This window comes from Scleropages formosus, chromosome 6 (genome assembly GCF_900964775.1).
Source record: "Scleropages formosus chromosome 6, fSclFor1.1, whole genome shotgun sequence".
Lineage (NCBI taxonomy): Eukaryota > Metazoa > Chordata > Actinopteri > Osteoglossiformes > Osteoglossidae > Scleropages > Scleropages formosus.
Window position 1 is genome coordinate 16,702,034 of NC_041811.1, and position 144,179 is coordinate 16,846,212.

Below are 144,179 nucleotides of genomic sequence, written 5' to 3' on the forward strand. Positions count from 1 at the left end.
ATGTGACTTTTGATACGAACTCCATCATAGTAGCGTTGCTTGAGAGTTAATAATGAGACAATAATGGCAGGTAATTCCTAAACAACAATTCCAGTCACACACACACATTTTCAGAACCGCTTGTCCCATACAGGGTCACGGGGAACCAGAGCCTACCCAGCAACACAGGGCGTAAGGCCGGAGGGGGAGGGGACACACCCAGGACGGGACGCCAGTCTGTCGCAAGGCACCCCAAGCAGGACTCGAACCACAGACCCACTGAAGAGCAGGACCCGGTCCAACCCACTGCGCCACTGCGCCACCGCCAATTCCAGTCACTTGATTCAATATACAGTTTGTTTTTGAGGCAACACTTATGCACCTAAATACAATGCATAAGTAATTTCCATTGATAGGCACTGAAATAGTTAGACATATAAAGTTGTTACAGTATTGCTCGAAAAATAATTTTGTTCAATTTCATTGTATTGCACTAAAACAACTGCAGATAGTATTCAAGATTTTCTTTATAAAATTAGCTCAGCAGTAGAATTTCCCTTACGGCTTTTCAATTGATAAGAAAGTATTCATCTTAATGTCACTTATTTTCATGTAGATATATTCTCATGGACAGAGTTAAATTCATACATGACATTGCTGGATATCTTGTTGAGGATTTTAAGGCATCAAAGACTGCAGAAAAAGGAAAAAAGTGCTAGTTGGAGAGTCACCATAATCCCAAATTTCTCTAAAACCAATGCTGGTACTTCTGGCTATGTAGAGCCATAAGTGGACTTTGAGGCTTTAACAGAAAATTCAGTCACAACCCTACTGTGATGATGTAGAACTTTTCCACAACATTCAATCTAGCTTTAATACTGATTATGCAACATTTGTCATTTCAGTCCCTGCTCAGTCTCATTTTCTCCCAGTGCTCGTATGGCTTTCCTCCAAGTTTCCTGGTTTCCCAACACAGACCAAAGGTATGTTTCATGTGGACTATGACTGTAATTTGTTAATAGTGTATAATTGTTCTGTAATGGATCAGGGGTGGTGCAGTGGCGCAGTGGGTTGGACCGCAGTCCTGCTCTCCGGTGGGTCTGGGGTTCAAGTCCCGCTTGGGGTGCCTTGTGACGGACTGGCGTCCTGTCCTGGGCGTGTCCCCTCCCCCTCCAGCCTTACGCCCTGTGTTGCCGGGTAGGCTCCGGTTCCCCGTGACCCTGTATGGGACAAGCGGTTCTGAAATGTGTGTGTTCTGCGATGGGATAACATCCCCTTTAAGGTGTATTGTACCTTATACTCTGTACTTCTGGGATAGTATTAAGCACACAACCTTACATTATAATCAGATGTTGATAATGAATGAATGAATGAATGAATAATCTAAGGTACATATATCATTTGTGATTCAGACTGGTTTCAGTGTTTATTACCTTAACATTTAAAACCCCTTTTTTTCAGTGATTTTTTTTCCTTAGAATGTGTTCCAAAATGTGGTTGATTTTGAGCTAAATAACCATGGGCTACAAAAAAGGCCCCATTAAAGGCTGTGTTTACAATGAAAGATAGAGTTTTTCGACAAACTTGATTCTGTACCTTCACTTGCATCACATTGGTGCATGTTAATTTACTTTCTTTGCACGTTGCCTTTCCAGAGCCCTTTTTTTAGCACCTCCTTTTTCTGGAATAGGCAGTTACCATGGGAAATAAATGTCTAAAGGGAAAAACCACTGTGACTCCCAAGTCCTAGAGAAAGCAGCTAGAGAGCAAAACTTCAAGAAATGTTATATACATGACATTTTCAAAACCTTTCTATACTCTTCATTGGTTGCAGTATCTATAAGCTGCAACTGTTGTATAAGTCATAAGTTATGGGAGGTCATTAAAACTGAGACACTGAGCTGTGGAATTGATAAGAAGTGTAATTTGGATTGTAAATATTTAATTAATCATTGCAAGATGATAAGGTGGTGTTTGGTATTGTCTCAGAATACAGACTGAATGTGGCTTGAAAGCCTATCTCTGATTAAGCATGCCCTCAACCTCATTCCTGTCATGGCCATAGAAATAATGATGTTTAGCAACATATTCCAGTGTTCCCACCATGCACTATGGGAAAATCAGTGTGTATGTATACATATATATATACACACACACACATTTTCAGAACCACTTGTCCCATACAGGGTCACGGGGAACCGGAGCCTACCCGGTAACACAAGGCGTAAGGCCGGAGGGGGAGGGGACACACCCAGGACGGGAGGCCAGTCCGTCACAAGGCACCCCAAGCGGGACTCGAACCCCAGACCCACTGGAGAGCAGGACTGTGGTCCAACCCACTGCGCCACCACACCCCCTATATATTTATTTATTTATTTATTTATTTATTTATTTATTTTTTTTTTTTTTTTTTTTTTTTTTTTTTTTAATGAAAAGATCTAACTGCAGGCACTTTTTCCTATGTTTCCATGGGTTTGCTCTATGTTCACTGCTTTCCTTCCACCGTCCAAAAACATGTGTTCAGGTTAATAAATTATCCATTGTGTGTTTGTGTGACTTTGTGACTGACTGCTGTGTGATGGACAGGCATCTACTCCTGATTGTACACTGCTGAATGTCCTGCGTTTCTTGTATAGGCTCTGGACTACTGTAACCCAAATGGTAGTTGATAATCAATGGAAGTATGAATGGATGAAAGAATGAAGTTCTAACTCATATAGTTTTAGAAAATTTACATAATTTGCTGGTTGTTATACTCAGTAGTGCCAGTTTGCTCTTTGAACTGATTCTCCTGAAGGAGTGTTTCTGTTTAAAATATTTTTAAATAACCCAAAACAATTTCAAACCCAACCTTAGTTCTACATTTAACCTAGCGTGACCACTCTATTCCTTGTTTACTATCCAACAAATGTAATTTAAAAGGTTTCACAGTAATATTCTTATTTGTCAGGTAATTGAAATCTATTTGCTAGTAAATATAATGCAGTCCAACCAAGCTGAACATTTTTAAAACTTGCAGATTTGCACCTTGCAGAAGTGAAGGCTCAGCAGTTTATATAATACCTGTTAAAATGTTAAAAATTGTATTGTATTTAATTGCTAATTTTCAAATGTTAAGGTAATTCTCTGTAAATATTGGATGCCATCGGATGAAAGAAAAGCTTCATTAGCATTGTGATTTTTTTGTATGTTATTTTCAAGGACGAACATAACAATCATAAAAGCTCTTACGACAATTACAATAACATTTCTGCATACACACTAGTACGCACACACAGACATTCACATTATGATTATATACAGTACTATAGTTGTGGAACCTCTGCAGGAACACCTCGTACCCTGAGGAATTGGATCTTACTGCTCAAATCAGAAAAAAATAGTGACTCTCATACGCTGTGTATGCTCAAGTGTATATAACCAGGAATGGGACACTGTTAAAGCTCGGACTTTCACTTGAACTCTTCCTTCAACTGGTGTGATTCACTGGCAATATCCTCAACTCAGAGAGCCATGATTACCACCCTAATCGAATGTTCTCAGTAGCAGAAGGTTATTGCCAGAGGAGCGACCCCTCCCCCACCCCACATGGCATATCACAATAAGGTACAGCGCTGTGCTCTCAACCCTCAGCCAGACCATGGGTCTCGGCGGTCTGCTACATATCATTCCCACTCACATTTCTACATACAGCCTGAGCACAAGGGTTGTGGAGACAGAAAAAATACTGGATGAATTTATCAAATTACATTAGTTTAATTATATCAGTCTGTTACAAAGCACTGATCAAAATATATATTTTGAAGGGAGAAATAAACAAAAAAAATAAACAGCCAAATGTGGAATAAACTGGAAAATTATTCCTTGAAGGATAAGGTAAAGGTGTTGAAACCAAACCCCAAAAGATAACGTAGGCAAAAATAAACAGTAAATAGTCTAATAGACTATAATGCAATGAGCAATAAGCAGAAAAATGATAATCACTCACGGCGATTTAGAGGTAGGTTTCAAAATGTATCATAAGAAAGGTGAATATGCTTCTTCTTCTTCTTCTTCTTCTTCTTCTTCTTCTTCTTCTTATTATTATTATTATTATTATTATTATTATTATACAGTATTTTTAAAAGCCTCTCAGTGATTAATTAATTTTTGTAAAGATACTTGTTGATGTTATTTATACAAATAACCTGACTGTTCCAATAAGTTAAAAGAGGAGAACATGATCTAACGAGAACCGGTTTATCAATACGGTTTGATAATTGAAAAATTTTCAGTAAAACAGAGTAACAGGTATTATCTATACAACCGAAAAACTTAAGTAATGTTATTTACTTTGTGTATTTGATTGCAATATGATTGCTCTTCAAGTTATCAACAGAGTTTGTTCTTAAATCTAAAGTCACTTTTACTATTACCTCACAATCAATAAAAGAGTAATGCATCACTCAATATAGTCACTGGATAGGTCCTGCAGAAACCTCAGATAAAGCTGATTAAATTCCAAAAAATTATGTCAGGATTATGATTTTCTTAATAGCTTCACGTAACACTACAGCTGAAATTAATAATAAAATTGCAGAAAAAACTGTGATTTCCACATTCTTTTATTCAATCCCGGAAGATGGTGATTTATCTTATAAGCATCCTATCAGCAAAAAAAAAAAAAAAAGTTTCTTCAGAAATGTGTAACTCAGTTGTTTATCACAGAGGAGCTAGTGTACAAATACAGTATTTTTTTAGAATTATAATGTTAATTTAATAACTGCATTAGTTCGTTTTGTTTGAGGAGCAAACATCTTTGTTTTGCTGCTAAAATGTACACTATATGGAAAGCTATGTCATTTGTAGTTTTTCTTTAAATCCTGTCCTGATCTTGCAGGAGTGATGAAAAGAAAATGTGGCCCAGGGGCCATAGTCTTTTATATCCAATCAACCATTATGAGAACATACTAGATGTCCACTGAACATGGATCAACATTGACTGATAGAATAAGTACTGGAAGGACAGACTACTATACTGGAGGGGGTCATAGGAATAGATTCAATGATAAATATGCAGCAATCCCAGAAGAAGCTCCCCAGAACTGCTAGATTAAATGGACAAATAAATTATTCTTTAGATCTGTGGTGTCATTTTGATGATACTTTGTTGCCATTTCTGTTAATTAGGTTCTGTTAGTACATTGAGTATTAAATAGGGTTCCAGTTCTTAGTATATCATTAAAATTATGCAACAGAACATTTGGTTTATAGTTTATTTTAGCTAAATATTAGAAAAGTACCATTTCTGCAATCTGCATAAGCAAAATATTTGTGTTTAGCTAATGGTTTTTATACAGTAATATTTAATAAATTTTTGCTTCTGAATGGTGTTGAAAATGGTATTGTGGCCATTTGTGGAATAGTGGTAGCCACATGTGTGGATCACAACTTCTGACTTTATTTGAAAAATGGATACAATAATATTAAATACCTAATCTATTGACAGTTTATGGCTATGGTCACTCAAAAATTAATTAATATAATTTAATTTTATTATATATAGTAAGTCACGGGAACAATAATTTTTACAAACCAATTTTATAATAATCTTCACAACTTGGCTTTGTAGAAGGGTGAATTATTTATTCATATGAATAACCACATTAATTTATGTAAAAAAATGCACACTAATTGTAAAGTGTTCTGTGACAAATGTTTTAAATGTGCATATATATGCACAGACACAGAAATGATCCTATGTATAATTTTTTTTTTTTTTTTCAATGAATGGAATACAAGGAATAATGATATGGTTCTAGTGAGAGCATCTCTGGTGCGGTCTGTGGTCCTGTGACCTTTCACTGACAGTAAAGAACTGTAAATAGAATTAATTTCCTGTAGATTAAAGTAAAATGACCACAAAGTGCGTAAGGTGGTAGGAACAGAATGCCTTGTGGGTTTAGTATTAGCTGAGGTCGAATGCAAGTGCATCTAAAAATAACAAAGCATAACTCAATGCAATCAGCTCTCATGCACATACTGGTCTTAAGAGTCCTGCTGTCTGGTCTGAACCATCATCTGTAAAGTCCCCTACTAGATGTTGATGAAATGACCAGCAGTCGATTGTGTGGTTGGTTGCCTCCATGCACATATAAAGATATTCTTGAAACAAAGTGGTGCTGTCCATGGTTCTGAAATCTCCGCTTGTCAGGATTAGGCCTTCAGTGATCCTTTTACATTTATTCATTTAGCTGGTGCATTTCTCCAAGGCGACTTACAAAGTTAAGCTACTTACAGTTGTTTATCCATTTATAGAGCCGGGTTATTTTTCTTGGAGCAATTTAGTATTTAAGTATGTTGCTTAAAGATACTACAGCCGGACGTGACACTGAAACTTGCAACCAAAGGCAGCAGCTCTAACTGCTATGCTACCAATTGCCCCCTTTCCAGACCCTCTTACACTTTAATAATAGACTCTCCTCCTAGCCCTATCCTGTGTCAGGGCAACAGAAGGAGAGATATGTTCCGCTTGCTGTATGTATTGTTGCACAGAGGACCAAAGTTTTGTTTTGATGCTTAGAGAATATGGCAAAACAGAATCAATAGTAGTAGTGACTTTCATTACAGCTGGATGCACATAATTACTGTCCACATAAAACGTTATTGTTTTTAAACAGTGGAACATAATATCTTACCGTAAATGATCCAAAAAGCTCAGGTGCAAGTCTTACCTGTCCCAAAGTAATATTATATCATATCAATTTTTTGTTTCTCTCCCCTTCCACTGAGTTTTACTGCACAGGATTTTACCATAATGTTTGTTATTTTCTGTGCTTATGCATATGATATCTTTAAGGCCTGGCTTTTGTCTCTTGAACTGGTTATTAGAGCTTTTGTCGGTCAAAAAACTAGAGGCTCAAAATCTGTAAAACTCTATGCTCATGCAATGCATGTCAGTTTATTCCAGTAGGATTAGTTGTGCTATGAAATGTTACAATTATATTTGATTGCAGATTTCAGCAGCTAATTTCTCTGCCAGAACTGAGAACGCAACGTTGAAGAAAAAAAATTGTTTATGTATTAATGTGTACAATCATCGCTTCTTGCCTGAAACTTGCATAAAGAAGGTCAAGTGAGCTAGAATGGGAACCCAGAGCATAACAAGTAAATTGAGAGAACAGACTCCCACAGCTAGGACAGAAGACAAGGCCACTGCAGGTATCAAATCACAAACAATGGCAATGTAGAATCTCTAGTCAATACCTTGGGAGAATATTGCAAAAACCCTTGTGAAACTGGTAGAACATACTGCTGACAAACAAAGAGGTCTGAGTAAAACCCAGAACAGCAGCTCTGCTACATACAAGTCTGCTGCTCTCTAATATTTTGTTCTGGTCATTATGAAACTAGCCCTTTTCTGTGCAAATACTCCACAGTGCTGGATTTGCTTAGTCAGCACATATGAATCCTTTAAGTAGCACAGCACGGGGTCAGAGACTGAAATCATACTTCAGACCTGATGTGTTCAGCGGGAGCATATGGCCACTGTTGGTGGACTCATCCAGGATGGCCTCTGCTTGAAACGTGCAGCAGAAAATTAACTGTGCAGAACTCCAGCACTGGTACCCGTGTGCTTTCTTTACAGCTGCCATGACATTTTGATGGGCAATCGTACCATAACTCCCAGGGTACACTGCGTTTTGGTGCTCCCTCCAGGAGTTATGGGTCTTCTTTTCTTTTATCTTGGCTCAGAATTCCAATGAGACAGGAAATAAAGCCATAAATTCTAACAGAACATAACAGGATTAAACGCCTCATTCTCCAAAACAGGAGCAAATGACAAATGGTTTCCTGCTTTGGTACTAGAGTCACCTGGCACTGCAAAAGATGCTTGTTTCCTGTTGAATGACTGAGCGTCTCTGTTTGCGTATGCACCTGGTCAAATTTGATGGCTGCCACAAACAGATGCTTGCTTTAAGATCATCTTGAGCTTATACTAGCCCTTTTTGTTCTCCACAGACAGCTCTGCTTTGATGTAGTGCTTACGGATTTGTCCAGCTGTGATACATCTACAACACAGGGAGCACCTGCATCATGGTAGGGGGTTTTGTCTTTCAGCATTTTGTTGTATGATTTATTGATAAAATTCTAAGTAAACTGATATTTCTGTTGATCCATGTGCATGTTTGTTGTTTCTAGAGGATAAACTACATTGAACATCAAGCAACAGCCATGGTTTGTAAACAAAATAAAAATTCTTCTCATAAAGTCGGCAATGCCCTCAAACTGATATTGAATTTTAATTCCTTGATGTGCAATGCAACATTGTTGACACGCCTACAGCCCTGCCGTAGATGTAAACAGCCAGCATGCTTTTTAGGAATATTTTCGGTGCAGCCTTGTCAACCTGAAAATGTTTCGCTACATATTAAAGAGCCATTCTGTAGTTCCTAAGTGTTCATAAAGCCGTTCCTATGTTCCTTTGACATTTAACCCCATTTCCCAAAGTTCTGGTTCAAAGAAATCTGGCTGCAGTATCCAAACCTATGAAATTCCTTTAACCATTTCCAGTGACAGCATGCTGCTTAAACAGAAAAATGAGCAAGTTAAAGTGGCTAGCACTGGTGCATCACAGATCCTGGGTTGTGGGTTTGGATATGAGTTTGGATGTGAGTTCAAACCTAGATCACTCTGTGTGAAGTTTTCATGTTCTGCTTTAGTTACCAAGTATGTGCTCAAATTAAATGCTGACAATAAAGTGTGCTTTGTGTGTAGGTGTGTGTTCATGATTTACTTGAACCCTACTGCTCTGGGACATGTTTCGGACACCCGTGATCTTAAACTAAATACATTATTTACCGTATGTTTGCATTTATTCATTCAGATGAGACTTTTCTCCACAGCAATTTATAATCTTAAGCTACTTGCACTGATTTACTCATTTATACAGCTGGCTAATTTCTTAATGGACAGTTTAGAGTTGATACATTGCTCAAAGGTGTTACAGCACGAGATAGGATTCAAACATTGGTCCTACAAGTTGAAGGCAGCAGCTGTAAGAACTTCTGCACCTGCTGCCCCCCACTGACAGCTTATTACTGACAATGACAATGGATTACAGAAAATAATGGATTTTTGACAAACACATCACCTTGTAGTTACTAACTGTAGTAACTACAAGTAATTGGCAGAGCATTCGTAGTACAGTGGTTTGAGTAAGAAATTTTACTAACTGTACCAAAACAGTGGTAAATCCAGGAATTAAGGACGTTTCTAACTGCTTCTAGAACTTCTTGTCTTTTCTTCAAACCTATACAATTGCAGTAAATGAGAGCTATGCCTTGACCAGGTTTTCTCGGACACATTAACAAGTGAATTCGTCCAGATAGGTATGACCATCTACTGAAATACCTGGGTAGCAACCCCATGTGTCAGCAGCTTCAGAACAATACTGTGCTATGAAGAGGAAGGCCAGCCAAGAGAGAAGTAACCATGTTCAGTTTATTTACCTTAGTTTATCTGGTGACATAGTGTAAGACAAGATGCAATGCCAGGAAATCACCTTGATAATGATTTAACCCTTTATACAACTATCATGGGGAACAGAAACACACGGAGAGGCTGGGACCAAGTGCAGGATTGTTTATTCTGTATCAAAGGACTAGGCTTGTTCTTGTGGTCGGGCGAACGGTGGGTCAATCGGTGAACTAATTAGAGGCAAGGATCTGAAGTCATGGTTGGGGACAAGGCAGGCAGTTGTTGCCAAAGTGATGGAGAGCGGGACTGGGGAATCATGGGGTACAGGACATGGGGTAAACAAACAAGGTGGGTTTGCAAGTACAGACAGGATGGTTGTCTCAAGAGAGATTGTACAACTGGGAAGTGGTCGAGTGGTGTCTTTTGTAGCCAGGTGCTTTATCGAGGCCAGGTGCTGCTGGTTGAGGTGCGGGCGTGGTCATGGCAACAACAGGGTAAGTACCTGGATCAAGGCCCTGGTGCTACAGCACGAGTGGGATTTGAACTAAGGGTCTTCAGAGGGGTACATGTTAGCTATGGATGCTATAGACTGGTCAGATAGTCAGACAGGTCAGACTTTATATATATTCTTTAAACATAAGAATGGTAATAATCAGAGATATGCTGTTTGTTTGGTTTAATCTCTTAGTTTCCAGTGGGATCCATAGCTATGTGAGGGGCACATGCAGAAAATATCATATGGAAATAGGCCGGTAGTAGCGGGATGGCGCGGGAGAGCCGCACTGGGGGGTAGGGGGGGCACGCAGGAGAACCGCGCATGTTCGGGAGCGCGCGGAGAGACGAGGGCTCGGCGCGCGCCACACCGCATCTCCCCGCATCTGGCCGCATTCAGCAGCAGCATCCATCCACCCGCGCGGACTGTGCTTTCTTACGGCGCTCGGGATGTTCCCCCTGCTCCTCGTCTTTCTCTCCTGCTTCCACGGGGCTCTCTCCAAAGGTAGGCAGGCGAATACATAGCCCCGATTAACATTAATATTTCACTTTGCTCTTTTTCATCCGCGCGTCCTGTGCCGGCTGCCTTCCGCCAAAGCCTTTCCAGTGACGCGTGGAGTCGCTGCAAATGAATTGGGACACAAGTTTGAGTCTTAAGACTTAATGATAACTTTGCTCTGCATTTTACTGCGAATTTCCTCACGCACTGCGCTCGAGCCGCTCATTTAAGTCACTCGTTTTGAGACACTGGTGGAAAATGACGGATTCTGGGTCACATTGATTGACATTCTTACGCTTTATCGCAGTTGAGAGTAACTAAATGTCTGAAGCGCCGGCCGGGGACATTTATTTTCCCCCTATAGATTCTTTTTCTTTTTATTTAGCCTAGGGTAAATAATTTGCTTCTCACTAACGTGCTGTGTTCCGGGGCATTGTGATTGTACGCGCTCCAAATTTGCGTAAGACTTTGTGGTGGTGTATAATTTCTGTGTGGGAACTTTAAATCCAGTGTGGATTACGCTTTTGCAGCGGGCTGGACGCTGCAACTGGAAAGACCACTCAACGCGAGGGCTGAATGACAGAAGATTTTGACATTTTCAGCCGCGGTGACGAAGTGTTTCGTCCTGTTAACTTTGAAAGCCCGGCGTTAGCTTCGTTCGTGTCTGCGATCTGCGAACCTCACTCGCCAAATTATGAAAACATAGCCGCGTTTTTATGGTGGCGATGCCGCCGGAGATCGCGTTCACTTCACATCACGGGAGCAATTTTGTGCAGTTTTTCTTTTATTTTTTTTATTCTTCCCAAAAAGATGTACCAAGACCGGTGCCTGAGACCACAGACTGAATATGGATCTGATGCTCATGATGTAGCGCAGATGCGTCAACTTGAGCGTTCCGCTCCGTGGTCTCCGCGCTGTTTGGTCCCTTCAATTAGAAGCGCGACGAGTCTCACTTGAGCAGCAGTGAAGAGGCGGAAACTGCGAGGCGCTGCAGTGAATTAGAAGTCCAAACTGAGACTACTGTGGTAAATTATGAGCACCGCGCACGATGCCGCCGTGTGCCTCAGATCGCACTGTTTCAGCCAGATCATGCGTTTCAGGTTGTTTGGAATTGTCGATGATAATAATAATAATAATAATAATAATAATAATAGTCAGTTGGACTTCCGAGTTATTTCTTTCTTAATCGGGTCGTTTTATTTATTGTTGTAGCACACATCAGAAGTACGTCGGTGCGTTATGCTCAACTTTTATGGTGACGTTGATCATAAAGAGAGCACAGCACAGGCCTGCCTCTCTTAAGTGTAACTCCATTAAGTATCGTTTCTTTGCTATTACGCCGCTGGAAACGATTTTATTTAGTGGCTATGTCGCGGAATACTCTCAGCATCTTATGGTGACTCACGTCTTTAAACAGTTCAGTAATTTTTAATGGGATAATTCAGGGTAAGTACACTTGGTAATTATAATGTAAACCTTCTGCTTATGAGGTAACGTCTCTCACCACTCCGCCCCCTGCTGCCCACATTCAGTTTTCGTAGCGGAATTCTTTACATCAGTGCACTACTCTACTGTCTCGATCAGGAACTAGCGGGCCACCTATATTTAGGTGTACAGTTAATACAGACAGAGCGATCACTTGTCAGCAGTTGCATCCTAGCACCGCGGCTGTAGCGAATTGTTTCCCCGAAGCGCGCAGATACACATGTACAGGGTCCCGGCAGCGGGGGCTCAGGGTTGCAGTAGCGCCTCTTGGCCGGCAGTAGCAGTCCTTGCTGCGAGGTGCGCACACGCGTGTGTGCGGCAACGAGAGCAGATGGCGCCGGAGTCGGAGAGCCCGCCGTATGTGGGTTTTTTTTTTTTCTTTTTTTTGTAAGCGAGTTGTCAAGGAGTGGGCGCTGTGTGTGACGGCTGAGAGAGCTGCCCGAGTGCGAAGCAGCAGCAATGATCATAAAAACACTCAGTAGTAGTACGAGTAGTAATAACACCTGGGGCAACGGGCAGCATAGTGGTGACTGAGTTCATCACTTCACAACGCGGCGGTCCTTGTTGGAATCCAGTCCTGCTGTGTGGTAGCCTACAGTAAGAATACCCAGCTGCTTATGGGTACATAATTGTAGACAGCTCTTTGTACAAAAGTAAAATTGTTAGCTGGTGTCATCTAAATTGATACAGCTAATAATAGTGTAATTCTTTAACAAAGGTTGTACTAAGTCTTACCCTGCTTAAGGGGAGAACAAAATACCAGCATGTTTACCATACGCCTAACACAGTAGAGTGAGTCCCCATTTATTCATTTGGCTGGGGCTTTTCTCCAAAGCAACTTACAGTTACGTACACAGCTGCTTTACTGGAACAATTCTTTAGTCGTAGTAGCTTTCTCAAGGGTACAACAGCTGGAAGTGAGATGCAAACCTGTAATCTTTGGGTCCAAAGGCAGTAGCTCTAACTGCTAAGTTACCTGCTGACCCCTGAAATGCCTGCAGACCATCTGATGTTGCTATTTCGTTTGCTATTTTTGCAAAACCTTTCTCACATGAGTCTAAATAATTACAGGCTGTAACAAATTGTTAGCTGTACACATTTTAAGAGCAGGCGAGAATACACCCGTATTCTCACCCATTTTGTCATTCCTACCATATTTCAGTCACAGAAATGCTTTGTATCATGCTTTTGGGATCTTAGGTGGAGAAGGTACATGCAGAAGATATTGTACGGATGTTGGCACAGCAGTTAGGGTAGATAAGATGAGAAGCCAAAATATTGTACAAAATAAACCTTGTGCAGTTTTTTTCAAGATTTGTAATTTTTTACGCTTTGCTGTTATTTTGGAACGTTGGCGCAAATCCCTGCCATCAGTGCACGCAATTGTAATTTCAGCTAAGCAAAACCCTTTTTTTTTTAAATACTGTAGTCTCTAGAATAAGTTTCCTCGTTCAAACATATACTCAGCAAAATCAAACAGCGTTGTTAGAATTGCCGCTTTACGCTTGTAGGACCTATGTTCAAATCCTGATCCTACTGTAGCACTCTTTAGCAAGGTATTTCCCCTATATTGGTTCAGTGAAAATTACTCAGCTGTATTAATGGCTAAACCATTAGAAGGTGTTTTGGAGAAAAAGGACAGGTAAACGAACACAATCACACTGTAGAACAATACAGAGAAGAAATGCATAGATTTAGGTACATGAAGTGACTGTGTAGTAGATGTGTAACAAACTCACACACACACATTGACTGAAACCGCTCGCTCCAGGCGAGGTTGTGGCAAACTGGAGCCTAACCAGGCAACAAAGGGCACAAGGCTGAAGGGGGAGGGATCACACCCAGGACGGGATGCCAGTCCATTGCAAGGCACCCCAAGCGGGACTCAAACCCCAGACCTACCACAGACCAGGCCCTGTGTAACAAACTGAGCAAGTTAAATGTTCTTTCAGCGTTTCCTTGGAGAGGAAGTTCTGACCAGTGTAGTTTTTTTTTTTTTTTTTGTCCCCTAAATATGAATCTCTCTCTGAAGTTATCTAGCTAAGTAGTTTTTACAAGAAATATAAGTTGAGATTAACTGATTATATGAGATCCATCAAAAAATTGAATCATGTTGTGCTTATACAAAGCATCTTATGGAAAAGTGTTACAAAGCTGTACCAAACAAATGACATCCATCTTTTGTTTAAAAACTTTTTTCTTAATCTGCATATTAAATTGTTTATCCTTGATTGATCACAGCTTTAGATCTGTCAGACAGTTCATCAGGCATAGCCCAATTTCTTATTTGACTGGACTACAACCACTGCAAATAAGCTAGCAATTCTATCTTTGAGGTGCATTTATACGCATTAGTAGTACACAAGAACTTTTTTCAGCATACACTATGAAACTCTACAAGAACAAATATTTTAACTATATATGGTTACTGAATTGGGGGGGTGTGGTGGCGCAGTGGGTTGGACTGGGTCCTGCTCTGCAGTGGGTCTGGGGTTCGAGTCCCGCTTGGAGTGCCTTGCGGTGGACTAGTGTCCTGTCCTGGGTGTGTCCCCTCTTCTTCTGGCCATATGCCCTCTGTTACCGGGTAGGCTCCGGTTCCCCGCAACCCTGTATGGGACAAGTGGTTCTGAAAGTGTGTGTGTGTGGTTACTGAATTGTTTAAAGCATGTTTTGTAAGAGGGGGTGTGGTGGCACAGCATGTTTGGCTGGGCCCTGCTCTCTGGCAGGTCTGGGGTTCAAGTCCTGCTTGGGGTGCCTTGTGATGGAGTGGCGCCCCTTCCTTGGTGTCTTTCGTACCTCCCTCCGGCCTTGCACATTATGCTGTTGGGCTAGGCCCTGGTTTGTCACAACCCTGCTTGGGACAAGTGGTTTCAGACTGTGTGTGTTTTCTAATGTGCATTAAGGAATGGGTTAAATGACAAACCTCATTCAGTGTAATATTTATCTGCTAATCATGACAATGCTGCACACGGTGTTCAGTATAAAAGGATTTGCTGACAGGAGACACTGCTTGCAAATGAATAAGGTATTGCATGTATGAATTACATAGACATTGTCACTTTGTACCCTGTTAGCCTTGATGTCTTTTTTCCTGTGAAACCCAATCCAGTTGCATAGTATTTTGTAGATTGTAATTCTCATGTTGTAAAATGCCACATTACACTGCACATTCTAATTTTGACTTGTTTTCACCCCCTGCTGAGATAGACAAAGAGTAAGGAAGATTTTCACTTAAAGCAAGGGTCTGTTTGTATCTTCCACAGAGCAACAGTCATGAACTTGAATTTGCTGCTAGTGGGGAAATTTTTAGTACACAGCTGGATTTTAACAGTCGACTGCTTTTATTTGTTTCAAGTGACCTATTTTGTCTGTTACTATTGTACAGCTAAAAACTGTCACTGATATACAGGTTTCCTCCAGTATGTTAGCTGAGAGGGGGAAGAAAGTGATCTTTTGCTTGTAGAAAGGCCTTTCCACACATTCACCATAAGTGCTTCGCTTCATCAGTGAGAGGATTAGTATTCTCTGCTGCAGTGTAAAGGGCAATGTGTTGTGACACTCTTTTCATTATTTAAAGAAATACATGTTTTTGGAAGCAATGACAGTGATAATTTATATGGCAGGGATAATTTATTTTCTGTGTATTAATATTCAATTTTTCCAAAAAAAAAATCCCTCCTTTTCCATTTCTGCTGTAATTTAATTTGCCGATAAATGCGTTGCAGATAAAACGGATAAGCTGCTGCTAGTACTGCTGCTGCTAGTGGTGGCAGTAATAGTAGTAATAGTTTATCCACTGTGTTTTTGTAATGCTAGATGGTTTGAGTCATTCACACTAAATACTTTACTCAGGGGTATTAAAGAAGGATCCCACTATGGGTTTGAACTGTCAACCTTTGTTCTGCGCTAACCTAAATATCTAGATATTTGGGTAAGAGAACATGCTTGTTCAGGTGTAATTAATAGCTTCATTATGTCATTTAGATGAGGCTTTTCTCCAAAGTGACTTAGTATTGAACTACTTACAATTATTTATCCATTTATACAGCCAGACAATTTTAGAGTAAGTATCTTGCTCAAGGGTATTATAGCCGGAGGTGAGACTTGAATCTGTGATTCTTGGGTCCAAAGGCAGCACTTGTAATTACCACACTACCAGCTGCCCCTTGCTACTACACTCAGAAATGTGTTTCCTAATGATGCCAGATAACCGTAGTGCTCCAGGTAAATTATTGCTAATTTGAAGATCTTTCTCATTCTTTGAAAGGATGAAGTGTGTGTGTGTGTGTGTGTGTGTGTGTGTGTGTGTGTGTGTGTGTGTGAGAGTCTTTAGTGCTTCATCTGTCCAACAGTTTCCAATATTGAAATTTTAGAAGAAAAACATTCTTGATTACACTGCTATTAATTTCACTCCTTAGCCAAATCTTCCATCTACTACAACATGCCACTTAAACAGAGTTGCTGTGTTCTATGCTTCTACTTTTAGGAAAAGGTTCAATCTGGAGTGTGACGTAAGATGTGGACTGAGGGTAAAAATGATGGTGTGAAAGTGATGTGAAATACAGGATGAGATAAAAACATAGGTGGCAGACTTCTGTCCCATCGGAATTTATTTCTTCTTAATGAGCTCTTTGTTTGTATTGCAAAGAACATAAAACCACTGAATAAAATCCGCTTGCTGTAACGGACTGTATTTCCAGTGCACCGCACTGTCTATTATGATTCATGAGCTTCCACTGTCTCAAAGAGGTAGCATGAAGGAAAGGGAAAACGAGGAATAAATCTCTTATATTTCTTCTTTACTATCATTTATACAAATTCATGTCAAAAAAGTCAAGTCATAAATGGGAGTCTCTCAAAGTCAAGGTTATACCAAGGCTTGACTTGAGATCTTGGAGCTAGATATCATGAAACAAGATTTATTAATGTGGAGTGCACTATTTAAACATGGACTTGACAGAAAATTATTCTCTACTAGCAAGTGACTCATGCAACCTTGTGTTTCATGGCCAGATTCTTCAAAGGACTTCAGCACTTTCAGCTGGACACATTTATCTTGCAAAAAGCCTCCACAGATAAGGTTATGCCATTGTGCCTGAAAAATGATTTTTGGGTAGACATAAACTGCATCATAATTTTCTGATCATGTATGAATGCAGCATTTGGGGAAAAAGGCAATTTATATATACAGGTGTACCCTGGTATACTGACTTTTGGTTTACGGACTTTTTGTATAATGACCATAGAAAACCTGTATACTCTCCAAATGTTCAGGATGCAGACTAATTGCTCCTGCTATTATGGACATTTTTCATGTGTTTGTGACAGGCTTCCCCAGATGATATAGAAGTCATGAACCAAGGAGGTGCATACTCTTCAACAATGTATGATAAAACTTGAAAAACAAAGCAAAATTAAGAGCTTATTAGTCATCCCCCCCAACACCTCTCTAAATTTCAGAGGTCTCAAAACTCACCTCTTTTGGATTAACTTCTCCCCTGCTCTCAAACACCTTATGTTTAATTAATTTATTTAATAATATAAATACCTATACTCAGCTGCTGATGTAGTGTATGCTGCTTCATATGGTGCTATGTGACAAATGGACTGTACTCCAGTATTGCAAGTTTGTATCCAAATTTCTTGTTCTGTTGATCTAATGTACTTTTTATATTCTCTAAAATGTACGTTGATTTGGAGAGAAGCACCTGCCAAATAAATATAAATTTATGTGAATATAGATGTACTTGCTTGGGGGGGCGCGGTGGCGCAGTGGGTTGGACTGGGTCCTACTCTCAGGTGGGTCTGGGGTTCGAGTCCCGCTTGGGGTGCCTTGCGACAGACTGGCATCCCGTCCTGGGTGTGTCCCCTCCGGCCTTACCTCCTGTGTTGCCGGGTAGGCTCCGGTTCCCCGCGACCCCATCTGGGGCAAGTGGTTGTGTAAGTGTGTGTGTGTGTGTGTGTGTGTGTGTGTGTGTGTATAGATGTACTTGCCTTTTGTATATTTACATGTATTGTACTGTGCAGTAGTTTAGTAAAATCTGCCCTCATTTAGTCTTTGTTAATTAGTGTTGATTACTATTTATTGAGACTGTTTTAAGTGTTTGTAGAAATATTTGAGCATGTCTGTAAAGTCCAAGAATGAATAATTTATTTTATTTATTTCCCCCACCCAATTAAAATCATGGGAAAGGACCTCCAGGTTTATAGGCTCTTGGTATATGGAGCATTTTAAGGAACCAATTAGGCCTGTATAATGGGGGATACTTGTTTTCATGTGTTAAATGTAGAATTTATTATAGTACACATAAGCTTTAGCAAATTCTTTTGTTTAGGTGTACTGTACTTTTGTTTTGGAAATTGGTCAGTAAACCACCTATGAAATGTCATTCTTACAAAAAATGTATTGTACTGTCATTACAGATGCAATGACTCATACTAGCTGGCGTATCAGTCTGTTAAAGTACATAATGTATCGAGTATAGATTTCATACAGTTAAGATCTTTTTGTGAAAGTTGCTGCAGTGTTCCTATAGTCATTAAGGAGTTATGAAATGAAAATGCAGTGGCATTTTCCCAGTAAAGCAGAAAAAACATAAACTGGAAGTTCCACTACAGAAGGTATAGTACAGTACTTTCTAGGATGAACAGTTAGAACTGAGTTGTAAGTCAAGAAATTAACAGGTAACACTTACCTAAACCATTCCATTACAAGTTTTTGGCAGATTTTACTGGTAATAAAGTTATCTCCAAGCAGTAAGTAAGTCAGTTTAATGAGAGGAAATCTATTACCAGCAATTTAAAGATCAATACACTTAACACTGCAGTACACCTCAAGAAATCACATTGATTGTGTAATCATGCTTGTTACATCTTTCTGATATCAATTTACATGCATATAACTTAATTTATACAAATAATTGTACTGGAAGTACATGTCTACAAATTTACTAATGTGTAGATTAACTTTAATTCTTCTGTACTTTCCATGGATCTGAATCTAACCTTTTCTGTCTTCAAGCCTTGTAAGCCATATAGCCATTGTTCTGTGTTTGTAAGTGCATAGAAGTGTGCAGAACTGCATTTTTATATTTGTATTTGCAAACCTTGTGCAAATACTTTAGTCTTTTTGTATTGAAGTATGGATGTTGTATGTATTATACTCACTGTGACAGAGGACACTGGGGATTAAAAACTAGTACTTTTAAAGTAAAGCCTTTAGAACCAGTTCATAAACAAATATCCACATATTATGCAAATATTTTCCATAGGAGATGCACTTTATTAAAGGCATGTTTATGTCTTCAGACGTAAAACTAGCAATTATTTCTTTCCTGGACAGTTAACCAATCCAGTGTTTGTAGATGATTGATGGGGTTGATGATTGTTGGTGAATGAGTATCGTGGATACTAGAATATCTAATTGGCTACTAAATGATTTGTGAATGCTAATAAAGAACATATTGAATATTTTGTGTTTTCAGTTTCTTTGCAGTGGATTGTATAATCTGCACATCATTTTATTGCGGTGTAAACAATACAGTAGTACACTTATGTCATTCAGTCCTCATATCATTACATAAGATGCTATGGTACATTGAAGATGGGACAATGGTTTGACCAGCTGGGAATTTTCCACCAAAGTAGTACTTCAACTGAATGTTACTTGAAGAGCTGATGCCGACATTCATGCTGAGCGAGCATGGAAACTGATATAGTGCTAATATTTATGTAGCTAATTTAATTTTATCTTTGATAAACAATTCCAGAATAAAAAATGTGGTTTTAAATAAATTGTTGAATATAACACCCTTTTACTCAATTAGATTACTTGAGCTGTGCTCAGTAAAAAATCTGACATAGAGCAAATACATAAAGCAAAAAAAGATCTTGTGTTTATTTCAGAGACTTTTTTTTTTTAAATCTTGGCTGTTGGAGTTTTTAATGCAAAGTAATCTATTTTTAAACTATGTCTTTTTAAATTCAGTCTGCCCTGCCAAAATCATGACAGTAAACTAATTGCTGTTTGCTTGCGTCATACATCTATAGACATAAGTTAGCACTTAACATTATAATTGTGTTATTATAATGCTAAGACAGAGCCTTTACACACTTGCATAACAATCAAGTCATTCCTGACTGTTCCATCTGTTCTTTAGAATTATTATAAAATAAACTCTTATCTTAATTTAAATGTTCCTGAGCCATACAAGGGTCATGGTTTTTTTTTTTAAACCAAACTTTCAAAATTCCTGCCTCTCTTTTAAATGCAAGTAAAATCTTGCTCAAAGCCAAATACAAAATATTAGAACAGTAATATTACAATTTTTATAATGTAATTGTTGTAATGATTACAGTAGCTATTCTTGAATTAGCCTTTGTGACAAATGAATAGTAAAACAATTCAAGTTTTAAACTGATATGTAAGGGTTTCCTTTGACTTTTTGCCTTGTAATCAACTTTTTTGCTTTAGGGATTATGCCTGCTATACTGTATCAAACTATAATAAGTTTTTCTGAGAGATGCTTGTGAGTGAGCACAGAGCTACTACTCCTGAGATTGCCTGGTTTGGTGCTCTGTGTCACCGCAACTCATATTTTTAATTGAAACTGATGTTCTCACAAGGCGTTTCTCAAAAGTGGAAGGTGATAGCTTATGCAAATTTTATGACACAATTTACATGTACTTAAAAGTTCAGGTTCTCGTAATATGAGCATTCATTTTGCTAAAGAAATGTGAAGCTGTTTTGGTAGACACAAAAAGGCTAATTCATATGAACTAGAATGTCAGGCCAACAAAAGAGGAAGTGCTAACATAACATGAAAGATGCATTTATCTGTTTATTATAAATTAACTACATAATCATTGATTCATAAAACAAATGGCTATGTGGCTGGCTATGAATTCAAAATTTATCTCCCATAGATTTCTGAAATATATTTAATAGTATTTAACAGTTGCAGGCCTATTCACCTCAGAATTAGTTTCAAACTAATGCTTTCAAGTTTCTGGTGAGATGATGTGATTTGCATTTTTTTGAAGTCCATCAGGCCATTTGTTTGATTCAGGGCATGTTGGCTGCAATAATTATGAAGAAATGTTTTATTTGGCAGCCATGAATCAACTGGTACTTTACAAATTAGATTTCCAAATTTAATTAGATGCTAGGGTTAGAACTAGGGTCACAGAGGTTGTATGGCTGGCATATCATTGTAGATAGGTTAGAACATCATTGGTGCTTATTGTGGGGTTGAGTTTAAATCTTTTTATTATTAAACCATTATTTGCACTATAACCATTTATTAGTGTATAAACCATTGTTATTGTAACAAAAATGCACACACATTGTACTGGATTACCAGCACAACACCACTTTTTTGAAAACTAATGGTTGAAATTCTTAGCCATGTAAGTGGTTGTAAATAAGATTTTAAATAGAATTTCACTATGAGCGTCATCAGTTTTTCCTTATTTTATTAAATTACACTGAGGGCTTGCAGAAAGAACCAGATACCACAAGATAACCATTTGTGCTCCAGAAAATAAACAAGAAGGTTTTAAACCCTGCTTTACATTGAAAATAATGTGAAAATATGAAAAAAATAGTTTATTTTATCTGTTGTGCTCACGACTCAACTGTCTCCATTCATAAGAATGATTAGCTATACAAGACAGTTTTTTGAAGTTGATGGTACCCCACCAGATACTTCCACTTTTTCTGATAAACCCAGTTTATAAAATAATGCATTAAACATTTTTTGTGCTGTGCATTTTACTACAACAGTGGACCTTAAGAATTCACATGATATTGCCACAGGCTGTTCATTGATTGGTTATAAATTATTCTTGCATATTCCCATAAATTAGGTTAAGTAATTTGTTAGTGTTAGTTGAGTATAGGCCTAGGATTTAAGATGTGTATTTTGTAATCTAATGGTACTTAATGTACCTTAACATATGTGTACTAATATTTGCTGATTTTACTGCATGTAGTTGCTGCATATATCAAGCATTGATGGTTTTCAGGAGATGAGTTTTGATTTCTGTCACTGAAGACCTTTGAGAAAGAGATGTGAAAATTGTAGATGGTCTGACATTTTGGACCAGAATGTTATTTATTGATGCATTAAATGCTGTTCAGATGTACTTTGACTTTTGGATGTTCATATTTTAAAGTAAAGATGTGTATATGTGATAAGTGTTCACAGAACACCGGTAGAAGCAGTTCAGTTTATATTCTGGAAGGCCCTATTTTGTAAATGACTGAACTGATACATAAGCAGTATGGGCCTTAGTACTTACATGAATGTTGACTTGGGAAAAAAAGAACCTGTTTATTTTTGAACTCAGTCGGTTTGGAGTCTGTTGCTGAGGGTCATTAAACTTAACACTGAAAAGGAAGGAGTCTCAGCAATGGACTTCTGTTGTTGAAGCTACAATAGATGTCTTTGGTTTCTGAAAGAGAGTACTTGGTGATGTGCTTTTGGTTGGGGTTCCTATGACAAATCCTGAGGAAATTGCTAACATTTAACAAGGAACCATTTTGCTGGTGATCTCAACAAGGGAAACAGAAAAAGACACCATAATATGCACAGGTTCCAGTAGACAAGGCATCTTTTAAGTACAATGCTCTTGTGTACAGGACTGCTGCTATCAGTTTCTAATTAAAAGAATAGGGTAAAGTTATGCTGTGTAAACAACGGACCCAACTACAAGATCTTTGTATTGGAGTTTGTGTGAGGAGGCACTAATAACAGCAATTTGCACCTCGACCACAGCAGCATGAACAATTCCAGGCCAGTCGAGACGAGCACATTTTCCACAAAATAGAGACTTATACTTACAGTTTAAGAACTTCATTCACATTTTTAGTCTGATTGTGTTTGAATCCTAATTTTTGCCTCTTTTTCTCAGTGAGAACATTATCACTTTGAGCATTATAAAAAGTGAAACCCAGACAAATAATATAATAACAGCAAAGACGGGTGGGAATATCTATGCCAGAAGCAGCAGAGGGAAAACAAGTGAAGGGAAATTGAAGAGACGTGTAACAAGCAAGATAAGGGAGCTGTTAATCACAATTCAAGGAACCTTATATGAGCCACTCTTACATCTGGATGCTCAGCTGCCCTGCAAAATAGGGGCATACAGGCACTGTGTCTGCCAGTTTTAATCAGGGTTCTAATGGGATTTGTCGTGGTGTAAGTGAGAGAACATTAAAAATTTAAGTGAAAAGAATTAAGCTGTTGGTGCTGAGTGGATGCTAGTGGTGTCACCCAGAGCAAATCAGCTAAATTGGGTTCAGATAGGTCACACTGGTTGGAGAGAGCAGAAGGCTTTGTACTGAGAGCACTGAGGCTCACCCAGCAACCATGTGTGAAACAATGACTAGGAGAAAGGAGCAAAACTTGAAGGTACCACCCTTTATTAACGATCCAGGCAGAAACAATAAAGGCTTGTAATACGAGTATGGATTTTCTAAGCCCTGCCTGATCCCTTCCCAAATGTTTGTTTATTTAAACAATTCTGACAGATATTGTTTCCATATGGAAGAATTAATGAAGCACTGTGTGTGTCGACAAATTGTTTCTGTGCAATCACTGATGCACTCATTGTCTCTGTGTGCTTAAATCAATTTACACTGAGATGGTTAAAGGGTGTAATTGTATTTTTCATCATCTTACCCCAGCAGTTTGCTAGTTAATGTTCAGGCTGAGCAAAATTTAAAGTGATATGAGAAGGTAAACATTTTGGATTTAAATTTAAAATTCATCTCATCAGAATTTGGATAGGTATGATTGCAACTAGCATTATATGCTTAATCTGTCACAGCATATTTAAGATGATGAATATTTCAGAAAACTGGTCCTGTACAGGTTATTTCTAAACCATGGAAAAAGTGACTGTTATGTGGTGGGAATTTTTATTTTCAGCCCATTTGGAGTAAAACCGCCACTTTTAATTCAGTACATGCATGAATTGCTAAATCAGTTTATCGATTTGTCAGTTCATATACATAGTTGCGCAGAGTAAATACCGTATTGCGCTTTCTTGGATGTGTAATATTTATGAAATTCCTTGAAGGAAAGAAGCTTCCTTTTGCAGGGTTATATTGATTTTAAGATTCATCATCGGATAGATCCAACTGATGCAATTATGGCTTATGAAGACTTGCACAAATATGATAACATTAGAATGAAGGAATGCTTTCCTAAAAGTCATGCCATATTTCCGAAAAATAAAATAGTTTTACCACAGTATAAACAAGAATACACACACGCACACAAATAATGTGCTTTATAGAGGTGGAGAATGAATGCCCATAAAGCATTAACTAATGATAATCAAGCTATAGCATGTAAAACTATTAGTCATTGTCATGCTGAAACAACGGAAGCTGGAGCGAAGGTGAGTGGGACCCAGTCATGGGTTCTGTTTAATGAGCAACAAGTCCAAAAGCACGAGACAAGCGCAGTAGTCGGGGACAGGCGTGGGTTGGGCAATGTGCGTTCAGGGTTTCGGGGACAGACAAGGAACACAGTAGATGAAAATGAAGCAAGGTCAGAAGCCAGGGGAGCAAGATGTAGAATGGACGGGTTCGCTGTAGAGATTGGAGACGTGACTGCTCGTGAGAGGTTCTGCAGTCAGGCATGGACTCCCGGTCCTTTTAACCCCTGCCACCTTGATGAGAGGCAGGTGTTGGCTGGATGCATGTGACAGTCACTATTGTAACTTCCGGATGGTCCCTGTGAAAATCAGAGATCAACCCAGGGTCAAAAACATCCCGAGCGGGTACCCAACGCTTTTCTTCTGGACTGCAGCCCTCCCAATCCACCAGGTACTGCAAGCCCCCCCATCATTGCTGGGAGTCTAGAAGAGCCCGGACCGAGTATGCGGGAGCATCTCCTACCTGCACAGGCGGAGGGGTTGTGTCCACCCGAGGAGCCTGAAAGAGGGATGTGCAATACAGCTTGAGGAGCAAGACATGGAACGTGGGACATATATGCACTGTTGGCGACAGTTGTAGCCGATACGTCATCAGGTTGACCCGATGGAGCACCTTGAAAAAGCCGATGTATCAAGGGCTGAGCTTTTTGGAGGGGAGCCGTGAGTGGACAACCAGACTCTCTGTCCAGGAAGGAAGGACAGGGTGTGTCGGTGCTGATCGGTCTGTTGTTTCATCCACTGCGTGTTCAGTTGTAGGTGCTCTCTTACAGCACGCCAGGCCTGTTCGCTGCTCCAATGATAGGTATCGACCGTGGGTACTTCGCTGAGGAACAACGGGGCTTGATACCCTAGAACACATTGAAAGGGGGAGACCCCCATAGAGGAGCGGGATAGGGTGTTATGTGCATACTTGGCCCAGGGAAGGAACCGGGATCACTGAGGTTGTCGGTGGCTACAATTACTCCTGAAGAATCGGCCGATGTCCTGATGGAGCCTCTCCACCTGGCCATTTGCTTCGGGGTGGTAATTCGAACACAGTAGGGAGCCTGGGTAGGGGGATTAGATGGCATGCTTTGGAAAAGCAGTCGATTAGGGTCAGGACCACGGTGTTACCTTTGGAGGGAGGCAGATTGACCAGGAAGTCAACTGCCATGTGTGACCAGGGCTGGGTTGGAATCAGGAGGGGTTCCAGCAGGCCTGCGGGCTTCAGGTTGGAGGTTCTTGCCTGGGCACATACGGCACAGGCATCCACGTACTCCTGTATGTCGAATGAGAGCGAAGGCCACCAGATTCGGCCTTGTAGGAGGGCTAGTGTCCGGCGGGTGCCGGGGTGCCCAACGGCTGGGGAATTGTGGGCCCACTGCAGCAGCATCAGCCGTATGCAAATTGGCACATACTCCTTACCCTCTGGTTTATCCGCTGGTCCAGGTGCGGCTTTCTTGCGCAGCCTGGAGATCCTGGAGGAACTGCCATCGCACAGGGGCAACCACACACCCCTCTGGGAGGATGGGCTCGGGTGGGGTTGGCCGCTGGTCCTTCTCGGGGATGTGTGACAGGGCATTGACTTTGGTGTTCTTCGCTCCCGGCCTTTAGGATACGGTAAACCTAAAACTGGTAAAAAATAATGCCCACCTGGCCTGGTGAGCATTCAGTCAGCTTGCAGACTGTAGATACTCCAGGTTTCGATGGTCTGTGAGCACCACAAATGGATGTGCCACCCCCTCTAGCCAGTGGCGCCATTCCTCCAACACCAATTTGATTGCGAGCAACTCCCTGTTGACTATGTCATAATTGCGTTCAGCTGGGGACAGCTTATGTGACATGTATGTGCAAGAGTGTAGCTTTGGGGGAGTCCCTTGCCACTGAGACAACACCACCCCAACCCCTACCACAGTAGCATCTACCTCCACCACGAAAGGCAAAGTGGGGTCGGGATGTCGGAGGATGGGTGTGGTTGTGAACCGCTCCTTGAGATCCTGGAAAGCACATGCTGCTTGATCGTTCCAGGCCAGCTGGGCTGTCTTACTGGAGGTGAGTGCTTTGAGGGGAGAGGCGATGGTGCTAAATCCCCTGATAAAGTGCCTGTGGAAGTTTGTGAAACCCAGGAACCACTGCAGGTTTTTCACGGTTGCTGGTCTGGGCCAGTCCACCACTGCCTGGACTTTCTTCGGGTCCATTGCCACCCCCTCAGTGCTCAACAAGAATCCAAGAAAGGGGACCTGGGTCTGGTGCAACAAACACTTCTCTCCTTTTACGTAGACCCGATTTACCAAGTCGTCTTAGGACTTGTCGTACCTGTTGAATGTGTTGTTCCGGTGAAAGTGAGTATATCAGTGTGTCGTCCAGGTAGACCAGAACACAGTGGTTGACCAGATCTCCCAGTACATGATTCACAAAGGCCTGAAAAACCGACGGCGCGTTCGACAGCCTGAATGGCATGACCGTGTACTCATAGTGCCCTAGGGTGGTGCTGAATGCCATCTTCCATTCATCTCCCTAACTGATCCTGATGAGGTTGTACACGCTCCGCAGGTTCAGCTTCGTGAAAATCTGAGCCCCATGGACCTGTTCTAGTGCGGCGGTGATGAGTGGCCAAGGATGGGGCTATTTGACTGTAATGGCATTTAGACCTCGATAATCAATGAACAGGTGTAGGCCACCGTCTTTTTTCCCGATAAAGAAGAACCCCGCTGCGGCGGGCGTCGTAGATGGCCGAATGATCCCCGAAGCCAATGCCTCGGTTATGTATTTCTGTATTTCCTGCTGCTCAGGCAGGGACAAGAGATATATCCTACCCCTAGGAGGCGAGGTACCTGGCAAACGGTCAATTGCGCAATCCCAAGGCCGATGAGGGGGCAAGGCTGCAGCTTTGCTTTTATTGAAGACCTCCGTGAGGTCTTGATATTCCTGCGGGATCACCACTGGCCTGGCCATCTCGGGGCTCTCGATGAAGGTGGCCCGACACGGGAGAACTAGACAAGTGTTTACGTATCACAGCCCCCACTCCACCAACTCGCCCTTGCTCCATGCGAACACCGGGTCATGACGGGTCAGTCAGGTAAACCCCAGGATGATAGGGGTGTCCGAAGATTGTATCAGAAAGAAAACAATAATTTCCTGATGGCAAACCCCAACTTGTAGGCCGATTGGTTCAGTTCGTGCCTCCACTACACTGGAGAGTAATGGCTGCCCGTCTAGCTCATTGACCCTTACGGGTAAGCCATGGGACCGTGCAAAGGCTGCGTCCATGAAACAGCCCGCGGCCCCTGAATCCATCGCGCGCACGTGGAGTTGATCCCCTCCCCAGGAGAGGACCACGGCTACTGTTAGAAGGTCGAACACAGCTTGGAAGCGTTGTTTGAACAGCTCATAGGTGGTGAGTGTCTGGTTCCCCCAAACTGCTGTGGCCCATTTCAGCACCGGACCAGTCAGCAGGGAAAGCAGGTAGGTAATCTTGTTAATGTCAGTCTGATACGTATGCGGCTGGCTAGCAAATACCAGCTCGCACTGCAGGCATCTGGTCTCTCATTGTACTCGTCAGGCGTAGCCAGCCATGGGTCTATGGTGTACACCGACGGAGTGGGAGCTGATACAGAAACCAGAGCTGAAGGGGGGAGGGGGGAGTTGGCTTCCTCGCTTACCGCTTCCACGATGCCTTTCGCTTGGAGAGCCAGGATGAGTTCCCATAGGGTGTCTGAGTGCTGTTTCAGGGTCTGGTCATGTGAGCCCAGCAGGGCACCCTGGGCGGCGACTGCAGTCTGCAGCCAATCCAGAACCGCTGGGTGCCTTGGCGAGGCGGAACCTTCTGTCATGCCGAAACAATCAAAGCCGGAGCGAAGGTGAGTGGGACCCAATCGCGGGTTCTGTTTAATGAGCAACAAGTCCAAAAGCACGAGACAAGAGCAGTAGTCAGGGACAGGCGTGGGTCAGGTGATGTGCGTTCAGGGATTTGGGGGCAGACAAGGAATGTAGTCGATGAAAACAAAGCAAGGTCAGAAGCCAGGAGAGCAAGATGTAGAATGGACGAGTTTGCTGTAGACATTGGAGACACGGCTGTTCATGAGCGGTTCCTCAATTGGGCGTGGACTCTCGGTCCTTTTAACCCCTGCTGCCTTGATGAGAGGCAGGTGCTGACTGGGTGCATGTGACAGTCAGTGATGTAACATCTGTTATACAGATTAATTTGTTTAGCAGTTATTTAGTTTTCAAGTTGCCTTGCCCAAGGCAGTGTGCAATGTTAAGTTTATATACTAAGCTTTTTCAGTTCTTTATACAGCTGGGTATGTACCTTGTAGGCTACTAGGGTACTGCAGCAGGATTTGAATATAGGTCCGTTAATAGTAAGGCAATAACTCCACCCAGTATACTGTCTGCTTTTGTTCTGTGTTTTTATGCTATCACATTATTCCAGAAGGTCAAGTTTCACCCAGTCACGTAGCATGTACCCACATTTCAAAGTCTCTACTCCGCATGTCATAAAGACCATATGGACCTTTGGCAGTCATCCACATCCTCATTCTCATGTGGTAATTACCTGGAACACCACCAGCTCATCTGCTCATACGCTGAGCCTCGAGGTGTGCACCTGAAACACCCAGCATGGTGACTCATATACTACATTCAGCACTCGTAAGAGTGTGTTCTTAGTACCTCTTGTCTTCACTACTGATTGGTGATTGTGACATTACTGTAAAACATCAGAGAAAAACCAGAGTTTTATGGAATGCACATTAAATACACATCTGAGAAGTTAGTAGACAACAACATAGAATGCAGAATTTCTTCTGAAGAGTGATTTCACAAAGTATCTAGATTAACATTATAATGGGATTCCAATATGAATAATTAGGGATCAGACTGATATTATGATTAATACATTAATAGTAAATAATAAAGTAAGTTACTTTGTTACCTTGATGTGGACATTTTATGCATAAAATTTAAATAAGGATTGTGATTGTGAATTTTCATGAAATTACATTTGAAAACATATCATCAATGAATATCAGCAAAAATGGATATGAACTTTTGTAACTTTAAGTTTTCCAGTTTCAAATTTATATTAATCCAGAAGACAGTCACGATGTCAATGTAATAGGCACCACACACAATAATACAGCATGTGCTAAAATATATCCTACTCTTAAAATAAAGTCGGAGGAACAGAAGGTGAATTTCTTGAACACTACAGCTACAGAACTGACAGGATGCTGATTTTGAACGTGAAGTAATTTTACCTTAGCTGTTTTGGAAGTCAGCTGCATTCAGAAATGTCAAGATCTGAAAGAATTCAAGTGGTGTGAACAAAGGAAGATAGCTGGGTTTTAAAATTCAGTGCTGTAAACAGTGTCCTATAAAAATATTTATTTCATTTTCAAGTAAATTAATAGCAATGGCTTTTTTCTAGGGAACAGAGGCACAATTTATACATCAAAGGATTTATTACCTATAATAAACCTTTCCTTACCACTTTCAGTACCTTTTATATGGTTTGGTGATTCATTTTTGTTTGGTTTGATGATTTCTATTTTATCTATCACTAGTGGACAACTACTTGTAGACACAAATTGTTTAACAGCTTTCTACAGTGCTATGTAAAAGTATTTCCACCCTTTCCAATTTTCTCTATTTTTGCAGCTTTTTTGACTTTTTGATTAGAGGGGGCGCGGTGGCGCAGTGGGTTGGACCACAGTCCTGCTCTCCGGTGGGTCTGGGGTTCAAGTCCTGCTTGGGGTGCCCTGCGACGGACTGGCGTCCCGTCCTGGGTGTGTCCCCTCCCCCTCCGGCCTTACGCCCTGTGTTACCGGGTAGGCTCCGGTTCCCTGTGACCCCGTATGGGACAAGCGGTTCTGAAATGTGTGTGATTTGATGTTTTGGTCTGCTGTATTAGTTTATGAATAGAGTCTTAGAGGGAAAAGTGTGATATTTTTCTGATATTTAATTTTTTGCCTTATTTATAATTAAGTGGTTGATTGTATGGACTTGTAAAACATATTAGATATATACACATCTTTAGCAGACACCCTGTGAACTTTTTGGTAAATGTATGGATAAAATTGGAGCTTGTTGCAGTCATAGAAATATGAAATATCATGTTTGTTACAATTACCGCTTTTATCAAGTTTCCCTGTAATTAAAATAAGATAAGTTTACAAATTCATCCATCCCTTTTCTAATTTGCTCATCTGGTAGGGGGTTTGGAAGCATTACAACTGTGATGACAAAACTTTGATGTTTACTTCTCAATTTATGGCATCTAGCTAAGAAAACTAGGGAAACACTGCAAAGTTTCTATTGGATTTCAACACTGTTAAAATATGCTGTGCCACAGACTTCCAGTCCATTCTATAGTTAAGTTCCATCAGTGTTTACTTTTAATTAGTTTAGCCTGAAATCATTGTAAAAGGAATATTAGCTAAGATGACAACTTATCATACATGATTATCTTGATAGCAAGTAGCAGAAACCAGCAGCACACCCTAAGATTAGCCCCTCTGTAGAGCTGACTGCACAGTCATCTTCATACTGAAATAACATCGGAGGGCTCCCAGAGGAATAAAAAAGGGAGAGATGGAGATGGGGGGGGGGGGGGGGCAGCATTAGTGTCAATTCCACTTCCACTTGTGCAGCATCCAAGACAAAAAGTGGAGAGCACTCCATACCAAGGTGTAAATCTAACTTAAGTTCCTTCAGTAAAGCATCCAGTTCAAACGATACATCTGACTATCAGTGGCAGATGTAAAAGTTCTGCAGTTCTTTATTTAGGGTGAATTTATTCTTTTATTTAACTTGTGTACAGGGCAGGGTGTGCTCCAGTTCAGCACATTTCAGGATGTAATGAGATGAACTGAAGATCTAAATTTGTAAATATGCCATATGTGTAAAGCTAAAAAGTAATTTCCATTTAGTTTTTTCCCTTTCCGAAGCAAATTTCAATTTAGCTGACACTTTTCTGCAGAACAACTTACAATGTCCTATGAAAGAGAGAGAGTACAACGTGTACCCTGCCCGGAACAGGGTCACCAGGACCAACCCCTGGAGCCAGGTCTAGGTGCATTGTTCCCAGGTGAGCGCCTGGTGGCCAGGCAGCCCATGTAACTTGGCCGGGCTCAGCCCGAAAGGGCAACGTGGGGGGGGCCATGTGGGCCCACCACCTACAAGGTCCAACATGGGGGTTGGGTGCAATGCCTTTCAGGCAGCAGGAGGGGGCAGGGTGGTGCGTGACGTTACAGTCCCTTAAGGTTGCAGAGAGGTAAACTTTGACTGTTGTGTGTGCTTATGTACCACACAGCAGTTCAGAGTATTCAACCTTCTTGGACAGAGTGGGTGGGGTTCTGGACAGGGCCCCACTTACGGACTCCATAATCCTTCTGGGTGGGCTTCAATGCTCACATTGGCAGTGACTGGGAAATTTGGAGTGGGGTGATTGGGAAGAACAGCTTGCCGGATCTAAACCTGAATGGTGAAATATTATTGGACTTTTGTGCTAGTCATGGTTTGTCCATAATAAACACCATGTTCGAACACAAGGATGTTCATAAGTATACTTGGTACCAGAGCTCCTTGGGCCAAAGGTCAATGATTGACTTTGTAGTTGTCTCGTCTGACTTGAGGACACATGTTCTGGACACTTCAGTGGAGAGATGTGCGGAGCTGTCAACCAATCACCATCTGGTGATAAGTTGGATCAGATGGTGGGGAAAACTGGCGGACAGACCTAGTAAACCCAAGCGCATAGTGAGGGTGTGCTGGGAACAACTGTCAGAGGACTCTGTCTGGAATGATTTTAATGTCCACCTCCATGAGAACTTCTCCCAAGTCCCAGAGGAGGTAGGGGACATGGAGTCTGAATAGGCCCTTTTCAAAACCTCCATTGTGGAAGCAGCCAGGCGCAGCTGTGGCCAAAAGCTTATGGGTGCCAGTCACAGCAGCAACCCAAGAACCAACTGATGGACACCAGTGGTGAGGGAAGCCGTCAAGCTGAAGAAGGAGGCCTTTAGGGCCTGGTTGGCTCTGGGGATTCCTGACTCAGCATATAGGTACCAGCAGGCAAAAAAAAGAGGCAGCAAAGGCGGTTGCAGAAGCAAAATCCAGAGCATGGAAGGAGTTTGGAGAGGCTATGAAAAATGACTTTCGGTCAACCTTATAGAGGTTCTGGAGAACCATCTAGCAGCTCAGGAGAGGTTGAAGAAGCTTCGCTCAAGCTGTGTTTAGCAAAGGTAGAGAAACTCTGACCTCAAATGAGGACATTGTCGGGAGGTAGAAGGAGCACTTTGAGGAACTCCTAAACCCAAGAGATATGCCTCCCTTACAGCAGTCGGGGCCAGAGGCTTCCAGGGTATCAGAGTCCATTTTCCTGGTAGAAGTCACTGAGGTAGTTGGAAAGCTCCACAGTGGCAAAGCACCAGGGGTGGATGAGATTCACCCGGAACTGCTTAAGGCCCTAGATGTTGTGGGGCTGTCATGACTGACACGCCTCTGTAATGTTGCATGAACCTCGAGGACCGTCCCTTTGGATTGGCAAACAGGGGTGGTAGTCCCTATCTTTAAGAAAGGGCACCGGAGAGTGTGTGCCAACTATCAGGGTGTCACACTTCTCAGCCTCCCTGGAAAGTCTATGCCAGGGTGATGGAAAGGAGGCTCCGGCCGATAGTTGAACCTCGGACTGAAGAGGAACAATGCAAATTCTGCCATGGCCATATTACAGCAAACCAGCTTTTTACCCTCTCACAGATAACTGAGGGGGCATCGGAGTTCGCTAATCCAGTCTACATGTGTTTTGTGGACTTGGAGAAGGCCTACGACCATGTTCCCTGAGAAATTCTCTGCGAGGTGCTTCGGGAGTATAGGGTGCTGGGGTCACTATTGCGGGCCATTCGGTCTCTGTACACATGGAGCGAGAGCTGTGTCCGCATACTCAACGTTAAGTCAAGCCCGTTCAATGTGGGAGTTGGACTCCGCCAAGGTCGTGCCTTGTCACTTTTTGCGGATGATGATGTCCTTTTGGCACTGCCACATGGATGCCTCCAGCATGCACTGGAATGGTTTGCAACCGAGTGTAAAGTGGTTGGTATGAGGATCAGCACCTCCAGTCTTAGTCCATGGTTCTCTCATGGAAAAGGATGGCATGCCACCTTCAGGTAAGGGAAGAGAACTTGCCCCAGGTGGAGGAGTTTAAGTATCTTGGGGTCTTGTTCATGAGTGAGGGGAGAAGGGAACATGAGATCAGCTGCAGACTGGGAGCAGCGGAAGCAGTAATGCAGTTGCTGTACCAGACTGTAGTGGTGAAGTGGGTGCTGAGCCATAAGGCAAGCTCTCTATTTACCAGTCAGTCTACATCCATACCCTTACCTATGGTCATGGACTCTGGGCAATGACCGAAAGAATAAGATCACGGATTCAAGTGGCTGAACTGAGTTTTCTCCACACGGTGCTAGGACTTACTCTCTGTGACAGGGTGAGGAGTTCGGCCATCTGGGAGGAACTCAGAGCTGCTTCTCCTCCCCATTGAGAGGAGCCAGTTGACTTGGTTTGAGCATCTGATAAGGATGCCCCCTAGGCGCCTCCCTTTGGAGGTATACCAAGCGCAGCCCACTGGGACGAGGCCCCGAGGTTGGCCCAGGACACGCTGGAGAGATTATATCTCAAGGTTGGCCTGGGAGTGGCTGGGGATCCCTTGGGTTGAGCTGGAGGAAGTTGCGAAGGACAGGGATGGTTGGACTTCTCTGCCCCCCCTACTGCCACCGCTACCCTAAATGGACAAGTGGTCAGGAAAATGGAATGGAACTTACAATGTTATGGTCACAATTATTACAGTTACAAACTTATAATTATTTACCCATTTATAGAGCTGGGTAATTTGTACCAGAGCAGTTCAGGGTAATTATCCTTGCTTAAGGGTACTATAGTCAGAGGTAGGGAATTGAACCTACAACCTTTAGATTTAAAGACAGCAATTCCAACCACTATGCTATCAGCTGTCCCAAAAGCTGTGTTTTAAGCAATTAACAACCTAGAACAATTCAGGGTAAGTACCTTGCTAGATAGGATTTGAACCTGCAACCTCCTGATTCAGAGAGGGATGCACTAGAGACTGTGATACTTGATAGCCCCATTTAGTATAGTTTTTACCCGCTCACTGATAAAGCTTAATCTAGGCTTTTAGTGTCATAAGAAAAATGCTATTAATTCTTTTAAAATAAAGAAATGAACGGCAAATATTTGTGTAACACAAAGCCCACAGTTGTACTGGAAATGTGTGGGTATTTGTCAGAGCTTAGGGGTTTTTACCAGTTGCATTTAACACAAATTTTGGAACACCACACAAATTTCTTTTCTCTGGCAAAACAAACCTTTCCAAATATTCTTTGCCTTATTTTTTGTTTGGAGTTTTTACTTGTTTATAAGGGGCAGCTTATTCATAAAAAGTAATTTGAAATGATAATTCCATCAATATAATCTTCTGCATCCTCAGAATGACATTATCACACAAAGACTCAGTGCTGACATATGGTTGCCATGACATGCAGCCCAGAAGGCTTAAAAACACACTACAAACTGTCTGCAGTGCCAAAGTTTATTTTATGATTATGTTTTAGTCACGTCTAATGCACTGAGGTTTCAGCTGGCATCATTAAAGAACAAGAAGATGGAACAATGTTTATTTTTTACAGGCTAAATTTAAAAAAATAAATAAAAATAAGACACTACTGTTCTGTATTCTGAGATGTATGTCAAAGTAATTTTATATCCCACAAAGTGAAGGTTGTGACAGTCACTTTTTGGAGGCAAGATAAACACAAGCTGCTAGGACACAAATCACTTTTCTTCCCCTTGTTTGAAAATTAATTTCTCGCAGTGGGAAATGACAGGTTTTCTAACACAAGAAAACTACTTTTGTGAAGTAGTGTGGTGTTGATCCATTGTACTTAATACAATGTATGCAGAAAACACTTCACATGGATTCCATAGATGAAACGTCTGTTTCTGACTTTTCACCAGTTAAAGTGAAGGTGCTTCGTTGCTTTGAATTCTGTCATAGCTGGTCTGCTTTTATGAGCTTCTAATCTGTGCATAAGGGGTAGAGTATAAATCATACACCCCGCATTAAGTTCTTTTCAAATTGCCAGTTTACTCTGAATGGATGCTGTGAATTGAATTTCATAATGTAAATGTGCAAAAAATTGTACATTATATGATATTCATATACAAAAGTGAGTATTAGGCTGCCATTGTGGCATGTCTGCATGTATTTCAGTTAAAATGAAAAGAAAAACGTATCTCGGGTTATAATGGCATTTCAGCCTTTTTCCTCTGTCCATGATTTCATTTGTGCTGCAACCAAGATATTCTTTGTTGTGCTGTCAGAACAAATGGGATGGTTGATTTGATTTCCATTCAAATAACATTCTTAAATCTGACATTTCAAATGGCCCATTTGGTCAAACAAAGTAACACTACATTTCTGAACTTATTCGTCCTATTTACATTCAGCATTTGTAGACTATTAGCACTGTATTAATGTCAGTTGCACGTAAGTATTTATAAGGTTAACCACAGTATTTGCTAAATATAGCAGTCTGTTCAACCAAATGGCAAAATGTCAAGTGCTGTATTGCAGAAAGGTTTTACTGGGCAAGGTTGCATTTTCAACTGCAGTCCAAGAGACATACGGTGTATGTTTGCGTCATATTTTTTTATGTGCTCATAACTGAACACGGAAGCAAAGATTTGTCCCGCTCATTTGCATAAGAAGCAAATAATACTGATTTGTACTCAACAAAGTTAAGCAAATAGACAAAATGATATGAAACTGCACAGAAAGGAAACCCATTTGAGATAATCTATTAGCATCTGAAATACTATGAAGAGACATTAGGAATGGTATATTCCCCCATACAGTGCATAAATTAGAGCTACCATGTCTTAAACAAAAACACATGGAGTCAGACAGACAGGATCAGGAGAAACTGTTCAAGTCTAAAGTAGAGCTGAGATTAAACAGTCCCAATGTGTCATGTTAAAATAGGTGCATCTTGAAGAGGCATTTTAAAGTAAGGAGTGTTTTGGTAAGTGTTATTGTAGGCATTGTTTAAGAAGAGCAAATTGTGCTATAATGCAGCAGGAGTCCTTGTGAATGTACACATAGCTACCTGACAACAGGAACTATTTTCTGCATCCTCTGAGCCTGTGTCAGTGTCATCTAAAACAGTAATGACAGTGTGTAGGTAAATTGCAATTAAAGTAATTACGATGGGTAAATCCAACTGCAAGCTGCAAAATAAACAGACAAAAATAACTGCAACACTTGCTGTGCTAGTAATACTAACAAAATATGTAATTATTTTCACTGTCTTCAGTTGATTTTAAACATTTTTCTACCACACCTCATCTTTTCTGTTGTTAACTCATTAGAGTTGCAACAGTGTGAATTAACTGGTGATTCACATTCAAGTCATAATTTGTTGGTATTTATGGTAAAGCTGGAGAAGCACAAAGTCCCTTTCAGTATATTTTCACCCAACAGCTATTTACCATATTATGAGGAAACTGATTGTTACAATGGTGATGTTTTGTCAAATCAAAGCTCAACATTTTAATGGTTACACTAGATATACTATTTTGACAGTGTTGATATGATTATGTAAACATATACTTTCTATATAGACTGTAAGCATTTTTTCGATGATAAAACCATGACTTTTGGTCCAGATGATTACTGGAAGAGGGAGGTGATTTATAACTGGTGAAACATAAGGAGAAATTGGATTTAAGCAAAAAAAAAAAAAAACATTGTTTAGGGGTAAGAGAATAAAAAGGCAAACACATAAAAACTGGATATGAGCAAAACAATTCATATTTGCCAGAAGTCCTCCCATCTGCGTCCTCCATGTTAACAGATGAAATGCATAAAATATGACAGCTATCCAGCGAAGACTAGGGAACATTATAACACAATGTGCCCACTTATGATTTGCAATGTATTCTGATTAGTTCTGATAAACATTCAAATACATCTTATTAATTTTATAGTTGGATAAAGACTGAAGAAACACAACTAGTCAACTAATTATGCAGCATATGTGTTTAAGAACATGAATTTCAAATCTTATTTCTTCCAAATAATATGCATTTCATGGACATTTACTTCTCATATGTTTTTCATATTGGCAGTGCATTAAGAAATGACCATAATGCATGTTCTGCTGGTCTTGTGCCATACAAGTGATGTGTGCAACATGCATTCCCGGGTCCTCTGTGTAGAACTCTCTCTTTGCTGTCCTCATTCATCCAGGTTATTGCTAAATAGGCCGATAAATTCTTTAAGCATGATTAATATTGGTCCCTCAGCATTATGTCTGTTGTGCTAATGCATACAATCTCCACGGTAAGCAGTTTTTCTCCTTTCTGAAGGCAATCCTTGTACTTGTTGTTTTGGCAGTACCATGCTTTCTTTCCTCTCCTCGACTGATGCACTTGTTTATGCATAATTTGCATGCAGGTCCTTGCATTTTCTGTGTGTCCTACTCTATTACAACATGTATTGTAAGGATTGGTATGTTTTCCTCAGCCTTCTTATTCTCTTAACATATTGTTTGAAGCACCAGATTTGCTTTTTAATACTTCCTATTTTCTTTGAAAACCCATATGAGATCTGAAACCAGCAACAAAACTTGGTGAGATTTTAATGAGCTCAAAGCTTGATTTGTTTCCTCTGGGTGCTCTGATTTCTTATCACACCCCAAAGACATGTTACAGGTTGAGTGGTGATTCTAAATTGACTTTTGTCTTTGTATTTATAAATTAATTCGTACATTTAATAATAAATGCAATAATAAATTAAAGTTAATCATTTAGTAGTACATTTATTTATAAATCCTATCCAGGGTGTATCTTCCCTCACACCCTATGCTGCTGGGACAAGCCGTTGATGAAAATTTGTGGGGGATGGAATGGTGAATTGTTTAGCATGTGCTTGCATCGTACTATGGTACATGTTCTGTATTTAGATAGCTATAAATTTATTGATCTTAGGTACTTTTTCCAAATGTATATAGAGTGTTCTGTATGTACTGTATATCTCCCCCCTTGTAATTTAAACCCCTTTGTTAGAGTCCAGGGACCGACACATGCCTACAAGGCTGCAGCCATGTGATATGTAATGAATTTCATATGTTAGGTGTCCATCCATTCCGTCTTGCTATTGGATGCATGGATCAGGCAGATACTTCAGAAAGAAAAAGTTTAAGAGTTTAAGAAAGAGGGGCTCAGGAGACTGCAAAAGTTCTTGGCAATGTCACTTGACGGTGGTAATTATTTAGGCTTCAGATCTTCTTGAGTGCTTTTAAATTGTTTCATATTTTATCTCTATGTAAATATTATCAGCAGAGAGGGCAGTAAATCAGAAGAAAAAAATGTCTAACTCAGAGAAGAGGATGCCTTGATGTGGAGGGTCAATTTGTTGTTAAATTAGCATGAACATTTAAAGCATTTGATGTGCACATTGATCCTGTCATATTTACTAGGTGCTTTTCTCCAAAGCAATTTCCAATGAACTCTATGTAGTGTTATCAGCCCACACACCTTATTCACCAAGGTGACTTACACTGCTAGATACACTACTTACAATGGGTCACTCATACATACATCAGTGGAACACACTCTCTCTGTCACTCACACACTATGGGGGAACATGAACAGCATGTCTTGGGACTGTGGGAGGAAACCAGAGCATCTGGCAGAAACCTACACAGGGAACATGTAAACTCCCCACAGACTGAGCAGGGATCAAACCCATGTCCTTTCACACCACGCAGGCACTGTGAGACAGCAGCACTACTCACTATGCCACCGTGCTACCTGTATAGTGTTCAAGGTTCCATTCCCAAGTGACCAATCTTTAATTGACAATCAGAAGTTGCATTCAATCACTCCAGAAGTTTCAAGAAATCGTGTTAAAGTTTCTTTGTGCTCTTTTCAGACATTTCAGAAATGTGTGTCATGTTAATTAGACAAATGTTCAGAAATGAATATTGAATATTGGCACAACTTTGAGATAATGAAAAGAGTAAAGATACATTTTTGTATATTACTGCATGGCTGGAAATTAAGTCAGATAACAAAATTAATTTTAAAAGTTGAAGGGACTTTTATTAATACATTTCACTGTAGATGTGCAAGACACATTTATATTGTGTTTAGTCTTTTGGCAGGGGTTGGTGTCCCCATTCAGGCAGCAGGTAGAGGTGGTTTGGGTCATTGCTTTGCAATCGAAATGATCCTTGCTCAAATATCACTCTTTGAGTTAATTAGTTACCATGATTGACAATAAAAATACTCTGCTGCTTAAACAGTTAAGTCATTGCAGGCTGCCTTTGTAACACTACTAGCCAAATTAGAAAAATGTGTCAGATACTTCATCATAATCAGGGAGTAGTTCTGAATTTGCGGTGGAAGTTGGACAGCATTAAGCTCTGTATCTATGCCTTTAGAATGAATTGGCTGAGGTAGGTTTAGTCGGTCAGGGCTCTAATAGCTTTCCTTTCAAATTGTGAATGAGAAATTTATAACTTAGATGCAGATAAAAGATCATTTTTGTTAACTTGATCTGTTTTCTTTAGTGGTGTTTTGCCAATTTGCTGGTCTAGCAAATCCAAAACTGTATATGCTAGCAGAAACAACAAATGGCTGGAAACAACATTGTTGCTTTTTCTTTTTCATCATATGAATATTTATAGCTTAAATTTATCTGGCAAAATAACCTTGCAAAAAAATGTATTGAATTAAATACGTAAATTTGATAAAATATTAATCGTTTTCTTGGATAGAAGAAATGTGCATCATTTCCAACTGGTTATACACAGTATAGTCACAGGGATAATGTAGTACATTATTGGTCTGCTTCTTTGTTGAACGTCCTGATTTGGTTTTTACAGGAAATGTAATAGATGCTCTGCTGTTTTACTAAATGAGTTACACAAAATTACTTGAACATGATCTAAAATTCTATTTTTTCTGTCCACTTATTTTTTTAATTTATTCTTAAGCCATTGCGTGAAGTTGTCCTGTGTCCAGTACGACTGCATAGCTTCAATAATTGAAAATGCTAAACAGCTGTTCTACAAAAAGATTACTTTGATTACGATTTCTAAACCTTAATTGTCACTCTGCCGAAGATTAGCAGCTTTATAAAGAGGTTTATATAACCATGTTCCAATGATACCTTGTGATCATAATACCTTGACGAAAACAGATGGTTGTCATCTGAAAAAAGTAGTTTGTCATCCTCATCTCTTTGGATTTTTTTGTTAGCTGTTTATATACTGGCACTGATGGTAACAAAAGATATTTGGCCTTGTCTGATGAAAAGTTGTTAGAGCAAACAGAGATGGCATTTTACTACATCTAAATAAAGGGAAAGCAATTTCCTGTTAATGGATGTAAATTGTATCTCTCTCTGACACGTAAATCATCCTTTTGGCAAACAAAAAAGCACACGCTCTTCCTTTCTGTTGTCAAGGAACCTAAAGCTGTCTGTAGGTTTATGAAACATCTGATAATTTTATAAGGGACTGCCAAGGGTGCAGCATGAAATTAAATAGTCAGAAGCTTCAGTTTTTAGCACTGAAGATCCATGATTGCTTCCAACATGGCAAAGAAACTGAAAAAGACTTTTGTTTGAATGATTCATTCTGATGTCGTGCTTTAGCATTAAACCTCACATTATTGTTTAAGTGAACATTTATTATGTAATTATGAAAAAGAACAATGCAGTGAAAATTATAGTTACATAACAAGGCTGTACACTCCAACCCAAAGTTGTGTAGTGGAGTTTTGAGAGGAGAGGATGGATCCTTTAAACAAAAAGTTCCAGGGTGTCTATATCAAATGAGTTTGAAAAATGTGTTTTCTTGAAACTTTTCTTGATTTGTAGTAACTGTGATTCATATCTTTCCTTACAGAAAACTGTGATGAGCAGCTCGTTTCAGCATTGCCGCAGATTTCGTTCTACAGCTCGTCCCAGTTCTCCAACAGTCATAGTCCTGGTTTTGCCAAGCTCAACAGGAGAGATGGTGCGTATTTTCAAGTTCTCTTGGCTTTAAAGAACCTGGAGTAAGAGCTGTTTGTTTTTGCCGTTCTGTGACTAATGGCTAGCATTTGGTTAAATGTCTAAGCTTATTGATTTTTTGAATAAACCGTATTATTCATTATCTGTAACCACCTTTCCATTACTATGTCGCAGCGATCTAAAGCCTATCCTGGAAGCATAGGGCATGAGGCAGGGTGCACCCTGAGCAGGATGCCAGTCTGTCACTGGGTAGCCACATACGCATTCATTCACTCCCACATTCACACGCTGAGGGAAATTCAGAGTCACCAGTACACCTGAAACTCGTCTTAGGACAGTGGAAGGAAGCTGGGGCACCTGGACACAAATACAGGGAAGGAAAATAAATAAATAAAATAAATAAATAAAAAAATGTTCTTGTTGTTGTTTTGTTTATTTTTGAAATTATCAGAATTGATATGGGGGAAAGTCAGTGGCACAGCAGGTAGTGCTACTGCTTCACATCATTTCAGCTGCTCAGGTGTGGGTTCAGATCCTGCTTAGTCCGTGTGGAGTTTGCATGCTCTCCCTCGGTCTGTTTGGGTTTCCTCTGGGTGCTCTGGTTTCTGTTCAAAGGCATGCAGTTCAGGTGAACTGGTGATGCTAAGTTGCCTGTAGTGTGTGAATGGATAAGCGTGTCTGGCTACCCCGTGATCAACTGGTAGCCTGCCCAGGGAGTATCCTCAACTCAGTCTTCTGTCCCGTAATCATGGGATAGGCTCTGGACTGCTGTGACTCTGCCCAAGACAAGTGGTTATTGAAAATGATGTTGATGGATGAGCATTATTACTGTTACCACCTGGAAGGGATGTTTAAAATATATGTGGCAAATATGAATATTAGACACGGGATCAAGGCAGTGAAATTTGTGTCATTAAATAACCTCCCTTTGGCTTGTTGGACTTAAGTCCCAAAACAATTTTTAAAATTCAGAGGAAATATCTCCCATCATAAAAAATAAGCATCATCCTTTGCCCCTCTCTGAGTTACATTAGTCTGTAAAAGCAAAATTTACTGCAAGATCTTCTTACATGTGAAGGGATATCGCAAGGCCGGACGAGTGTGCTGTTATTTCTGCTTACTGTATTGCTGCAGGAACAATTCTCATCTCATAGTTCACTGCTATTGAAAGCCAGGGACACAAGCAGCTGGGGAATTTTCTTCCCAAAATAATTTGCAGCATGGTGGAAATGCCTATATTTTCAATTTAAAATACTACTGTACAATTCCTTTAGCAGCCGCTGCCATGTAGTAGTAAATATTATATATTTACTACTACATGTGCTAGTAAATAGAATTCTGAAGTACCCCTTGTTTTCTATTATGATTTTCTATATGTAATACAGATATCTAAGTGAATGTGCTGCACTGCGCATCATAATTGAAACACAAATCTTGGCAAAGGTAGCCAGCTCAGTATTGCTGGAAAACAGAATCTTCTGTTGCCAGGCAGGAAGTTTTATGTATTTATTAATGGAAGTGTTTATCAGCACAGAATTTGATAAGGAAAATGAGTTTTTATACAACTTGCTTAAACTTTTAAGTATGTAAAAAGGCGTTCGTTCACCCTTCACATGCTCACTTGAAGACTTCAAAAAGCCTGATGTCTAAATTTGCACCAGCAGAAAAAAATGTAATAACTTTTTTTTTGGTACATCTTTAAAAAGAGATATTTAGATTTGTGAACGTTAATTGATGTATTTTTTAATTTTTTTGGATTGTTGTTTTTGAAGCTTGATCTGTCTTTGGTTATTTCAGCAACTTTTATTTTATTTAAATGTCTTAATTTGAAGTTTTTCTATATAAACAGAAAGTCACCATATTCCATGATTGCTACAGTGTCCTATTTTCCTATTCTGCTTAGGGCTTGCGTTATTAAAAAATAAAACTAAATTTCTCTTTTACTTCTATAACAGCAAACAAGGACCAAAATATATTAATTTAGCTGAAATTCTTACTGTGCATGTTTTATATGTGTTACATTTTAAGATAATCAATCCTGGTTTTGAATGTTGCTTGTTTCTCAGAAAAATCCTTCATATTAATAATACATTTACCAAAAGATGCAAGTCTCAATTAATCTATTTTCTGTTCACCTTAATGGTGTAGCATTTCTCAATTTAGTCACTCTAGTCTTGTTAAAATGGCTCCAGCAGGGGCGTAGAGGGCCTGACAAGCCTGGCTTTATTAAATTCTTCATTATTTCACTTTTAAACAGTAAACACAATTTTCCAGCCAACATAACTAAATGAGTTAGGCAGTGTCAAGGACACGCCATTGACACATTGCGGGAAATCTCCCTGAAATAACCGAGGAAAGCAACATCCCACAATAAATAAATTAATAGACTACCTGGCGCATCTCTGTGGAAACTTGTCTTCATAGTTTCCAGTTCTGCTGCAAGACCAGTATTTTTACTGCCTGTAATTTCCACCGAATGAAAACTGCAATAATGAGCCTTTGTATGTATCATATTTTAAATAGCTGGATTTCCACTGTTTCAAATGCAAAGAAGACTGAGCATAGATTAGTTATCCTTGGTAGTCTGGCAGAAAATTAATGCTTAAAATTTTGGGTGGAAGGTGATGTAAAAGTGTATTGCATGTTTTCAAATAGCCACTTTGATGTTTTAAAACAACCAGTTGCTGTCATGCTGCACCTACCTATTCATGTTAAGAGGGAGCCATTAAATTGACCACATTAACGTTATAATTACTGTATGACATTTTATACAACCACGGAAGAATGTTGTTCTTATTAATTAGTGCAAAGTAAATTCTATTTGCATACAATCAGTGTACACTGAAGTCATACCTTACACCATATTTCAGTTTTTCACCACATAACCATCCATGGCCCAAATGAAAAACACTTGCTTGTGTTTCTTTTCTTTGATGTTTTTGATGTTCTTACATTAATTGAGGGTTAAGTCAGGGGCAAACTAATGGAGTTCATAAAATTTTCATAGCCTAATTACAGTCGTTACACAATGCTCTGTGTTTCTATGTTTGCGTATAAGATGTCTTGTCATCAATGCATCTTCTCCGCTGACTGTTTTTGTCGGAAGGACACTGCGCCCTAAATATTTTTGGTTCCTACAAGCTGGCCAGTGGAAAAACTGTGAATTATTGATGAGAAATCACCAGTTCATTAGACATGCATCTGTTCTCCACAGCAATTTAGTTAATATTGCCAAAGGCATGTCAGAGGCAATTTTCCCTCCGTTAAAGAGAGTGTGAAGTCACAGGGTGTTAATATGGGGGGAAAGTAGTTAAGAACTTACACTGCCAAGCAAAACATTGCAGGTTCAGATCCCCAGGAGAACCACTGCTATTGCATTACTGAGTAAAGCCTTTAGCCTAAATGACTTCTGTAAATAAGCTTCTGAATAAATAAGCTAAGAATCCAAAGTCTCCACACAGTGATTTTTGCTAAACGTTTCTGTACTGCTTCATTTTATCCATACACGTCCTATACAAAAAATATGCTGATCAAACATAGCTTATATTGCTAATATATTCTTTTTACAAGTATAAAAGAATCAACCATATCAGGTCATTATTGCAGTAAATATTGCAAATCTGTTGCAACAAACCACTACGGATACTATACTATGCAACATAGAAAGGCAAATGTAAAAGTTTAATTTTTTTCAATAGCAAGAATGCAAAGCAATGTCTACAACTGCTTGTCCCAAGCGGGGTCATGGCTGGGCTCAAACCCCAGGCCCACCATACAGTGGGCACAGGCCAAGCTTGCTGTGCCGCTGTGCCCCTCCCCCCATGGCAAGAATGGGAAAAATATATTGTTTTTGCTTGTTTGTTTGTTGCTACTGCTGGTAGTAGCAATAGTAGTTCTAGCTGTAGTAGAAGTGGAATAAATAATTGAATAAGTATTCTTCATTGGTTACTCACCATTTTGTGGATAATATTCAATGAAATTACTTTAAGTAATATAGTATTTTCCAGTTACATCAGTTACAATTAGCATATAACAAATAATTTTTATTATTTGTTCAAATTCCATACAAACTAGCTTTTCATGTTGATAGTGAATGATGCTTTGAGTGGAATAATAATAAAAAAAACAATAACAGCATAACAGCTATTTGATTTTAGCTAGAGTAAACAAATCAGTACTACCCAAATTGGGGCTGCAAGGTATTATTTAGGTAGTGAGTCACTTAGAACCTGAACCCCCTAGGATGCCTGAAACCAGAGGCGATGATGGCAAGGAAACGCTTCCTGCACTTTGTCGGAAAGAAGAAGCCTCGGGGGGAACCAGACACAGCGGGGGTGCGTATCCCTCATGGGCCGTTGATCCTTTTCATCCTGGGTGGATCATCATAAACACATCGAGAAGGCAGTCGAGGCTGACGGAAGAGTGATGGCAGATCCCGACTGTCAAATGGATGCACAGCAGCAACTGTGTCTCTTGGACTTTATAAACAGCGCCGTGATGGGTGGTCGAAACCCCTGTGGCAGATAGGAATAAGGTGGCTTTCAAAACAGAGACCCACATTTGAATAGTAAATTCTCATGAGAACTGCATGAGTCAAGGCTGAGGAGGGGAATGAGGGTAGTCTTTTCATCCGTTAAATTATGGCCATGTGTGGAAAAAACCCCAAAACCAGTTCAGAAAGTCCAAATATTCCATTGCTAATCTATTTTGAAAACTCACAAGCTGCTTAGCATTTTGTTCAAATGGGTGCTTAGTCTTTTTGTGTATCATTTACCTGTATAAATGTACAATAAAGAATTTGAGACAATATTTGCTTTATACACATCTTTGAGGAAAATTATTTTATGCATTAAAGATACTTGTCTGCATTTATTAGAGAGTCCACAGACCTTTTTTTTTTCTAAAGAATGAAAAAATACATTTTTTCAAAAGTTGAGGACAACGAGTGAGGAGAGACATTATCATAGAACACCCATTTTAACAGTACACCTTGGGTCTAATCAGCAATTCCTTAACAAAAGAAAATTATTATAAAGACATTTCTACTATATCGGTGAATAAATTCTGACTAATGCTCGTGTTCAGCCATTTTTCATGTGTGATTATTTCATGCCAAGAAAATGACAGCAAGCCTATTAATTTTCCTTGAATCAGTTGTAGACCATAAAAAAATCGAAGAAATGTCTATTACTCAGTGCAGTACACTTCAGGCACTACACATAATATTTTTATATATATTCAACATATACATGTACCATAAATATATATACCTGATGCAGTACTGCACTAGGATTTACTGAGTATGTGGGATTTCTGACTTTCTTTTCTTCTAACATCCCAGAATAGTGCTGTACTACCATTTTTCAAGTTTCTTGCCTTCTGCACAGCTGACTGAACTGTGTAACTGCCAATCCAGTGCAACAGCTTAGGTCAGTGTACCTGACCTTAAGTATTTTGTGAACAAAAGGCATTTTAATACCTTTTGTTGTGCACTTTTAACCTACCTAAATATAAAGACATTAAAACACATTTAGCAAAGGATAAAATATAATTAACCAAGGATTGTATTTAGATATTGAAATATAGACATGAGCCTTTTTTACATGTGCTTTCTGTATCTGTTACTCTGTTATTAACTGTATTTAAAACATACATAAAAGAGACATCTGAACTTCTAATGGCCATATATTGTATTGTAGCTTTTTATTCCACAACAGTTGTAAAACTTAAAAATTTCATACAACATTCCTGGCTTGGAGGAAAATTTTGTTTCAATGTGATTGCATCACTGTAAAACTCTAAAATCTGAAAAAAAAAAAAAAAAAAATGTTGGCTGAAAGTGTCAGGTTCTCTAATTTGATGCTTTTGGAAATATTTCTGATAACAGGAATATATTCCAAATCCACAAATTGAAGATTATACTTCTGGGACTTAATTGTACAGATTTTTTTCTTTGAAAAAAAAACCATACATTTAAAATACTTTTTCTTGAAATTTTCTATACCTTCTTTTTAAAATAATTCCACCTACTTAGAAATGCTTCTTGTTTTGTTATCTATTACTTATTTTTGTTGCTTACAGCTTGGTCTGCAAGTAAAAATTTTTGCAGAAATATTGTTTAAATTATGAAAAATCTCTGTGAAAGCCTTTCTTAATATTCATGTAAAATGAATGGAATTTTCACATTCATCTGTTTTTCGCTGTATTGCAATGACATAGTTTATGTAACATCTTAAACTGTAGGATACTGAGCTCAATTTAAACATCACCTTAAGCTTTTGTTTTAAATATTTATTAGAATATTTCAGCTGATGAATTTTAGGAACTTTTGAGAACAAGCAGTTTAAATTAAACATGTCAGGGTCCATACTAGCATTTCAGTTGCATCAATCATTTGTGTACTGCCTGTGGTTATATACCCAGAGGGCCAGCTGTGTGACCTTTTAGTTTCTTGCACATGTTTCCTCCTTTGAGGTCAGTCAGTCAGGCCCTTCACATTGGCACACCTTTCTTGTGTCTTCATTTACATAATGTATTACGTGAGGTGCCACATGTGGTTATGACATGATGATGGTGACAATGATGATAAAACTGTCATACCACCTTCACTGTCATCATGACATGTTTCCTTTCATAAAATACCCTGATACTCCATGACTGTCTACCTGCACTCATTTACTTCATTCACACCTACTACCTACTACCTACTTCACACTTGACAAATACTCGCAAACAAAATATATTATACTCACATGATAAATGATACATATGTTTATGTAGTAATCCAGCCTTAACTACAAAAAAAACAGTACCCTAAAGACAGAAGAAATGCATGAAAACAATGCAAATTAATTCACACTCACTGAACAAACTGACATGGTGCCTCAGCATGTGTGATTCTCTGCTCAGCGTGTGTGGAGTCTGCATATTCTTCCTGTCTTTGCGTGAATTCCCTCCCAAAGATATGTAGGTTTGCTGGACTGTTGAAGTGTAAGTCGACTGGTTAATATTCATCATAAGTTGCTTTGGAGAAAATCGTCTGCTAAATTAATAAATGCTAATGTGAACGTCTCAAGCCACTCAGCTGTTGGAAAGTGTGCAAAAGCCAAATTCACTACTCAAAAATGCAAAAAAAAGCCTTGTAAGCTGAATTAAGGTTATTACATGAAACTCGTAGAAAAGCTGAATTTGTGTAAATCGAATGGGTGTGCATCGGGGTAAGATTGTAACGATTTTCACATGGATAGCTCAGAAACCCATGCTTTCAGACATCTTTTGTAAAAAAAAAAAAAAAAGGTATTTTTGAATACTGGTTAAATGATAAAGTCCAGAAAAAAGTAATCACATTGTTCATGTTTTTCGTAAGCTTTAGCGAGCAAACATGTCTTACAAATAATAGTCAGAAACAGCCCTCATCCAGCTTCTCTAAACAATGCTGCAGATACAGAAATTCTAATTCTGTCTTTGCAGCATAACGTACTCTTAGTCAGCATGTTTGCTTCACATCATGCAAACATTACCATATTTCACTTTTTCTTGTGTTGTCTGCGTTTATCTGAGCATATGCCCCATCTCGACCATCTGCAAACTCTGGAAAGCGGCACACAGTATTTCTGGTGTATGTTTGCATTCATACAAATTAGCATTTGTTTCAAAAAACATTTGCCCAGCTCATTTTCTTGTTGAATAATTGCACATATTGCTCGGATAGACTTCTGTACTCCATGAAATTGCATCCAAAATCTGAAATTGAGTTTGCTGAAATCATATACAAAGAAACCTGATTGACAAAGGAAATGAACTGTGTTTTTTTCTTAGCCTCAGCAATATGTTAGAGCTGTTCTGCAGTCAGAAAATTATTTTTTCTCCAAACTAACTGAGATTTTACAGAGAGGTCCATTGTTTTTCAATGTCACCATTTATCTGTTGTTAGGACCAGTTAGCAAATCTGTTGTATCAGAAACCACTGAACACTGTAATGAAGTAAGGGACATATATTAGGACAGTTATGAGATCTGGAATTGTGTATTCATCTTGTACTGCCGATCACACAGAGTATCTGTGTTTTCAGGTTAACTTTAATAGTTATTGTCCAGTATGTTGGAGAAAGTTAATGCTAAATATACAGAATTCTAATCTTTTTCTCTGTGGACCAAAATAGCATTACACAAGTTAATTAAATGTAAATGTTAAATTCAAAATTAATTTGTAATAACATCTAACATCTTTGCAGACTTTTCTCTCATCTTTGTTGACACATTTTGGATTTTTTAATTATGTGTGCATGCCCCCCTTGGTCTCCTCGTATGTTTAATTTAGAACCTTTGCTATAGAAGTTAATTTTGATATGTGTTGCTTTCATGCCATGGAGCTATTCCTGTTGCATTGATAAAGCTTGTATATCTGAGCAAGGACAAACACCAGCATTGTAGTGAGAGATTTTACATGTTTGCATCCTCTGCATTCACTCAGTCTGAAATGTCACCTTGCTTGTATTATATGAACTTGTCAATACAGTAATATTTGGCAGTTGATGGGTGTCCCAACCGTATGTATTTCAGTTGTCTCATGTTTTCCATTCATGTTCCATAAACCTGAATTTGACTGAATCGAAACCTGTAGTATTAGTGCTCACTGTCTATTAATCGATGTAATAGTCAACGCAATGTATAACACCCTGGTGAAAAAACTGAACAATAAGAGCTAAGCAACAGTTTTACAGTAGAAGTTTTTAGCAGACTTTGTAACATGGCTGAAAATATTTTCAGACAATATACGTATAGCATATTTTGTAAATTTTTCATGAATCATTTTGAGCTGCAGCTTAGTTGCCACCTTCAGCCAGTATTTCCATGTGAACATGAGTTTTCATTAACGGTAGATGGCAAATTTGTAAGCTCCTGCATTTTTCAAAATGTTTTCAATTTATTTGGACATGATTTAATGTTTTTTATTTCCATTGAAACAGTGTTTGTACATATTGCATTTTCTTTCTGGAATGTTTGGTATTGTAGTGACTGAGGATTTATACATGTAAACAAACTGTTGCTTTTTTAACTGAATACCTTCTGGATGGTAGCTGATTGCATAAATGGATGAAACTGTAAGCTGCCTAGGCTAAAACTCTGCTATGCAATAAAAATAATAAGTTAATTGTAATTTTTGTTTATTCATTTTTTGCACTTGTATTCACATTTTTAGTAATGTTCCTATTGCCCCATTTGCATTCATTTTCTTGCATAAATTTAGAAAACATTTTGCTAAGCATTTCTGTTCGCTTTCTCTTTACATTTCCAAGTCAGGACAACAACAGATCATTCACTTAATATAATACACAAAAAATCATAATTTTATATAATGTAATTCTGATTCAGTGCTTCAAAGATGTCACTGGTTGCTACATTTACAATTTACAATTTACAGTCGGTCACTCATCCGTACATCAGTGGAACACGCTCTCTCCATCACGCACACACTATGGGTGCTAATGAAATGTTGGACTGCTGCATATGAACTGTACAACTATTTGCAGTTAAAACAAATCAGTCAATTATTTTGTTGACCTGTAGGCCAAAAACAGATATACAGTATATACAGTAGGTTGGAATTAACCTGTCATTATATGCAATGCACTATTCACAGTGTCACTCTGAGAACTGCTTTCCACTTAGGAATTCATATATTCATTTGTAATGCTCAAGTTAGATCCTCACACATCCATCAAAACTGAAAGCTTGTATCATGTGAAGTTACTTCAAATCCTGCATCAGCATTTCCTTTGGCCTGTGGTCGTATGCACTGCTTTTTGTTAGATTACGGTATGGATCCCTTCCTCAATTGTTCTTTGTTTCCTTTTTATGTACAAGGTGCTGGCGGGTGGTCTCCATTGGAGTCCAACAAATACCAGTGGCTTGAAATTGATCTTGGAGAGAGGACAGAGATTACAGCCATCGCAACCCAGGGGAGATATGGCAGCTCGGACTGGGTCACCAGCTATTCTATAATGTTCAGTGACACTGGCAGGAACTGGAAACAATACCGTCAAGAGGACAGCATTTGGGTAAGATTATAATTTCATCTGATCTGGCTCCACAGGAATGTGGATGCCTTCGGCATGCCTTGCTTGGTGTGTAGCAGTTAGCAACGTAACCTTTGTTCTCAGAGAAAAAAGGATATTGTGCTGGAGGGAGGCGAAAATTCATGGAGGCGAAGAAAGCATTCAAATCACTGTGAAGCAGTGGATGTATTGTGTCATGGGTTAAACACTTTAGCTTCAGAAACAATGTATGAACGATGCAGGAGAACTGGCGTGTCTCATCAAAATCTTACCCTTGCTCCCATTCTGACTATGTTTCTGTAAAATAGAATGCTATTTTGCATTAATACTTAAACATCTAGCTGCCTTTATTGAATATTGATAATACAGAGTATCAGTTTATCATCATAGTTAAATTTGTCCTTAGTATGGATGACAAATGCGGTTATATTTTCTAAGTACTGCACATTTCAGTCCTATCTTTCTAATGCTTAAAAAGGGCAGGGAGTGTTATACACTTTCTCGTACTGTAATTTGCTTTCAGTTTCACTTTGAACCAACAGTTGTCAAGTATTTGCACCTTGACTCACAGCTAACTTGAAAGGCCACCTTGCATAAACAGTTTCCGTGAGCTTTCTTGTCAAAAAGAGCAATTTACGTTGTGAACACATCACTTCACAAGATGCCTGATCTCTTTGGAACCATTCCAGAAAGAATAAAACTAACAAGCTATATAGATCATGTATATGCTATGAAAGCTATCTCAATGAACAATACATTTTTTTCCACAGTGATACGAAACATAATTACAATAAAACAAAGACGCTGAGTAAAAAACGAATGTGAACCCTGGCGTCTCATTATTCTTTTTGAAAATCGCTTTGTTTTCTTTTTATTCCTTCTCTATCATAATTTTGAAGGGCTTGTCGAATTTACTTTTTCATTTATTTGAAGGCATAAACTGCCAGGTTGTCAAAGGTGTCACAAAATGAAAGAGAATTGTCCTCAAATCTTCTGTCACACTGGGAGAGCCAGTTGCCATTTGTTACAGCTTGACAGCCTGTCTTCATTTATCGCACTATGAGAGTCTATTGTCGTTTGTTATTTTGTGATAGTTGATTGTCATTTGTTACACTGTGAATGCTGATTGTCAGCTCTTACACTGTGAGGGGCTAATGCCATTGGTTACACTGTGAAAGCTGATTTTTATTTGTTATACAACACTGTGAAAGCCAATTGCCTTTTGTTGCCCTGTGAAACCCTAGTATGATTTGTTACATTGCGAGAGCCGAATGTCACTTGTTACAGTAGGAAAACTGATTGTCATTTGATGCACTGTGAGATCCACCAATGATTTGTTGTTCGAAGTGAGCTTCACTTGTGTTTCGCTGTAAGTCACTGTCGATTTGGTTTTTTTCACACACTGAGTGTCCTGAAGAGAACTTGCGTCCCATCCAGGATGTACCCCGCCTTCTGACTTCCCAGGATAGGTTCTGGATGACAGTGATCCAAAGTGGATAAGAGATTAGTGAAAGCGAGATTACTAAACCCATTCTTCCCTTCAGTGAGCACTATGTATTGAAGCTATGGTGGCACAGCATATAAAGACAGTGCCTCAGAGCTCCTGAGCTCCTCAGTGGGTGTGGGGTTTGCACATTTCTTTCTGTGTTTGGACCCCCCAGATATGGATTGAAGAAGGCGCTGGCAAAACACTTCATTTCCTCAATTGCCATGAAAACCGGTCAAGTGGTCTTTATAAGTCAAAGTTGACTTGATAGCACATTTCCCTGCAGAAGTTACAGTTTTGAGACAGACTTTCAGAAGTATGTGAGTTTAAGTGCAGGTTATTTTACTCTAAAGCTCACTATTGAAGTATGCTATAAAGTGCTTATGTAGGTGGAGGAGTGTTCCGTTTCTCATTAGCTGTTAGTCTTAACACATATGAATTATCCTTTTTGAATAGAGAACCAGATTTAAAAGATAGCGCTTGCTTTCCAAAATGTGAAATATGCACATCCTCTAATTACACGCTTTCTTCTAAGCAAGTTTTATGCAATTGTTTGTAATTATAATTGTTAGCTTGGTTGAAATATAGGCATTTGCTCATTTGATGCTACTGGGTAATCCATATAAGTCAGCCAGCTGATTTTGTTCTTTGTGTATATCTTGTTTCTTTGCAGGCGTTTTCAGGAAATACAAATGCTGACAGTGTTGTCCATTACAAACTGCTGCAGCCAGTAATTGCTCGGTTCCTAAGAGTGGTTCCCCTGGACTGGAATCCTAATGGAAGGATCGGCATGAGGCTGGAGGTCTATGGATGCTCATACCGTAAGTACAGATAAGAAAATCCATGATTCAGTTAATAGCTGCTTATACAACTCTGACACTTCACCTTTAGTTGGACCCACAGAGTTTTTCCCCCAACCCCTTTGTTACACTGTCTTGCAAGAGCCATAGAAATGTTCTGAGCTCTGATCTGCTACCTTCTGACTTCTTTCCCATGTGTGCTTATACTGTAACTAACTGTCATTGTTACCACTTGTTGTTACTTGTTGTGTCTCTCTGTGTATTTTATGGGCTATACTAAGTCACTTGCTGAGAGGCAACCTCTGTGTAACTGTGGCCATGCAGTTTAACCGAACTGAAAGAAAAAAGATGTGACTAGAAGATCGGAACAGCTTTGTTTTAGCAAAGCATTGACTGCTTTTGTGCACCATTTGGCAGAAGGCACTGCTACATTTGGAAAGGATGGCCGAGGAACAGAAATTGGCTCCTGGTCCCTTGGATGAACAAGATGGCTTACTTTCTCTGCCCCTTGTTGCTCTCAGTGACACCTACAGCCAATCAGCCCTCTACGAGACTCTGAGTGAAATTGGGCGAATTGCGCTCTCCTTTCAGCTTGTTACACTGTCCAATGCAGCCTGCAGCCTCTAGAACAAAAAGAAGCATGTGGTTTATTATAGCATGCACTTTGGATGTGTGTGCACTTTGTATTTTTCCCCCACGCCAAGTTGGCCTAGATGTTGTGCTTTGGGCAGAAGAGATAAGAATTGAACTCTGTGAAAAAAAGGTTAAATTAACTTTAAAAAAGTCAACATGTTGCTGGTACAATCAGTTTTTCTGTGTGAAAGCTGCTCTTGGAAATTCTTATGCTGTACATTTTGTACATGAACATAAGCATAGTGTGCATGCATGTACGCTATACATTTACGTGCTTAAACCTGACATGACTTCACAAACAAAGACAGAAATTGCACTGATAACTCCAAAATGCTTGATTGTATACCACATTTATAACTACTCTCAATGGGCAGATCATAATAAATTAACACTGTTTTAGAATTATATGGAATGAAACAGGTAAATCTATGCATATACTGTATATAATATCTTCTGTCTAAATTTTCTAACTGTGTTACAGTTCTGTTGTTGACCAGGAAAGTTTTAATTAACATGTGTGAACATGTGAGAACATGTGAAATTGTATTCTTGTTTTGCAGATATAGATTTTTGTAATGCTTTTTTACTTGTAATATGTTGTTTGCAGAGTCTGATGTGGCAAGTTTTGATGGCAGCAGCTCATTGCTCTACAGGTTCAATCAAAATTCAAGTCAGACAGTAAAATATGTGATTTCCATGAAGTTCAAAACACTGCAGAAATCTGGGATTATCATACATGGCGAAGGACCCCATGGAAACAGTCTGACACTGGAGTTATACAAAGGACAGCTGTTACTTCACATCAAAACAGGTACTACTTTTCCATTAAATTGTTAGCGTGTCCAAAGGAAATAATTTTATTCAATGCGATTTCAATAATGGGAAAACATTTAAAATATAATAATGATATAGAAGTTTGTTAAATTCAGGGTATAGTACCAGAAAAAGTATTTTCCAGAAAAAGTATTTTCCAGGTAAAATATGTAAAGTAAATTTCTGGCATTTAGCTGACAGAAAGCCCATCTGTTCTATGCATATACATATGCTGCACCTTTTACTCTCGCCATCTGCCTGAATTTCAGTTTTTTTTTTTTTAACTTATATTTTTTATTTATTTTTTCCTGCTGTAATGTTGCAAAAAGTTTCTCAAGCATATTTCTAATTCCACTGGGATCAGTCTATTACCTTTGTAAATACAAGGCAAGAAGGACTTACTGGAAGTAATTCAAAATAGGTGCTATTTTCAGAGTATCTAGAAAGTCTTAGGTTTTGTACTAGCCAGATATTAATTATTATAATCTCTAAGAACCACTTCACTGCTTCCCAAGATAACATGTTGCATTTTGATAAATACATGGGAAAAAATTCAAAGGCATTGTTAAAGATGGAAAGAATGTTGTGCGGTTGACTAGTGAATAATTAATCATAACCATTATGCACCAATTTAAAACAAAGGTTTCATCATAATGCATGTTTCAATTAAAAATGTTAATCTTTTACTCAAGTTCTGTGTAGAAGCTCAAAAAATTTCCATCTCATCCATCGTCAACAACTGCTTGTCCCAAGTGGGGTCGTGGCAAGCCGGAACCTTACTTGGTAACACAGGGTGCAAAGCCGAAGGGGGGGAGGGGACACACCCAGGACGGAATGCCAGTCCATCGCAAGGCACCCCAAGCGGGACTCGAACCCCAGACCCACCACACAGCAGGCACCAGTTAAACCTGCTGTGCCTCCATGCCCCCACTTCAGAAAATATTAGTTCTATATTAAATTTTACTTGAGAACAACTTCATTGCTTTGGTTAGATTTTTAAAAACGTTTAGAAAAAAATGATTGGATCAAACATGTTGGGTAATATTTTCATGTAGAGGTGCTCTCCAATTTACGATGGTTCGACTTGCGATTTTTTTGACTTTATGATGCTGAACTGGCAATAGACATTCAGTAGAAACTATACTTCGAATTTTGATTTTTGATTTTTTTCCCGGGCAAGCGACATGTGGTGCGATACTCTCTCGTGATTCTGGGCAGTGGCAGCAATCTCGCAGCCTGCCATGCGGTCGCTATACGATACGATATCTACGTTGTGTTTTGTGCATCCATAATGTCACAGAAACGTCCATCTGTGTCTCCTGCTACTGGTGGGAAGAAGAAGAGAAAGGCAGTTACTCTTGAGGAGAAACTCAAGATAATTTCATGGAATTTGCATGGAGGCAGCAATTCCGTAATGGCCATCCCCCATACGTTAGGCTATGATGTTCTCTACGTTAGATGTATGAAATGCATTGTTGACTTATGATGTTTTCGACTTACGATGGGTTTCATGGAACGTAACCCCATCATAAGTTGGGGACCACCTGTATTTAATATAATAACTTGCATTCTGATATGATTTGTCAACCATATGTGCAGCAGAGGCATGAGATATCCTAGTATATGGCATACTGTATGAATTGAATTTATATAATGCTGCTCATGACAATATTTTCAGTTTTCAGAGCTCACTACTGCGCTGTTTTTATTGTTGGTGGTTATTTCACACGTTGTTTAACATGTACTGTGTAGATGAACCATTACCGATTATTCTGACTTCACACTCCAGTAATTAGCAAATTTTTATGGGGCTGTGACACTAAAGTCAATAATGACCTTTTTAAAGCTTTCTTAAGCTGTGGAATAACCAAATAAAGACCATTTCATTCCAAGTGTAGGAGGTAACACACTTATTTCTATGTAGCACCATAGTCCTGGAGGAATGTTTTGCTTTGCTTTGTTCACTGTATACTGTACCAGCTGCATATGGTTGAAATGACAATAAAGCCACTTTGACTTGACTTTGACTTTGAACAACATGACCTGGCTTCTTATCAGGATTTGGATTGTACGTTACAATTAAAGAGAAATAATCAAAATACTAACATGAAAAATAAATAATTTAAAAAGAAAGAATACAAATCGAGGGGTGCAGTGGCACAGTGAGTTGGACCACAGTCCTGCTGTCCAGTGGGTCTGGGGTTCGAGTCCCACTTGGGGTACCTTGCGACGGACTGGCGTCCCGTCCTGGGTGTGTCCCCTCCTCCTCCGGCCTTACGCCCTGTGTTGCTGGGTAGGCTCCGGTTCCCCGTGACCCCGTATGGGACAAGCGGCTCTGAAGATGTAATATGAATTGTTGTTATTAAAGTCTATATAGTGAGTGCATATGGATATTACATAGATATATTCATAAGTGTGCCTGTGTTCTTTTGCATGGGTCTGATGATGTTATTATACGGAAAATAACAGAACAATCAACTTTTCTGGGATGTTTTCTTCAAATGTACAAACAAAACCTGTAAATTGTCAGTGTTAACTGTATGATCATGATGGTAATAAGAAGAATGTTAACAATCCCTGTTGTTCTCAGAAATAATATACTATACACCGATACGTGTTTACGAGTACTACCAATTGATTTTTATTGTGAAGTATTGTTTTGTTCAGGTATGTGGGGTGCGGTGGCGCAGTGGGTTGGACCACAGTCCTCCTCTCTGGTGGGTCTGGGGTTCGAGTCCTGCTTGGGGTGCCTTGTGACAGACTGCCGTCCTGTCCTGGGTGTGTCCCCTCCCCCTCCGGCCTTACGCCCTGTGTTGCCGGGTAGGCTCCGGTTCCCCGCGACCCCGTATGGGACAAGCAGTTCTGAAAATGTGTGTGTTTTGTTCAGGTGTAATAACTTTAAGTTGTTATCTGAACAATAAGGTTCATATCTAAGCATTGAAATATAAAATTAAAGTAATGCAGTTAAAGAAATTCTAAATAACATGTAGGTTTCCTTTAAAGGGGCCTGATGCCTTTTCATTTGTCATTCACCAATTACAAAGGTTTGAAGCCAGGGTTATATGGCTGGAACTCTTAATAAGAAATGTGAGAGTAAGTATGCATGACTAGATTCCCGAATGAGTCAATAATCACAAAGGTGAGAGTATTCTGATATTGTGCAGATTTGCCGTGACTCACAGTTAGGGAGAAGTGCAAACCTATTTTAATGGGAACCTCCTCAGATGAAAAAGCTGTGTGAGACAAAGCCCTAGAATTCACTCTAACTTCTTCATGACAGAAGGTTGTTTGGTTGATTGCTTTCCTTATTTACAGTCCAGATCAAAGTAAAAGTTTTCATATTGTAAGAGGTTTAGTTTGGAACTAAAAATAAGGACACGTTAATGATTTATAAGACAACGTTCATCATATGTCTGGTTTAAAATTATAAGTCAAGTTTTTAGTGAAACATTTAAGTGTGCATTTAGTGCAGTTTACTTACTGTTGTAATGAAGTTGAACATAGTGATGTAGTAGTAATTTCTGTTCACCCAATTCCCTCTGCTTGTCTTTTCATACATTGCAGTTTCCTATACTCATCACATTTTTACTCATGACTGTGCATGAAATAAATTTCATAGTATGATTTGTTCATTGTTCCTATTGCTGAGTATAATGTATGTTTCAGTTGATTCTTACACTCTTGAATTCTTTTAGAAGGACAGTTCTCTGCTTTAGAACGATACGTATCCTGCATCCATACTTATAAAGTTGCATTCTTCTCTCTCAATAGCTCACTTTCATTAACAGTTTATCCTTGTTAGGGTTGCGGCTTATCCCAGAATCACTGGGCTAGAAGATACAACCTGGATGGGACAGCAGTCCATCACAGGGCTTGTGTTCTTCTTTTGCCCTATATTTGCAGTGAATGTATGCATTTTAACCAATTGCTAATACATGCAGGCTATTGAAAAGTAATAGAATAATTTATTAAAGTTGCTCCTGACAAGTCATAACTTCTTTCAGGACAAACAGTGTGGTATTGATTTGGTGGTTATTTGAAATTCATGTATCAACGACAAACAGTCACAGAAGATTTCGAAAGCCTAATAAAACTTGACGGTCTCTGAGTAGTAAGTGCTAACAGAAAGCCTTTACTATATCTTTAGGGTTTTGGCAGTGTATTACTCTGGAACAAAACACTAACAATCTTATCCTTCTTGTAATATTAAGTTTAGCATAATTAACCTCGATTTGTTTTCATTTGTCCATTCATTTTAGGCACATCAAGGTCAGCTTCTGCAGACGGCAATGTCATGGTTAAACTCGGAAGTTTGCTTGATGACCAGCACTGGCATTATGTTGGAATCGAATGCACTAACCGGCACTTCAACTTCACTGTGGACAAAAGCACACAGCAGTTCCAGATCAATGCTGACTTCACCCGATTTGAAATAAATGAGGTGTGTTGTCTTTTACCTGTTCGGATTTTAAATCAGTGCACGTACCAAGATGAAGTACTGTTTATAGTTAAAATTAAACAGAAGGCATGCATTCAAGTTATGTTTTTATGCGTAAGGCAGGTTCAAAGCTTTATATATCTAATACTTAGATGAAATACTTATACACGCTGAGGGTTGAGGGAGAACTTTTGCCTTTACTATTAAATATAGTATGAAGTTGTATCCATGGCAACAAGTCCTTAGTGGTACAATTTCCAGTGCTCCTCCTTCCTTTTAAGTGAACTTCACAAGATGTGATTGCATCGGTACTAGATTTGTAAGTTCTAAATGAAGTGTTTAAAAATTACTGATTTTGGAGCATTGCAATTGATCTCTTAACATCTCCTCAACTTAATGCAATATATTATATTAGCAGAGAGAATAGTGCTTCAGAATCAATACAGAAACAGCCAAATTTAGATTTCAGTTTTTGACGGAACATTTTCCTACTGTGTTTTTACACTTATTTTCACACTGAATTACATTTACATTGATTAATGTGTCCTTTGCCTTAGAGAAAGTTAACATTGCTGTGATGCTTTTTCTAAAGATCAGCTTTGGAGGTGTCTTCAGCCGTGAGAAATCAGGAATGTTTTCCAAAAGGAGTTTCCATGGATGCCTGGAGAACTTGTTCTACAATGATGTCAATGTGATCAGCCTGGCAAAACAGAAACGTCAGATGTCAATTATGGTATGTTTTCACATTAAGCGTGTCTGCCTGTCTGTCTGCTTGTCTGTCTGTCTGTCAGTCTGTCTGTCTCTGTTTGTTGTTTGAAAGGCACAATGAGGACTGCATGATAAAATGTGCCCCCAGTATTTCTTAAAAACAGGTATTGTGTTGATCATGCGAAGTATACATTTACAACATCCAAACGATTCAAATTTTGAAATCTCCCCTTCACAAGTTTTTGAAAAATATTTATCAAGAATTTTTTTCTTTTTTTTTTAAATCCTGGGTACCACAGTGGCAAAATGAGTAGCACTAGCACTTTACAGCTCCTGGACATTAGGGTCCAAAGTGGGTTGAATCTAACCCGTTTTGTCTGGAGTTTGCATGTTCTCCATGTGTTCATATGGATGCCCTGGTTTCCTCCCACTGTCCAACGACCTTTGTTTCAGCTGAATTAATGATTATAATATCCCTTAGTGTGTGTGTATGTGTGAGTGACTGTTTTGCGTGATTTTGCTGTAGTTGAAAGGCAACCAGTGCAGGGTTTACCCAGGCTTGCACACTTGTATTCCAGGATAGGCTCTGGACCACGGCAACTCTCAAAAACACAACTGGTTACAGACTATGGAAGCATTGCATTAAAATATGTTTTAAAAATATATGTATTTATGTGCAAGGACTGGGAAAATGTACACCAATAATAATTTTTAATAGTAACATGGAGAAAACGGAAAGACATGATTTACAATGATTCCTTGTGGAAATGGGGCCGCATCTCTCCAAGGATTTGCCCAATTTGTAGTGTATTTCTATACCATATTCGGATTAGCAGTTTTTTGTTGGTTTCCCTCCAATCTCCAGTGTTTTCTGCTTGTAAGGCATGAGGGAGACTGGGAACACAGCCTTTCGTACATTTTTTTTTTATTTTACAGTGCATTTTTATGCAGGTACAGTAGTCAGTTCAGCACAAGTTCACCCTTAGTTTTCCTTGGATGTGTGCGTAAAGGTACTTTTCACACTTTCTGCATATTTCCAGTTTGAGTTTCAGTGTAATTTTAGCAGCTTTAAAGGCTTCACATAATGCATATGTCACCATTGAGTTTTTAGCCTGATGCTTTCAACAATGACTATCACTGCTCTGCATTTTATATCAAGGCATCACATAAGACTGTGTGGACATGTAATAATCGTGTTTCGTCAAGATGACAAAGTTAGCAGATTTAATTCAAAGAAAAGAATTAAGCTTTTAATTTTTTGAGCTTTTGAGTTCATGATTCTCTTAAGTTATCATTATACAGAGATCTGTTAATCAGTATTTCTAGCATGGATTGCTACTTTAATTTTTTTAAAGTAACAGACATTTTGTAATGTTCACATAAAAATAACAGAAGTGATAACTTATTAGCATCATATAAACTCGTAAAAAAAAAAAAAAACTCATAGAAACTCAAAACCCAAAATTTAGTGGATTCAGTTCTCCAACATAGTTTTGTATGAAGAAAATTCCATCCCCATAATGTTAATACTTCAGTGTACAAATCTGTGTAAATTATATACAGTACCAGTCACCCTGAGGAAGGAGTTGCATAGTTATCAACACATGGCATAGTCATTATTTCAGTTTCAGTTTTTTTTTTTTTTTTAAATCTGATTTCATGCTAACAGTATTACATATAAATGAGGTCCAACCATGTGGATCTCATTTCAACAAGGTTGATTAATGTCAGTATTATGATATTAATTTCCACCTTAAGGAGGTTTTCAACCGTTGAGAACACTTAACTCCCCTCCTCCCCATGGGACGTCAAGTCAAATTGTACTCTTAATTCACCTGTTTGATGAAAGTAATTAATATGTATTTTTTTTCAGGGCAATGTGACCTTTGGTTGCTCAGAGCCAGCCAATGTTCCTGTGACTTTTGCGGGTTCTGAGAGTTTCCTTCAGTTGTCAGGAGCTCAGCAGAAAGACAGTATGTCAAGTAGCCTGCAGTTCAGAACGTGGAATAAAGAAGGACTCCTCCTCACTACAGAACTGTACAGAGATGCAGGGAGCTTGTGGATTCACCTCAGTGAGGGCAAGGTCAAGTTACAGATATCTAAGTTGGGGAAGATTTTGGTGGATGTTACAGCAGGTAACAACAACTTTGCTTTTAAGGTTGCATTAAATCTTTGTTTACTGGCGCAATTAGTTTTACTCATGTAAATGCATATTATTGAGTGGTTCCTTTTCTACATTAAAATATTTAAATATCAATGGCCATCTGGAATAATGTAGCTTCCCACCTATGAATAATTACATTGTAGAAGTAACTTGTAATGAGTTTCATTTTCAAATGTAATGGTTTCAGTTTTGTTCATGTTAAATATTTTCTCTTCTTTTACATTTTGTGAGAACAACATGGTGTGAATAGGCAGATGTTTTCTTGAATTGTGGTATTATTTAGTAGAACTCCTGGAAGGTATGAGAATTTAAAAGCATTTTTTTGGTTACAGGATCTGGTTTAAATGACGGACAGTGGCATTCGGTGGACTTTAATGCACGGAAAGGACGTTTAAGTCTAACAGTGGATAAAGAAATGAGTTCTTCTGGCCATGCTAATTCCCTCCTTCATGTGGCTTCTGGAAATCATGTCTTTCTTGGAGGTAGGAATATATTGTGAATCATGTACATGTTAACATAGTCAGGAACAGATGGCCTTCATAAATTCATTTCATTTTATTTTATTTTTTTTCCTGTTCAGTTTGAGGTTTCAGTTAGTCTTCCATTCTTTATGCCATTGTTATTTTTAACACAACAGTCCAGATACATTTGAATAGTTATGTATAAAGGCTGCAAATTACCTAATTGATATTCAGCAAGGATGTGGTAGAGCTCCGTTCTTGGTGGCATTGTGCCCTTTTCAGTATTTAAGGTGTGTCACAGTAGATGTGTGTGCGTAAATAATTGTACCAATTACTTGAAAAGAGAGGCTGGAAGCTTTGCTTATGTAATGTCAGAGAACATTCAAGTGTATCGCACTGATTGTAAAATGCATACATTGACCTTGAGCATGGAGCAGCCTTGAACAAGCAATAAGTATGGAATGGAGATTTGAGATTAAAGGCCAGTGTATGATCTGTGATCACAGATGATCTAGGAACCAGATATTGTACCGTAAAAAGGGCGACAGGAAACTTCCAAAACGCCATGCAACAAAGTTTATAAAATATGATGCAAAAACTAAAAGAAATTATGAACACAGTGTGAAATATATGACTTTCACATTAAAATTTAAAAATAGGAAAAAAGGATATAGAGGTCCAAATCCATAATGTATGCTCAGACAATATTTACATTTACACTTTTTATTTATTTTTTTTAATTTACCAGATGCTTTTCCCCAAAGTGACTTCCAATGAACTCTGTGTAGTGTTATCAGCCCACACACCTTATTGACCAAGGTGACTTATACTGCTAGATATACCACTTACAATGGGTTACTCATCCATAAATCAGTGGAACACACTCCCTCTGTCACTCACACACTATTTACTACTTAATTCTGCATTAAACAGTAATTGTGGTTGGTGTGTAGCGTTCGAAATATCGCAGAGACTAAATCAAAAGGAACATTTGAGAATGCTTTGGTCCAAGTGAGAAATTCCTTCAGCAGGTACATGTAACACTACAGCTGCACCTATAGCACCCTGAATAGCTGCCCACCATAGTGTAACATCTTTACCACAAAGAAAAAAATCTGTAAACAATAATGCTTATATATTGTATGGTTAATTGTGTCATTTCACATTCTCATTACCCTAGTTAATGAAGTACACAGTCGATTATATTTAGTCAGAACTGTTGGCAATTGGATCACTTGAAATTGAGGAGGAAAATAACATAGAGGCATGTGTTACATGCATAAATAAAGCAGCCTTGGCCTCGACTTTACCGAAATAAACAAAATGTGCTGAAGAGCAGCTAGTTAATGCAAGGGGACAGAAATGCTGAGAGCACCCATTAGCAACGCTGGGAATGCAGGTGGATTCATGGGCTCTGAGGGCACATTATGATGCACCATTGGCAAGATTCAAGAAAGATGGAATATATTCCAAAATTCCAAATCAGTGGGGGAGTGGAGTGTGTTTCTGGAGTCATATCAGCCGATTGATTCTGTACACAGAGACACTCGGGTAATTAGGCAGAACATGATTCCAAGAGCAGCTGTAAGCTGCCTTTTTGTTACCGTTTCCTGTATGGTTGCCATATCTCCCGAGCACAGCAGCACTGCAGTAAAACCTAGCAGGAGTATACAGAAGTGACATATGAGGCAGAACATTAACGTTTCTTCATTTTTTTTCCTCAGTATGCCAGAGGTGTTGAACATTGAGACTAGCTGCTCCCCGGTCAAGGGAATGCTTGTTAGAAAGGACACAAAAATGAGGATGATGTGCTCTGTGCACTTGTCTGTTTATGACCCGAAACAGGAGTGAACGCACTGCAGAAAGGGAACCTCTCGGGGATTCGAAGGGTTTATTCCAAAGCTCATTTTATACCATGTTTTCCAGTTAATTCAGAAATGTTACTCGGCTGGTGATTGCAACATTTTCTTTCATGTATGCTTTTATTTATTCATTTTGACTCTTAATGTGTAATTTGACATGAAACTCCTCATGTCTGTACTGTTTAAAACTCATGGAACACGACATACATCCACATCCCAGCTGCCTCTGCTTTTTACCTTTTATGCCTCGCTTAGAAGGACATTACATGCATTATAGTTCTACCAAGAACACATTTTATTTTTAGTTATGCCACAGAGGAGATATTGAGAAGACTCAGCATTTTAGTTCTTTAAGATTACTGAATGAATGAAATGTTATCACTTTTTAAATTTCTCACTTACAAGTTGGTTTCTCTTTTTTCGATATGTTCACAGGTTGCCCAGAGAGAAAAAATACTCAGGAATGCCGAAACCCTTTTCATGTTTTTCAAGGATGTATGCGGCTCATGTCTGTTGACAATATAGCCATAGACTTAATACAGGTACAGCAGTCACTCACTGGAAATTACAGTGATTTGCAAATAGACCTATGTGGCATTATTGATAGGTGAGTAAACGTTAATATGTGATGTCAATTATCTTAAACTTGTTATAGTTTATCTTTATTGTTTTTATATTTGTACTTGTGTGACGTTATGCTTTCAATGAGGGTTGAGGCTAAAGGAGTATCTTTAACTTTATCAGATCATATACTGTAATTAGATTCAGCTGAAGTGTTTAATCAATAATTAATTGTTGCTTTTTTTCTTTTATTGTTCGGTGATTAACAGCACTCTGGGTTTTTTGTTTAACTTTATCTTTCAGAAATGATTAACTTTATACACACTGTGTGATTTTTCAAAATGCAGTTGGAAATTAAAGTATAGAGGTGACCGTACTGTTGGGTTAATATTATCTTAGCTTCGGGTATTTTATATTGCTGCTGTTTTTTCTAAAGATTGGTACTTATTTTGGAATCCACTTTCTCATTGCATGGCACAGATTGATTTTAAAGATCATAGTTCTGCAGTTGTAGTATAACTGTGACCTTGCACCACTAAGGTGACACTATAGTTTTTACGTATATGTTGTGTGTGGATACATCTTGCAGTGTGGAAAATATGAAGTGTTTTAATGTACCATTTATATTGGAAGAAGTGGGAAAGCACAGTGGTATGACTAACAGGTATAACTAAATAGTATGTTATCACCCTGCAATATTTTGTTGCGAATATGAGAAATAACCACATAACCAGCAATACCATGAGAAACGTATCTAATTTAAGAAGTTAATAACTGAATTCCTGTTTTCATAAAAGTAATGTATCAATAATGATGTACATGGCATTAAAAATACTTTATGTGCGTAAGATTGCATAAATTGTGAATATATTGTAAATGGTAAAATTGCTGTACTTGGGACAGCTGGTAGTGTAATGGCTACAGCTACTGCCTTTGGACCCAAAGGTTGCAGGTTTGATCTCCACTGCTGGCTGTAGTACCCTTGAGCAAAGTACTTACTCAAAAAAAAAAAAACTGCTCCAGTAACATTACCCAGTTGTATAAATGAGTAAATAATTGTAAGCTTGTTATAATTGTTACTTTAACATTCTAAGTTGCTTTGGAGAAAAGTGTCAGCTAAATGAACAAATGTAAATGTACTTAGTCTTATGACTTGTAATCTTGCAGACATGGGCCGTTTTTCATTTTTGTTAGTATTCTTCAATTTGTGTGCTACCCTGGTTCCCTGTGTTTGGAGACTAGCAATCCTGCAGGCTTTTTTGTTGTTCTTTGTGTGGTGGAACATCAGGTACCTGTAGTACGACTGCCTGCACTGATTCATGGTGATGGCTATAACCCAGTTTGATTTATGGTTTGAGTGAAACAGAACAAACACTCCAGGAGAATGTTTGCCTATGTTCTGTTATTACACTATGGTTATTTTTTCAACTACTAGCTTATTTTTTATTTTACATTGCAGGTTACAGTTGCATTCATAATTTCAAAAGTTTTAATATTGAGTTTCACTGGCCATAACAAATGCTTGTAGAGTACAGAATATCTAAACCATATAGTAGAATCCAATCCCAGAAGTAAAAATATGCTGTTAATGTAATATTTTGCTTTTCATAATATTCGAATTAAGCTAATATGGGAATATTTGTTGAAACATCAAGTTGATTGTTGCCAGTTTATGCGCATTTGCATCCATTTTTGTATTCCATAATGATTTCTGATAGGCATGGCAGTGCATTATTTTAATGAAACACTGGCTTTCTAAACAAACTTTGAGTGAACCAGTTTAACTACTGCAATAATTTATCAGTTTTTCTTTAAAAGGACAGCTTAGTCAAGATGTATCTAAGTTATGCATGTTATTTTCTTTAACATTAATTGGATTTTTTTGGGGCGCAGAAACCCAGGTGTGAAACAGGAGAAAGTTCCCATTAATAGTAGCACAAACAACAAAGAATGGCAATGGAACTAGTCTGCAGGGTTTTATGAGAGCATCAGGAGATGAAATAGTTGAACAACTAGATTTGTTGCCAAAAGCTGACATTTGAAGTCACTAGAGGGTCTCACTGGGGTAGTCTTAATCATATTTCATAACCCTAATTGTTTCACTTGGTATATTCAGCAGTAGATAAAACAGTAGGCCAATAAATAATTCCATTGTATATCAGGCTTTTATTTTTTTATTGATTACAAGTTGGCTGCAGGAGACAATGCAAGAGAGGGCGGCCACAATGAAGTAAATTCACCCAACTCTAGGTTGGAGGAGAGGCCTGGGGCAGCTGGTGTGGAGACAGCTGGAGGCTCTGAAGAATCTAAAAGAAGCTCCACGTGAACCCGAAAGGGTGCGAGGGAAGAGTAGATTGTTGGGTTATCGAAATTATTATACTTAGAGAGACAGGATAAATGACAGTTGAGGGCAACCATCTCTAGCCTCAGTTTAAGCATTTGGATGATGAAAAGTACAGGAAGTGTTGGAGGTCAATATATATATTTATTTATTTATACAGTATATTATATATTTATAACTATTATATGTATATCTGGATTTGGAAACAGACAATATTTGTCTGGTCTTTCTCCGGGTAATGGTTTATTTGCCACTGAAGTGTTGCCTTTTTTTGAGATTTTTGAAGCGCTGGAAAGCCATCTCCTTGCAAGAGCACAGTATTTGTTAAGGATTATAAGAGATTACCAGACAGCTCTTAAATATTCTGTTGCATGAGAATTTATAGGCTTTTAAGTTAGAAGTAGCACCTTCTGTTATTGGAAGTGAATTGTGGGATTCTACAACTGGAATTTTAGCAAGTTGTAAATGAGCTGCAGAGGATTTATAGAATGGTAATTTTTGTGCTGTCCAGTAATTAGACATGGCTGTTTTAAATATAAAGGGGGACATGGTAGCACAGCGGGTTTGGCCAGGGCCTTCTCTCTGGTGAGTTTGGGGTCTGAGTCCAGCTTGGGGTGCCTTGTGATGGACTGGTGCCCCATCCTAGGTGTGTCCCCTCCCCCTCCAGTCTTGCGCCCTGTGTTGCCAGGGTAGGCTTCAGCTCACCGTGAGAACAAGGGACAAGCAGCTTCAGACTGTGTGTGTGTGTGTGTGTGTGTGTGTGTGTGTGTCTTCTATTACCATATCCTCTCAAAAATATGGACCTGGAAATTTTGCTGGGTATTGTACACTAATAGTTTGCAATAAATTAGGGTGCTTGCAGAATTCCCACCCAGAAACACCCTCTCTGAAAAGAAAGCAGTAAACAATGTCACAGTGCTAATGTCTGATCCGAATCTAACCAATCATGAAGAAGCTCAGCTGCAAAGCAAGTGGGAAAAGATTGTAAACAATAGTATAAACACTTCAGGAGGCAACTTTATCTCCGAGAAGTTTACTGGAACTATCATACCGTCTTCAAACTAACATAACCTCAGGGAAATTTATCATAGCTGCATCACTTTGATTGAAAAAACAAGTAAGCCACTCATTACTTCTGAAGTAATAAAATATTTGCTAAATGAAATGTGGTAATTTACTTCTAAACGTGACCAGAAAATCAGAAAGAAAATTTTGAGAATAGCAAAAGTTCCAGGAATTACATTGTTCAGTACGGGAGGTGCCAGGGAAAAGCCAACAAAAAATTTGACGTCTTGTGCAGGGTGTGAAAAGATTGTGTGAAATGTCTGACTGAGGTTAAGGAACAATTAAGGGTCATTTACTAGTTATTTCCACTGATGTCAACAATGTGGCTCACAAGAGTGTTCAAAGTGGATGGCATGATTTCAAATAAACAGTATAACACTTCCTGCTTGCTTGTGGTCATAAAACAAGAATTTCAGTTTTTTTTTCACTTTTTAGAGTTAAAAACTTGTAAACCATTTATCAGGCCTGATTGTAGTTTTGAATTTTCTGGTGTTTTTCATGGTCCATACAACAATCATGTTAACAAAATAGCCAAACAAGTAAAAGCAATTATATTGTAGATATATAAATACTTTGGAACGTTCGATACCGATACACTGGACAATGACACGAAAATTTGGACTCTACACATTATGAAGGAATGAACCAAGCAAGTTTATTTGGTGTACTTTACGAAACACAAATTAAAAACAAACATATTTACTCTATTTACCTAACACGGATATTTGTATACAGAACACTTTAAGTTCAATGTATATGTAAATTATTCATATTACATAAAATAGACATTTTGTATCAAACCATACTGGAATAGAAAGAGTCCAAGCAGCTTATTATATATTATTTAGTAGCTTATGCTCAGGAAGAAGCAACTGTTAATACAGTTATGCTGTGCTCAGTTTCTATCTTCAGTTTATATGTGTTTAAACTCCATGTTAATCGCTTTTTGATCTAGAAACAGTAAAATAGGTCTTACTTCAGTGTGCTTTTATTTTACAACAGACAGCTATAAACAGAAAAAGTGATTAGTTAATGCCATTCATAGTGTAAAATATTACTTTTACTTGATTTATGATAGACACTTTCAACACATTGAAGTCTATAAAGAAGAAGTAGAACAACACTGACACACTAAACCGTCATTTTAGACGTAAATTACTTATGAATTGCTACAAAAATTACTAGAAGTAATAAGTAATTTAGAAGGTGTCCTGAATCACAATGAAATCTTCATCCAGCTGAAAAAAATACTTCTGTCAGTTTGGCAAACATATTCACTCTCATCCTGCTTTATTTGGTATTTATTATGTGCTGTATGCACCGATAACTACTATTCCAGAACAGATAAGATTATGCAAATATTGACAGAAATTCCATGAGTGCGATTGCTGGATTGATATGGTCAATCAATCATATTGAAGGTTGCAAAGAAATATCAGTTATGTAATGATATGAGCTTTCACATGTTCATTTCAAATTCATTATGGTGAGTCTAGTTTACAAAAACTGGCAGCTCATCTGTGTATGTTGGAATAATTATTTTTAAAACTGGGAATTGTTGGCACACCAGTAAGCTGCTCAAAGCATCTCTTTCATAACCTGCTTAAGAATTTACATTTTTTCTACTGTCAAATTTTAGTCCAAAAGGAATTGTTCAGATCCACTTTCTCTCTACTTCTCTAAAAAGATGAGTGAGCTGCTGTTTTTTTAAACATTATTTTAGTATTTAGCTTAATGTGTCAAGAGGTACTGGGGGTGCGGTGGCGCAGTGGGTTGGACCACAGTCCTGCTCTCCGGTGGGTCTGGAGTTCGAGTCCTGCTTGGGGTGCCTTGTGACGGACTGGCGTCCCGTCCTGGGTGTGTCCCCTCCCCCTCTGGCCTTACGCCCTGTGTTGCTGGGTAGGCTCCGGTTCCCCGTGACCCTGTATGGGACAAGCGGTTCTGAAAATGTGTGTGTGTGTCAAGAGGTGAAATTAAGTTGGCACACATTTGTTTTACTATAGCAATTTAGGTGATGGTAGTTTCAACATAGACAGAAAAAATAGCAGCAGTAGCAGGTAGTAGAGTGTTTAGAGCTGCCACCTTGCACTCACAAGGACCCAAGTTTCAGTCCCACCTTCTACTGTTATACCCTTGAGCAGTGTTACTCGCCGAGTTGCTCCTGTTTACCCTGCTAGTAGTTGGACCTTGTAAAATGGTTTGGAGAGGAGCACTAGCTAAATGAATGAACAATTAAAGGCCCAGGATTTAGACACACTGTTGTTTTAAGCGAACAAAGTCAAAACAGGGCAGATGTGGCCATCTTCATGCAAAACATAACAGCAGATAACATAAACATATTTTATTTATAAAAATAATAATTTAAAAAACTGGACCAGAACACTACACCAGCAGGCCATCTCTTTCTCAGTATTCTTAGAAAGCTCCAGACCAGCTGCTTGAAATCTGTCCCTTGATTGCTCACCTAAGGGCTAGCAGCTGGTCCTAAATCCCCAGGAGAAGTGTCATAGGGCATCAGCAAATTGGCTGAGTTCAACCTTGTCCCATACCATGGTTTTCTCTCCTGACACATCACACTAAGAAACCAGGTAACTTGAAGTACTTCAGCAAAGACAAAAACAAGAAATGCTTTTTTTCCTTGTCAGCTGAAGTTATAATTCCACAGCATTATGCATTCAGCCAACAAAAAAAGATATACAGGGTTATCTTTGCTCTTCTAGCATGAGTTTATTCTGGCTTGTTTGTTTTAAAATCCAGCTAAAATCTGCTGAGCTTGTTGGCCTGTCATCGTAGGCTGCACTTTTCAGCATGCATATCTGAGAGTTGAAAAACACACATAAAATGTGTATTTTGTTTGTTGCACTATAGTCTTTTTACCTTGGATTTTCTAAATATTTCTAGATATATTCTATAGGATGAATTAAATAGTTTTAATAGCAGTGAAAAAAGGGAACTTCTAGGAATTTTCATCTGAACTGATCTGAAAACTGTGTGAGTTGTTTGTATAACATTGATTTTATTATTCAGCACTGATGAATGGGCAACAAAAAAGAATGAGTGGGGGAAGCACACATTCTGTGAAAATTTTCCACTATTAAGCTTTGCAAATGGTATATCAGAAAGTTGCAGTCTGTTCCATGAAGAGTGTCTAGGTTTGAGAATCTGCTGCATCGAGCTAACACTGTTGAGAGAAGGGTCCTGGAGCGCTTGGCATAGATTCTAATGGGTGGATATATCTTTTTTCATTCCAAGAAAAATTAAGAATCATATTGTATTATGAAGTATTTAATGTAAGCGAGACATCCTTTGGTAATGCAGTTTTACTGTAAACATATATTGCTGGCCAAAGTAATGTCATAATGCAAGGCTGACTAATAGCACATCTACTGAGACACTGAAAAGGTAGCACTATCCATAAATTCAAATTTTTCATTGCTGTAATCCTAGCCTTCAATCACCACTGAAAGCAAGGCAAAACTACACTGCTAGACTGCAGATCATTGTTTTTTAGGAACATGCAGTTCCTGGTGCAGTGGGCCATGTGACATGAAACCAACTGATAATCTGTCTCTTTTTCGCAAGTTGCCAATGTTCATGGACAAACTGACAGTGGCCTGCTTTAGACAGACCGCATGCATCTGTCACATCTTGAAAGATGAGAAATGGTTGGCCGCAACACAGATGCTCCAGCATTCAACAAATCAACAGAACAAAAGCACTGCGTTCTTGACAGACAAGTTATAGTGTTTCTTTTCATATTTTCCTCAAACACCTGTTGCATGTCCTTGAAGAATAGACTGTAAACAAGCTTAAAGTCAAATACCAATTATACAAGTTGTTTTGATCTCAACCTCACAAATCCCTCCAGTGATGAAAATGTGAAAGTTAAATCTAGGTACTATATCTTTTCTTCTGTATTTCATGTACCTATTAGTTGATATTGAGTGCTATATTACGTGCTAGTGCCTTGCAAATCCTGAGCTGCAGTTTCAGATGTGGTTTGAATCTAGCTCAGTTTGTGTGGAGTTTGCATGTTCCGCCTGCATTTGCTCTGGTTTCTACCCACAGTACAAAGGTATGTTTTCAGGTGAATTGATGGCTCTAAATTGTGTGTCTGTATGAATGTCTGTTTTTTGTTGTTATGTGATGGACTGGGGTTCTGTCCAGTGTGCATCCTTTCTCATAACGTATGCATCTGGGATGAGTCCTTCTCCATACCAGTTCCTCCAGGGAGTACAACTTGTTGTTCAAATGCAGTTCCAGGAACTTGTACACTCCCACAACCTCCATGTCCACTCCATCTATGGTCACTGGACACAAAGGACCCTTGGACCATCTGAAGTCCAACACCATGCCTTTTGTGATATTTATTTATTCACTTCACTGATGTTTTCTCCAATGCAGCTGCAGTGTTAAGCTACTTACAATGATTTACCTAGTTATTCAGCTGAGAAATTTTTACTGTATCAATTCAGGGTCAGCACATTCCCCAAGGATGCTATAGTAGGAAGTGGGAATCAAATCTTGGTCTTTCAAATTCAGGGCAGGGCCTCTAACCATTATATCTTGTCAGCAGCTGCAGCTGGTTCTGTTTGCACCACTCAACACCAAGTCCCTCACCAAGCCTCTTTACTCATTCCCCTTATCAATGGTAAATGAATAATAATTAACATTTTACCCAATAGATGATGAAAGTATTGGTGTCAAACTTGGAACATATTTATAAATAATGCAGAACATGCTATTTTGCTGTTTTACTCAGAAATGTATGTTGCTTTGGAAAAAGCAGCTGCATATCTACTTAAAGTTCTTATATTTACATTTATTCATTTAGCAGATGCTTTTCTCCAAAGTGACGTACATCTCAGAGAAAAAACAATTTGTGCATTACGTTAGGAGAAAGAGACATAGATGCAGACATGTGATTCTTAAGTAAACCTTGTTCATCGCACGAGTAGGTACACAAAACTCAGGATAGACTAATCCTGATGACCTTCCTACATTTTTTTTTTTTAAAGGTACACAAATATTTACATACAATACAGAAGTAGCAGCTGTGTAAAGGCTAATCTGGGCATGATTATAAAGTTACGCTCCATGAACATTTACACCATATATGAGCTTGAGAGATCTTGGGCGAAGTGAATTCAGAAGTGGTGAGTTTTCAGACCCTTCCGGAATGTAGACAGCATTTCAGCAGTTCTGAGTGAGAGGGGGGAGGTCACCACATTCCACCACAATGGAGCTAGAACTGAGAACCTCCGTGCTTTATTTTTCTGCTCTGGACCACCAAGCGAACAGAAGTAGACTAGGGAAGGGGTCTGGTTGGGGTGTAGCGGTTGATTTATTGTACCGGTATGCAGTATAGCAGCATTATATTTATTAAATAAATATAAGTCAATAGGAAATTTGTGGCATGACATATTTCATTGTCAAACAACATAATATGACCTTTTGCTCCAGTGCAAAAAATGTTCTGTACGTCTCAAATGTGTTTTGTTTAAAGTGTTTGTTCACAGTAAGGCAACTGATGGCGTACCACAGACTTACCAGAAAAAAATTGAAAAATTTTTCAGAAACAAAAAAATATAATCTGAAAATTGTTCAATTCCCAAATGAGGACCTTTTCTTCTATCTAGCACTGGCACCAAATTACTGGAACCTAAAGTGTTCAAATATAGTACTGGGCTTCAAATAGATGAAAATAAGATTATTTTTCAGCTGTATCAGACAAAAAAAAAAATATTTATCAAGTTAATGTGTGCTTTTTATGTTAAGTGTGTATGTTTCACATGTGTTTGCTATCTCAAAGAATGTTTATTTATTAGTATAAATATTGTTCATGAAATATCCAAAATATGATTGCACGGCATATCATAAAGCAGAGTTCATAATGACCAGAGTATATAGGGTAACCAAGTTATAAAAATGTGAAGCCTTAGTTTTTAATTTACTTTATATTATACAAAATAACTGAATCTAATTAAGTTACAAAACAATCATGCTGTGACTACTCTGACTACTCTTACTATGATCTGTAACAGTGTATTTTTTTAAATTTGTAGTAATTGCCTCGACATCTTAAAGAGTCTCATATGTGACTGGAGACAAAATGGGCCCAGTCACATAACTTATGCATTCTTCCATCTAGTCTTTTTACCGGTATTGAAATATTCCACATGACAAAACACACACATAGAAATGTCATGATTTTTAACAGACCATTAATTATATTTGTAATACATGGCTACACAAATTTCTTTTTATTCTCTTGCATAGGTCAGGATTGTTTCATTGTACATGTGGAGAGTAAGTTTTTACAATCACATTAAATCTGACCTTCTACTTATTGTAGCAGGCATAAAATAACAATAATCATAATAATAATAACAAACGTAATAATAATAGTAGTAGTAAAAACTGAAATAACTTTAGAAAATATACTGTTTATCAAAACATTAAAACATTACTGTAAGACGATCGTTATCAGAAAAGTATGGACACGAGCCAGTTAAATGCAGTACCTTTACTAGATTATCTTAATGATAAATTCTACTGCAGTGTGCAAATACAAATACTACATTTTTAAATTTTAGGTTGTGCAATGATCATGTTTTGGCTGCAGGTTTACAGTATGTGATAGGCAGTGCAGTATGTGATAGGGAGTGCATGCTTTGTCTTTGCTTGTGATTTCTTGTTTTCATAAAAACTGTAAGATATTAACAGGGGCAATGACTGTGAAGTGTCAGTCATGCCTTTGTATTGCATTGCAAGGTCTTGGATTAAAGTGTACACTCCTGATGTTGTACCCTTAATCAAGGAACTTAGCCGAATTGCTTTAGTAATGTAAAAGCATAAATAAGTGTAAGCAAGTTAGTGTTCAAAGTTAATATTGTAAGTTGCCTTGAACAGAGGTGTCAGCTAAACAAATAAATGTAACATAACTGAGAAAATGCGTTGGCTAAATCGATATTTATTGGAAATAACATATATTCACCAGATTCATTGAGATTAATAAAGTGGTGATTGGAAGTTGCAGTTATTACATATACAGTAGGTATATATTCTTTCAGCTGCTACGTAGTATGGCAGGAGTGTTGTTCTATAATGTTGTCAAAACATTATAAAAAAGTGACAGAGAGAGTTAGTGCTGATACACGGGAGGGAAAATAAGGGGAGACTTGAAATTAGACTGTAATCAGTAGCTGTTTAGTGTTGCATAATTTTGCACCAATTACATTCTATATAATGTGCAAACTTGCCATGTTAAAGTGAACATGATATTTGTGATAAGGATTATGAGTCAGGACTGACTTTTTCGTTTCAGGTAGGAATGTTATGTGTTTTATAGTTACAGTCAGATATGCCATTATTGCTTATACCTACAAGCCACTGACATCTCAAACAAGGCAGAAATAGCTAATAATAATAATAATAATAATAATAATAATAATGCACATGAACATTTCATTTTCAGAATTAAAATATGGCTCTAAGCTTATCTGATAATACTGCTAAATTTGTTCTTGAGTAGGCTTACTGAAAATGGGTGCGTTTTATTCCTTTAAGCTTGGTGGACTTGTTATTAAATAGAGCAGCTAGGTATGGCCTTGATACCCAATAATATTAAGTAAAGTGCACCCAGAAATCATTCCCAAGGCAGTAGAAGGTCTTGTTAGTAAAGTGAGATTTTGTGACAACTCCATGCTGAGTGCACAGTGTAATTTACCCTCCATGTTTCATATAATACATAAACTGGCATGGCAGAACAGCACAACATAATAAATTGTCATACTAAAGTTAAAAATGTAAGTTTTTCAACTTCATATGGCACTCAGTCATCCTGCCTAATAGGCTGATTAGAGGTCCGTTTTAATCAAGGTCAAATTTAATTTTGAAGAGAACAGCCACTTTGCATTATATTGCTCATTTTGTCAACCATCGGGGGAGGTGGACTGTTAGTAAAGCTGGCTCTTCTGTCAACTCTCATCACTGCCTTTTTTTTTTTTCTTATTTGCGATTCAATGAAATTTTTTTTCAGTTTTAGCCTGAAAAAAGTGCATGAACTGTTACGTGCCCATTTAAAATGATTCTAAGACCAGAGACTGTGACCCTCTCTTTAACGTTTATGAGCAGGTCACAAACAGCTAGATGTTATTTCGAGGGCCCTGCTGTGGCCACCTCTCGGTTGTTGACATCCACTGCTGTGATGGGGCTATATTTGTTGCATCTCTCTGATTAGGGTCATGCTACTCACACTTTTGCCAGTAACGGCGGATGAGCAGAGGGCACCCATAAGACCCTCCTGTCATTCTGCCTTAAGCCCTGGAGATGCAGCCTGTCTCATAGCAGGTGCTTTTTTATTCCCTTGCGCTGCAAACCGACCACACTTTTTTCCTTTTTTTCATCCAACAATGCTGTTATTCTTTATTGTGTATGGCTTTGATGCCCTCTCCGAGTTTCTAGGACACATGCTGTTCTCCTTTCGAGCACTGAAAGAGGCCCTTCAGTAACAGTAATGAGAGCCACTGTCATTTTAGATGACTCCACTTCCTGAAAGAAGGAAAAAAACGGATACCCAGGGTTCATTTCAGTGAACTTGATCAGAAATCCATGACCTAATTTGTAGCCTATGTCTATACCTACAGTTTAACACTATCAGAAAAGTCCATTTTGACATAACGAAATTTGATTATCCATCAAATACTTTTCTTCTTTGAAGTAGTAGTGCCATTGGCACCTTACAGTTTGACTCCTGTTATCAATGTGCTGAAACTGAGTGGCTCTCCAGTCCTGCAGTTCATCGAGAAGATTGAAAATATAGGACATTGTAGGATAGCTTATGTAAGGCTCAGGTCTGAAAGTAGTAGTATATGGAAATTAGTAGAGAATAAAGCTGACTGCCTCACAGTTGTGACACTCACATTTCCTCCTGTACTAAAGAAAGTTGGATATTTCAAACTCTGTTAGTGACAGCGGAGCTCTCCTCCTTCATATGCCATGTTAGATCTTCATCTGAGTAACAAGAACAGTTCAATAATTTGATCTCAATCATTGGATATCAATTCATTTATGAGCATATGAAATGTAATGCTTGTCCTAAGGCATTTCCTCTATGTGTAATCAAGATATGTGCTTAAGAATTTGTTCCTTCACAGTGGCTATTGGATTCTTAAATTCATGCTGACTGTCTGGCAGTGTGAATATTCTTATGAAACTAAACATGCTTCATCCAACCAAATATTCTGAACATGCACAAGTGGAGGTATCCTAGTCAAGAAGACCTGTTCCAAAAGTTGGGGATTTATTCAGTACATCTGTATAGTGTATGAAATCCACCCATAACTTGAGTTTCTGAGCTGCCAGGGGTGTTCTTTATTTCAGATGTTTGCCCAGTCACTGTGAACATGGTGGAAAGTGCACACAGTCCTGGAATACATTCTACTGCAATTGCACAAGTTCAGGCTACATCGGAGCGACTTGTCACAGCTGTAAGTCTCTGTTTCTCATACACAGCTAGGAGATTGGAAAGAAATGATTATTCTGAGTCAAGGTCACACAGTGCGTTTGGTCCCCTGCAGTGCTTGCAGGAGGATGTACAGTTAACCATAAATCAGCACCAATAAGGATTAAGAAACATGTTCAAGGTTCGAAAGGAAGACAAGTTGTATATGATAATATATATTGCCAAGAGTAATACAAAAGAGATTTTTGCTTTAATGTAGTATAGAGTCCAAATTATCTGTTAATAATGGGATTACAATTTGTGAAGGCTGAATTATAAATCAAGAAGCAAAGTATTCCAGTAATTCCGTTGCAGTTAGGAAGTAATGCCATTAAAAAAGCATAATTTCAGCTTTTATATATTTTAATGTTTTTAGGCAACCACAACATATTCATGAACAATGTAAAAAAACAGGGGTGTTTTGGAGTAGTACAGCCCTTCAGAATAAATAATCAGTTCTGTGTAGACTAAGTAGATGTTCCCTATAGGCAAATGTTATGCTTCTCATCTAGCACACTATCTATTTTACAAAGCCTTGTCTTTAGGATGGACAATAATGATGCAGATTATATATAATGCAGTCATATTGCTTGTGCAACAATACTTCATGCGATTTTAAAATTTGCATTCTTGGTCCTTATCAGATGGAAAACTTGATATGCAAACCATCCTCTTTGTAATATTTAATTTTTATTTTTTTTCAGCTGCAATAGCACATGACATTTTCAAGGTTGTAATGTGGCTATGGGAAATGACAGGTACACAGTCACGTTCATTTAAAATACTCCAAAATGATTTTCTTTCCTCAATGACAAGCTAAGTAACTTCTGTAAGGACCTCTCATAAGCCATGTACACAAGCTTTAGAGGTAATACATTAAATTTTAACAACTTAGTGATAAGTCCTGATAATTAACTGTCTGGTCTAATATGACTCTTTGTTGCACTGAATAATGCATTATTGAATCTTTATTCTTGTTTACATTATAATTCAAACTGTCTTCTGACTACAGTCATGTTTAAGCATATTCTGGTAACACTGGCAGCAGGGAACAGTTTGTACTTTACAAACTCAATGTGATCTGTTGAGTCAATTCACTTTAGGATAGGACAGGATGGTACTTTAAAGTTACATTTTTAATTAGAAATGGCTGAGAAAACAGCCACAATATAACTAGATTGTCAACTGCAGGCAAAAAATATTTGAATTAAATTTACTGTTTTATTCTGAAAAAGAAACACCTGCTGATTACCTTTTTTGTTAACCTTTCACAAGGGTTGAATAAATATAAGATTAAAGTGTGACCAGCTAATGGGCAATGCAGTATTCATTTTGATTAGCCACTTTTACTACACTAATAGATGCAGCTGCTTTCCAGGATTTATCACCAAATTGATCTTTCTTGTAAATTAATTATGTCTAAAGATGGAATATAATGCTTGTAGAAGGTCTTGAATGAAATGAGTTAACTTGATAAGAGAAAATCAAATGAGGTCTTGAGCACTGATTGCCATGCTTTCCATACATCCCTGGACATTCATCCAGAAGTACAGTTGAACTGCAAAACTTGAACCGGCATAACTCTGATCCAGGAAAGGTTAGAATGTAACTTAAGACTGTGTTTTCTGAGTTTATTAAGTTAAAAGGACTTCTGCTGTTGATGCTATCACTTTCTTACATGCAGTGCATAAAAACTGTAGGCCCCTTTGTTTAAATATAGTGTAGAAAATGATGTGGGAGACCTGATTTAGTATCACTTATGGTAAGATCACAGACATATTTTAGCTTTTTGTTTGTTTCAAAGAATGTGAATGATGTATGAATGTTCTTTATTCTTGCTTCTCTCGCAGCTATTTATGAGCAATCTTGCGAAGCATACAAGCACAAAGGCAAAACATCAGGATTTTATTTCATAGACGTAGATGGAAGTGGCCCTTTAAACCCACAGAAGGTCTACTGTAATATGACAGGTATGTTTTATTCCTTACATTACGGGGTTGGTAGTACCATTGCCCAACAACAGGTGTTAATAAAGTTTACTAAATTGTTAATTTCATTATACAAAAGGACAAAAAAGGAAGCTTGTTTTCTCTATTGTAAAATGATTAATATATAATAAGGGCATCAGCTAGAGTAGCGGATTTGAAACCTGAAGGGTGTGGGTTCAAATTGCACTCTTCTGCTGCTATAGTACCATTGAACAATGTTCTTACCTCATATTTCTCCAGCAGAAAAAAATACTGTAGCTATAGTAAAAGCACAAAGAGCTGTGAAGGAAAGTCTTAGCAAAAGAGATGTTTCTGAATTAATCAGCTCATTACACACACACACACACACACACACACACACACACACACACACACACACACACACACGCGCATTGACTGAAACTGCTTGTCCCAAGTGGGGTTGTGGTGAACCAGAGCCAAACCCAGCAACACAGGCTGTAAGGCTGGAGGGGGACACACCCAGGACGGGATGCCCGTCTGTCGCAGGGCACCCCAAGCAGGACTCGAACCCCAGACCCACAAAAGAGCAGACACAGGCCAAACTCACTGCACCATCATGCTCCTCATTAATCAAAAATGTAAAAATATAATTATGAGTATCCAAATGCGAATCATCCATTTCTGTATTTTTTGCAGTATGTTGATATGTGATTTTGAATATATAGTTTATATATATATATATATATATATATATATATATATATATATATATATATATATATATATATATACACATTATATGTTTAAAGAATACTCTAATTAATCTATTTACCATAGTTTAACATGTGTACCACGATGAAGTTCGTTTTAAGAATAATCAATGCTTTTGTGGGTAAATTGGGAAGAAAATAATTAATTCTGCAGTGAAAGAACTGAAACTATAAACATTTAGTCGTTTCTGTGCTACTTTTGTGCATTTGACAATCTGAGGATAGTTTATTTTTTATTTTTATGCATGCTGCAGTCAAATTTGTCCTGAAATATTCAGACACATTTCCTTTGCCTATCCTTTGACATGCAAGAGGTGTTTACATTTATTCATTTAGCAGACGCTTTTGTCCAAAGCGACGTACATCTCAGCAAAAGTACAATTTATGCATCACATTGAAAGAAGGAGACATAGCTGCAGACATGAAAGTCTCAAGCAAACCTAGTTTGTTCCCTACCACTTGCTGCACCGAGGTTCATCGTTCAAGTAGGTCGATCTATCTGCCAAAAATCTATCTGCCGAAAATTTGGATGCAAATTTAAGGTTTTTAATAGAATGGTTAAAAATGGTTACAGGTTGAATTTCGGCTTCCGTCTATCCTGCCTGACCCGCATTCCCACTTGTGCAATGTCAGAAGTTAACTGAGATTAGGCTTTTGAGCCCATTCTTAAGTGATGCTTCCAATGGGGGTCTGGCCTGGGTGGCAGTCTGCTGCAGTGCAAGAATTTTAGCTTTTTTGTATTGTTTCCTTTGAAATGCCACACCAAATCAAGTGACTGTTGGGGATAAGTAATAAATACAGTGTGTGTACTTAACTCCCAAATACTCCAAAAACCCCCGTGAAACCTCTGAAGTTACCCTTTCTATTTTTCTTGTTTTAGCAACCTGCCACTGCATTTCCATTACTCACTCTTTTCATCTGAATCTTTCACTCTGTATTTGGCATAATATATTAATAGAAAGCTATTTTCTTTTAAGCATTTTTGAGGACTTACATGGGAGTTTCCGTAATACAATTTTTAACTTTCATTCTATAATTAAATATATAATTTATGCATATTCAGAATTACATATGCACTGAGGCGAATCTGCCGAGAGACAGAACCCCCCACTAATGTCACTATTAATTTCAGTAAACAAATCTGCTAGAACTTGATAAATATCCTTAGACATTTTTCAAGGTTTCAAGTCTGAGACGACCAACAAAAGCTTGAGAAATCAGTCCAACAAACATACTTAAAATGTTTTAATTAACAAACATGTTTTAATTGAAATGGGGCTGCGGTGGTGCAGCGGGTTTGGCCGGGTCCTGCTCTCCAGTGGGTTTGGGATTCGAGTCCTGTTTGGGGTGCCTTGTGACGGACTGGTGTCCTGGCCTGGGTGTGTCTGCCTCCAACCTGATTCCCTGTATTGTCGGGTTGGGCTCCAGTTCGCCACAACTCTGCATGGGATGCACAGCTTCAGCCAAGGTATGTGTTTTAACTGAACATTTTGTGTATATTTTGGAAAAAAAACATTTGACATATATGTGTTTAGTGGAGCGGAGGGGCGCGGTGGCGCAGTGGGTTGGACTGCAGTCCTGCTCTCCGGTGGGTCTGGGGTTCAAGTCCCGCTTGGGGTGCCTTGCGACGGACTGGCGTCCCGTCCTGGGTGTGTCCCCTTCCCCCTCCAGCCTTACGCCCTGTGTTGCCGGGTAGGCTCCGGTTCCCCGTGACCCCCGTATGGGACAAGCGGTTCTGAAAATGTGTGTGTGTGTGTGTGTTTAGTGGAGGGGGTGCGGTGGCGCAGTGGGTTGGACCACAGTCCTGCTCTCCGGTGGGTCTGGGGTTCGAGTCCCGCTTGGGGTGCCTTGTGACGGACTGGCGTCCCGTCCTGGGTGTGTCCCCTCCCCCTCCAGCCTTACGCCCTGTGTTGCCGGGTTAGGCTCCGGTTCCCCGTGACCCCGTATGGGACAAGCGGTTCAGAAAATGTGTGTGTGTGTGTGTGTGTGTGTGTGTGTGTGTTTAGTGGAATCATATTTTTTAAAAAAGTATTCTTTTATTGGTTTTTGTTGGTTTTGTACAGGATTTTCCTTTTTCATAATATGTAAATGTAGCCATAAGTCCTAAATTGACTAATAATTTTATTTCATTTTCAATTATTGTTATTGACACTGAAGCAGAGTAATAAAACTTGCAAAAATAACAAAAGATTAAAATACATTATATGATATATTTTTATTTCAATTGTATATTTTATTGAAAATTCACCGATATCAGTATAATATGGCTGTTCAAGCCTTGATTTCTTTTGTACTGCTTTACAGTTACACAGCATTTTCATTTATTTATTGAGCTGGTGCTTTTGTTCAAGGTAACATATACCTTTGAGGAAACAAAAGGCACATTTCACAACAGGCAAGTAGTTTTAGATGCAAACACACAATTATGGAAGGACAGTTTGTTCAATACCACCTTTTTTTGCCAGCACACATTACACAAGTATCTGCCTATAGAATTGGGTTTAATATAAATGCAATTGTGGCACATGGTATCATGCAATATGAGCTTAGGAGATCACTAGATGTGAAAGAGATTTGTTTGGAGATTCTTGAATGCTGAAAAGGATTTAGCAGTTTTGAGGGAGAGAAGGAGGTCATTCCACCACATTGTAGCTAAAACCGAGAAACTGACTCCTTTCAATTTTGGACTCATTTGTGGGACCCCCAAGTGGCAAGGGGAGGACAAATGTAATGCACCTGCTGATGTGATCAGGTCTTTTAAGAATTTGTGTGTAGATCCTTTCACTGTTGTGTATCTAGAGTGTTGAACTTGATACGGGCAGTTACAGACAGTCAAGTGGAGACAGGCGAGGAGGTAATATAGATGGGAACACTTTGGTAGGTCAAACACCACTCTCCCTAAGGCATTCTCAACCGGCTGGAGAGGCTTGATGGCAGAGGCCAGAAGACTAGACAGAAGGGAGTTGCAGTCATCCAGGCGAGACATCGCCATGACCTGGATCGGGAGCTGTGCATTGTGTATTGAGTATATTGTGGTCCTATGAATGTTATACATCAGGTCTCTGCAGGATCAGGTTGTGGCTTCTGTGTGCTTGGAGAAGCAGAGACTTGAGTCAATTGTTACTTCCAGGCACTTGAGCAATGAAACAGATGAAGTCAGAGATTTAGTTCAATTTGATACAGAGGTCTCAACAGGTGGATGGACCTGCTGGAAGTTGAAGGACCTCAGTATTAGAAAGACTGAGCTATAGTTGGTGGTCAGTCATCTAATTAATGATGAATTAGTCTAAGAGGCAAGCTATGATGCAAGATGATACATCTGTGGCTGTTAGGAGAAAAAAGAAGACAAATTAGGTGTCTTCAGCAAGGCAATTAACTGAAATAGTTTCACACTACACATACTGCATGAACCAAAAAATGGAATAGCACCTTCGATAAAGACTAAAATTACAGTTTCAGTGTAAAAATGCAGCTGTCCAACATACTTGGTGTGAAAATAAAGATCACAGCTGTGTAAAAACCTCTTTATCTGGCCTGAATTTCATTGAACAGGCCAACAGCCTTCTGTTAGCTGATACGTGGAACAAATCATTTCATTTTTATGGTATGCTTAAACCCATTTACAGTATGTTTTACACATTTACCCCCAGATAAAACATGGATGGTGATTCAACACAACAACACTGAGCTGACTAAACTGAAATCTTCCAGTGGGATAACTCAGCACTTAGCCTACTTCAACTATTCTGCTAACATGGAACAGCTTCGGGCTATAATTAACCAAGCAGAGTACTGTGAGCAAGAGCTCTTCTACCACTGCAAAAAGTCACGTCTCTTGAATACACCTGGTAAGCCTTTTTTTTATTATTGAGCAATTTGTTCAGTATTCCGTTTGGTCACTGTGCACATTATGTCAATTACCATACTTACTTTTTGTGATTTTGGCCTTTTTTCTTCAATTCATCTTACAGGTTTACATTTAGGCATTTGCCTTTACAGTATTATTAGCTTTTTCCAAAGTGATAAGAGTAAGCAAAATCACATGCAATATTCAACACATTTTTCAAATAGCTGCCTGCAGAAGTGACATAAAAACTGCAAATACATAGATAAGCCTTGCAGATGCTGATGGACTAATTCACAAAGCTGTTGGGAGATCAGGAGAGAAATTAGTCCAAAAGAGTTCTGAGACCCTTCTTGAATTCTTCAAGGAATTCTGTGGTTCTGAGGAGGAGGGGAAGTTACGTGACTTCTTGGCCAAAACTAAGACCCGGCAGGGTTTTCATTTTGGACCCTTTAGTGACTAGAAGTGAAGGAACGTAGCGCTTTCACTTGAATACAGGGAATGATCAAGTTCTGTAGGTACTGGGATGCTGATCTTTTGACATTCTTGTAAACTTTATCAGGATCCTTTCTGTCCACTGTTTGGAACACTATTGTGTTTTGCGTACAAATGACAAATCTTGACAACATGACAAGCATCCCTTCTAGGTATTCACAGTCAATTAATTGTTTTATTCGACCATGTCTCCACAAGAACACTTAATGAAGTCAAACATTAAATACCTACTATAACAAAATGTCAAATTAACAATAATGAGACAGTCACTTCTTTCTGTAAACAGACAAGTTCAAGTGGATAAAGGTTAATAGACTAGAAAATCAATGAGAATCTCTTTAATATCAAACACACAAAGGGTACACAGTCCTGCTTGTTTGAATGTCTTTAATAATATTGATCGAGGCTGCAATATAACTTTCTGCCAAGAAATTGCTGTGCCATTGAGATGCACAAAGCTATGCCGATATGTTTTCCCTTGTGCAACTTTATTTGCAGCATTCTGTGTATTTTACTTAACAATGGACAATCTGCATGTGTCTAAGATGGTGCTTCGTTTACATGGTGGATGGGGAGGACGGAAGAGGTACAGACATATTGGGGAGGAGCAAGACCAGGCAGTCAGAAGTGCTCCTGTGGCATGCAGGGAGATTGCCTGAATTCCAGTCACTACTGTAACTGTGATGCCGACAAAAACGAATGGTAAAGCACTGTTCTGCCTCGGGTAGCATCTTCATCATCATTCAGAAATGCAATTATTCTTTAGTAAATGCAAACCAAAATCTGTCCGAATGTTCAACTTGTATGTACATTCCAAAATGGTTTATCCTGCTTTATTTATCTTTCTTTAGGACAAATGATTCAGGAATTCTGTCATTTAAAGAACATTTACCAGTCACTAAAATAGCTTTTGGTGACATAAATAGAGTTGGCTCGGAGGCAGCCTATAAAGTTGGCCATCTGCAATGCCATGGTGACAGTAAGTAATGAATTGCTCATGTGGTAAAACTAAAACATGTTCTAAAATTTTTTTAGAAAGAATATGCATTTCAACGTATTTTGTTTTATATCTTTTAAAATAAGAATTTAGTATTTTAAATAATTCAATATTCATTTCCTCACATTTCACTATTTCTTCACAAATACATTTTGTAAAATATTTATAGAAGCATCTGCAATGACAGAATGTCCGAATGTTGATGTTTAACTTTTTGTGTGTTTGTTTTTCCAGCTGAATGACTTTTTTTTCCCATTTTAATGTGAACAATTGGATCATTTCTTATTATAATCATGCATTTAAAAACTTTGTTGCAGTTCGGTAAAGTGATGACTGTAATTTCATTTTACATAAGCAATTCTCAATTACATTGTGTATTCTACCAACCAGAAAACTTTTGGAATGCAGCATTTTTCAATAAGGAAACATCATATCTTCACTTTCCAACATTTCATGGAGAGCTCAGCGCAGACATATCATTTTTGTTCAAGACCACAGCCTTTTTGGGCGTATTCTTGGAAAATTTGGGAATTAAAGATTTCATAAGGATTGAACTCAGCTGTAAGTTGATTTTTTTATTCATTTTTATTTTTGATTTAAAATTCACTGACAAACACAAAGGGGGGCATGGTAGTGCAGTGGGTTTGACCAGGTCCTGCTCTCCAGTGGGTCTAGGGTTTGAATCCTGCTTGGGGTGCCTTGTGATGGACTGGCATCCCGTCCTGGGTGTGTCCTTTCCGCCCTGTGTCGCCGGGTTAGGCTCCGGTTCCCCACGACCCCGTATGGGACAAGTGGTTCAGAAAGTGTGCGTGACAAATACAAAATGATTCAGTCAAAGATTTATTAGAATTTTAATTAGCTGAGGTAATATGAAGCAAGTTTTAAATTCTTATATATTTTGTAAATATTAAAATATGATGAAGAGTTATACTTTTCAGAGAGATCAGCTCAGAATTTTTAATACGTGACTTTCATTTGTTGAACTTTTGTTTGCAATTTTTTATAGAAATATACTATATATGACATTCACATTTATTATGCTTGACTCTTAAGACTTAAGAAACCACTTACAAAGTGTCAAGTTTCTTTAATAAATATAAACACGAGTATGATGAAACTGCAGATGTGTGGTCTGGTAAATATTTTTCTACATTTTCTCCTGGTATGGATGGTGGTCTTTTGCTGTTATCAAAATCTGTGAATATTTTATCCATTAGGTTTGTGAATCTTGGTGTTTAGATAGGCTGTGGTGCAATGCCATGCCAATAGGTTTGTTACAGCAAGATTAAAGCATTGTTCATTAAAGTTAAAGAAGCTCAATAACATATCTATGCAGTCTGAAAACCCATTTAGCTCTATCAGCAGAATTGGAGTATCAACAAAACTAAGCAGAACTGTTGCTAAATGAGGTTCCATACTTTATTTAAATGTCAGTTCCTGTCAAGGTCACCCTTGCAGCTTTTTTTTTAAATTTCTGTAATTTCTTTCAGCTTCTTCTGAAGTGGTTTTTTCATATGACGTGGGAAATGGCCCGTTTGAGGTCAGAGTAAAGACACCAACTCCACTAAATGATAACCAGTGGCACTACGTGAGAGCTGAACGTAACGTCAAGGAAGCATTGCTTCAAGTAGACCAGCTGCCAGTCAGGACACAGAAGGCTCCTAAAAATGGACACATTCATTTACAGCTCAACAGCCAGTTGTTTGTAGGTAAGAAATCATTTCCTTCTTGTGCAAAATCAGCAGAAGACTTTCTATAAGCTGTACTGTTGTTCCACAGATGTACAACCCACAAATTTTATATAGAAGTAAAATGGAAAATATAATATTTTCAGGTAAAAGATTATCAAAGCCTAAAATAAGTATTTCAGAATATTAAAAATATGTACATTTAATATAAGTTTATTAATATATAGCATACCCTTAACATGTGAGGGGCCATGGTGGCAAAGCAGGTAAAGTGGGTTTTGCAGCTCAGTGGGTTAGGGTTTAAACATAGTTCAGGGTGAGTGGAGTTTGTTTCTCCCAGTGTATACACCCCACAGAGCTCCATGAAAGAAGGCAAACTGGTAACCCACTTTTTCCTCACTTGCCTTGCCAACCATGTGAGGGGTCACTATAAGTCAGACTCTGTGACACTTCCACGGATATACCTTATATATACATTATTTTATCCCTCACAATATAGTTTGTGCTGAAAAAATCTGAGCTCTACTTATTGTGTATTCATTGAGGAATATATATATGAAACATACAGATAGTGTGGTGGCACAGTGGAATAGCAAGTAGGACTGCTGCCTCATAGCACCATGGGTTCGAGCCCCGCTCAGTCTGTGTGGAGTTTGCATGTTCTCCCCATGTCTGCATCTGGTTTCTCCAGTTTCCTCACAAAATCCACATATATGTAGTTCTGGTGAACTGGTGTCTCTAAATTGCCTTTAGTATGTGAATGGGTGAATAACTTTGTATGTATGTGGGTACCTTGTGATGGACTGGTGTTCTGTCCAGGGTTTCTTGCACCCAGTGCTTCCAGTACAGGTTTTGGATCACTGTGACTCTGCCCAGCACAAGTGGTTATTGAAATTGGATGGATTGATTTATGGAAAGTGCAAACCTTCATGCAGATTTACATTTCAATAAGAAGAAATATGGTGGAGACACGTTTTGCAATAACCAATACCGGGGTTACACGGAAATCAAAGGGAGCATAAATAAATAAATGTAGTGGCTATTAAACTAGGGTAGAAAAGACAAAGGCATTCTTTGGACACAGCCAAGCACAGAATGATGAAAGGCTTATTGATTTTGGAGTCTTTGTAAGTAATCCCAAGGAAATACTACAAGCGACTGTTCATGGCTTGAGCACCAACCACATTTTAAATTGGATCTGTGGGTAATCCAACTGCTGTAATATTAATCAGAAACACATTAATGGAAGAAATCTAAAACTGCAACAATTTAGGAAGAGCAGCTCAATTCAAAGTCTTCATGAATACTTTAAAGATGTTATGTCATTTATTATCTAAAAAAGCTGAATAATTTCTTTTTTATACTGTTTAAAATTAGTGGTGTGTCCGTTTAATATGGCAGAATAATTTCTTAGGCAAGCTGTTTAACATCACACATGAAATCACTGCTTTTTCAAGGTAACTTTTATGTGTGATGAAAAATACATTTTAACATCATAATCAAAAATAAAGCTAAAAAGAACAGATCGAAAGTTCCGGGTTAAGGCAAATGTGTTAAATGTTTTAAAATGGATATCTTCCAAAACATGGCTTGTGACACTATAAACCTATTTGCTTCTCATCAGAAAGCTGCCAGTCAAAATGTCGTTTGTTTCTTTCTTGCCATTAGCTGAACATATACATTGATCAGTTTAAACAGTTGCGGTTGGCAGTAGGTACCTTTCAAATATTTGGCTAATGAAGCATCTTTGTTGTCATATTGGAATAAAGTTTCAGGAACCTAAGCTAAGGCTATGTTAGTAACATTTTAAGTGTTTAGTTTTTTGTATTTTAAAAAATTTGTAACATTGTTTAGTGCACCATGAAATAAAATCATTCATGGCTTGAATAATCCACACAGAAGAAAATAAAGACAAATGATGAGCACAAGACCATAAAAAAGATTTCTCATCAGATACTGGGTTTTCCCTGTGAGATTTTAAATGTATTCTTGCACACTACAGATAAAGCTGTTGATGAAAAAAGAACTTGCTCGGCATATTTCGAGGGAGTACATACTCTCCCCCATGGGTGTAAGCAGGGTATGAGAGAGACATGTTCTACCATCCAACTTTCATAAGAGCCCTTCATCTCTTTTACTCAAAACTGATAGGATGCTCAGTGTAATGTTCACCTCCATGTCCTTTCGTATGAGAACACTGCTGAACTATCCTGTCAAAAGTCATCATACAGTCATGGCACATCACTGCAAATGCTGGGAAAAGTGTCAATAGTGCAACACGTGGTTTACAACAAGCACACTTGCACTGCACTGGTGATTTTAAAACCCCAACCATCAACTAGGAAGGTTTTGGAATAAACTGGAACACAACCCTATGGCAAAGCCAAGACACCCTTCTTTAATAATGGCGCTTAATGCATTAAAGGAGGTGTGGAGCACAATAGCAACAGCTTTGTACCAGAAATTAGTAAATACACGGAACCAGTAGTTTAGACCAAGGCAGGTCAGCACACTCCTTTTTCCTCAGGATAGAGATACTTTATGCATCAACACACATGTTCTGTAACTTTGCATAATGTGTTTTGTGGAGCTTAATTCTGTATACATTATTTTCTCAGCATCTAAACCTAATAAATACTTGTGTATGAATTGTGAAGGATAAGGTACTTGGTGAGAAAATATTGACTATATTGGAATTTCTTTCTTCTTATTTTGACAAGCCAAAAATTGGTAGTAGCCACATTTGATTACTTAAAGCTTATGTTCCGATGCGTATCAAGGTCCTGGGAGTACCCAAGAAAGCTAGATCACTATCGGCTCCTTGGTTTTGTGCCTTGAATTGGAATAGTAAGGATTATAGGCAATCTTAGCACAAGACCAAGTCACAAGACTTTTGAATATGCGGCAGTGCGAGAGAAAATAAGTGCGACTAGCCAAAATGGAAGGGAAAAGCATTTCACAGAAGTGAGAATAGCATGGATTTCCTCTCACAACTTTTTTATTATTGTCATTGAATGGCCAGTGTGGGCTGTAGTATTTGCAAAGCTGTTTTTGAAAAGTTTGGGAAAATAGCGCTTGAATCACCGTGGAAACGAGTCGGGGAAAAAGGAAAAACACATGCCTCCCTTTGTTTCTGCAGGAGGCACTGCTTCAAGGCAAAAAGGCTTTCTTGGATGCATCCGCTCTTTACAGCTGAATGGAGTGACACTGGATCTTGAGGAACGGGCCAAGATCACCCCTGGAGTTAAACCAGGTTGCCCAGGCCACTGCAGCAGTTATGGTCGCCTTTGTCAGAATGAAGGCAAATGTATGGAGAAGTACAATGGATTCTCTTGCGACTGCACTTTCTCTGCATTCACAGGACCCTTCTGCACAAAAGGTAATAAACAAAAACGACTTCTCTGGCGTAATTATAATAGATTATCATTAAACCACCATTGTCTAACACTTTTTCAGATGGAAAAGTGTATCTAAAATCATACTTTGCATGTAACGTGTTTTTATACATACAGGTACGTACATAACATTTAGGAAATTTAAATGAAGGGCTCAAGAGCTGTGAAGTCTGGCTATTTAAAGGTTCTATATAAATTAATCTGCACTGCTGTTTATTTTTTGCAATAAAGAGTGTGTGATGGGGGGGGGGGGGGGCGCAGTGGGTTGGACTAGGTCTTGCTCTGGTGGGTCTGGGGTTCAAGTCCCGCTTGGGGTACGCTGCGATGGACTGGCGTCCTGCCCTGGGTGTGTCCCCTCCCCTTCTCCCTCCAGCCCTACGCCCTGTGTTGCCGGGTTAGGCTCCGGCTCCCCGCGACCCCATATAGGACAAGCGGTTCAGACGATGTGTGAATGTATGATGTACAAGATGACTTTTAAAGTCTGTATGAATCATAAGCTAGCACAAGAGTGTGGTTGATTTAACATTTCAATGAGACTTCAGAAAGACTACTCTGCTAATGGGGAGGTGATCATACAGAAACATATTCAAATGAACTTTTAGAAGACTGGAAATATGAATCATTTCTTTCCCAAATGGCTGTTTTTGTCTGGTGTTTTGTCTTTAAAAACATTAATTACCTCAAAAACAGAGCAGGGAAACATCAAATCTGGTTCCAATGTAGATAGCCTGTATGTTCGACATGGCCCGAAGAAACTCACGGAATTCAGAAATCTACATTTGAAAGTTATGCTGGTCATCTTCATTTGAAATGGGACAGAATTTCATAATGTACTTTTTTGGTACCTGTTGATTCATAAGAGGGCTCCTGTTATTTGCTATTTGCACATGGTTAAAGGAATCAGAGTCCTTTCACCCTGAATAGAGTCAGTGTTCCAGCTGCTGCCCTGATCCAGGTTTCCTGTCAAGGCCACTAAAAGTAGAAAGCACTGATAGTACAGACTGCATACGATTAACATTTTATTTTCAGTTTTATTTGTATTTATTTATTTATTATCTACCCTGGAAAAGGTCTTGAAGATTGTTACAGGTTCTTAAGTTATTATTACATCATATGTACTTCAACTAAACCAAGGACAGCAAAATCCAGTCAATCTGCAGTCATGGTCTCTATAAACATTTGTAATAAAAATAATAAATATTTAAATCGGGAGGCTTAAATCATTAGGCAAAATGTGGAAAGCCACCAGTATCTTTTTTGTTGCCCTCCAGCAAAAAAGTGTGTGAAAAAGAGGCATAACACACAGTGATGGATTTTTGAATCAGCCAAAAAATATCATAGGACTTCTAGTCACCATCCTCCTGTATCCACTTGGCCAAAGCACCTGACTCTATGCTCATTAGCATTACCACGCTGAGGCATGGCCATTTTAATACTGCTAAGTTAAATCTGATAATTGTTTTATTTTCCCATGTTGTATCACTAATAAATCAAACAAGCACTGGCTTGTCATACATTACCACAGGTCCTGATCTTTAAGGATCGTTGATCATAACACTTAAATTTAGAAGCATCATACAAGCCAGACTTAAGCCACTAAGTGATTTGTTTTTTCAACATAACTCCTGACAGGTTGTCTGCTGTTACATAATAAATCCGGTTAGTTAGAGTTTGAAAACATTTATTCCTACATGATTATATACAATGTATAAAATGGCTTTGTAAACTGATTGAAGTGCTTAAATTGGTTTTATTTAAAATAAAATTTCTTGTTCTTTTTCTTATTCATAGAGGTCTCAGCTTACTTTAAACCTGGAATGTCAGTAGCATACACCTTTAAGGAACCTCATGAACTGGACAAAAATGCAAGTTCTCAGTCATCCTCCATTTATTCAGATTTAACCCTTCGAGGAGAGAGCATTGCTTTCAGCTTTCGCACCACTCAAGCCCCAGTGCTGCTTTTTTATGTTAGCACTTACTACCAAGAATACCTTGCAGTTCTGCTGAACAGAAATGGTAAGCTGACCAGCTAATTTATATATCTTCTCACACTACTTTGCGTTATAGTTTTCTAAGAAGATTGATTTGTACTCATTTTAAATGCCACATCTGTAAATATCCTTTGTGAAATGTCAGTGTATTTAAGTTTATATGGGAAAAATAATTTTTGGAATTACCTCTGGGTAAAAGTCAAATGAATAATTTAATGGAAGGAAAAACTGTAAATAAAAAATTCCAGAGGTTAAATATTGATCTGTTTTTATTATTTTCACCAGCCATAATCATTTGAGGGGGTGTAACATGGTAGTATAGAACTTAGATGTAAGTTCAAAGTTGCTGGTTCAAGTTACAAGAGAGGCTGCTATAAGGTCTATAAACTGAATTAGCTTTAGAATTTTTAGTAATTATTCCACATTTAAAGTTTTAGTGATTTTTTCAAGAGAATTGTAGGGCGCTACATCATTTATACAGTTTAATATAAACTGAAATAGTAAATACAGACAGGGGTGCAAGTGGACAATGGCTTTTTTGCTTAAAAAATGCTGAATACTTACTTGCATCATCATTGTAAAGGTTTAAATCACCCCTTAAAAAGCTCCTTCAGTACAGAACAGGAATTTGCAAATAGGAAATTAAAATCACTGGAAACATTTCTTTGCAATTCAGCAGCAGGAATGTATAGGTTTTTCTGTAAATGATACCTGAAAATTACCTTCAGAGGTCAATTGATGTAAAATATCATTTTACATCTTTTCCTATTTCTATGGTTGAGTACTCACTGATTTTAGGTAAAGTAACTTATGTGATGTGAGTCTTCAGCCTTCTTGTCAGAAGTCCAATTCATTTCCCACAAAGCACCATCTGCTACCACCTTAAAGATGTTATTCACAGAAATGAGGCAATTATCATCTTAATGGAATCCAACATTTCTGGTTTTCAGAATATTTTTCAGAAAGATGTAAGTGGAAATAATGGCAGAAGTGTTTGATGCTGCAGTTTAGGATGAACCCATGTTGAGCTTTAAATATGAAGAATGTTGGTAATCATTTCTGTATTGATGCGGTGCAGTAACATACAAATGATTTTTTTTTTTTTTGAAGGTTACTTGGAGGTTAAATATAAGCTACAAAATGAAAAAGATGTGGAAGTATTCAAGGTAAACACAAGAAACATTGCAAATGGACAGCTGCATAAAGTGGTGATCAAAAGGCAAGCTGAAGCTCTCACTGTTCAGGTAATATGTCTGTTGGTTGTGTCCTATTTTCAATTAACCAAATTATTAAATAAAGTATTCACCTTATAAACATCTCAGGTGAGAAGTTATCCGGGCTGATGGGCAGTGTAATTTGTAAGACAGCAACACTATCACAGGAACTTCTGTGCATAAAATAACATTGTCAGTTAGGCTACACTTTCATAGTCATCACATTTTGAACGTGAAGGCCAAACTTTAAAATATGTCTAGACTGAAGTAGTTCTTTCCATAATTGAATGACACAGGCTCAACAGCAAAGCAATGATGTGTTTGAAGTGCTTTGAAGAGCAGGTTTAATTAAAACCTCTGTATGGAACAATACACAATGGATCATTTAAAACATGGATGTGTCAAGTTCTTCTCCTCTGTAATATGCATTATTTGCGGAAATTTTCCAGATTGACCAGAATACCAGAGAAGAATTTAATCTAACATCCGACACAGAATTCAGTGCCATCAGGTCTGTTGTTATTGGAAAGATATATGGTAAGTTAAATTGCATTAAGAAATGTAAACATTATAAAAAATACAAAGGAATTACTGGCTTTTCTAATATATGTCAAAGAGAAAAATTGAGTGAATTCTGTTTTCAGCCACTGCTTTGTATACAATATAAAAAACCAGAATAAAGTACAGTGAGACAAACTTCAGAATGTTAAAATACAACTGTTTTAACATTTTTTCCAGTACACAACTAATTTATAGAATAATGCATAATTTAATTAATTATGCAAGATAAGTAGTTGTCATTTTTGTGAACTTTTAGAAACCTTCGAAATAATTTATTGATGCAAAGTGCTATGCTTTGAACGAAGGCGCTCCAGTCAATCTGTAATGATTGAAAGGTTGGAAAGGTCCTTCTAGCTACATATTTCAGATGCCAACACGTGTTTCTACTACCAAGTGAATCCCCTCAGCTGAACTCATTGACAATGTGTCATAATATGCTTAAAGTTGTTGTGTGAAAATTAATTTATTGTCAGTCCTCTTGAAGGCTATCATTGATCAACAAAAAGACCTGCCATGAATGCAAAACCAATCGAGAGTATGAGACTCTATAGGGTGAGAGGAGGTATCAGGAAACATTAACAGCTTTTGCAATAGACCTTTCAAATGTTTTCATATGGATGTTAAACTTTATACAAAGAATAATTATTTTTTAAGAGGAACTCTAAGTAATGCCAGAAGTATGTCTGAGATGAAATATGATACATATACAGTATCTGTAGATTCTACACAATCAAATTTTACTTAATAATACCACATAGACCAAGTTCTTTTCATGTTGTCCCTTTAGTGTCACTATTTATGACTCATCTCTTTCGACTGGAGGAATGTAATATGATGCTCCCTTGGCTTTAGAATTTCTGATTGAAAAATACAAAACCTCAAAACTAGTGGAATGGAAGAAATTAATGGAATGAATGAAAACATTAATAAGCAGATCAATTTGTGGCATTAACAGTGTTGTATACTAATTCACAAAATGAACTGTATAAAAGAAGACTGTCACAGTGCGTATGTGTATTAATTTATTCAATCTTTCAGACATTTGTCTCCACTGGTCTATACTTTTGGGAGACTGTCTATAAAACATTTTCTCTGCACGTGCTGCCCTGCCAGTAACAATCTTTGTGCCAAAATGATATTGCAGAATAGCAGACTCTGAGACAACATGTTGTTTTTCTTGGGTCTGTCTTAGGGTTTGAATAGTTCATTGGGAAAGACACATCTGTAATGTTTTGAACACATAATTTGTGCTTCATCAGTACACCTTCAATTTGTCTCAGTCTAAAATGTTTACTTCTTTATATGAACATTAATGTCTGGCTGTATGACTGGAGCTCCTAGCTAATGAGGTCTGTCTAAGAAGATCAAGCATAGTTGATTTATTTAAAACATTATGCACATGTCAATTTTAAAAAGGATTTTAAGTGTGGTTATTTCTTGAATGCAGGAGTTTTTAGCATAGTTCACTGCATACGTTTTTTTTATTTAGACTTTAAAATCTGTAAGAGAGACCTTTTCCAACTGCACTTCACCTTCCATTATAACATTTAACACTCCACATTTTCTTAACAAATTTTGATGGGGGAGGGAACCTGCAACAGTTTCATAAATTTTGGCGATGGTCATTAGTTAACAAGAATACTGATTGTGGTTGAGGATAGTATTCTTATTTTAAGTGCCATTGAGTTGATATCAACTCTTAGCGACCACATGACCACAATACAGAGCCTCTCCAGTACATTCTGTCCTTCACATATGTCCTTTGGGTTCAATGAGGGCAGTATGGCCATATTTATATGTACAGGACAGAGTTTCCTTATAAATCCCAAGTCAAGCAGAGTTGTAAAGAAGGTGAGAGTATTTATAAATATAAGCTTGTTTTTCTGTTTCATGAAGGTTCACCAAAGCTGATTATTTCTGGCTGCAGATACAGCATCTCAACTCTGCTCCGGGGCATTTGTCCATCTGCCGAGGGTCACAACGTGGTCGCATAACTGTCTTCCTTCTCTTCGCTGTACTGTACAATTCAATCAGAAAAGTTGCTACAGTACAGACACACAAGGTCATGTAGCGCTGACTCTGCCCCTACCCTCAGAAATGAAAGAAACTTGCTTTTTTGCCCAAGGGCAACTTTGTGCAGAGTGCATTCAATACCATCAGTCTGAAAGACTGGGATCTGATCCAGCAATGTTCACTTTGCAGACGGGTTTTTTTGTGAATTGGGACTAAATTAATTATGTGTAGTAGCGCATGGAGAATGCATCAGATATGAGCAACTCTCATTGACCTCAAATAGACAATTATGCATCAATACATCCACTTTTTAAACAGCCTGGCTGACCATCTGGTGGTCTCAGAGACCCAAAATCATTCCCTGTGCCCTACCCAAGTCTCTGGTTGAGAAGTGCTTTGTGGTGACTTCAATACATCTACCAATCTACTTCAGTAATGTGGTATATAAGGGTATGCTCAACAACAGAGTGTTAAGTACCCTACCCACATTCATCAGTCCATGTTTAGAGTCCAAGGTTGAATGTAAGCCTTACTTCTAAATTTTTGATTAGCAAATTCTATGAGGTAAGACTGAGTTTAAAAAGGACATGTAAAAGGAAGCAAATAAATTCATAGTGAGCGTACCTTTAGGTGCTGGATTACACACAAGAATATGATGGTTGTGGCAAACAGCTACATCCAGGGGTCAGAATAATTGAAAAAGCAATTGAGAGCTTTTCCAAATCTTGGTCCAAATGAACACTGGAAATCCTTTGAAAGAGAGAAGTAAGGACGAGCAGAACTACAAGACACACACAATGTTATGTATACTGTTTCCTTTCAATGACAAAACAGTTGCTTTAGCTTTAACAGCTAGTTTTGTTCATGAACTCTGTACTTTTCAACAGTTTCCAACAGTTTTCAACAGCTGAAGCATAAACATACATGGAAGCTGTCAGATTGTGCAAGTGGATAATTGGTATTCACTGACAGCAGTTAAGACTAGAGTGGCAGATAAAACGGACAACCACTAAACTAAAGAGTGTCTTGAGTTCGATAAGAGGGACGAGAGGATTTTATGAACAAAAGATATTTCAGCATTTTCAGTTTTGTGAATGTGAATTAAAAAACCATGTCTTGGCATTATGTTAATTAAAGCATATACTACACTGAAAGCAGAAGGTGTAAGCAGTTTAAACTGTCTAATGGATTAGCTGAGATGGAAAAAAACAAAGTGGAGAGTAGTAACAAAGCACTGGATTATTACCATGCAAAATCTATTAGCTATGAAGAAAAATTTTTAACAAATCTATCAAATGTTGTTGACGAATAAATTCACAAATCTATGTAAAGAACATATTCAAAGGAAATGAATACAAGGTGCATTGCATACAAGCTGCAATAAAACCTGGTATAAGTGAATAACAAAAACAAGCAAGCACCATCCTATAATATTAACAGATAAATGTAAAATATAGGGTTAATACTGACCTTTCTTAAATTCATGGTATTTTCCTTGTCCAACAAGTGCCCATAAATTTCTAGAGCTAATATTTAAAATATTGTACAATACATGCAGAACACACACACACACACACACACTTTCAGAACCGCTTGTCCCATATGGGGTTGCGGGGAACCAGAGCCTAACCCGGCAACACAGGGCTCAAGGCCGGAGGGGGAGGGGACACACCCAGGACAGGATGCCAGTCCGTCGCAAGGCACTCCAAGCGGGACTCAAACCCCAGACCCACCGGAGAGCAGGACTGCGGTCCAACCCACTGCGCCACCGCACCCCCCCACATGCAGAACAGTACCTTGCTAATGTTTTTAACCATAGGTACTGTAAATTGAAAATGTTTAGTTTCACGACAAATGTATAAACATGACTCAGAAGTTCTTGTGCATTCTACCTTGTTTCTTCTTATTATTATTATAGTAATAATAATAATAATAATAATAATGTTTATTCTCCTCTTTCTAGATAGCAGCGATTTTGACCCTGAGGTTTCTCGGCTGAATGCACTGGGGTTCAGTGGGTGCCTCTCTGGCGTGCAGTTCAACAGCATTGCCCCACTGAAAGCAGCCCTGCTGCACCCAAGCAGCAGCCCTGTTACAGTCAGAGGGCAACTAGTTGAGTCACAATGTGGTGCTTCATCTCCATCTAATCCCTTCGCAGCTGAAACCACCCACTCTCTTTCTGGTAAGGTTGAAATACCTATGTGACAATAACTTTAAATTATTTATGCTAGATCCTTTCACCTTATCTTTATTGTCATCAAACTGTCTTTTATCTTGAATTTTAAAAGTTCTGACTTTGCAAAAGGCTCATTGAATTATTATGGAGCTATTCAACACTGATCTTTGAGCATTTTATAATTATGTTTTCTTATAGTTTCAACACTGAAAGGACTTCTATTGGTATTATACTTGTGCAATATTTAAGATTTAATTTTTTAATTGTTTTCCAAGATGAAAACATAATATTCCATGAGCCACATCTTCCAACTGAATGCTACAAAAATACTGATCTTTTCTGTCCTTCCTTTTCTGTTTCTGATTCAGATCATTCTGGTACAGCAGATACCAGTGAGCCAATAGTCAATGCAATAAGAAGTGACTCCGCTCTAATCGGAGGTAACAGAGCATGTAGTTTACTTATGAGACTCTTATCTTCAAAAATAAATTAGGAAAAAAGTCTACTGATTAAATGACAAAAAAGTACCTTTGGATAGCATACAGTTTGAATTGATATACCTGATAGAACTGCTTTTTACATGTGTTTTTAATTTACTATTTTGATTTATAAATTTTACGTAAGTCTTACATAGTTACTATGTATTCAATGGTGAAGTTATTCAGCGATTTCTGTAAATACAAATTAAATAATATCTAAACAGTTTGAAAGACTATACAAGGAATTTTGCCATTCTTAAATTCTCAATGTTAAAATAAATCAGCTTAAGGTGTTGCTTAAACTTTTTAAAAATTCATAATTTCTTAGTTTTATGTAAAATTTTAAGATTACATTTTCTTTTCTCACACTGATTAAATGTACTAGTCAATATAGCATATTTTGCCCAAAAGATTATCATACTCTTTTTTTCCATATTGATCAATTTCATAACATTCGGTTGTGCAATTGTGGAATTAAATTATTAGCACTTTTTCCACTATGATCTATATATACATATATACAATTTTGCAAAAATATTAAAAACTGCACAGCTTTGACAAATAATTGCAGGTGAGCCATTTTAGCACATTGCAGTCTAAAAACATTTATATTTTATGTAAGATTTCACATGGGAAATAGATTGTGTCAAAATTAAAGTACAACCCTTAATAACCCGATACGTCTTACTTGCAGGTGTCATAGCTGTTGTGATATTTGTCATTTTCTGCACTCTGGCGATAATGGCAAGGTTCCTCTATCGACGAAAGGAGACCTTTCAAAGCAGAGAAGCCAAGGGACCGAAGCCTGATGAGAGCCCTGACTTTCCCTTCAACAATGAGCCAAACTCACAGAATATGCAGAGTGAAAATCAAAAGGAATTCTTGATGTGATAAATTCTTCTTCCTCCACAATACTGAAGTTTATCAAAATAAACTGAGGACAAAAATGGCTTGTCAAGTCTAAAGACATTAACATTCAATGTGCAGTATGCATAAAATCCCTATGTAACTGTCAACTGCAGTTAATTGAGTCTGGAGAAAAAAAAATCAAATTTTCCATGTATTTTTGTTATTATTTTTGTATATACATAATATTCCTTAAAACTCTGGCATATGTTAAAGGTTTGAGCACTTCCTTTACTGGTTTGTAAATATTCTTTAAAATAAACATCTTAAATTAATGTCATAATAATCAACATCTTATACTCTGATGACCTTTATTTTATGTTTAAAAATTATTCTGTACCTATGATTTAATACTGAAATATGAAATATACTTAAGCAGACTGTCAGATAAAAATAAATGTTTGAAGTGTTTAGTAGAGTGGATTTTGGTATTATAAACTCCTGATGGTGTTTTCTTTACGTTGGGTTTTTTTTTTTTCTTCCCAATTTTAAGTGTGTTCGATCCGGGGAAACCCTTGACTGTCTTCAGTGTTACTATAGTTTGCTTTCCAAGAAGCAGAGGTTATGTGACATGTGCTCCTCTGATTCATGTCCCTGGTGAGCTGATTTCCTTCTCATGCAGCAAATTGCACAGTACTGTGCGGTATGTCCTTGTGCCAATTGAGTGGGTCACACAACTACACACAAACTGGTGACCAGGCAACTCATGGACAGGAGGTCACTTGCAAACCAGCCAGCTACAATACTCCAGCCGAATTACACCTTCTCTCCCTCTTCGGTGGAGAGATCGTTTGCTGCTGCAGATTACCTGGTCAAAAAATGACAAGTGACATAACTGAAATCTGAGGCATTGTTTGAGCTGAACCTGGTTTAAGATTAGGAGCAGTGCACTCTTTCAGTTCTACGTTTCCTTGGACTACTTTTTGCAAACTTGGATGGTAGAAGGCAAAGCTGGTATGGAGTGTGTAATTTAAAGCGATAAATGTTCTGCATTCCCTGAAAAAAGGAGCAAGAAGTTAAATATATGAGGGTGAAACAGCAAATTCAATTCATCTAAATCTAATCTTTCACAAAATTATTGTAAACATTTCCAACAGTGTGTAAGTAATAAAGCTCTTATTTCTTATGATTAAACAACTTCTTTTAATGAACAGAAGACATTATATGCCCAGTTTTCACTGTTGTATCAAGTGCCATTTGTATTCTGATTCAAGTGCAAAGGATATCAGATACTGCAAGTGACCTTTTGAAAGACATTCAGCTGAAACATATTGTTTATTCAGCAGGATAGGTCTTTGTCAAGTGCAATCTCTATTAAACCCACAGTACAACTGGTTGGATTTTCTTCAGTGTTGGTGAGAAGATTGTCACACGTCAAAGAAGAGGTCAACTAGTTGAAGATTTCTTCACCCCAACCTGAAAATGACAGAGACCAAACATGAATCTGAATAAATGCAAGGCAGATGGCAAATCTGATCAAAATGACTACGTATGACATGAAAATGGTAGGCTTTATTGTTGTTTTTGAATTTGTTCTGAACTGTCATAAAATGCCAGTGTCTTGATGTTTAATAAAATTTATAGAAAAAAACCTTAATTTCTGGTTGCTCTAAAATTTTAAACCAAAATCTTTAACTGTAACTGTTTGTTCATTAATGTTGTTTACTTATTATAATGACATTTTCCGAAGAAACATTAATGGCATGTGTGTTTTCATTCTTGGCTGTATTGTTTTTGCAGCTTCATTTCCATCAAATAAAAATGCTTCGTAATTTGTATCAGTCATTGCATAAAAATGTTCAGGATCAATTCTTTCAGAAAGACAGATTGTAAATGCAGTTTTGGACTGTCTTCTAGTTTGTGGGCAGATTTACTTGTAATACACTCTGCAAAAAATGTTTGGAAAAACACATTTAAAAAACTTATATAGAACCCAATATACCGGATCCTCATGGTGCAAATGTTTGAGTTAGAAAGATACAAATATTTTTTTTCCTGATTGTTTATGTTTAATTGAATTTTCTTCACCTATCTGTTTTCTAAAACTTCTTTCTTTCTCATATCAAAAAGATAATTTTCTTTAGGCATTGCAAACAATTCAATGGACGTGTGGTTCCAGTTGTATTTGTAAGCTGAGGGCCCAGTGTGTACATAATTTATTAAAACACTTTAGTAGCAAATGAAGACTAAGATTCTTCCAGTAGTCTGCTCAAGTCCTAATGAAGTTCCCATAAAAAAACTTTATTTTCTTAAATTCCACTGTGTTTTATCAAGTGACAGCTTTCCCAAGTCTGAAATCACAATCATAGTTTATGTTACCTTATTAAGCAGACACTTTTCTCCAGAGCAACTTCCAATGAACACTATTCAGTGTTATTAGTCCACACCTTATTCACCCAAGGTGACTTATACTCCTATATACACTATTTACCGTGAGTTACTCATCCATACATTGGTGAAATACACTCTTTGCATCACTCGTACACCATTGGTGACTTACAACCAATTCACCTGTACAGCATGTCTTCAGGCTGTGGGGGTGAACCCAGGAAGACACAGGGAGACACAAACTCCACACAGACTGAGGGGGTATCAAACTGACGCTGTCTCACATCACCCAGGCACTTTGAGACAGCAGCACTACTCACTGTATCACCATGTCACCAGATAGAGAAGCCACAAGCAGTACTCATAGGCTTTTACAACAGTTAACTATCATGAAATTTATTTTTGCAACTCAAAACTAATTTGTGTATCTGTGAGGGAGAGTTGCCATAGACCCTTCAAATTCATTCTATTACATTTTCATAGCCAGTTAACTGAAATTTCTATATGTGCAATTCAAAAATTAATTTGCATATGTTTGAAGGGGAGTGGCCATACACAATGCTATTACAATCCCATAGTCATTCACAAGTTCAAAAGATATTTGATCCCTTTCCGACTGAATAGAAAGAATATAATTATGTTAAAACATGTAATAAGAAAACATTCAGATTATCTGTACAAGCTACGAGCTTAGGCACTGTACTATGTGTCCCATTAATACAGAAGCAATATGATGTTCAGAATGCCAAGCTAACACAGTGTGCACAGCATTTTTCACCAGATGCCGGTTTTATACAGCTGAAAACAGACCTTCAGGGTTCCAGCGTTCCTTTGTTCATCACATGTGCACATATTCCTTCCATAGGATAAGAGAAATGTTATCACTCATGTCAGATGGTATAAACCCATGATTCTGCAAAATTGGATTGTAATGCTGTATTAAACTTTCTTCAGTTTAACTATAAGCTATTTGTGATCCTCATTAATTCTGTACAATAAAGACCTTTTCTTGTTTTTCTTTTTTTTTCCCATTTCATAAACTCTGTAGGTTGTACCTGTAAATAGTTCAAGACTTGCGATTCATGTTGAAAATCTATCTGTGAAACAGCCTTATACCATCTTCAGTCTCTGTAGTAACAGCAATACTGGTCTTGTTGGTCACATACCTTCATGCTGTTGGGGGGAGCTATTAATGACTGAGTGACACAAAGCTTTATCTTTATCCACACCCTGCACCACCTCACTTCACCCATCATCTCACTTTAATTCACTGCTCCCCTCTCTAGCATTTTAATACGTTTGCCTGTTCATTCGCTTGTTATTAATTTATTTTCTACTTCACTTGCTAACTTATTTTTGTGGTTATTTAAATGTATATATGTATACATATGTGATGTATGTGTGTATGTGTGTTTGTATGTTGTACACTGCATGCTGCTGCAACCACACCGAATTTTTCTTCAGAGCTAAGAACATTCATTCAGTCATTAATTCAGTTATTAATTCATTCATTCATCCATTTATACACATACATAGAGGTATTTTCACAATAAAAAGGATTTTCATTGCAATGTTTTTTTTTTTTTTTTAATATGTACATCATACATTTGGAAAAGCTGGCCGTCCAAAACGGTTGTTCCATGGTAACCTCTTCGAAACATGTGGTACAGATGGAATGCTCCAACATTAGCTGGAGCTATGGTACTTTTACTGAAAAATCACCTGACTTCTGTGACCTCCTTCCTCCTCCACCAGTGAAACGCATATAAAATACCCAGGGCTGATTGTCAAAAATAACCTGATGCAAAAACTATATTGCAGCGACCGTAGTGTCCTCAGTACTGAAATCTTGGCCTATAGTTTATGCAGTCAGAGATGCTATTGTTAGTGTGTGATGAAGGACAAGTTTGAGAGAGCAGAGCTATTATATTTCTGCCAAAAATGCGACAGTCACTTATGCTGGAAAATGCAACACTAGGAAATAATTTTTTTCTTCATATTTACAGGTCTGTATCAAAAAGGTACTCTTATGGAGTCCCAAATCACAGTACTCTGATGGTACTTTTAGTGCTATCCTAATGTCAGTGAGAAAGGCTGGGGAAAAGCGCATCCAATTTTAAGATAATGACAATATTGAACAGTTTGGAGAATGCCTTTATTGGATGAAATGGAAGATACTTGAGAAAAGGTCATAAGATTAAAATGAGTGAAATGATGTGGATAGTAGTGATTATTTCTGCTTTGCTGGAATCCATCTTTCTGTTGCATTTATGTCAAATCAGGCCTCGGAAAAGTAAATAAAATGTTAAGAAAAACAAACAAACAAAAGATCACGATTATTATTCATGGGACATGCTTGACACCGAAGGAGAGGTAAACTGCAAAATCAAAAAGAAAACTGCTCAGTACTGAAGCATAGCCGCAGGCGTGGCATGCAATTAACGGAGAGACTCTCACAAATGTAATGGCCGTCCAATTGTGGAGTTTTAATAAGTAGAGCATTCAAGTTAATTTTGGTTCCATATTAATTGAATCCATTTTTCATGCATTTTGAAGGAAGCATTAGCACAAAAAAGGATCATTTTTGTGTTCCGTTTGTACAAATAGCTCAGTTCCAATACTCATATTCTTGGTTTTTTCGAGCATTCTTTGTGTGAATTCCTTGAAAATCACATTGACAACAAAAATGGTTAGGCTACAGAGTGTTTCCTTACGGAATTGTGCAAGTCAAAAACTTGATAGAAAGAATCCACCATGACTTCAAACGTTTTCTAATACTGTGGTCACAGTGCAGGTTCTTCGATTTATTTTTGATACACCTGGATAGCTTTCTCAGTTGAAGTCAGTTGGATTAATTACAAATGGATATAAATTGAGTTACAAGATTCAATGATGTCTTTAGCTAGATTATCAAGACATCTGTGTTACTTCTGTTGTTGCATTGTTCTACATTGTACTGTCATTATCACCTGTCTGTGATATAAGAGTCACAGAGTCCTAAAGTAGATGTTTCACTGATGCACAGAGGACACTTGTGTTGTCTGTCATGATATGGCAAATGGACACACGTATACACATACACACACACACACACACACACATTTTCTGAACTGCTTGTCCCATATGGGGTCGCGGGGAACCGAAGCCTACCCAGTAACACAGGGCGTAAGGCCGGAGGGGGAGGGGACACACCCAGGACGGACGCCAGTTCGTCGCAAGGCACCCCAAGCGGGATTCGAACCCCAGACCCACCGGAGAGCACCACTGTGTCCCCCTGGACACACCTATAAAACAAAATTTTAAATTTACCGTAACAGGTCAATGTCTGCAACAATTCTGAAAGCTGAATGTGAAAAGTATAGCTATAAGAAGTAAATCATTAGGAGAGAACACCTCTCAGCATATTCAGCATAAGATCAGTTCAGTCTATATGCATTTTCCAAGAGTTCTCACGTTAGTGTGGGTTTCCTTCCACAGTCCAAAGACACATTACTTGTTGTCTCTAAATTGCCCGTAGTGTATGTGTTTGAGTTAATGAGGCTGTGTGATTTCCCTGCACTTCACTCATGTCCCATGTAGCATGTGCCTTACCCTTTGCTTCTTGAAGAGACTCCAGGCCACCGTGACCCTGCGCTGGACAGACAAACGAATAGATGGACGGACAAACGGATAGTTGAATGGATGGGAAAACACCTTGTCTCCAGTCATTAAATATATATTGGTATAGCTTGGTACTTCAAAAATTTAATTCACTAGGATTTTCTATGTTTTCAGATTAACAGCAGTTTCTCGAAAAACTCAGGTGTCACAACCCACAGGGACAATACCTCTAGTAACCAAAGGAGGCGCCACTAAGTTCCACTAATCCAGACCCGTTCACCTGTTCATCAGATTCTTGATCTGCGTTCTGTTGCGATTTCCCTTGCAAAACTTACTTATTTCCAAAGTCTTGCCCATAGGTGTTTATACTTCCGGCTCAAGTGCCTGTCCTGTCTAGGCCTGCCTTTTGTGCTCCCGTCCAGGTGCAGCGTTCCAGTCCAGTATTTTGTCACAACGCCATGTTCAAGTCCCACTCACACATCCATGGTTCATGTTTCACCTTTGTGAGAATACACTATGCGTCTCTTTGTCCTGTGTTTGTTTATTTTAAAAAATTATCCAGGTGCCCTTGGACCATTTTATTTAAAAAAATCACAAAAATGTCATGAAAATATCAAATTATTTTTAAAAAAGACTTTGTATTTTACTCCCTTTTTAAAATATAGCCGTTCAAGGACTGTATGTGCTACAGTCTTAGCAAAACACTTCCTGTCCATAGTTTCCTCATTATGATCAAATAATAAATTTGAAAAAAGAGAAAAAAAAAACAATAAATTCAGTGAAAAATCTGTTTTCATAGACAAGCCATGTCATTTCTAAAAGAAAACATCTGTAATCAGCCATAATCTTTTTTTTTCTTTTTTTACATAATGCAGGACAAAAAGATCAAAACTCTCCATAAGGAATCTCAATATCATATGAAATGGCATCTCAGATGCATTTTTCATTCCAGGCAAAACTGTAGTGTGAATTTTTTATGCCTAGCCTAGAGTGCTGGCTTGCTGTTACAGGGTGCTTTTAGTTTTTTTGACCACAGTGGGCAATAACAATAGCACACTGAACACCCGATATGCGTAACCTATTTCATGTTGTTGCACATGATTTCTGTCAGATCATACATCATATTTCCATGTAATGTTCCCTCATGCCTCAGTGTTGCCCACTGTCAACGCCCATCTCACTTCTCTTTTCAAAACATCAAAAAACATCTACTGTCTCTAGCGCAGTGCATCATAGCACATATTCTTCATGACCACAGCAGGGAGCAACTCTGTCAAAGTAGAAAATTCTAAAAGATGTCAGTCTTCACAGGACAAATGTAATATATACATCTGCGTTTGACAAAGCACATATGAAGCATTCTTTCTTCTCCTAATATGGCCCTAGTCCCTCCAGTTTGCCTGACAAGGAACTGCTCAGAGAGTTGTTTGTACAGACGAACAGTACTTTAGTTCTGGATTACTGGGTCAAATCTGAGTGATAAGAAACCAGCAGTTCCATAGGTTAGAAACTGGGTTAATAGCATTAATATTAATGCCGTGTAATAAACAGCACAATCTGCATTTTCTACAAGTTGTCAGTTTAAGTTCTCAGCATGACATGTTTCAGTGCATGAAGATCAAAGTTTTATCGGTTCAGCCCATTGAGAGAACTCAGAATCTGATGATGCAATTTTAAAATTCAAATTCCGAATCTGTTTTATTTTGAATGCTTTAAACAACTGCTGTTACATCAAGTACCGAAGTAACCATATACAGTATAATATAGAGGGATGATTGTTCTTTTGGAAATGGAAAGCTAAAAACCTTTAATTGCTTGCCCAGTGTACAGGGGCATGTTGCAATACATTTACATTTACATTTATTCATTTAGCAGACACTTTTCTCCAAAGCGACGTACATCTCATAGAAAATACTAGGTGTGCATTACATTAACAGGAAAAGAGACAGAGATTCAGCAGTTCTGAGTGAGACGGGGAGATAATTCCACCACATCGGAACCAGAACTGAGAATCTTCGTGCTATTGGGCCTTTCCAGCATAGCTCAGTACTAGACTATTTGACTATAGACCCAGGTTTAAGTCCTGGAGCCCCCTAAACAAAGTATTTATGCTTGTTCGGTATGTGTTATTCTGGCCTCATGGAGTTTCTTTTGGGGTCAGTAGCGGAATGGTGGCACAGCCAGTAGCGCGGCTGTGTCACAGCACCTGGGTGGTGCAACAGGATGTGGGTTTGATCCCTGCTTATTCTGTGTAGAGTTTGCATGTTCTCCCTGTGTCTGCATGGGTTTCCTCCCACAGTCTAAAGACATGCTGTTCAGGTTCCCCCATTGTGTGTGAGTGACAGAGTGTGTTCCACTGATGTATGGATGAGTAACCCATTGTAAGTAGTGTATCTAGCAGTGTAAGTCACCATGGTGAAACAGTTGGGTGGGCTAGTAACACTACATAGTATCCATTGTAAGTTGCTTTGGAGAAAAGTGTCTGCTAAGTGAGTAAATGTAGTAGCATTTTTATTCCTCTATATTCAGCCCTCATATAACAGTCTCCCATAAAACAAAAAACTGCTATCACAGCTTATGTACATACACACACTGCCAGAAACTTCTTGTCCGAAGTGGGGTCGCACTGAGCTGGAGCCTAACCCTAACCCAATGCAGGGTGCAAGGCTGGAGGGGGAGGGGACACACCCAGGACAGGACAGCTGTCTGTCACAAGGCACCCCAAGCAGGACTCGAACCCTAGACCCGTCAGAGAGCAGGACCCGGCAAAGTCCACTCCATCCCCACACACACACGCACACGCACACGTCTTTTTTAATGCATCAGGTATTTTATTCAGTAAAAAGACACCTTTGCACATTACAACATCATTTTATTTCCACGAAGAGAGGAAAAGGAGTTTATATAATAATGCCAATCACCTTTGCTCTGATGTTATTTCAGCCGGTGTCAGATTTTTAGAGGGAATAATTTTCAGAGAATTGATATGTGAGGATGTTTGAATTATTATATTGATGATAGTTCTTCAAACTGAATCCACACTTTCCAGATATATGTAACAATTGGGGCAGTGTGTTCCATGAAAACTGTTTATTTAGAAGGTAAAGCAATGCAGTTTTCTCATCTCAGAAATGTTCAGGAAGAGTAGGATGTCAGTGGTGTGTCTTTTATTATTCTCATTTTCATTTTCTTCCTTTTTTGAAGAAAAAAACCATTGTTGTATAGGAATAGGACCTGTATTATAGTGCTGCAATTAAAATCCCTCATAGATGCAAAGGAGGAATTGCTTCCTTGATGAATTATAGTATTTTATTCTCTCTCTCTTGATTTTCTCAGACATGAAATCAGCTGAATCCTCAGTGCCAAGCTCTCTAATGAGGTGATGCAGTGGTTATGCCATCATCACGAAGGGTAAAGAACATTAGACCGTGTCAGGACATTGTTATTATCACTTTGTTTAAGCACATTTTAGAATCCCAGAACCCCTAAGATTTTGATTCATTAAATAAATATCTTTCTTTGACCTTTTTCCAACTTTATTTTTATTAAATTTTAGCCACTATTTCACACTATTCAATAGAAAACTTATCAGGCAAGAACTGAAGAACTTGCCACTTGCAGAGAAGTCCAGAAGGTCACAAAGACAGCTTATAATAAGAAAAATAATAAGAGAACAGATACAATAAAACATTAAATTGGTTATAATAATGGTCACAATTAAAAAAGATATTTTCTTATGTAATTACCTCAGTATGAGGAATATGAATATGGAAAGTAGAATTAGTTTTACTGGTACTACATAGAGGTTTAATAAACTGACTAAAATGCCACTGGAAATAATGGGTTTTTTCTAAGGCACAGTAGACCCAGAAGGCAAGATCCAATACAGAGAAACAGAATGGAGCTACTCAGCTGTCACCAGAAACAAGCAAAGAAGACTCCTCGAGGTCTACTGTTCATTAGGTTTCATTTTCTTCTGGTCTTTTTTGGTTATTATCAATAGACTAGTGCGAGGAAATTTAAGACTATGTTTGCTGGGAAGACCAGCAGCTGTAAATATTGCAAAGCATGTAAGCTCTGCAATGTGGCTGAGTGGTCTAAGCGGCTCGTTTTGTCTTCAGTCTCTTCAGGGGTGCTGAATTCCTCTGCTGCCAGATTCCTTCTTAGTATGTGTTACAGTTTATTCCTTCTCTGCTCCTGCTCATAAGGTGATGAGCAAGAAATTAAGGGTTTTACTTCAGACTATGTGAGTGGTTTCTCTTTTTGTGTTCTACTTGCCTGAACCATAACCCAGCAGGATTCGGGGCTTGACTAGGAAAGCTGATGGTCTTGAGGGACTTCAAACATTCAGACATTTTATGTGTAACTTCAAGACCATAATCTTTTCCCAGATCAAGGTTGCCTCATGGCTTCACGCGTTACTTCAAAAGTGTTATGACATCCAGATTCCTTTAAGACCAGCTAGTATGTAATCTTGTACAATTTGACTCATTGTCAGCACCGTGGATCTAAGTGTGCTCCATCAGGACACTTTATCAAGAAATAAGGGAGGAATTACAGTAGAATATGAGAAGCCATCTGTCTCAAGATCCTGAAAGCTCCTCAGCTATTAGCCTTTCACTGCTTTCTTCTGGGAGCTCTAAGGTATTCATTTTAGGCTCCTGTATTTCTAGATCAATGGGTTCAAACCCTACTGCTGCTAAAATTTCAAACTTTACATCCCCATAAGAACATCTTCCTTCAAAGATATTTACTTTAATCTGAAAGCATGAAAGTAAGAGTGTTTACAGAGTAAACATGAAATACAGAGATCTAACATAGCTGCTACTCACATGTGATGTGAAGTAGTTCAAGAATAGAGATTTTTGACATAGGTTCACAAACACTGGTTTGTTCAACCAGGGTAGTGATTATATTGTCTTGCAAAATTATGGTTGCCAGTTTAAATCCTGCTTCCATCTTTGCTGTGGTACCCTCATGTAATGGATTCCCCCTGAACTACTTGAGTGAAGTATTCAGATGTACAAATGGCAAACTGGCTGAAATCCTGCATTATGCAAGCATAGAACAGGAGGTAGGATTTCAGCCACTAACTACAGAGACAGCAGCTCTAATAATGACACCATACTCTGCACTACAGTCAGGTGCATTTTTGTGTCTGTTATGTGCAATGTTATGTTATGCTCATTTCTACTGAAAATGGTGGCAAGAAAGGCTGTAATCTATTGGTCCTGACAAACTGATAGATAGGTTTATTTGTCAGTTATGCTGGACTAAGCTGTTAACCGAATGTTACTTGCTTAAGGACTATGATTATTACTTGTGTTAAACACAATGTCTGGTATTTGGAAATTGGTGAAGAAATATCTGTAATAGTGAAAATATAAGCAAATATGTTATGTAATATTTTCCCATAAAATGAAAGAATAATGATTTAGTAGGCCTACAACACTTAGCAACTTAATGGTCTTTAGACTGAGCATGCAACTGAAGGACTGATTAGTCCAGATGTGGTTCTGGATTTATTTGTTTAATTCTGATTGTTTTAGGGAGGCATGGTGGCACAGTGGGTTTGGCTGTTCTGGTGGGCCTGGGGTTTGAGTCCCGCTTGGGGTGCCTTGCAATGGTCTGGTGTCCTGTCCTGAGTGTGTCCCCTCCCTCTCCAGCCCTGCACCCTGTGTTGCCAGGTTAGGCGCTGGTTCACTGCGACCCTGCTTGGGAGAAGTGGTTTTGTGTGTATGTATGTGTGTGTGTGTGTGTGTGTGTGTGTGTGTGTGTAATCCTTTTAGGAAAGGTCAGGCAAACTGAGCCTGGTAACCTTTTTAATCAGCATGACTTTGGTTTGATGTAGCGAATTTATTGAATTCAGCTGCCACAGAATTCAGCCAACCAAGAGGCCTAGAAGAGCAAAGGTCAAAAACTGTGTTTTTTTTTTTTTTTTTTCTATTGGTCAGGCTCAGATTCAGGCTCTGTACTTCATTTGCTTTTTACATGCATGTTTAGACACTACACATGTAAAATACAAAGTGAGTATTTACACTCACAGTATTTTATTAACAATCTGATATTTTAATCTCAGTGAAAACGCTATACATTTTCTACATAGAGATATACAGATATTCAATATACGTATGTGTAGATATTGAAGATCAGACCTAGGGTGAAGGTAAAAAAAATCTGCATAAAATATTACATGGCATATTAAACATTCATATGGTAATAAATTTTAACTTATTTACTTCTGTCATGGATATGGCTTAGAATAGTGTTTTTAAAAATAAATCTGAACAATAAGTTATTGATTTTTCAAACGACTTAGCACCTCCCTTGCTACAACTCTACTCTGAGGGCCAGGTGCAATCACTTCGGAGGACAGAACACAGCAGAGAATGCATCAGATGAATTAACTGCTAAGTGAAGCTTGAATATGATGAGATGGTCATGGAATGAAAGCTTTATTTAAGGATTTTATTTATGCACATCTTTTTCATAGTCTGATACTTTACAGAGAATTTCAAATCTCTACCAATAAACAAATCATATGTTAATGAAGCCAAAAGAAAAGCAATCATTTATGCATATATGTGTACATTTTGAACAAAATGCTATATTGAGAAAACATGCTTTAGCCTTGAAGGTAAATTCATTCCATTAAATCCACTTCATGAAAAATATCTGAAAAAAGCATATTGCACTAGATCATTTGTAGGGCCCTGCAAGCACAACTTAGTTCCAGGCACAACTAAGTTCTCAAATAATCTGGGTCAGGTTTAATGCTCATTCATTTTTAATCGCCGTTATTTGCCAGAGTAACTTCTTTCATTCCTTTGGGCTCAGAAACGTGGTCTGAAGAGACGTAGCTGAAATCTGGGCACCTCATATATTCTGTTCTCATGAAAGACACATGACTTATTCAGGCAATTCTGGAATTGCACCTACACATACTGCAGTGAAACTGTCATCTAACATGATGGCAGGAGAGTTAGTGATTTACTCTGCAGCCCTAGCATCATAACAGGGATTTAATTTTTAATAATAATTTATTCTGCTTTTCTCCACGTAATACCATAAAATGACTTATTGTCTGATTCATCTTTCCTGGGCAATTGCTTTTCCGCTCACCTATCGAAACAAACATGCACAATCCATTAGCTCTTGACTACATATAATAAGTCAGTCTTTAAAACTGAAGTTCTTAATACAAATAGAAAGTGGCTGCTGAAAGCTCAAATTTATAAAACTAATTTCACAAATAGTGATGGTGATTTTCTGGGAGAAGAAATCATCATTACACAGAAGTAGTCTGATTATATATATACATATATTGTGTGTATATTATATATACATATATATATGCACATACATACATATATATTATATATATATATAATATATACATACATATATATAATTTATATATATATATATATAAATTGAATATTTCATATAGAGTGGTACTTATTTTTTCTTCAAAAATTTATGGAAATGAGTAACAAATAAACCAATTAACTTTGTTGCTAAAAAGCAACCTGAGTAGTTCTATAAACACAGCAGAGGACATGTGAAAATGTGGTTGCACTGTGGGTAGCTTGAAGCACGCGGTTGCTCACTGGACCCTGCACAAGGCTGTCGTTGTCTCTTAATTACAGAATCAAGTTAATTTGAAAAAGGCAGGTCATATTTCACTGTAAACATAATTAATGTGTGGGGTCTGAAATTGTTGTGTACATCTGTGCATGGTGTTTTGGTAAATTCTCAGATGTCAGAGCTCTCACACCTCCCTCACATTGGAGTGCTCAGCGTTAATAAATACCTTATATTCTAAATAGTTCTGGACAGTTGGACATGTATTCCTTTGTCTTATTGAATGGTAGTCATATAACTTGTACAGTTTTCAATATTTTACTGTATTAAACATTTGAAAACTTAGATGTTAAAAAAGATGAAGCCCTGCATGATTATGCATAGGTGAAAGTAACAAAGAGTGGCAGGCATCCATTCCCACCTACTGCACTTCACTCCTGTGTGAACCATTCGGAGATTCTGAAAGCAGTCCTGCTGAGACAAGAGAAATGGCAGTTTCCTATGCTTTTGTGAGATCTGAAAAGGTACCATCAGTCTGCTCGCAAAAAAAAAAGAGCTCCTTTGTTCTTTGTTTGCTTGTTCTGCTGTGGAATGGCAAAAAAAAGAACAACTTAAAATATCGCCTGAGTTCTCACTTCTCTCAGCTTCTGTACTTAAAGCTCTTTTCATCAGCACTTTGGAATCTTGCTTTAAGAAAAAGTCTATCAGGCAAATTACTTTTGTCTTAAATCAGATTTGCCTATCTTAGTGACTGTGCAGAGTAAATAGGTAGCTATTAAGAGACATCATTCATTACTTCTGTGAATCTGAATAAAATGTACGGAAAAGATCTGCTAATGTACTTTGGAGTAAGGTTATAGAAGTAAATATTCAAGCCAGTGAACATATTTCTATCTGAGCTGTGTCACTATAGTAGTGCAATTAACAGTTCTTCAGAATCACACTTGACAAACTGATGAATTTCCACATAAAAGACAAAGATGTGTGAATTTGTACTGAAGAACAGCTTGGAGTTGCATTTAAATTTTTAGCAGATGCATCAAAACTTGACGCTTGCTTTTTAGACTAGTGTTTAGCTAGGACTGTCAGTCAGCGTATAAACATGTATGTACAGTACATCCATAAAAGTGGAAAGCAAAGTGTTGTTCATGAACAGAGGTGATAAAGAGAGAAGTGGACGTTAAAGCACGCTAAAAAAATGTTCTTGGACTCCTAAAATCCAGTACTGGAAATATTAGCATATTTTTTGCTTTTGATACTGATTTAAATTGTATTCTTTTTATAATAATAATAATAATAATAATAATAATAATAATAATAATAATAATAAGAAGAAGAAGAAGAAGAAGAAGAAGGATACATTTAATTTAATTTCAAAACATCCATTTCTGATGTTTATGGTATACTATCTTATATTCCTTGTATCTACTATCTACTATTCACTTCCTTATTTCTGTGTCTAATAACTTTTATTCCTTTATTCCATCTTAGTTTAGTTATCTTTGGCAGAAGGGTATAATTGGTTGTCAATGTGTAAATGCACTGGAAATTACTTAAAAGCATTTAGGCATATAGGGAATTGTAAAAGTTGCTGAAAGACAACAAGTAAACAACAAGAAGAGCACTTGGGACTTGCTGCTTACAATAATGTCTATGCAGAAAGTGAAAGCAATCAAGATGACAAAGTGTTCTCGGGTACCGTCTGAAAGCAGAATGGAAGTACTGTGGGGAAAAAAAGAATACAAATGTGCCTGAAAATGTGATCACTTTCCACTAGGGTTACTTCATCTCTGGGATGGCTGCAGTGTCAGAAAACCACCGCCCTTCCTTATACTAATTACACCATTGAGATTTCTGCAAGGAAAGGAGCATGTGAATATGAAGTAAAAAAAGTCTCTGGCCTTTCACAAGGATACTTTGAGTAAAGTCATGTAATTGCTTGGGCATCACGGTGAGAGCGACGTATTGCATGCGGGTGCGGATATGTCAGCGCACGACTCGGTGTGTAATCAAGTAGATTGCAGCGTGTCATCAATGGCAGGAGGGTGCCCAATTCCTCTGAAGACCTTCTTGATTGAGGCTGGTGTGGGGAGACTAACAATTTGCCTGTAGTGTGAGGCACCTATCCCAGAGTCACCTAAAGACCAGCAGATCTGTGTGAATTCTATAAGTATAATGTTTGAGCTTAATCCTAGAAGACTGAGAAATCAGCAAAGACCCCAGCTCTCCTACAGCTATAAATGTCTAACCTTAATGCACTTCACTACAGCTAAGTACATTTCTTTGTGTGAAGGTGACAAGTTACTTTTTATACACAAATGCATTCAGCGTTTGAATGAAAAATATAGTATCAACCATACATTTTCACAGTACATCGCATTAATGCGTCATTGTCATCATGTCTTTGAGTTGATACTTCTTGAACAACTTACAGTGATTTACTCATTTAGACAGCTGGGTAATTTATTTTTTACTGAAGCAGCTTCAGGATAAGTACCTCTGTCAAGGGTATTACATCAGGATGGAAAATCTGAACCTTCCACCTTCAATGCTCAGAGGCAACAGTTCTAACCCCTATGCTACCTACTGCCCTTGTTAACCCTCAGGTGTGTTTGTCTCCTTACCTAACTGAACCAATGAAAACGTACAGTTATCAATTAAAAGCATGAAGCACATATCATTCTCTCCATAAGTATTAAAATCTGAATTCTCTTTCTCCATTTATTTTTTTTTTTTCATGTCCACCACTTGTAGCTACAGTAAAATTCTTTGGCTGTAAGTGCGTTCTGTTGTATGGTTGTTAATGTATGTACATCTATAAGTATTTTTTACATACTACTTCACGGATACATTCAGGAAAGGGGTGTTAATTTCCTTCCCATCCAGACTGTACAGTCCATCTAAAACCATCTGGCAGTACAGTCACCCAGGTGTCACATTGCATAGGGTCTGACTCGAAACACCTGCTCTGAAGCCAACTACAACACAAAGGGCATGATATGGATTTCTTTTGGCCATGGTGGTGGAAGTGGAGATCAGCCACCAAGAGGCAGGAAGACCTTCTGTGATACGTCAAAGTGTGTCGCATGTGGGTGTTACCGGGTAGCTCTGGAGATTCGGGTGTGTGTGGGGGAGAAGGGTCAGCACCAGTTGCTGTTGTGTTCTCAGGTGCATTTCCATAGAGAAATTTAACTAAGTTAACAAATTGCCCTCCATGCAAGTGCATGTGTGGTTTGCCTGTGTACCTGTGAGAAGAGCACGATGTGAGTCATTAGGTAAAGTTCCAGTATAGACATATGAATATTCATCACAGCACACACAAATTTCCATCGAGTTGTGAACGAAGCAAAACAGTGCCTTCAAAAAGGTCACTTTTCTCTAGTTTTATGACTGTGACTGCCATTTCCACTAGCTTCCTGTTGTCCCGTAGAGGAACGCAAGCCAACAAGCCAGAAATGTCTGCTTCAGGCAGTCATTAACTGAGCTGTCAATTGATAGCAAGGCAGATGGAGGTAACCTCGCTAAAATAAAAGCCTCACTGAAATCTCTGGTGACAAAATAACAAAGTTGCCTCACCACTTCAGAGTCTCATAGGCACATACTGTTATGTTCGAAGCACACAGAGTGTAAATAATTCAAATATCAGTGTTTGGTAATGTATCAGTCCACGGGAAGTGAAGAAAAATCATGTACACATTAAAGATTTTACAGAATCCCTACATAAAGCACACAAGAATGATTGTTCCCATGCTGTTGAGTGTTTTCTAAATGATAGGGTTTTGTCTCTTGCTGAAGCCTGTTGAGTTTGGCACTAGAAAGCTGCAGTTTTGTCTTTCATAAAGTGCACAATTAACTCTGGGCATTTCAAAATGTTTTTATGCTTCTGATAGTACCAGCCAGCTCAAAAATGAGAAGTCTACTGCGGCTTAAACCTTTAGAGGCAGGTTTACCAGCAGGACAACAGCTGGGATTTATGCAGCCTAATGCTTTTAAGACACAAAAAGGGAATGACTGCTGTCACATTTCTGATAAGGTGCTACAGAGGTTAAGGCACTTGAGAAGAGAAGCATGGTTATTTTTCTTAAGAACCTATTATACTTGAAGTAAGTACTTAGTGTAAATTGCTTCAGGGGATGTCAATCCATGTTTAGTGAAAATAACTGGACAATAATTGCACAATGTAAAAAATGCTTTGGATAAAATTTTGGATACATAACTGCATTTATTTGGAATGTTCAAGTTTATTCCCACAGTGCAAAGATATGTTTTTCAAGTGAATTAATGACCCTAAATTCTCCTTATTTTGTGACTGTGAGTTAATGAATATGTGCGATTTCCCAGCAACGGCAGTGTACCCTGCATCATGCCCTATACTTCCTGCATAGACTTCAGACTATTGTAACCCTGAATTAAATAAGGAGTCGTGGATAATGGAAGAATGGATAAATAGTTGCATTTAACAACAAGGAAAATAAAACTGCACAAAAGGAAGATGCTGTTACTACAAAATTCAACTATACTTTTTGATTTATAATTTGTAACGTGTATATGTAAACACTCATTGAACAGATTGGTTACATTGCATTGCTTTCACAAATTCCATTTCTTCATAATGTAAACTTTTCTCCTCATACAGTGAAAAGTCTGTGTGCAGGCTACATAAAAGATATTCAGAAATGACACACTGACGGGTACTGCCTTAATCATTTTTGAATAATGATTATGTAACTGTACCAAGACATCATTTGGGAACTATTTTCATATCAAGCCCTATGTAAGGCCAGGCTTGCGTAAAATAGTAAAACTTCAACCTCTAATTATATTGCTAAATCAATTCGCCAAGAGCCTCTGGTGTTACCATGCATAACGATTTTATTGTCCAGCGGCCTTGGTAGGCCTATCAATGGTGTGCTGCCTCAGTCCCCCTTTAATTAACTCAACAATAGGTCTAATAGCATTTGTCTCCAAAGCTGTCATCTTTATGACTAAAAAATACTGCCAGCCATTTGAGAGGGTGAAAGCCTTCCATTTGGATACATTTCCTGCAGTAGTGCAGTAAAAACAAGTTAGTTAGGGCACCGGATGCAGGTATTTTGCAGATATTATCTGAATTTCTGTTCCTTCACCGCAGGTGTTGATTATCCATCTGTTATCCTCGGGCTTATGCCTCTAAGGGTACATTGATGGCAATGTGGTCAGATTATTCATTTCGAGGTAAGCTTTGGATATTCTGAGAAATGGCTTTGGGTGCATCAGATTCAGATAAACTTTTGCAGCGGCTGGAATAAATTTAAAAGAGGCTATTCATCTTTTCTACTGACTGAGGGTGTTGGCAGGCAGGTCATGCAGTTTTCCCAAAAAGGTCATCAGGAAATTTTTGCCACACTTAAAAAGGGGACCATTTCCTTTGTCTGATGCAAGCACCAGTGCAAAGGCAAATTCGTTCACCTCACACTCGTGCTCACCTTGCTTGCCATGGTTGAACTTTTCTTGCCTGCTGTTTTCTCCACAGTTCTGAAAATTAACATGTCAGTTGAGCAGCGGTCAGCTGGAAAAAGGTGGCAGTTAAATTTTTCTTTTGGGGAAAATTTAGATTTCCTCATGTGATGTTGGGCTCACGGGGCGTGGTGGCACCACAGGTTCAGCTGGTGCCCATTGTGTGGTGGGTCTGGGGTTCAAGCCCTACTTGGGTTGCTTTGCAACACACTGGTGTCCTGGATGTGTCCCCTCCCTCTTTGGCCCTGTGCCCTTTGTTGCTGGGTAAGGCTCCAGCTTGCCACAACTCCACTCGGGAGAAGCGGTTATTGATGATGGATATTGTGTTCTCAGAACACACAGCATCAACTTTCTTGTTTAATCACATTCCATAATCGAACTCACTTTTGTAAAGAACAGTATTGGCTTGGTTGACATAAACATGATTTAGAGAGTATGGCTGAGTAAACCCTTTCCAAAATGCTTATGAACAGTGTGCTATTAAAAACAATAGAAATCTTTCACATTTAAATGCTGGTTGGTATGCAGGCCACTTTCTCCACTCATTTACCCTCTGTGACAGTCTACTTGAACGTTTGATTCATATTATCAGGTCCTCCAGGCCCCGCATACTGTCGTTGTCACACCTGTTTTCTCAGGGAAAATGAGTCTCTGTTATACAGCTCCCACTAGTACTGTATAATAACGGTACAGCGCTGTTTTCTTGATATTTTTATGCATATGAACAGCTATTTTTTATTATTACATTTGTGGAGTAGAACAAAAGGTATGTACTCAGAACGTTGGTCACTTCTGTTCACTAACTTCAGAAGTAAAAGATTATCAGTACAAAATACTAGATCAGTGTTTCGAGCTGGAACTTCAGTCTGCATACTTCTGTCACAGCACAGATTGTTTGATTCCTGTGCCCTCCATCTTAATCCACAGGGCATACTAAATAGATGGGTTTAAAGATATAGAGTGTATGTACATCTGTAACATATGCATGAAGGTTATCCCCAGAAACAGAACTCTGCTGTATTGTACTTCTGACAGATTTGCTGACTTTTGTACATTAAGGCATTCATGCAAAAAACAGGATCCTGTGGGCAAAGTAATTAAGGAAGAGAGTGTGGAAGAAGATTATTAAAATATGCTGGAGTGTGCCCATTTTGGAGTGCATAGGACTGATGTTTTATATGTTTTGCATCTTATAAAAAATTAGAATAAGTAATAAGTTGCATTACAATACACACACACACACACACACTTTCAGAACTGCTCGTCCCATACAGGGTCACGGGGAACCAGAGCCTACCCGGCAACACAGGGTGTAAGGCCAGAGGGGGAGGGGACACACCCAGGACAGGACGCCAGTCTGTCGCAAGGCACCCCAAGCGGGACTCGAACCCCAGACACACCAAAGAGCAGGACCCAGTCCAACCCACTGCGCCACCACACCCCCTAACTGCATTACAATAAGAAATTATAATGCAAATACATACTGTAGCATCAACAACCACACAGCATACATACACACACACACACCCATTGTTTGAAACCGCTTGTCCAGAGCAGGGTTGCTGTGAGCCAGAGCCTAACCAGGCAACACAGGGCGTAAGGCTGGAGGGGGAGGGGACACATTCTGGACGGGACGGAGTCTGTCACAAGGCACTCCAAGCAGGACTCAAACCCCAGACCCACCAGAGAACAGGTCCTGGCCAAACTCACTGCGTCCCCATGCCACAAACCACACAGCAGAGTACTGCAAATACTCATCTTAAAGTTATGAATATAAGGAAAGGATTTCCAGCATAATTTGGAGAAAACATCTTTCTCACTTTGGCTGTGTTCCATTACAAAAGGAAAACAATGTAAACATATTACTGCAACAAAAAAATCCTAAATGTTCAATGTTGTCCAAATATAATGCCAATATACAGTATAATGATACATAGAATGATACAGTACCAGCTATAACACAGAAGCCATGCAGGTTTAGCTTAAAGACTGTCAAAGCGACTTATAGTCTATTAGCAACCTACCTGTCTCACCAGGATTCAGCAAATGTCACGCCCTTGCCCAACGGCCAATTGGCGACACCTGTGACCAATCAGGGGAGCACAGCATAAAAGGGTGCCCCGGAAGCACCTTACTGTGGAACAGTGGTTGGAAAACTATAGTGTACTTCTCTTTTGCATCCTGACTATGTTTCTCCAGTTGTTCACCTTGGATTGTTTTTGGACCACGAGTATTGCCTTTCCCTTTGTATGACGTTTGTCAGTTGATCAACCCCTGAACAACTCTTGACCATATTTGTGTCTAGTCCTTTCATTAAACAAACAAGCCCGCACCTGTGTCCATCACGCTTTCCAGAACCCTGCCATGACAGAAGGTTCTGCCGACACTATGGATGCAGCAAATCTTAGACGCCTGCGTCATACCGTCTCCACGCAGGGCGCATGGCTGGGTGCGAATGAACACTCCCTAAAGCATATCGAAGACCCGCTTCACAGGCTCATCGCGGCATTACAAGACAGCGGTGTTAGCCACACCACGGAGGACCCCGCTGAAAAATATGACTGGTCGCCTGACAACTGCCAAGGCTTCCTTATGCAGTGCAAGCTGGTGTTCGCTAGCTCCCCATGGACGTATCAAGCCGATGACACAAAAATAGCATACATCATAGCTCTCCTGACTGGACCAGCATGGCGTTGGGCGACCGCAGGGTGGCGCACTCGCACCCAAATAACCTATACCGAATTCCGGTACCCTCCTGGACAGATTTCAAAATGGGCTCCAACTCTGCATCCAGACCAAGCTGGCCTACCGCGGTGAAGATTGGATCCTGGAATGCTTCATGGAGACCACCGTGGCAGTGGACAACCTGACCCGCGAGTGAATCCCACGGTGATGGTCGGTAACACCACTTTCCTTCTCCTCAGAGGCCGACCCAGAGCTGATGCAGATAGGGCAGAGCAGACTTACCCCGGACGAAATATGGTGCCGCCTCCAGAAACGCCAGTGCCTGTATTTCAGTGTTTCGGGGCATTACTGCTCCTTCTGCCCAGTGCATCCACCTCAAGATATCCGCTCAGAGCATCAGGTCAGTCCTTTTCCCCATTTGGGGCAAATAACCGTACCTATTAGCCTAACCTGGCCAGGGAACCAAACCTGTACCCGTGCGTTAGTGGATTCTGGAGCAGCCAGATGCTTTATGGATGTGGGTTTCGCAAAGGCTAACCTCATCCCAGGTCAGGAATGTGACGTAACATTACAAGTGAGTACGTTAAATGGGCAACCCCTGGGGTCGGGAATAGTGGAAGCTTGCACAAGGGCCTTCTGCATGACCGCTGGGATGTGTCATCGAGAGGACCTAGTGTTTTACCTCATACGTAGCCTGGACACTCCGGTTATACTCAGGTTCCTTTGGCTGGTGCAACCTTTCATGTCTCAATGCTCAAGCCCTGCAACACCTCGCTTCTTCAACCCTCCTCCAGGAAACTCGCCACCCCAGCCACTGCAGGTGGATGGGGAACTAGTGTATGCGGTTCGGGCCCTGTTGGACTCCAGGTGGCGTGGGAAACCTATGCAGTATCTGGTGGACGGGGAGGGATTTGGGCAGGAGGAGAGATTGTGGATGGCTGCTCAGGACATTCTTGACCCTGATCTGATTGTCGCCTTCAACCGGGATCACCCGGGCCGGCCGGTGCCTTGCCCCGGGGACATCCCCTGTCTTGGTGTAGGGTGGCTATGGCCACCCATACGGGAGGGTACTGTCACGCCCTCACCCAAGAGCCAGTTGGAGACACCTGCAACCAGTCAGGGGAGCACAGCATAAAAGGGTAGCCTGGAAGCACCTCACCGCGGAACCTCGGATGGAAAATTGCAGCTCTCTTCTCTTTCGCTTCCTGACTGTGTTGCCCCCCTGTTCTTAACCTTGGATTGTTTTTGGATCACAAGCATTGCCTTTCCCTCTGTAGGACGTTTGTCAATCAATCAACCCCTGAATGACTCTCGACCATTCTTGTGCCTAGTCCTTTCATTCAATGAATGAGCCCACCCTGTGTCTGTCACTCTTTCCAGAACCCTGCCACGACAGCAAAGAACTTGTACATCACACACACACACACACACACACACACACACACACACACACACACACACTTTCAGAACCGCTTGTCCCATACAGGGTCACGGGGAACCGGAGCCTACCCGGTAACACAGGGCGTAAGGCCGGAGGGGGAAGGAACACACCCAGGACAGGACGCCAGTCCGTTGCAAGGCACCCCAAGCGGGACTCGAACCCCAGACCCACTGAAGAGCAGGACCGGGTCCAACCCACTGCACCACTGCGCCCCCCCATATATACATCATTCAGTTTTTTTATTTATTTTTTTTTAAACAAAAATGGGAAATGGGTCTATATTTGCAAAGGTCACTGAATCCAGACTATATTTCCTAGAAAAGACCTGGCAGTCCACCACAGGTCCATTCTGTGAAATCTACTCACATTGCACCTTTCACTAGAAAGTTATTGCAGCCTTGCAAGATACAAGACAAAAAAAGTCCCCTATATTAAGAACATATTGTTACAGGAAATTAAAGTCAAAAACTGGAAAAGAAAGTATTTTATGACAAAAAATTCTTCATTTTCACTAAAATAAGTTGTTCATTTTTATCGACAAAGTTATTTGTATTACTTTCCATTGCATAAGGCCACAGCCTTTTCAGCAGAATGGTCCAGAAGCTGGAAATTCCCAGCAGAATAGTTCACAAAATGTAATCCTGTCATGCCAGAAATATCAATGAAGTCACCCAAATGAACACTCATTGTTCAAATAAAACTGGAAAATGAGACACTGTCAGAGATGTAATACTGTGGCACTCCAAAGGCAAGTTTATTTCTGTTTTGTGGAAGTTTGCAGGGCTGATGGACTGATGACTTCAGACTATCAACAGAGAGAAGAGTGAGAAATGAATTATGCACATATTGAGCATAGTTCTAATGGCAACAATATGACAACAGCTATAAGTTAAGGCAAACTATTAGTGATACAGAGACAGTAATAGTTAATCAAAGCAGTATCAAATAATTATTGAAATGTTTCTGTAATTAGCAGATGGGAGAACAGGTAGGTTGGGTGGATTCCCTGGGTTTGTTTATTTCCAAGGATATCTGGACAGGATGCCAGTCCAATTCAGGGTAACCCCACATTATCAGCAATTTAGAGTTACTATTCCACCTTAAACATATCTTTAAATTGTGGGGAATGTACCCAAATTAAACCCATGTGAATATGGGAAGAACATGGAAACTCTTTCCAGACTGAGAAAAAGTTAAATCTGTGCTTGAATAGCCCAGCCGACTACCTGCTGCCTCACTGTGTGTGTGTGTGTGTGTGTGTGTGTGTGTGCGTGTGTGTGTGTGCGTGTGTGTGTGTGCACATTTTCCTGTGTTAAAGTTTCTCTTTGTAATGTTAATATGTACTGTACATTCCAAAAACAACTAATTCAATAAAATAAACTATGTGTTATGATTTTTGGAGGGGCATGGTGGTGGAAGTGGGATGTAAAGTGAGAATCTTCAGATTACAAGTATCCCCATGTTATGAACTGTCTACAGATAGAACCTCTCTTTTTTGAATAACACAGATTTTCTCTTTCCCTTAGTATATTCCTTTCACTATTATTCTTTAGGGGGGTGTGGTGGTGCAGTGGCACAGTTAGTTGGACTGGGTCTTGCTCTCTGGTGGGTCTGGGGTTTGAGTCCCGGTCAGGGTGCCGTCCTGGGTGTATCCCCTCCCCCTCCAGCCTTACACCCTTGGATCCATTGCCACCCCCTCTTTGCTCAATATAAAACCAAGGAAGGCAACCTGCTGCTGATGAAACAGACATTTCTCTCCCTTCACGTAAAGGCGATTCTCCAACAACCGGGACAAGACTTGTCGGACCAGACGAACGTGTTGTGTCTTTGTGTGTGAGTATATCAGTATGTCATCCAGAAATACTATGACTCCCTGGTTTACCAGGTCTCCCAAGACATGGTTCACGCAGGCCTAGAAAACAGAAGGCGCGTTTGCTAGCCCGAATGGCATCACGGGGTATTCATAATGCCCCAGCGAGGTACTGAACGCGGTTTTCCAGTCATTGCCTTCCCTTATCTGGATTAGATTATACGCGCTACGCAGGTCTAGTTTGGTGAACACCTGGGCACCGTGTACCTGTTCCAAGGACGCAGTGATCAGTGGCAAAGGGTGTGGGTATTTTACTGTGATGGCATTGATCCCCCGATTATTGATGCAAGGGCGTAGCCCTCCGTCCTTCTTTGCTATGAAGAAGAACCCAGCAGCCGCGGGAGAGGTGGATGGTCGGATGGATCCAGAGGCAAGGGCCTCTGATATATTCCTGCAGCGCCTGTTGCTGCTCAGGTAGGGACAGGGGGTAGATGCGGCCCCTCAGAGGGGTTGTACCTGGCAGTAAGTCAATGGCGCAGTCCCAGGGCCTATGCGGCGGTAGAACAGTAGCCTTACTTCGGCTGAAGACCTCTGCCAGGTCCTGATACTCTGGAGGGACCACAAAGGGGTCGGGCATGTCGGGGCTTTCCATGGAGGTGACCTGACAGGGCTAGACACGAAAGGTTGCAGTGCGGACCCCAGGTTACCAGTTCCCCTTTACTCCATGAAAAGACAGGGTCCCAATATTACAGGTGTTTCAGGTGCCCTGATCAAGTAAAACACGAGATCCTCTGTATGACAAACCCCGATTTGAACCCGTAATGGCAAGGTCTGCCTCTCCACTCTACCCGTACCCAGCAGCTGCCCATCCTGAGCCTTAATTCAGTAGACAATATCACACTCACATGTCGGAATACCATGATGTAGCTCAAAATCAATATCCATAAAACAACTTGCAGCCCTCGAATCTACCAGTGCGCAGGTATGAATACGTGAGGACCCCCAGCTCGCGTCTAAGGGTACTGTCAGGTGAGCATCAAAGCGACGGATAGCACTCACCTCGGTTCCTCGGTGCGGTTGGCTGGTGGGGTTCTCTGGGCAGTTGGCTCGGAAGTGTCCTGCCCCCCCACAATACAGGCACAGCTGGCCCTGGATCTGCCACACACCTTCCTCCGGCGAAAAACGTCCCCTGCCCAGCTGCATGAGTTCTGGGGCTTCCGCTGACCTCTGTCTTCATTGGGTGCGGCCCTGGGCGGGGCAGTTGTTCCCAGGTGAGGTTGTCTACAATGATGGCGTTTTCAATGAAATGGTCCAAGGTCCAATTCTCCCCACGGAACGCCAGTTCTGCCTGGACCCGCAGCAAAACATGGTCAGCAAGGGGGTTTGGTTCCAGCCGCTCTTCTTAGCCAGTGTCCGGAACTCCAAGGAATAAGCAGCCACTGTCCGGTTCCCCTGCTAAATGGTCATGAGACGCTCACTGGCTGCCCGCGCCGTCAGTGGGTGGTCGAACACCCTCCGAAAACACTCGAGGAAACCTTCAAAAGATGTTTTCTTTTCTCTCCCACATCGCCATCACCCAGTCTAGCGCAGGGCCCATAAACAGGGAAATCATATAAGTAATCTTACTCATATCGGTGTGATAAGGCCGCAGTTGGTTTGCGAACACCAGCTCGCACTGAAGGATGAAACCCCGGCGTTTTTCGGCTGCCCCATCATACCTCTCTGGCGCGACTGGCTGGAGCTCCATTGATGGTAGGACCGGGACGACTGCTGATGACGCGGGGAGGGCGGTGATGAAGATAGGGATTGCTTCTGCGCCAGCGGCTGGAGACACCAGGGTGGCTTCCGATTCAGGAGCTGTGGCTCTCAGGTTCTGAATCGCTTCCAGTATCTGTCGCAGGGTTTGCTCGTGCGCCCTGAGTTACATACCCTGCGTAGACACCACTCGCTGCAGCTGCTCCCATTCTGCTGGGTCCATGTCGATGCGGCGGATTCTTCTGGCAGGAACGAGAACTGGACGCAGGTAAGTTTGTGGACCCAATTGCAGGTTGGACTTTAATCTCATAGGACAGGTTCAAGGGACAAGGCAAGGTCAGAGTCGGAAACAGGCATGGGTCAATCCAGAGACGAATGTGGCAATACAGGCAATCCAAAACTCGGTGGTCGAACAAAGAACAGGCAAGGGTCAAGACACAAGAGCAAGCAGGGAACAGATGCTGAGAAGAGACGCTGAAACTGCAAAGGCAAAGAGCAATTGCAAGAATCCACACCCAGGTGTGGACGCGGAGCTTCTTTTATCCCTGGTCTTCTTGAGTGGGCGCAGGTGTCTCTGCTTTGCTCGTTCCCGGGGACATGACAGTACCCCGCCTCTATGGGTGGCTCCCACTGAACGCTGAGGAGGACGTCCCCGAGGCCGAAGTGCTGGGCGATCCGGGTGGTCTCTGATTTATTTTTCAGTCTGAAATAGAAGGTTGCCTTCACCTGCACAGATCAGTTGTAAAGAAACCCTGACAAATTATAATCTAAACTCTTGGAAGACAATATCATGACAAATTACTTTGTGTGATTCCTTTCAAATTTTTGTCTGAAGCAATGCACCACAGTAATTAACCAATGTTTAGCTGACACCTTTGTTCAGGATAACTTGCAATGCTAGAGATATCACACTAAATTCCCTACAAACATTCTCCATGTATGAAACTTTGCAATGTAACACATTCACTCACTCACTACCACTGACACTCACACTCAGTTAACATTTACATGCCCTACAGACAATTTAGATCCCCCAGTTTACCTAAAATGTCCTGCAACTGTTTAAGGAATCCTACAGGAAGACAGGGGTGCTATGTGAACTTCTCACAAACTGAGCTGAATTTAAACTCAAGTTTCAAATCACAGACCAGGAGCTGGGAGATACCTGCTGTGCTACTGTGTCACAGAAGAACAGAATAAAACAAAAAGATATAAGAGAATATCATATAAATTATGAAAAGGAAAGGGGATTGTGCCATGTTAGGTTCTTTCAAGGAGCAAAATAGAGGACAGACTCAAGGTATGGGTGAAACAACATTTTTGTCTGAAGTATCCACAAACATGGTGAATGGTTATAACAGTGTGGAACTTCAAGTAAAGAACTCTCAGGGAAACAGATTCTGTCTGGTACGGACTGCCAGGGAAGGTATAAATAAAAGGTTAGAGTGTCCATGTGTGTTTCTTTAGTCCCCCCTCCTGCCTGTGTGCAACCAAGATACAAAAAGGAGTGCACAAACATGCAATGTATAAAAGCCTTTAAACATGTGGATCTTAAACCTGTATTTAAAGGTGTCCAGAGTAGTTAAATTAGATTTTATCCATGGTTAAAAGAAAAAGGTAGCTTTTCTGTATGTTTGGCTTGTAAGCAACAGATGTGTCAACAGATACTAACTCTTCTTTTGATAGGGTATGCCTCACATGACACATCACAGCTACCACTGCACAGTCACTGCACTGTCCTCCTCAAGTTAATATGCTTAAAGGTAAACCTTTCGTGGCTCAGGAATACTGTATATAGTCTATTTTCCCCATTCACATTAATGGAAATTTCTTTCTGTGACTATTCTTTACAAGCTGATCTACAGGAAGAAATTATATTGATTAAACAGGGGAAATATGTGCTTTATTGATAGATAATTTCAGGAACACAAAATTGGAGTGCCATAATGTTGACAAAGGCTGGAATATCCTTAGGAATTGTCATGTAGCAATAGGGTCAAAAAGATCAAAGACCACAATGCTAAACTCATATTCATAGAAAGCAAAAGAACATGCTTACAGTAATTTCTTCTTGCTTTAGCAAAAAAAATACGTATTTAGTGATGTGTTATTGCCTAATTTACTCAATGTGCAGACAGTCTAGAGCTTTTAAGATCTTGCTTAATCTGTTTAGTCCCTTAATAGTTTTCCTCAGTAGTTAAATAGTTTTCATCTTTTAATTAATGACATGGAAATATACATGCAGGTGCTAAATCATGATTTTTGGAAAGGAGAAACATTTTTACCATGCTTGCTACATTTAGTACATATCAGCAACGCTCATCTGCGTAATGTGACTTTAGCAAGCCAACTTCAAAGATCTGCAAGCAAGGCACAAATAAAAGTTATGTGATATTGCAATGGAAAGAGACAGTCATGCACAAAATGGATATGTAAGGGAAACTGCAACAGATTAAGGCTATTTTTCACCTGAGTGGTTTCTTCCATTCTGATCAATAAAAGTTGCATCAGAATGCCTTAGAGATGTATAGGCCTTTTAGATTAAAATGCCACATTGAGAAAAAAAGTTTTAAGAAAACCATATCATTTAAGTTCCTACTGGCAGTAAGCTGTTTTGTAGAAGGGACAAGTCCAACAAACAGTGAAAAGGCGAAAATATGAAGTGGAAAGTTTTAGAATCCTAATGAAGGATACAGCTGAAGTAAAATGTTATAATGGGGGCTTTGTTAGAATGCTGCCACAATAATTCACTTTGAGCTGCCTGCAGTTAGTCATCGCTTTTTTGTTCTGTTCTTTAAGAGATATTTGCGATTTTCAGCTTTTGGCCAACCATAAACTCTTGGTTATGATCACGCTGACAATTTGCCATCACAATCCAGTTCACAAGTGCATAAAATTTAGAAAAATAAATGACAAGATCTCTTAGATTTATCTTTAGCTTTTATCTACTTCAGTCACTCCTGTATAGGGTAGGATGTTCATTCCCCAGAGGTAGGGTAAACTACATTTTTTTAATGGACTCAGTATAAATAAAAAAATCAAGCCTACTGGCTGTCCTCTACTCCTTCTGTCTTCTAATGTCCAAGTTCAATACTGGAAAAGATTCAGGTTTGCAGTGATAGGCTGTTTTATTCTAAGTATGAACAATATGCACTTTTTGTAATACTGTAGCATGTGGCGCTCTGAGTTCAGATGGAACAAAGAAAGACACATGGGTCCCATTCATTATCAACGTTTATTGGAAGACAGCAAGAGATATCAGCATGCACCGAGGGAAATAATTCTCTCGGTTCGAGGACCCCTTTTCCTCAACGACTTGCGCCTCAACCTAGCCGTTCCAGCCCTTTTCAGCCTTTTTCAAGCTTTTCGTAACCTTCTCACATTTTCCAACAGACACTCATCTGCTTATAATCCCTGTAAGCCCCGACAGCCATTGAACAACTATTTCACATTTTTTCCCAGAATTCCCAACTATTTAAAATAAACTTCTCTTACAGCTCGAACATGACACTCCTCAGTAACACAGGTTGTTACAATATGTTATAGTCTAAACACACACACACACACACATTTTCAGAACCGCTTGTCCCATACAGGGTCACGGGGAACCGGAGCCCACCCGGTAACACAGGGCGTAAGGCCAGAGGGGGAGGGGACACACCCAGGACGGGACGCCAGTCCGTCGCAAGGCACCCCAAGCGGGACTCGAACCCCAGACCCACCGGAGAGCAGGACTGCAGTCCAACCCACTGCGCCACCGCACCCCCATTATAGTCTAAACAATACTTGCAAAAAATGTTATATTTTCACCTTGATGGCTCAGTACACATTTGGAAATAAACTGAAGTATTACTGGTCCATAATGTCACACATTTTATGCACAGCGTGCACCATCCATTAATACAAGCTGTCACAGCATCTTAAGGTTAAGTCAGTGTCTCTATTACAGTGCTTATAATTTTACAGCTATCATCTTACTTGTTTTGCATATAGGCCATATATTTGTTTCTCAGATGACTAGGCAGTGAAACATGCTAAACTGCCAAATGGCTGCACTCAAAGCTAAAGTATACAGCTGGAAAAACTGAGAGAACCATTATCACCCAGTTGTGTTTAATGCTGTCCATTTCAAGTAGTGGCACATGTAGGAGGAGCAAAACTACTTGTTCACATTGCTTGTTGCAAATATTATAAAGGCCAAATCTTTTTTCTTGCACATAATCATTTTATTCGTAAAATGTGTTTCATTCATGCCACTTAGCTATTGTGCAGAAGATAAAAATACAACAAAGCAACAGTGTCATGCACATGCCCAGGCAAAAGTGCTTCCACATGGACAGCTTCGTCACAGCAGACCCTGTGCAAATAATAGAGAGGAAAGGGCAGGAAATTTGCAGGCGTGCTGCCTATATAAACTGCAAAGTGTCAGCTGCTGTCCTACCCATGTACACCAGACAATTGATGACACACAGCATGTCACAGAGGACACAACATCTTAGTGAAAAGAAAAGAATAAGCAACATAAAAATTGTACAATATCTCATTTAATTAATTTATTTACTCTAAATGCAAGATCTGGTATAGGGTACACAGTACATAGTAGAGCTTTGTATATACACAAACTCGCTGAGACCACAAATTGTCTCTTACTGCAATATGATGAAAGCCAGTGTAGAAATGTACAACCACCCAGTCTGTAACATAGTCAGTTGGAAAGGCACAATTAACACCCCATATTTAAATAGCAGTAATTGTATGCATAGCATAAGTGCAATAGAAATAATTCTGAAGAGCCCCTGGAGTCTGTATTCAAGAGGAGATTGTTAGTGACTTTGAGAAGTCTGTATTATGCTTTGGATGAAAGCCAGACCATAATTTCTAAAATGAATTGTTCTTATTGAAGCCAAGAGCTATATTTGAATTTAACGGGAGCTTTGAGATTGGTTTATAATTGTTCGTGACTGAAAAACTAACGAGGATCATTCAAAAGAGGCTGAAGTACTGCTTTTCTGAAACAGGTGAGAGCTAAACTTGTAGTCAGAAACTATTACAGTAATAATTAATAAAAGGTATGTCAAATATATACTTCTTCCAAAAGTCTAGCACAAAAAATATCAGTAGGTTACAAAGAATAAATCTTATTGAACTGAAATAGTCACATACACAAAGCTAAGCGTTTGACTATATAGAGTGAACCATTACGTTTTGAAGTGAAGGAGAAAATCCCTGTAATATTAATTTCCTTTATGAAAGACTGATTTGTACTTTTCACGTACCAAAGATAATACCCCGAGATTTAATTCTGATAAAATAATAGTATTGAAAAGAATCCAGAAGTATGTATAAGTAATCTGCCCATGTTATGTAAATTGTACAAAGCAAGAAATGATGAAAAGTGGAAATTCAGGTGTACATTCAAAACTCAGAATCCTTTATTGCCAGTATGTAGCTTACTGGTATTGGTTGTGGTTCGATGCCAACATGAAACACAAGACAAAAACAATACAGAAAACAGTGAAGGACAAGACAGTAGCAATATACAAAACAATTCCATGTGCAAGTAATAAATGAAGCAACAACAGGACTGCAGATAGAAGTAGTAGTGAAAATAATATTACAGTGCAACTGACAGCAGTATAGAATTGACTACAGTGTGCAAACAGGAAAACCATTTTAGATGTAGTGTCAAGTTAAACAACTTTTAGGACATGAACAGAAGTGGTTGGGGGTGTATTCATGCATTCATGTCTTGATATAAAAATATTTTTTTCCAACTTGGAAGTGTAGTATAGTGTAATATAGTATAGTATCAAATGTATACTTTTAAGACACCTCATACTGACAGCTGAATAAATAATAATAATCTAATGTCCAGAGGAGAGTGAATTTTCTCTTAGGTTCCCCTTCCCGCCGACTTGGATTGGGCGTCACACCTCTTCATCAATGTCAGTCCGAGAGCGATAGACCTGATTCGCTGGAGCAAGAAAGGCGGGACTACCCAGATAATGAAAAGGAATTTCCTGGAGGCCATTGAAGAGCTCGCTTGTGCATCAGCAAACTGTTCTAGTGTGATTTTGATTTGGTCTTTGTTCACCTTCTTGCTGGTACTTTGGTATTTTTCATTCTTTTTGTCACTTCAGACTGATGCTTCACCTGTTTGCTGTTTTCTTTCTTTGAAAGCAATGTAGTAGCGTCTGCTAAATGAATAAATTCAATCCAATTAAATTTGAAAGTTAAGAAGGTAGCAGCAAACTGTTTTGGGTTTTGATTCCGTTTTTGTTTCCGAGTTGAAGTTAGAAAGTGGGTTGTCTAGGGTTAGGTTAGGCTTTTTCTTCAAAAAAAAATACTCTTTGCATTCTTTCTACTTTGTAAGGTTTGCTTGTTGGCTCATTATTTGGTACACACTGACAAACTTTAACAAACCAAAACATTAAACGCACAATACTGTTTGTGCAGCCTGTTTGCTGTCCCATCAATTCGTAACTCTTAACTTTGCACAAAACTTGTTACACCCCTCCACACCCAAAGACAACCACTGGGGTTCTAAATTCATAACTCATAGCTTGGTCCAAACACATTATTTTGGATGCAGACACGTGATTCTCAAGTAGTCAGTTTTTCACATCCCACCATATTACACAGGGATTTCCTTCAGCGCTGCAGCTACCCGCCGTCTTCAAGCCACAACAAATACGGTAGAGGGGGCCGTGCAGGGAGTGTATTCCTGGCAGGGTGATGTAAAAGACGGTGATGCCTTGCACTACTGAGCAGTAGTTCTCAGGTTCCACAGCAAAAAGGCAGCCTGCAGCAGTGCTCTCATAGCCTGCGGCTTTAGCTTACAGTGCTCCCACAGCACAGGTGGTGTTTCTTCCCTTCGGTTTGTGCCTTTGGTGTATTCAGTCTAAACATAGAGTCTATGGACTACTCACTCGCCCTTCTGCGCTAGGGAGTCCGTGAAGCTTCATCAAGAAATGCACTTTGAGAAGGAAACAAGAACAATGGTTTATTTTCAAAACAGATTTCTCTACTGGTGTTTTTTTTAAAAACTTATTTCTTTTTTACATAATGAAATCCTAATATGTTAGTTTGTTCCTGCACTGGAAAATAGCACAGTCAAAGTGGTATTAGCTTCTGTCATCAGAAAATAAAGTGAAGCACACCACAGTCATTACCCAGTGCTGATTCTGGGAAAACAACGTAACATGCTGTGTTTCACTAGTTCAGAGGCCTCTCAGACACGCATCTGATTATTTTTTTTGCGAAAGATCAGTCATCGGAATCACGTACCTCTTACAGTTTCCACTCAAACAAGTTCACAGCACATTCCCAAAATCACATATACTGTAATGTGCACATGTGTGTATTTCAAAGTATATATACTTTAAACATGCATTGTGTTTGTTTTACTTTTAATAGATGGACCAAGATATTTAAAATGGGTTCTTATAGTTCATATTTTTCAACTAAAAAGTTACTTAAGGCTGTACTAAATCACAAAATCAATGTGCTACACAGTTACTGACTTGGAAGCCTCACATACTGTGCATCATAGATGCACATTAATGAGCACCAATAAGAGGCTACCGACTAATGACAGAAATATTTTGTCAGATATGCTAAACTGATACTCCTAACATTTTGAATCATGATCTTTATAAGTTAGTGTTTGCCTCTTGCTATGTAGTGTTTAAGCTCACAAATAAATGCTCAAGGTCATTAAACTCTGCACAGTTATTTTAACCTCCTTCTTAAAGCTGAATTTAGTGAGAATTATGGTATTATGGTAATTATTCTTTTTTTGAGGACACACAGTTACACATATTTTTGAACCAGTTTTCATGTTTTTTATGGTTATTTCCTAATTTAATATGTTTTTTCACAAAATTGTTTAATTTGAATAGAAAACATCACAGAGGACAAGGTCCTAAATAGTATGAATGAAGCAGTCAACTGTTTTTTTCTAACCTGCAAGACATAATTGGCAAATGAATGTTCATGATACCACCGGTAAGCTTTGTTTTTTTATCTTAAACTTGCTTACACCTAGAAAATTAAAATATGAGCTATGGAGTCCCTGGTAGACTTTTAAGAAGTTAAATCACCTTTATGAACTTAAGAAATTAGGACTATTCATTTTAATTTTAGTCAAGGCTCCTAGGAGTCTAATTGAATGTTTGTATTATACTGCAGTTTAAAATCTAAAAAATTTGCTATTCTGCAAAAAAAAAAATGGCTTATTAAACCTAACAATAATTGCATTCCACAAATACATGGTATTTTTCTTTTTAATTGCCTTAAAGACTGCATGGATGAAATATCTTAGTATAAAGTATGAAACTTTACTAAATGGCTTATAGATTTTCATCAATAAAACAAAAACACACAAGTTATTGAGACCATAATTCTGAAATTATTTATATATAAATAATTCATTTGTAGCTTTTTCTCATTCTGGGAAGCTTTTATTTGTTTTCATGGTACAGTTGTATGTAAACCACAATACACTAATAAACTGTCATTCTGCTGTTTCTCAGATTAAACAGCTTGAATGCCATTTAGCTCTCCACAGAAGTCTATCTGAAGGCATTACGGCTCCTTTGTAATGATGTCTCTTGCTTCATAGTGTTTGAATAGCTTTGAATAACTGCGAGGTAAATCTTCTCACGATAATTTCTCATGCTAAAACAATGCTGTTCACAGTTGCCTATCAAGAAATTATAACTGTATTTTTATATATGCTGACTACCATTTATTTCAAAGAATAGGATTCAGTGTATTGTGGATTGAGGGAGTGTGGTGACGCAGTGGGTTGGACCACAGTCCTGCTCTCTGGTGGGTCTGGGGTTCGAGTCCTGCTTGGGGTGCCTTGTGATGGACTGGCGTCCTGTCCTGGGTGTGTCCCCTTCCCACTCCGGCCTTATGCCCTGTGTTGCCGGGTAGGCTCCGGTTCCCTGCAACCCCGGATGAGAGAAGCGGTTCTGAAAGTGTGTGTGTGTGTATTGTGGATTGATTGAATTGAATAGTGTTCAAAAGGAAATCAATCATACTTTAACTATCTGATTAAGGAACATGGCATCAGCTATTGCAGCAATGCCAGTAAATTCATAACCTCATTCAACTGTAATAAAAATGATTAGGTTTTATTTAATTTTGATGTTATTGCAGTGTAAAAGAGTATAGATCAAGGTGTTTTTATTTTTCTGAGAAGAACAGGAAAGGTCTGATCTAAAAGCTTTGATGTGGAAAATATACATTTCATCAGCATTTCATTATGAAAAGGGATCTTGTCAAACAATGTTTTGGTTTTAAAAACTGAAGATGTGGAGTTCAGCCTGTGAGACTTACATCTACATACATCCTCTATGGTTCCACTCTTTTCAATAGAATCTCTATGTCAGTGAGAGATATTTTACACATTTCCCTGCATAGTGAAAAATACACACACACACACACTTGTCCCAAACAGGGTCGCAGGGAACCGGACCCTGCCTGGCAACACAGGGCGTAAGGCTGGAGGGGGAGGGGACACACCCAAGACGGGATGCCAGTCCATCGCAAGGCACCCCAAGCAGGACTCGAACCCCAGACCCACCGGAGAGCAGGACGAGGTCCAACCCACTGTGCCACCGCACCCCCCCGTGAAAAATACACTGAAATATAAAAAGACATTAGATTCCCAGAGATTTTTGTTCAATATTCAGGATGCTGGATTTGAAAAACAGTGTTACAAAATTGATGCATCCGTGTTTGACATATATCGTCCTGTGTGTTAAAAGTTCCAGTACTGTCCTCAGTACCTGCAAATCTAGCTGATGCTCTCCTGTCAAGAATCTCAACTGTTCTTTAAAATGGTGGTGAAGTTCATTCACAGAGCTGTTCATTGTATTCCTTTTAAGCCTGATATTACTGCAGTGCCCACATAAACGGAAACGCTTGTCCACCTTGATTTGGACATCAAAGGCGTGATATGGAGGGGAACCCAATGCTGTGTGAAAGGACGGTGGTGACGCTAAGCTGCCTGATGTGTGGTAGGAAATTACATGGCCCTGCTTTACAGAAACTGGGCGCAAAATATGACACAGAAAGCTGAAATTTGTAATGCGTCCGTGCCGCATGTCAGAAAGCCAAAAAATGTCAGGCAGTATTATGTCAAACAAGACTGGACCGGAAGCTCTTCTGTACTTTTATCTCTGAGCCACTGTGCAGAGAAAACAAGTCCTTGCTTTCCAACTTGTGATACAAGATAATTCATGGCTATAAGACGTGTATATTCAGGACCCTGTGAAAGCCTGTATTGCTTCAATTATTAATAACGCCTACCCAATTCTGAGGAAAAAGCCTCTTTATCTGGATTGCCAGAATCCCTTGACAAGAAAAAATATAACTGCTTGTCAGCCCATAAAAAAAAAGGACAGTATGTGATTTATTGTTACTTTAAAGTTGCATGCTGTCTGAGTTATTTCTGGGAAATAACTGGTTAATTTATTGGGAACACATCACAAAATGATTTATACTCTGCTGAAGCAACAGCTGGAAGTACGTTATTGTCTGGTTTAATTTGGAGAATGCTTTTCATGCCTCTTAAGCGAATCTGAAACAATCCAAAAGACTGCTTCCCAAAAGCTGATTGTGCACAAAGGATAGAATACTCCCTAAATTCGTGAAATTGTTTTTGCTGCCTATTAACATTCTGTTCAAAAATATGTGCGTGTGGAACAATGCGGAGGGCAGGCATATCACAACTACCCTCTCACCCACAAATCAAATTAACCATGTTTGCTATTGGTAAGTAAAGCTGAGCTATGAAAGGTAGAAAAATGAAACGTGTCCACATGAACATGAAGAATAGTACAGCATGCACTAGTGTGAGGTAAGTTCATGTAGAGAATTTTAAAGAGTTTCAAACAATAGTTTGGTGGTAGAAATTTTTTTGTGTGTTTATTAAAAACGAGCATGTAAAAATGTCGGTGTCACAGACGTGAGGGTTATGAGTTTGCAGAATCATGTCCGTTTACATGAAGGAACTAAGAACCGATGCATGAAAAACACTTTCTGTCATGTGAATATTAATTGTTTCAGCCCCTGAGTTCACCGAGAGCCTGTTCATAAAACACACACTGTTTGTGTTACACACTGATCTGTGCAGGGTCATGTATAGCCTGCACCCAGAAACATCGCTAAAAGCCGAGTGCAGCTCCTGCAAATGAGCTCCCCTCGGCTGTGGCACTAATAGCAGTCCTCTTTCCATTTTTTCCCTATTGGTAGGATGTTGGATTCCAGGAGGTAACACACACACACATGCAGGAGTGGGAATACACAGAATACATAGAATACATAGAACCAACAACAAGAACCACCTGTTTGGCTTTATCTGCTAGACCAAGAAGCTTAAGTTAATACTTTGTTTTACAGTTTTTTCTTTTTTTTTTTTTTTTGCACCAATTTGGGGAATGCATGATCTGTTTTCCTTCTGAAAGCCTGCTGTTTAAATAATGCGCTATCACCGAGTCCCTGGTTCGGGGTCCTGTCGGGACATGCTTGGCACAGTACTGTGAAGTTCTCTTGTGGTGACTTGTGAAAGCTTGGTCTCGGTGAAAGTGCAGTATCTGAGCTCAGAAATGATACCTTGGTAGCAAGAGCAGTTAAAGCAGAAGCTTGGGCTCCTTGAAATATTAAAAGTTTTCTGCAGCAGTTCAAAGGTACATCAGATGTGCTCCTGCTGGGACTTGAACCTGCCCTTAACCACTATACCCATAACCACTACACTGTCTGCTGCCTTTCCATTGATCATACGGAGCACACCAGCACCGACATTCTGGGGACTGTGGCGCAATTGAAAAAGCTGAGCAGAAATGGTAAACAATTCTGAAATTTTCAGAGAAACATACATGCCTGCAAACATACATAATAAACAAACAGACATAAAAACATAAACATAAATACCCGAAAAAATAAAGTGTGCATATGCATATACTGAGAGTCAAAAAATTTGTTATATTGCAAATAACTGCTTGTGCTTCTATTCTGCACCACCTTGATAATTATAAACATGAATTAAGGTATATGTATAAGAAGTATGTTAATCCTTAATTTGTCCAAATAACACCCAATAATGTGCCAATTTGCTTTTATTATTACGGGAACTTGCTACCAAATAAACAAAAGCAGTAACACACATAGTTATTGCCTATTGTTGTTACTGCAACTAAAACGTGATCTTGGCTGTGAAAATTAGCACAGAGAGTTTGTTAGACTCTCTTTCACCAAATAACTTCTACTTCAGTTCAGTAGCTCTGGGAAGCTCCCTAGACAAGCTTTCTTACTGGTTTATTTTAGCTCAAGTGCAAATCTAATCTTACGTTACTTTTTAATCCCTTATTTCAGCTAATCAGTTTGTTCAGTCTATATCTAAGCAACAACACATTATTCAGAACTATTGGAGATTAACCTAGGTAATCAAAGTAACAGATGACTTATAATATAAGTTTTGTTTATTATTATATTTTAACAAAACACATGAATCACTGCTTAGGGTCCACTACTTAAAAGGACACTTCCTTTGTTTACCACTTCATTAAATATTGATTCACTTGTTACTTGCAAGCTGCAGCATTTATTATCCACTCCTGTGTAGTATTCCCAGGGTACATTGTTCTGAAAATAAAGGCCTCGAATGTTGCATATATTTTACCTAACCCTAGTATTCTGCAGGCTCGGCTTTGACTTAGCTGATGCTTTTTAAAAGGCCTTAAAACTAAAACAATGTAGATGGAACTGGTGTTGATGTTGTTTTTCAGTTCTCATTTATTTGGTAATGCTGAGAATGTATCTTGGCCAAGATAAATTATCAAAATTAGGTCTGATCAGATAGTTTGCATCATCTTTTTTTATGATTATAGTTGCAGTATCTTTGCTGGACACTTGCAAGTGCCATCACGGAGATACAAATTTACACTCCTGAATGCAAAAAAAAAAGCATAGCATCCTTTGAAAGAGTAGTTGTTATTCAGTCATTACTGAAAATTCTTAATTTAATATGCTTGAAAATGTGTATACAGTGCATCAGTATCAAAAAGACTGCCTGTTCTCATTTTGCCCAACATCATTTCATACATTTAAAACAATTCTCCAACTGCATACTTAATTCATGAAGCTTTTTCTGACTCATAGTCATGCATTATAAATTTAAAGATTATAAAGTAATGTACAGTTTTAAGCAATGCAGCGTAATTGTTTCATAATAAGCTGTTAAGTATCTTTCAATTAAAAGCATATGGCTTGGAGCGACAAGGCCCATTACATTTGATTTTTGTGAGTTGTGAAGTTTCGCCGAAAGGAGGTCTGGAGGGCAAAATCAAGAGCATGAGGCTTTAGTGGTTAAGCAGAATACAGCGAAGCTGTTTTCTCCAATGGCCACTGCAGGCAGCAATAGTGTATTTTTCTCTGGTGCAGAACTCCTGGTGCAGGCGAAGTGGTGGAATGGGATTTTATTAGTTTGAAATCAGGGGTAAGGATCAGAAATTAAATGTTATATTTTGGCTGAACCAGATTCTAATTTAGCAGAACCACTGCAGTCTATTGAAAAGATTCATCTTCGTCATGTTTGCAGGGGGTTTAATACTGGTGAAATTGTGAGAATAATAGCAAGATGAAGAGTTCCTTCTTAATAGCATTGCCAGAGGGTATAGGCATGACATCCTGTGATCTCTGGAAATTCTACAGTTCAGTGAACAAACATCACGCAATAATAAACTTTTGGACTAGTTATCTGTTGTTCACATTTATATGCTGACACATATTCAAGTTAAATAAGACAAAATTGTGAGTGGGATTCTCAAGTAGCTGTTTGAGTATTATAGTAATTTGTCATTTATGATTAGAGATCTTTCCCCAGAACCTCTCTCCCATTGCTCTTTCCTCCAGTGCCACACAGACAGCACACAGTAGAAATTCCCTATCACGTCTGCCTTGTTTTGTCATGAGAATGGTGGTGGTAGGGTTCAATCAGCTACGACCCCTTGTGCCTATAAATACAACAGTGCACTTGTGATTAATGTGATAAATGAGGGCAGCAAATGTATTCTTGCTTTGTTGGCTGTTTAGCTTGAACTTATTGTGTTTTGCCACAGTAGTCTTGTGAGCCTTGCTGGAGACTGAGAATCAGATCAATTGATAAAATGTCAGCAGTCTTTGCAGTGGAAAATACTTGTAGACCATCATACAAACTTGAGAACAAGTATATTATTTTACTCACACTAATACTGATTATAAGCTATATTACTATACTCTAATTATAAATAACTATTACTATATTAAAAACTTTTCTCATATTTTAGCTCAGTGGATATTATTCCTGATGAATTGAATCCGCATTGCTGTATATTTCTTTTCCAATTGTAAGCCATGAAGTTTTTTTATTTACATTGCAACTTTAAGTTTGTGTTATTGCATAATTTTGCAACAAATGTCATATTTAAATAACATGAAAAAGGTAAAGATTACAATAGGAACTTATCAGTTTATAAGTATTCCATCTGACCAGGGTTCACAAAGTAAATGTAATTCATTTATTGTGTGGCTTTATTAAAAATTTACATTTGATTGACAACACTTGAAGTCTAATGGCTGATTGGTCATTTACAAGAATTTACAAAATACAGTATTAAATTATTTAAATTTAATATACTTATAAAGGGGGGTGCAAAGGCGCAGCAGGATGGCCCGGGTCCTGCTCTCTGGTGGGTCTGGGGTTCGAATCCCGCTTGGGGTGCCTTGCGACAGACTGGTGTCCCGTCCTGGGTGTGTCCCTTCCCCCCTCCAGCCTTACGCCCTGAGTTGCCAGGTTAGGCTCCGGTTCCCCGCGACCCAGTATGGGACAAGCAGTTCAGAAAATGTGTGTGTGTGTGTGTGTGTGTGTGTGTGTGTACTGATAAAAATACCAGTACCAAATGTCAGAGATATATTTAATTATATTTTTTTTATATAAATTCATGTATTACAGTAATAGCCACTTTTAAACTAAACACTGCTAAGTGAGCCCCCAGTTTGAATACTTTCTGTGTCAATATTTTAACATAATTGCAAGGTTTCTGCTGTGGGCTGTAGGGGGGCAATATTGCTTGGGGCAGGCGGTGGGATTTGTTGGATGGACACCTCTGAAAGACCTGCCACTGCTCTAATACAATAATGGCAGCCAGCTGCTGTCAATTGTTCGGAATCAGATAGGACTTATGGAAGTATGTGTTGGGTGCTGGTTTGTTTGCCATGTCCTAGTCCTGGGGTCTTTTGGTTTGAGATAAAACTAGTTTTGTTGAAAAATCAGCTGTCCTGTATATGTTACTGCCTGCAACTCGCTATTTGTCACATTAATCTAAGTATAAATTGCTCTGGGAAAATATTTTTTACAGCTATTTTACAGTGTTCCTGGAAAATATGCATAAATGAATGCCTATCCATTTAAGGTATTTTACATTTAATTTGTCAGTCAGCCAGAGTCAATCCAGGGGAAGAAATGGGGTATAAGTAATGGTACACCATGACACCACCACCACTAAGCAGTTTCCCACTAAAGAGACATGGAATCATCCATTAATCCTGACAGCATCACAAACAAAAAAAACATGTAAACTACCACAAGCAGCAAGGGTGCACTCTGATCCCACAACAACACAACCTTCGGAGCCACTTCGCTGCCCTTTATAAATGGAAAAGATTTTTTGAAATGCCCACAGAGAACCAAACCCAAGCAAAACATTAAACTTGGTTTATAGTTTGATTGATACAAGTGATAAAATGAGACATTTTATCAATTAGTATATCTCTTGTCCTGACTGAGCTGCCATTGCCCATCCATAACATTTAATGCAAACAGCTTTTAGTTGTAGCTATTCCCTCTGCTGCTAGGATTATTTATGTACTTTGAGCATGCCACCACTGGTAGCTTCTTACAGACCAGTAGAGAGCTACAGCCACACTTGAGGGAATAAAGAAAAGTGCAAGTGATTTCCAAAGGACAATGATTTCAGATGTACTGAAAATTAAGTAATAGGGTACAAGTAAAGTTAACTGTGTTATGTTTTGCATTTGCTGTTGACTATCTGAAGATAGTGAAGGGAGCGTGGTGTCGCAGTGGGTTGGACCAGGTCCTGCTCTCTGGTGAGTCTGGGGTTCGAGTCCTGCTTGGGGTGCCTTGCAACAGACTGGCGTCCTGTCCTGGGTGTGTCCCCTCCCCCTCCATCCCTACGCCCTGTGTTTCTGGGTTACGCTCTGGCTCCTCGCGACCCCAAATGGGACAAGTGTTTCAGACAGAGTGTGTGTGTGTGTCTGTATCTGGAGGTACAAGTAACATTTCAAAACAAAGAACACTGTTTGTACATTCATTCACCTATTATTAATAATAATTGCTTATCAGATGTGGCACGGTGGCACGATGAATATCTCTGTTGTCTCAAAGCGCCTGGGTGGTGCGAAAGGACATGATTTTGATCCGCACTCAGTCTGTGGGGAAGTTACATGTTCTCTCCGTGTCTGCGTGGGTTTCCTCTGAGTGCTCTGGTTTCCTCCCACAGTCCAAGCACATGCTGTTCAGGTGGATTGGTGACTAAGTCACCCATAGTGTGTGTGAGTGAGACAGAGAGTGTGTCTCACAGATGTATGGATGAGCAACTCATTATAAGTCT

At 38.9% G+C, this 144,179-nt stretch overlaps 1 protein-coding gene across 1 annotated transcript; it reads left to right on the top strand.

The window, feature by feature from the left end:
• Window positions 1-10,380: 10,380 nt before the first annotated feature.
• On the top strand, window positions 10,381-100,927 carry cntnap3 (contactin associated protein family member 3). Its single transcript, XM_018736679.2, has 24 exons — window positions 10,381-10,435; window positions 41,323-41,433; window positions 51,296-51,489; window positions 53,646-53,793; window positions 55,013-55,216; window positions 59,478-59,659; window positions 60,249-60,389; window positions 62,238-62,499; window positions 62,861-63,010; window positions 65,287-65,458; window positions 78,203-78,309; window positions 80,174-80,293; window positions 84,693-84,890; window positions 85,927-86,083; window positions 86,233-86,360; window positions 86,769-86,939; window positions 87,869-88,087; window positions 91,206-91,445; window positions 93,253-93,477; window positions 94,563-94,696; window positions 95,116-95,203; window positions 99,204-99,422; window positions 99,785-99,856; window positions 100,590-100,927. Exons 1-24 carry the CDS (start codon window positions 10,381-10,383, stop codon window positions 100,784-100,786), a joined length of 3,894 nt encoding a protein of 1,297 aa, XP_018592195.1. The 3' UTR covers window positions 100,787-100,927.
• Window positions 100,928-144,179: the final 43,252 nt, after the last annotated feature.

What these genes read in the sequence shown, in the direction of transcription:
- cntnap3 (XM_018736679.2), top strand. Translation starts at nt 10,381, where the DNA reads ATGTTCCCCCTGCTCCTCGTCTTTCTCTCCTGCTTCCACGGGGCTCTC. An exon ending in CGGAGCGACTTGTCACAGCT is followed by an intron (nt 78,310 to 80,173) that starts GTAAGTCTCTGT and finishes CTTCTCTCGCAG; the next exon opens with CTATTTATGAGCAATCTTGC. An exon ending in TGTTATTGGAAAGATATATG is followed by an intron (nt 95,204 to 99,203) that starts GTAAGTTAAATT and finishes TCCTCTTTCTAG; the next exon opens with ATAGCAGCGATTTTGACCCT.